The sequence below is a fragment of the Bubalus kerabau genome, chromosome 8, assembly GCF_029407905.1.
Source record: "Bubalus kerabau isolate K-KA32 ecotype Philippines breed swamp buffalo chromosome 8, PCC_UOA_SB_1v2, whole genome shotgun sequence".
Taxonomy (NCBI): Eukaryota; Metazoa; Chordata; class Mammalia; order Artiodactyla; family Bovidae; genus Bubalus; species Bubalus kerabau.
Window position 1 is genome coordinate 55,041,431 of NC_073631.1, and position 144,179 is coordinate 55,185,609.

Sequence of the window (144,179 nt, forward strand, 5' to 3'; positions counted from 1 at the left end):
AGGAGCATGCATGGCATTATCTGCTGTAAAACTTACCAAGTCAAGTTAACTTTATCACGGATTGTGGAATTCCTGTTCTCAAATGCTAAAGTGATATCACGTGCCCATATTTTGGTTTTAATATTTTCATCTGAATTTCTCTTGTGATCTGAACTCTGATTTCTTTACTCTCACTCTTCACATTTCCCCCAGAATTACAGTGAGTTCATTGGTTCATTTTCCTTTCAAGGTTTTCTAATTCTATTGCTTCGTTCCTTGACTTTGTCCCCTAATTTCCCTTATATCAAGTTCTCATCTTCAGAGGGAGGAGCAGAGTCATGGCTGGCTAGATTGTACCTCTTATCTCTACCTACACTCCTTCCTGTTTCCTTCTCTTGCCAGGTTTCCCTCTTCACTCTGCCCTTCAGTCCCTGAACTGGCTTTGGACTCATAACCTTTTCTGCCACATGCCTTGCATGTTAAGCCCACATTCTAATCTGCTTTGCCATGGATTGTCTCCTTCCTCATCCTTCCCTAGTATCCCTGGTCTTCAACCTGCTATCTTGTCTTTTGCCAGCTGGGGTTAGAGCTCTATTTATTGACTTATATTTGTATCTGTTTCTGTAAATCATCTAAAAGAGAGACTTTCTATGCTTGCCCTGGAGCTATGTTACCTTTCAATATTAAGCACACAATATAAAGGTGAATTATTATGCCACCCTAAGTCTCTTTACAGTTAAGAAGCATTAGATATTCTTGTTTCTTCTCAAATGCAGAGAACAATTAAAGATGTTCCCAAATAGTTAACAAAAATCAATTTAGTAAATACTATTCTCTTCTAAGAATACAAATCAGAGGTAGGGACTGACTGATTATATTGGCCCAATCTGTAGGGACAACCAAGTCAAGCAAAGCTACTTTACCATGCAATATATATAATTCTGTAGTGAGTTTTGGAAGACAGATAATTTTTGATCAAATATATTACTGTGTTCATCAGGTTTAGCTTTTCAAATCTAATGATATGACACCTAGTGTTAGTTTTGAGTACTGCTGAATATTTCCATACAAAGTGTATTGTGTCTCCATTTTAAAAATTTCATTTAATTTCTTTATATACCTTGTGAGATTTATTCAGGTTATGATATAGTCTCAGGAAAGATATAACTTACTCTTTGGTATCCAAATTGTAGAATGCGATTTGAAGTCAGAAGGCTGGATTCTAGATATGAAGCTGGGTAGCTCCTGTGTTTGTTTTTTTTTTTTTTTTAACTTTTAATTTTGTGTTGGGGTATAGCCAATTGACGGGCTTCCTAGGTGGTGCTAGTGGTAAAGAATCTGTCTGCCAAAGCAGAAGACGTAAGAGATGCAGTGTCAGTCCCTGGGTCAGGAAGATCTCCTGGAGGAAGGCATGACAACCCACTCGAGTATTCTTACCTGGAGAATCTCATGGGCATAGAAGCCTGGTGGGGTACAGTCCATGGGGTCCTAAAGAGTCGACACGACCGACTTAGCATGCATGTATAGCCAATTAACAATGTTGTGATAGTTTCAGCTGAACAGCAGAGGGGACTCAGCCATACTTAAACATGTGTCCATGCTCTGCCAAACTCCCTTCCTCTCCAGGCTGCTGCATAACATTGTAGCTCCTGTGTTCTTGTGCAAACTGTTTTCCTCTTCAAATCTGTCTGAATAACCTCATTGGTAAAATGAGAGGGATGGATCTTATGTATTTCTCAGTTCAGTTCAGTTCAGTCGCTTAGTCGTGTCCGACTCTTTGCAACCCCAAGAATCGCAGCACGCCAGGCCTCCTTGTCCATCACCAACTCCCGGAGTTCACTCAGACTCATGTCCATCGAGTCAGTGATGCCATCCAGCCGTCTCATCCTCTGTCGTCCCCTTCTCCTCCTGCCCCCAATCCCTCCCAGCATCAGAGTCTTTTCCAATGAGTCAACTCTTCGCACGAGGTGGCCAAAGTACTGGAGTTTCAGCTTTAGCATCATTCCTTCCAAAGAAATCCCAGGGCTGATCTTCAAAATGGACTGGTTGGATCTCCTTGCAGTCCAAGGGACTCTCAAGAGTCTTCTCCAACACTACAGTTCAAAAGCATCAATTCTTCGGCACTCAGCCTTCTTCACAGTCCAACTCTCACATCCATACATGACCACAGGAAAAACCATAGCCTTGACTAGATGAAACTTTGTTGGCAAAGTAATGTCTCTGCTATTGACTATGCTGTCTAGGTTGGTCATAACTTTCCTTCCAAGGAGTAAGCGTCTTTTAATTTCATGGCTGCAATCACTATCTGCAGTGATTTTGGAGCCCCCCAAAATAAAGTCTGACACTGTTTCCACTGTTTCCCCATCTATTTCCCATGAAGTGATGGGACCAGATGCCATGATCTTCGTTTTCTAAATGTTGAGCTTTAAGCCAACTTTTTCACTCTCCACTTTCACTTTCATCAAGAGGCTTTTGAGTTCCTCTTCACTTTCTGCCATAAGGGTGGCGTCATCTGCATATCTGAGGTTATTGATATTTCTCCCGGCAATCTTAATTCCAGCTTGTGCTTCTTCCAGCCCATCTCTAGGCTCTTTCAAACTCTAGTACCCTGTAAGATATCTTAAGCATTGGATATGTATGCCAGCCAACTCCATTTTGAAGCTTGGAATATGTCTACCCAATAAACTAGTAAATAAAACAGTTGTTAATTGGAGGAGTATTGTTATTCTTTTGCTTAAAAAAAAACTGATGTTACAAGTTTTAACAAAAACTAAGATAGAATTTTAATGATTTGTAGTAACACTGTCTAATCTATATCTGCTTTGCTTAATATTGAGATGGCCTAAAAGTTTGAGTCTTTCTGTACTATCTTATGAACTTTTTTGCCAACCCAATACTTGAAACTTGAAATGTAGCTAGTGATACTGAAGAACTAAATTTTAATTTTAAGTGGCTCACTGGTAAAGAATCTGCCTGCCACTGCAGGAGACACAGGTTTGATCACTGGGTCGGGAAGACCTCCTGGAAAAGGAAATAGCAATCTGCTCCAGTATTTTTAGATCTTCCTTGTAGTTCAAAGGGTAAAGAATCTGCCTGCAATGCAGGAGGCTTGGGTTCAGTCTTTGGGTTGGGAAGATCCTCTGGAGAAGTGCATGATAACCCATTCTAGTGTTATTGCCTGGAGAATCCAATGGACAGAGGAGCCTGGCAGGCTACAACCCATGGGTTTGCAAAAGAGTCAGACATGACTTAGTGATGAAACAACAACAAATAACAAGTTTAATTTAAATTTAAATAGTCACGTATGATTAGTGGTTGCCATCTTAGACCATATAGATTTATAGAGTGTAGGAAATTGGGAACTCTTGATAAATTTGAAGTGATGTTCACCAATATACTTAAATTGGTGTTTTGTATGCTGATTGACTATATGTGACTCTTGTTATTTCATATTCACCACTCCCATTTTTTTGCGGGGGTCGGGGGGGCAGATTTCATTATACAAGTGCTTTAGGATTGATTCCATTATTGAATTCTCTCTCATGGTTTCAGCTATGTAAGTCTGATTTAATAGAATTAAGGTAAAGCAAAGATTTTTCTTTTCTTCTGGTTCACAACAAGGATGAAAACATGCAAAAACAGAGAACACTTTGTAACAATTAGTAAGCACGAATTTCAATGCCCAACCCCTATAATTATTTTTCTAAGCTAATTTTTTGTGTTTGAAAGTTCAGGTTAAAAAAAAGCTCAGGAGTCCCATGAGATATTGAAACATATGCTTTTCTTTTTATTATAGCGTCTGCAAAGAAAAATGGACAGTTTTTTAAAAATGTTGATTAAATTTTAGCTTTCTTGAATTCTTCTCTGAAAATACTAAAGGGTTTTAAATAGAAACTTCATCCCATTTTATTCATTCCAAATTATTTATCGTTAGGTATACTTTCTCTTGTGCTCTTGCAGTTAAAATTTAACCTACTCATCTAACTCTTTCACTAGTGTATAATATCTTGATTTCTATGGCATCATAGAACATAGAACATATTTTAATTTAACCTCTATTGCCGGATAAACAACTCCTCCCATAAACAATACACAAACACCCATACATACAGACATACATATTACACACGTGCATGTTCAATCGCTCAGTCGTGTCTGACTCTTTTCCACCAGATAGGCAGGCTCCTCTGTTCATGGGGTTCCCCAGGCAAGAATACTGGAAAAAAAAAAAAAGAATACTGGAGAGGGTTGCCATTTTCTCCTCCAGGGTATCTTCCTAACCCAGGGATCGAACCCACATCTTCAGTATCTCCTGCATTGGCAGGCAGATTCTTTATCACTAAGCCACCTGGGAAGCCCCATATATTATACATACATATTTACAAACACATACACATATATACACTCATAAGCACATTTTTCTAAGACTTAGGATGACTGGGAGCAACTTTCTATATTGTTATTTAAAGGACCTCTCTAACAAGGTACATATACATGGGAAGATTTGCTCCAAAATAAGTAGAAAAATGATAAGTGACTTATAAAAATTGGTTGTAATATCTATAATGAGTCTTATGTTTCTCATTCCTAAGTCTGCCCTATCCCAAATTTCCCTATTATTATAAAATTACTGTGCAAAAACCCCACCTTGCTACTCCCATTTGTATGCCAAATATTCAGAACCCACCTTGTCACTCCCATGTGTATGTACTTTGAGCATTTAAAAATGCAAAACTCTTTTATTTTTCTGCCATCCAATCAGTCTAGCCCTTATCTAGAGTAACAACAGGTCAAAGCTCAACTAAATGTATTTTTTGCATGATCACAAAGCACTGCAAAACCCAGAACTGGCTTCTGAAATGAAGGTTGAACTTATGAAAAATTCAGCATTGTAAATGTGATTTGATTTCAATTTCTTAGAAAATGGTAAGCTTCTGTAAATTTCTGTGACTGTGTACACACTTATAATGTATGTTTTCAGAATGTATGATTAGACAGAATGTCCTATTCTGCAATCATTTTGGAAAAAAGGGAAGTTCCACACATCTACTTTTACTTTACCACAGTAAGCATGATATGAGTTATCTCTGCTCTCTGCCTTATCACATTTTGAAAGTCGTTTTATTAGCGTGAACATTGCTATTCTATTTTCATCAGAGTGGGAAATGAAAACTCCTTAGTAACAAATATTTCCATATGGAATATTGCTGTGATTGCGTATTCTACTTATTTATTCAATTCAGCCATTTAGATACTTACCTTTGTTATTAAATTAAAAATATTTGTGACATATTTTTCTTTTACAGATCCTGCTTAAGTTATTAAATCCCTTGGTCCTAGATCAGTTTAGCTGCTGCTGCTACTGCTGCTAAGTCACTTCAGTCGTGTCCGACGCTGTGCGACCCCATAGATGGTAGCCCACCAGGCTCCCCCGTCCCTGGGATTCTCCAGGCAAGAACACTGGAGTGGGTTGCCATTTCCTTCTCCAATGCATGAAAGTGAAAAGTGAAAGTGAAGTCGCTCAGTCGTGTCCGATCCTTAGCATGGACTGCAGCCTACCAGGCTTCTCTGTCCATGGGATTTTCCAGGCAAGAGTACTGGAGTGGGGTGCCATTGCCTACTCCGATTAGCTAGTTTTTTTAAATCATAAATGCCCAGTAGATGGCAGTCTATGCACTAACATTCACAGAACACCATCCTCTTAAACCCTAATTGCAGCTTGTTAAAAATAAGCATTTTGGAAATTTTGATGAAGTTTCACATAATGAAGTTGAAAGTTAGCTTTAAGCTACCTCCTGATTCATTTTTTGCCCTTGAGGACCAATATAAATGGAACATATACCTGCTTTTTGTTTCACTTTATTTGAAAACAATTTTGACATAAAAAACCAAGAGTTATTATTAAATTAAAAGAACCATAAAAACTGGAATGATAAAGTTAATAAGCACATTTTCGGAGTTTTCTTGATTTTTTTAGAAAGGATCAGACTAGAGGATGTGATTCCAGATCAAGATGCTCTCCTTTTGAATGTGACCACCAGCATACCACCCGATGCCCTATCTGTTGAAGACACAATTCATAGGTAATTGTAGGAAGAGTTACTCATATTAAATACTGAAAATTGGCTTACATAGGATTTCAATATGATTTAATAAAAGGGAAATTTGAAAAGAGAGAGAAATGATAATGAAATGTTTTCTCCTAAAGGGACAGGAATTTCCAGGGGGACCTTTGCCTTAGGGGCTGTTCTTGTCTATCTCAAAAGACTTGGGAGAATGTCATTGAAACATGTATAATATCATGTATGAAACGAGTTGCCAGTCCAGGTTCGATGCACGATACTGGATGTTTGGGGCTGGTGCACTGGGACGACCCAGAGGGATGGTATGGGAAGGGAGGAGGGAGGAGGGTTCAGGATGGGGAACACATGTATACCTGTGGCGGATTCATTTCGATATTTGGCAAAACTAATACAATATTGTGAAGTTTAAAAATAAAATAAAATTAAAAAAAAAAGAAAATGGGAAGGAGAATAAAAAAAAAAAAGCTCTGTTTCCTGCCTTTAAAAAAAAAAAAAAAAAAAAGAAGAAGACTTGGGAAAGATAAAGAACCTATCCCAGTCCACTGGAGAGCAGAAAGGAAGAATCATTGTTTCCAGGAGTCAATGCGTTCAGAACATCTTTTGTGAGTTTTGTCGGAGATAAGCAGATATGAGGCTGCTGGAGGTGATGAGGTGGCTACAGCTGGTGGTGAGGGTCCAAGGAAGGTCAAGAAGGAATCTTTCCTAGCCAAATGATTAGGAAGGTACTAGGTGAGGCAGACTGTATGGAGCCAAAGAGGGTGTGCCCTGATGTGGAAGAGTAGTAGAAAATCAGGGATGGTGAGAAAAGATGTATCAGGTGTAAGTCTTCACACATGATGCTTGCTTGCTGGACTTCACACATGATGTTTGCTTGACTTCTAATGCTCTTCTCCCCTCTACTTTCCACTGGGTGTTATCTTGTCAGTCTTCATGTCTCAGCCTTACAGTCAATATTTCTTCAGTAAATGAATGAATGGATGAGCATGCAGAAAAAATTAACATTCCAGTCCCAAGAGTTTGAAAGTACAGCAGAGGGAGCAACTACAGCCTTGGTAACAGTAACAGGGCAGAGCTGTTCCATGGGAAGGGTAGCAAGCTCTTGTCACCCTGAGAAAAGCCACAGAGATTCTTAAGGAGATGTGGAGGTCAGGTTGAGAGCTTAAGAAGAGATCAAAGGAATTCCATGTGCCGGTTTTTATCCAAAAAAATTGAAAGCAGGGTTTCGAAGAGATATTTTTACACTCATGTTCATAGTAGCATTTTTCACAATAGACAAAAGATGGAAGTGATCCAAATGTCCGTTGACACATGAATGGATAAACAACATCTGGTATGTGCCATAGAATATTATTCAGCCTTAAAAAGGAAGTAAATTCTGATACATACCATAACATGGATGAACCTTGAGGACATTATACTAAGTGAAATAAGCCAGTCACAAAAAGACAAATACTGTTTGATTCCATTGAAATGAAGTATTTAGAGTAGTCAAGCTCATAGAAACAGAAAGTAAATCGGTGATTGTGGGGGGCTGGGGACGGGGGAAATGAGGAATTGTTGCTTAATGGGTACATAATTCCAGTTTTTAGGGTGACAGAGTCTAGAGATTGGAAGCAGGGCAATGTGAATATGCTTAATGTTATTGAACTGTACACTTAAAACTGGTGAAGAAAGTAATTTTTATGTGTATTTTATCATAATTTTAAAAGTGTTAAAAAGAAAAAAAAGAGGATGGTGCAGGGTAGATTGTTTCACCCAGCATCGGCATCTTTGTTTTGCTTGGGGCTGAGATAGTTCAGCCTTGTTGAAATAATTGAGATTTAAGCATTTATAGCACAATACTCATGCCACCTATGCTCTAGTTGGGCCTTGACCTTATGACATTGCCTTCCTGAATTTCAGTTTTTTAACTAGGTTCTTGCTTTCCTTAAAAAGCATAGGCCTAGTGTCTCTAGGGCTGGGGTTTGCTTTATTCTTTCCATCCCTTCTCTTCTTAAACCTAATTCTTGCCCAGAAGTGGAGCCTGACTTTGAGATCCTGACTTCCTGCCAATTGACTTCCTTAAAAATAACTCTTGCCTGCATTGATTTCCCAGATGCTCCAGCTAGTGTGACCAACCACCCAGGGTAGCCCAGACTGTCTCTGTCTTAGCAGTGCAACCCCCATATCCTGGGAAACTCCTTGGTCCTGAGCAATCCTGCATGTAACTATCTTCAGTCTGTCGGTGTGTTCTTTGGCATTGGACCTTCCAGTGCTGTCCAATAGCCCTTAGTGGAGGCAAGCGTGAGCCTGGCCAGAGTGCCAACTGCACAACCTGGAGTGAGAGGCAGTGCAAGAGCCATGCCTAAAGCGACTTGATACAGAAGAACACAAAAGATGAGGAAAAGCTTAAGTGTTTGAAAGGTGCGTGCTTGTGCTAAGTCGCTTCAGCCTTGTCTGACTCTTTGAGATCCCATGGACTGTAGCCCTCCAGGCTCCTCTGTCCATGGGAATTCTCCAAGCAAGAATACTGGAATGGGTTTCCATGCCCTCCTCCAGGGAATCTTCCCAACCCAGGGATCGAACCATAATCTCTTATGTCTCTTCTGTATTGGCAGGTGGGAAAGTACAAATGGAAAGTTCAAAACTGAGAACTCAAGAAGAAGATAATTGGTGCTAAGAGATAATGTTTAAGAACTGTGTTGAGATTTTGATATTAATTAACTCATTGAATCCTTACAGCCTTATAATATATATATGGTATAGGTCCTGATCTCTTTCATAATTCCTAGTTTATAAAAATTATTCTGACTAAAAAAGAAAAAGGCCCTTCTCTTTTCTCATTCAACTCCATGCTTTTTGCCTTATGAGAAGAGACAGAACCAAGACCTAGATTTTGAGATTTTATTTGGGATAGTAAGAGTTTACCACTTCCTTGGGAAAAATGTATTAGTTATACTTGCTTAAATGAATTATTTATAAGCCTGCATTTTGTTATCAGGTAGGTAATTCTTTTTGTTATTTTGCTACAGAACCTCAATCAGGTACTATGAAATTAGAAATGACCAGACTTGGGTGGACCACTCAACCATTCATTAATATTTTTTTTAATACAAGAACTAATTAAGTCTCCCATGTGCCTCATGCCACAAATATTCCTTGCGCAGCTCTGGTGTCAGTCTTTCCTGGAAACCAAATCTTATATTATGGCCCTGGAACTTGGTCTAAGCCGGGTCTTACAAAGGCCCAACCTCATAGAAGTTAGTTGGCTTAGAGGCCAATTCCTGTTGATGGATGCAGGAGTTGCCAGAGATTTCATTCTCTTTTCAGGTTCAGACTTAAAAGAATATACAGTTATTTCAGATTTCCAGTAACTTTCTGTTTCCTACAAAGTTAGACTTTGAGTGATAATATTGTGGTGCTGATAGAAAAACAAGGATAGATTCACTTTCTCTCGCTTGGCTTTCTTGACCAGGACAGAGTTTTTGAAACAGCTAACTGGGGTGGGGATGGGAGAACATACCCGGCCATAGGACCCAGGGTGAAGCCCTAGGTAGTATTTGTGAGTCTGGCCTCATCAATGGTGGCTCTGAGCATTAAGTCAGAGATTAGCAAACTATGAAAGTGAAAGTGAAGTCACTCAGTTGTGTCCGACTCTTTGCAACCCCATGGATGTAGACTATCAGGCTTCTCTGTCCATGGGATTTTCCAGGCAAGAATGCTGGAGTGGATTGCCATTTCCTTCTGCAGGGGATCTTCCCAACCCAGGGATTGAACCTGGGTCTCCCTCATTGCAGGCAGACACTTTACCATCTGAGCCACCAGGGAAGCCATAGCAAACTATGGCCACAGGCTAAATTCAGCCTGCTGCCTATTTTTTCCCAATAAAATAGAATTTTATTGGAACACAGCCAGTGTGTGGAATGGCAAAGTTGACTAGTTGTGACAAAGACCATATGTCCTGCAAAGCCTAAAAATAATTACTATCTGGTCCAGAAAAAGTTTGCCAACCTCTGCAGTAAGTTGCATAGATTTAGAAGAGATTTGGTTGAAAAATATTCAGTTTGTCTCTAACCTTTTTGGGGGGTCAAAGCGAAACCAAACAGGCCACCACTTGGCTTGAATGTGGCACCTCTCAGATTTGGAATCAGCCTCTCAAAGACTGTTGGCAGTGAGACACAGTGCTGGTCTGTGGTTGGTGCTAACAGTTTTTTTGTTTTGCAAACACTCATTATAAAAATAGTCTTGTGTTTTTCAGACATCATTGGAAATTATAAACTAGTGTTTAGTGCAGTTTGAGTTTGTGCTCTTAATGATAAAAGAGCTTGCTAGAGGCCTCTTGGAAAACTTCTAGGACCATAATTTTTTTTTTTTTTTTTATTCAGCCTACAGGGAATGCTCAACTGTTTTTTTAATTATTATTTTTTTGAATTTTCTTGTCCCCTTGGGTCTTATTGTTCTCATATATTTTTTAGAACTAGTGAGTCAGAGCCTTGTTACAATGAGAAAAATGATTGGTCTCTGGCCTTTGCTAGCGTGAGAGATGGTGTTGAGGTGCAAAGATGTCACTGGATAAACTAAATATAGGCTGAGCAAGGCACTCCCAGCTTAGCTGTTTCTCTGCAAACGGAGGCCTGCTACATGTCATGAGCCTCCTCCCCCACTCTTTGCCCTGTGCTTTTTACACTGCTCTGAGCAATCTTTCTTCTCAGGAAGCAACGTTCCTAAATTCTCTGAGGACACACAAAACTGCGGGAACTTCATGAACTCTTTTCTGGAGGAAACAAGCTGGTCCTGGTGACCAGACCCAGAGTCCAGAGCCTCAAGAACCCTGTTAGAACATGTTTCCTTCCCAATTCTTAAACTAACTTGCTTGTACATCTTGGTGGCAGCACTTAGCTGCTAAGTGTGATGACACTATAGGGTAGAACTTTCAATTCTCTTCTTTGTATAAGTGAATCAGACCATGTAGCTTAGAGATTAAACAATGAGAATATGCATTTCTAATGACATGAAGATACTAATGGGATAAAGTCACGTGGGAGAGGGATTGGTGCTATATTTAGACCAAAAAGAGATTTTCCAGATGATTTAAAACTATTTGAGGCTGGTAGGCTTTAAGTCTTCTCATTAGTCTAAGACAGAAGGTAGAATCCTGATTTCCTGACCCGTATTGTGATTGATTCCCCACATCTCACAGCACAGAGCCTAGACCCCATCCTGGAGGTGGGGAGATGCCCTAGCAGGCGAGAACATGAATCCTTGCTTTGCTTCTGACTCACTGCATGGCCATGGAAAATTCTTGTCACAAAACATGCAAGAATGAAAGATTTTCCCTTGAGAAACATGTCCAAGACAGTGTCTCCTAGCCATCTTTTCACCCTGTATGTCTAAAACTACCTCCTTGGGCAGTAAAGAATCCTGGGACAACTGTGAGGGAGAGGGGAGCAGGCAGCCAACAGCTGGAGTGACCAATCTGGCTGTAAGCCTAGCCTCTGTCATGGGTGGCTGTGTTGTTTAATCTAAGTGCAGCTGCTGTAACAGATAAACCCTGAAATTTTGGTAACTCAGATTTTACTCATGTAAAAGCCCACTAGTGCTGGAGAGTGGAATGGGGTAGAGGATGGTGCTTTCCTCTGCACAGTCTTTGGAGGACCCAAGCTGAGAGATACTCTCGTTTCAACATGTGGTTTTCATAGATGCCCTTAGTCTACAGACATCCAGCTAAAAAATGGAGGAACATGTGAGAGTTTTTATAGCTCAGACCAGGAAATAGAGCACATAATTTCTTCCCACATTTCAATGCCAGATCTGAGTCACATGGCCACTGCAAGAAAGATTGGGAAATTTGGTCTTGCTGTGGGTCCAGGAGGAAAGGTAAAAGAGTCTCCTGCACAAACTAGTCCACACTCACATACACCACTTGATGGAAAGGAGTCTCTGATGCTCTATCAGATTCGATAGAATTAACCCTGGAGCTGACTAGGGCAAAGGTGTTGAGTTTCTTCAGTTAGTTGGAGTTGAAGAATATAGAGTTTCTCTCTGAATCTAGTTGACATTGTGGTTGAGTCTCCAAGGTTTATTTTACTACAGATCTAAACCCATCTTGGTTTCCATTTATTTACCTGGCCAGACAACTTGGCAGAACCACCCTGTGAATCTGCAGCTGAATGATTGATGAGAAAGTATGAAATTACCAGTCACCCGGGTAGCCCTGAGGAATTGTTCCACACCTGGGAGTAATACCCCCTGCAGGTGAGGCCTTTCCCTGCACAGAATTTGGAGATGCCTTGAATCTGTCCATCTTAACTCAGGGGAATCCAGATGACTATGGAACTTCAGCAAATTCTCCTTCCCTTCATGGTGGCATATTCCCAGTATCTGCATTTTTTTTTTTTTTTTTCCGGTGGGAAAAGTAGAAACTTGTCTGGCTTGCTCTGCCCAGGAGTAGGGCGGACTGGAAGTGCCAGGGAATTAACACCTGCCACTTCCACCTCCCAGCCCCAGAAGCAGGCTTCAGCAGAATCGGAAATTAAATAGAAATGCCTATTCTCTTGCTCCTTGGGTGGGATAATTCTCTGGTGTCTATGGACCATTTCCCTGAGTTTTCCCATGTACATTAAACTGACCATGATTGATCACTCATAGCTCCCAACTGATGGTTCCTGCTCTTCTCAAATAAACCGTGTGGATTTTTGTCTCAGTGTCTGCCTCTGGGAGAAAGCAAACTAAAACTCGACTATTCCAGAAAATAGCCTGGGCTGCATGAAGTGTTTATTCCGACACTTTAAAAATAACGTTTTTTCTCCAGGCTCATATTTTGGGATCATGATGGTATTTACCCCTAACCTTCCTTCCTAGCTAATTTCAGTAGGTACGTGGAAGCTTCACATTATAACTATCTTTCATTTTATTTGAGACCCAAAGAAAATTTATCTCCATGTAAATTTTGATAGCAGCTTAAAATACCTTTTTGGCATTATCCTCAGTAAGAAATATGTTCTAATTTGCAACTCACCACACACACAAACATACACCCACACTCATAAAACTGAAACAAGTAATATTAAAGTCATTATATTACCCTTGCTATCTGTGATCTGTTTTGTTATTTCTATTCTGTCCTGTCTTATCCCATCCCATGCCATCTCATGCCATCCCATTTCATCCCACTTCTTCCTATGCCATCCCATCCCATCCCATTCTGTTCTGTCTTATTTTTATTTAAAAATGAAAACCATTAACCATTAAATCAATTTTAATATGCTGTGAGAGGTCTGCATCCACAGTTTAAGAAACACTAGCTGAAAGAGACACATTCCAAAGCAGATACTGGTGTAACAGGATTCTTAAAGGATGAATGTTCAAGAAGAGGATTTGCAGAACTGTTATTCTCTGTCCCTCAGGATAGCTGTGCAGTGACCTTTGTCGATACAAGCCAAAATTTATTAACATCCTCTGTTCCTGGAAGAAAGAAAAAAATCAATACATGGCAGGCATTCTCCTGTGAGAATTTTTCCAGGTGTCCACAATTCCAATGAGAACAAGCACTGTGGTGTTAAATGGAACAAATAATGGGAAATTGGGAGACTCTTGAAGCTTTGGAATGGCACTTACAGGGCTTGCCCTTGCTTTTAAGAATGGCTCCAGTGTTTTGACTGGAAAAACCAGGAACAGGGCATACACAAGCTGTCTAATCATAATTGTCTCACACAGATGTGGTTATCAATAGCCAGCTCTGTAATTCACCAGAGGCTTATTTGTATGGGAGTCTTAATGGAAAGACATTGAAGGGAAGGGAAACATTGAACTCTAAGGTGAAGCCCTATGACTGGGAAGAAGCAAGAGTTCAAACCTCTCAACCATCCAGGAGAGAACTCTTCAGAAGAGAGAGCAATACTATTGTATTATCTGAGTTACTTTGTTATTCTTTAGTACTAACAGAGTGATGTGTGTCTATGTATGTGTGTTTAGAGTGGATCGTGGTGGATAGTTAACTTCTGAAATACTGGACTAAGGAATTTACACCCTGGGGTAGTTAGTTAGCATTGAAAAACCATAACTTGCAATCCTATTAAAACTTTATCTCCAATAAGGACAAGAAGATTTACTAGTTTGCATAAGGGATACTAGAATAATTGTTCACTAGTGAAAGAATGATGAATAAGTTATGTAGACTAGCTGGAAATATTATACATGCCTTTGTATGAACATCGGGGAGTAAGAATCTAGAGAGAGCCTCATAGGAACCTTCTTGGACAGACCTTCATTCAGGCTTTGTTCAACAGCTTAGCATAGGATCCTATGACTTGACTTCTGACTGGAAATTTAGCTGAATTCTTTACTAGGACACTGCCTTGAGTGACCATTTTATACCTATATAATATTTCCTGGGATTTTGCACATGTCTTAGTTTATCTAGATGTTTTGGGGCCTTCTTGTATTAAGTATTTGAACAATGGCTTTTTTGATTGAAATGTTTTCAGTGTAATACATCACTTGGTACTGAGATTGTGGGGGTGGATAATTACAATTCTCACCCTTAGCTACCGGAGGTAACTGATATCTGCCAGAATAATTTAAAACTTATGAGCAAAACAGTTTGCTTATCAATATACTCTCTTGATCTAAGGAAATTGTTTGAGGGTTGAAGAAAAACGGGCTTCCCTGGTGGCTCAGTGACAAAGATTCCACCTGCAATGCAGGAGCTGCAGGAGACTAAGCTTCAATCCCTGGGTTGGAAAGATTCCCCTGGAGAAGGGCATGGCAACCCACTCCAGTATCCTTGCCTGGAGATTCCCATGGACAGAGAGCCTGGTAGGCTATTATAGTCATTAGGGTGTCAAAGAGACAGACACAACTGAAGTGACTGAGCATGCATGAAGAGAAATGGTTTTTAAACACAGTCTGTTGAGTATAACTGGGCTTGTTTCTAGCTCAGCCCTCATAGTTTTGTGGAAATAGAGGCTTGACAAAGGATGAGTCAAAAAGCCACTTAACTATGGCCTCTATAAAAAAATGTGGAGTGCAAGGAAGCCCTGCTTTGAGACATAGTCATAAAGTTGATAGCAGCCTGATTTTTCTTCAGAACACAGGATGTGAGTAATATTACATTTTTTCCTTTCTCTAAATAAATTTAATATGCTCCAAGCTTCCATTTAGCCTGACTAATAGAAATATCAAACCTTGTCATGATAGAGTCCTTTTTCGTTCCATGTGAATGCCCCATGGGTCTCTTGTATTTGGTCTCTAAAGATCAGAGCTAATGGCAGTAGTCAATGTTCAGATATGTACCATTCCTCAAGGTTGGGGATTCTTCTAGGGGACTAGGATCATTAGCCAAGGCCAGGAGCCAAGTGCTCAGTGTCCTGCTTCCTTAGAATCTATAGGTAGTTGATCCTTTCTAAAGAGGTCCTACCACATGTTGAAGCACTGTAAGACTTCAGAGGAGGAACTCCCAGTGCTTGTGGAGTCCACACACCTCTGCTATCTCCCTAATCTTGAAGGATTTTCTCCAAATTGCCTTCCAGTGTTTCTTTCTCCATTTCTTTCATTTCTGAGAGAAGTTCATATAATTACTTTGCATGAGGGCCTTCAGAAACTTCTCGGATAGTTCAGTTGGTAAAGAATCTGCCTGCAATGCAGGAGACCCCTGTTTGATTCCTGGGTCAGGAAGTTCCCCTGAAGAAGGGATAGGCTACCCATTCCAGTATTCTTGGGCTTCCCTTGTCCCTCAGCTGGTAAAGAATCCACCTGCAATGCGGGAGACCTGGTTTCGATCCCTGAGTTGGGAAGATCCCCTGGAGAAGGGAAAGGCTACCCACTTCAGTATTCTGGCCTGGAGAATTCCATGGACTGTATAGTCCATGGGGTTGCAAAGAGTCGGACACAACTGAGCGACTTTCACTTTCACTTCACTTTCAGAAACACAATATGAAATTTCCTCCTTGGGGGAGTTGTTGTTGCTTAGTCACTAGTGTGTGTTAGTCACTAAATAGTGTTCAGCTCCTTTGCAATTCCATGGACTGTAGCCTGCCAGGCTCCTCTGTCCATGGAATTTCCCAGGCAAGAATACTGGAGTTGGTTGCCATTTCCTTCTCCAGGGGATCTTCCCAACCCAGGGATCAAACTTGGGTCTCCTGCATTGGCAGATGGATTCTTTACCACTAAGCCATTGGGGAAGCTCCCTTAGGGGAGTTGTTGGGGAAATGATATGCCAATACAATTTTTTTCCCCTACAAACACAGATTCTATAATGCAACCCTCTTGTGGCAACAGCCACATTCAACAATGCTGAGCAATGGGTGAGAGGAATAGCTGCAGAATTTTCATCTGAAGTCACCCAGCAAGCAAGGTGTGACCTCATGAGATAGGAAGTGGCAGAAAAAAAGTGGAAATCAAAGTGGAAGAAAGTAATTTGACCTTTTTTGGAAGGCATATGTGGGTTTTTCCTGTGTAAGAAAGTACATATAATCATTTGCTTATAGCACAAGATCATTACTATAATAATCATTTTTAAATGTTACTTAATTCAAAATAAGTAACATTAATCTACCCTTGTTATTTATTTTGAATTAAGTAACATTTAAAAATGATTATTATAGTAATGATCTTGTGCTGTGAGCAAATTAAAAGACACTTACTCCTTGGAAGGAAAGTTATGACCAACCTAGATAGCATATTGAAAAGCAGAGACATTACTTTGCCAACAAAAGTCCATCTAGTCAAGGCTATGGTTTTTCCAGTGGTCATGTATGGATGTGAAAGTTGGACTGTGAAGAAAGCTGAGCACCAAAGAATTGATGCTTTTGAACTGTGATGTTGGAGAAGACTCTTGAGACTCCCTTGGACTGCAAGGAGATCCAACCAGTCCATTCTAAAGGAGATTAGCTCTGGGTGTTCATTGGAAGGACTGATGCTAAAGCTGAAACTCCAGTACTTTGGCCACCTCATGCGAAGAGTTGACTCATTGGAAAAGACTCTGATGCTGGGAGGGATTAGGAGCAGGAGGAGAAGGGGATGACAGAGGATGAGATGACTGGATGGCATCACTGACTCGATGGACATGAGTTTGGGTGAACTCTGGAAGTTGGTGATGGATAGGGAGGCCTGGCATGCTGCAATTCATGGGGTCGCAAAGAGTCAGACACAACTGAGTGACTGAACTGAACTGAATCTACCTTTGTTTAGCATTATATATTTTCACACATGTAATCTTATTTGCTGTTGACCACATCCTGGGAAGCAGGCAAGGCAGATAGAATTCCCTCAATTTACAGGTAAAAAAACAAGTAAAGTGCTTTTTATGTTAGTGAAGTGAAGTCACTCAGTAGTGTCCGAGTCTTTGCGACCCCATGGACAGTAGCCTGCACCAGGCTCCTCCGTCCATGGGATTTTCTAGGCAAGAATACTGGAGTGGGTAACTGAGCTCCAAAATCTTTCAGCCAATAGACAGTTCAGTAGGATTAGAACCCAAGTAGGTTGTTTTTCCACATGACCACTCTGCACTAAGCTATAAGACTGGAAGTGAAAATATGGTTTGTAAATAACTTATTCTTACACAAATCTGTTACTTTTAAGTCTGTCTTTCAAATTAGCCATAAAAGACTTTCCTCATAATATCCAGTGAATGATCAAATTTGCTCTTCCTTTAGATCACACACTTAATCCCAACTGAGACAAAAGAATTGTACACAGAAAATTATAAGACACTAATGAAAGAAATCAAAGATGACATAAACAGATGGAAAGATATTCCATGTTCTTGGGTAGGAAGAGTCAATATTGTGAAAATGACTATACTACCAAATGCAATCTACAGAGTCAATGCGATCCCTATCAAATTACCAATGGCATTTTTCACAGAACTAGAACAAAAAATTTTACAATGCATATGGAAACACGAAAGACCCCGAATAGCCAAAGCAGTCTTGAGAAAGAAGAATGGAGCTGGAGAAATCAACCTTTCTGACTTCAGATTATACTACAAAGCTACAGTCTTCAAGCCAGTATGGTACTAGCACAAAAACAGAAATATAGACCAATGGAACAAGACAGAAAGCCCAGAAATAAACCCATGCACTTATGGGTAGTTTATTTTTTTACAAAGGAGGCAAGAATATGCGATGGGGCAAAGACAGCCTCTTCAATAAATGGTGCTGGGAAAACTGGACAGCTACATATGAAAGAATGAAATTAGAACACTTCCTAACACCATACACAAAGATAAACTCAAAATGCATTAAAGACCTAAATGTAAGACCAGAAACTTTAAAACTCTTAGAGGAAAACAGGCAGAACACTCGATGACATAAATCAAAGCAAGATCCTCTATGACCCACCTCCTAGAGTAATGGAAATAAAAATAAAAGTAAGCAAGTGGGACCTGATTAAACTTAAAAGCTTTTGCACAGCAAAGGAAATGATAAGCAAGGTGAAAAGACAACACTCCGAATGGGAGAAAATAATAGCAAATGAAACAACTGACAAAGGATTAATTTCCAAAATATACAAGCAGCTCATACAACTCAATGCCAGAAAAGCAAACAACCCAATCAAAAGTGGGAAAAAGATCTAAGCAGACATTTTTCCAAAGACATACAGATGGCTAACAAACACATGAAAAGATGCTCAACATTGCTCATTATTAGAGAAATGCAAATCAAAACTACAATGAGATATCACCTCACACCAGTCAGAATGGCCATCATCAAAAGTCTACAAACAATAAATGCTGGAGAGGGTGTGGAGAAAAGGGAACACTTTTGCACTGTTGGTGGAAATGTAAACTGATACAGCCACTATGGAAGACAGTATGAAGATTCCTTTAAAAACTAGGAATAAAGCCACATATGACCCAGCAATCCCACTCCTAGGCATATACCCTGAGGAAACCAAAATTGAAAAAGACACATGTATCCCATTGTTCATTGCAGCACTATTTACAACAGCTAGAACATGGAAGCAACCTAGATGCCCATTGACAGATGAAGGGATAAAGAAGTTCTGGTATATATACACAATGGAATATCATTCAGCCATAAAAAGGAACACATTTGAGTCAGTTATGATGAGGTGGATGAACCTAGAACCTATTATACAGAGTGAATTGAGTCAGAAAGAGAAAGATGAATATCATATTATAATGCATATATACGGAATCTAGAAAAATGGAACTGAAGAATCTATTTACAGGTCAGCAATGGAGAAACAGACATAGAGAATAGACTTATGGACATGGGGAGAGGGGATGAGAGGGTGAGATGTATGGAAAGAGTAACATAGAAACTTACATTACCATATGTAAAATAGATAGCCAATGGGAATTTGCTGTATGGCTCAGGAAACTCAAACAGGGGCTCTGTATCAACCTAGAAGGTTGGGATGGGGTGGAAGATGGGAGGGAGGTTCAAAAGGGAAGGGATATATGTATACCTATGGCTGATTCACGTTGAGGTTTGACAGAAAACAACAAAATTCTGTAAAGCAATTATCCTTCAATAAAAACATAAATTCAAAAGAAAAAAAAAGTCCCAACTGAGCCAGGCTAATGTTTAGATAATTAAATGCTCCCAGTACTCTGGTAGGCTGCAGTCCATGGGGTCGCTAAGAGTTGGGGATGACTGAGCGACTTCACTTTCACTTCTCACTTTCATGCATTGGAGAAGGAAATGGCAACCCACTCCAGTGTTCTTGCCTGGAGAATCCCAGGGAGGGGGGGAAGTCTGGTGGGCTGCCGTCTATGGGGTCGTACGGAGTCGGACACGACTGAAGCGACTTAGCAGCAGCAGCACTCTGTAGCTGCCAGCTGTTTGGAGGGATGTGGTCTTAGGAAGGATAGGTATGTCATTCATTCATTCAGGAACATTTGAATAGTAACTACCATGTGCAATGCATCGTACTAGGCTCCAGTGCTGCTCCGTCCAACGTAATAGCTGTGAATCACAAGTGGCGACTTAAATTTAAATTAATTAATTACAATTTAAAAATTCAGTTTCTAGTCACACTAGCCACATTTCAAATGCTCAAGAGTCACATGTGGCTAGTGGTTACTATTGAACAGTGCAAATAAAGCTTTTTAGAGGAAAAACTTTCCTTTTGTTGCTCTCCATTTTTTATATTGGAAATAAAGCATTTCTCTACTCGAATAAAGTTCATTGGATAGCACTGCTCCAAAGTGACAGAGATGTAAAGGGATCAGACTGAGGCCTACCATTTAAAAAACTTATTATTATTGTTTGCCTATGGCTGAACAGAGTACATTGTGGTAAGTTCAATCACAGAGTGTCAGTTTAACAGATATTTATTATCAGTCCTTTTGCTGAGCTCTATGGCCATACTGATGGCTAAAAATTGGTCTCTGCCCCATAGTAGCTTACAGTTCAGTGGAGATACGAATAAAATGTCCCAAAGCCTTGAGGGCAGAGCAACTTTCTCTGCCTGGGAAAGTTACAAGAGGAAAACAATTATGTCCATTTTCTTTCGGCTTCTCTATCCATGTATATGCCCCATTTTCTGAGCAACACAGAAAGTACTTTAATAACTGTATTATGTAATAAGCAATTATTATAATTTTGCATTGGCATTCTCAAAGCACTGGCCTCCCTTTGCTTTATTTTACAAATAATCCTGGACTATAGGGTGGGAACCGTGACAACTCCCAAATTGGCCTGGCGACATTATTCATAAGGCACCCAATTAGACCTCAGGACAGTGACGCTTCTCTTTGTACTCTGCTGCTTAAAGCTGAGAGAACTTCCTCCCATCTTCTCTTCCCACTGCGAGTCAGGTGCAGAAGGCATTTATGTGTAACATGGTCCCAGTGTTCTAAGAGTGGCCAGCGGTGATTTTTTATTGAAATTTCTGAGAGCTGCTATTTTGTGTCTCTTCTCCTTTTTTCATGTGTTATTTAAATTTGCACAAATAATGAAATCATTATATCTTTTAGAGTAAGATAAATCCTCATTTAATTTGAGGGTAGTGGCCAAAAATTAACTTTTAACATTTTAATACTGCCAAATGAAGCTCCACTTTAGCATTTTCTCCCAAGATCATAGTGAGTTTCTCTATAAAGAAAAGCTTTGGAACTAATAGTTATGGGTGTTAAAGTGTTTGGGTAACCTTGAGCATTTAACTATTTAATCCATCTGAGCTTCTGTTTTCTATCTCTAAAACAGAGCAGTGGCAACCACTTGACCTAAAGAAGGTCCCATAAGCCATAGGGATGTTGTTAGGAATATTTATAAAATGCTTAGCATACTGCCTTGTGTGTGGCGGTGGTTTAGTCACTCAGTGGTGTCTGTCTCTTTGTGATCCCGTGAACTGCAGCCCACCAGGATCCTCTGTCCATCAAGTTTTCCAGACAAAATACTGGAGTGGGTTGCCATTTCTTTCTCCATCATGTGTGGTATATGCTCAATAAAGGAAAGGCAACGAGCAAAAGGACAAAATCACAGTGAAAATGCAAAGTCAGTCTCAAGCCAAATTATATCCATCAGTGTGAATATTGTGTTGTGCATTTCACAGAGTGCTTACTTGTGTTATGCAGTTGATAGAAATTTATTTTAGAGTTGACAGGTAATGAAATCTCACCTTTTCCAAGAGGTTGTGTAATGTGATAAAGAGTTTAAGAAATGTCCTCTCAAGAAGGACTTTGACTGATACCTGGGACAGTTACTATTTTGTTAATATTTGGCATGATAATAATACAAATGAAGTAGAGGAGTAGATTTCTTTGCTGCCCATTCATAGAGTGGCTCAGACTAGCAGCTGTTGCCTTTTTAAATGACCACCTTCTTCCTGCTGAAAGTACTCTCCCTACTTTTTATGCTAGTTTCCACATGTTTTCAGTTGTTCTATTAAAGTACTGGGTAGATGATAGTTTTTTCCTTTTGACATATAAATTACTTAATTTTCTTTTAAAGTTTATTTTTTAATTGAAGGATAATTGCTTTACAGAATTTTGCTGTTTTCTGCCAAATATCATCAATCAGTCATAGGTATACATATGTCCCCTAATTACTTAGTTTTCTATAGCATCAAGTCCTCATTTTTGTTGATTTTGTTCACTTTCCCCATGTCTAACTCTTCCCACTCCTCTCTGATCACAATAAGAAATCCTCTTTCTTGCACATAACTTTCTAGCTCTGTGGAAGTTTGAGTGACTCATCACATAGTGGAATTGATGAAGTCAACAGCTGCTGGCAAATTATCTTTTTTCTTAATAACTGTATCAACATGTGTTTTCCATTATTTAAGTAAGAAAAAGTGTATATCAAATATCCATGGTAGTCCTCATTAGAATTTTCACTTGGGAAACTCATGTTTTGATATATCAAAGTGTTCAAATGGGTACAATAGAGAAAGTTTCAATGGAGGAAAATCATGGAGGAAAAAAAATGAAGTTGGGGAATAAAAACAAATGGCAAGTGTGTTTTGATAATGCTGTACTTTACTTCAGAATGGATTAGAAGACCATCTTTAAGACACTATTAGTGGTAAAGCAGAAACATGGCACTTCATGCCTTCATAGTCTCCCTTTCTGTAGACCGCCCTTTCTACCCATCCATCCATCAATCCATTCATTTACCAAATACTAATTGAATGTCTATTATGATAAAATCTTTGCTTCATGGAGTTTATATTCTAAGGAAGACGAAGACAAAATATTGTAAACAGACAAAATAGTTTCCTAATATGGCACATGCAGTGAAGAAAGTAGGCAAGAGGCTAAGATAGTGACCAAGACAGGAGGACTTGCTTCAGACATGGAAGACCACTCTGAGCAGTAATATTGAGGCTGAGACTTAAAGGAGGAGCAGGTAGCAAAGTAGAGAGGAAGGTGTAAGAGCATTCCAGTCAGAGTGAACAGCTGTGCAAAGTCTTGTGACCAGATAGGACTTCCCATGCCCTTGGGAATGGAAGATCAGTGTATCTAGAGCACAGATAGTAAGAGGAGGTGGTAGTATGAGCTAAGATGTAAGATATAATTAGGGTCTAGGTCATGTAAGACTTTGTGGGTCTTAGATTTTATACTGAATACAGGAAGCTACTGGAGGTTTTTAAGCTGTTTGTATGTATGTGTGTATGACAGTTGTGTTTCTGTATCACAAAATGACCAAATGAGTTAGATTAAGGGGCAAGAGTAAAAACAGAAAAACTAGCTAGGATAGTTCAGGATTTAAATAATGGTTGCTTACACTGAGGTAGTGATAGTGAAAATGAAGCAGGAGTTCAAAAGCAAGATAATAGTGAAGATGGAACTGACAGAATCCAATGAATTAATGATAAAAGGGAAACCATTCTAAAGAAAAAATTGCTCATGATATATAAATGATATATGATATTTGTCTTTCTCTGTCTGACTTAGCTCACTTAGTATGATATTCTCTAGGTCCACCCATGTGGCCGCAAATGGGATTATTTCATTCTCTTTTTTTTTCAGACACAGCAGTGAATTAATTTATTTAAAGAAATTTTATTTTATATGGGAGTATAGTTGATTAACAATGTTTTGTTAGTTTCAAGTGTACAGCAAAGTGATTCAGTTATACACATGTGTGTGTGTGTTAGTCACTCAGTCGTGTACAACTCTTTGCGACCCCATGGACTGTAGCCAGCTAGGCTCTCCTGTCCATAGAAATCTCCAGGCATGAATACTGGAGTGGGTAGCCATTCCCTTCTCCAGGGGATCTTCCCAACCCAGGGGTCAAACTTAGGTCTTCTGCATGCCAGGCAGATTCTTTACTGTCTGAGCCACCAGGGAAACACAGTTATACATATGCCAGTATCTGTTCTTTTTCAAATCTTTTTCCCATTTAGATTTTTAAAGAATATTGAGCATAATTCCCTGTGATATACAGGGAATTGTTGGCTATCTGTTTTAAATATAACCAAGTGTACATATCAGTATGGCTTTCATTGTGTGTGTGTATATGTCTTCTTTTTTCCTTTATCCATTTTTTTCTGTTGATGGACATTTAGGTAGCTTTCACATCTCGGCAATTGTAAATAATGTTGCTATGAACATTGGGATGTGTGTATATTTCCAAGTTAGTGTTTTTGTTTTTCTTGGATGTTTACGCAATAGTGGAATTGCTAGATCATATGGTAGTTCTCTTTTTAATTTTTTGTGAAACCTTCATATTATTTTCCACAGTGGTTGTACCAATTTCCCACCAACAGTGAAGGCGGGTTCCCTTTTCTTCATATCTTCTCCGACATTTGTTATTTGTGTACATTTTGATAATAGCCATTCTGACAGATAGGAGGTGATATCTCATTATGGCTTTGATCTGCATTTCCCTAATGATTAGTGATGTCGAGCATCTTCATATGTCTGTTGGCCATCTGCATTTCCTCTTCAGAAAAATATTTATTCAAATCTTCTATGTATTTTTCAATTGAGTTATTTTTTTGATGTAGTTGTATATTTTGAATATTAACTTATCAGTCATATCATTTGCAAATATTTTCTTCCCTTCAGTTGGCTTTTTATTTAGTCGATGGTTCCTTTGTTGTGCAAAAGCTTTTCTTTAAAGTCACTGCATTGATTTTGCTTGAATTGGTGAATAACTTTGGCCAAGTAATGACATCCTGCCATGGTCAAAAGCAGGTGTTCACACTGCGTACTAGAAATGGATTTGCTGGATAAACACAAATACCAGGCTGCATTACTAAATAATGAGCTTCAGTGCATGCTTGAGAGCCAAGCAAGAGGGACTCTGTAAACCACATGAAAGGAGTTTCAGGGCAAAGAAGTTAGAAGATTCCTTTACAAAATTTTATTTGGAAGTTGTGATGGTTAATTTTATGTGTCAAATTGACTGGAGCATCCAGATATTTGGTCAAACTTTATTCTGGGTGTTTTCATGAGGATAATTCTTGGATGGAATTAACATTTAAATTGGTAGCCTGAGTAAAGCAGATTGCCCTCTCTAACATGGGTGGGCCTCAGCCAATCAGTTGAAGGACCAAACAGAACCAAAGAGCTGATCTTCTTCTGAGTAGGACAGAATTGCTCCTGCCTGACTTCCTTTGAACTGGAACACTGGATTTGTCCTGCCTTTGAACTCAAACTGAAACATAGGCTTTTCGTGGGTTTCAACCTGCCAGCTTTTGGACTGGAACTATCCCATCAGTTTTCCTGTAGCTTGTTGACTCACCTGCAGACCTTGAGACTTTTTAGCCTTAACTTGTGTGAACCAATTTCTTACTCCTCTTTCTCCCTGTACTTTCCTTATATATTCACATGGGTATATTTCATATATATATATGTATGTGTGTGTGTGTGTGTGTGTGTGTATCCTATTGGCTTCTCTGGAGAACCCTGACTAATACAGAATATCTTAATGTAAACTTAGCCAAGGCCAAAATAAATTACTTCTGAAATGTACATCTTAAAAAATTCCAGTTAAGAAATGGCAATGAGTCAAAGCATAACTGCCTCCCTGAATGTGTCAAATACCAATAGAGAAAGTTACCAATCACATAAAGTTGTTAGTGGCTCAAATTAGGTGACAAGTAACAAAATATTGATTAAACTGCTAAACAAATATTTATTAATTATAACTTTTATCTGAAGTAACTCATGAATGGTGATGACCTTAGAAGAAAGATCTCAACTAAATGACTTTTTAATAGTTGAAAAGTGGAAGACCACCACCCCCTAAAACATACTACAATAATGTACAGACTCTATGTACATGCACTTTATACACACACACACACACACACACCACACTACAGAAATCAACACGTGCAGGCCTGTTTTGGGGAAAAACAATAAATCTGACTATTTAACTGTTAAACATTTTTTATTGTGTAGACTTATTACAGGACATGCAATATAAAAAAAAGTGTAAAATATCAGTAAGCATATAAAAATTTCAGCAGTCTTTTGGACCAGCACTTGATTTGCACAAGAGACTAAGCATCTATATAGAACAGACATGTCTTGGGATACGCAGTTTACAGATTGAATCACAAAACGATTTCCCAAGTGATTTTCCTCATATAAAGATAAAAAAATCTTTTCACTTAAAAATTATTCAGTATAGTACATTTTCAGTTATGTACACAGTTTAAAAGTAAAACTATGTCCATGCCAGTGTCTGTTTTAATGCAGAAAACCTAAATAGGTAACAGGTTGACGATTAAAGTGCCAGGAAAACTGGAAGAGGCAAAAAAAGAAACCAAGCCGAATTCCAACAGGTGTGTGGAAATAAAAGCATAACTGAAGGTTAAAAATAAAGTCCCCCAGGGAAGAATCTTACTATGAGCAGGAGGAATAAAAAGCTTTTGGATGTACCAGGCAGCTTTCTGTATGACTCAGGTTTACAGGTAAAATTCCTCAGTTTGAATTCAGAAGAATTTGAATTTATTCCAGCAAAATTACCTCCATCTTTTATTACTGCCTCCTCCCCCATCTTCTCTCTGAGCAAAGGGATGCTTGGCTTAAGTCCAAAGCTCGTGGCAGGGGGAGGGGCCATGTGTCACAGCATAACAGACAGTTGCAAGTGCTTTAATTTGAAGGGGTCACATTTGCAACAACTCTGACAGTCTCACACAATGGCCTCCATTTTATGAGCCCTTCCCCGGAGGCCCACTGATCAGCTGAAAAGGGAACACAATGTTCAGCCACTAAACCACCCCGGTGATGGATTAGTTTGGAGTCAGGAAAGCGTGATTATTCTTGAAAATAAACGAAGCTGAATAGACATGCTGACCTCATTCAGCTAGTGAGAGGCAGGGAAAGTTGGCTTCCACTTCTGCCAGCCCAGAGGGCTTGGCCCCATTTATTCACCTTAATTCATTTAATGGGGCTGATGTGGACCATACTCAATATGGATAAAGATGTTGTGTGATCAAGTACAGACATGAACTTCATCTGATCCCATATCTTGGAGTCAGAAATAAGTGTGAAGAACTAGGTAATGGATTTTTCTAATTTTGGTCTTCAGGAAGGCTGCTGACCTAATGAAAGTTGATGAGGTGGACCCTATTTTAAAAGGAAAACCTGGAGAACAGGAAGGCACTTAGGTGTCATCATCTATGTAACAAATATCCAGGCATACAAGTATCTATCACAGGTTAAAACTTCAAGAAAGTAAGGCAATAGATCATGTGCAGATTATGTTTTCTAACTTGATGAAGATCACTAGATCCCATTGAATCATTACAGTGAATGGCAGCAATTCACTAAACACTTGGGAGGGAAGAGTTTGCTTAAAACTGCCCACATATCTGTACACTCAGTGACAATAGCCTGGAATACTTCCCTTACCATGAAATGATCGACATTTTAGAACAGGCAGTTGAGGTTGTTAGTTCTTTTTTTCCTCCTCAGTTCTTCGTATTTCTCTCAAGTTATCTTTTAACAATAGGTTCATATCTCAGCCAATAGAACAATGATCCAAATGAAAGAAAAATATTTTAAATGGGTTTTAAAAGTTCAGACAACCCCCAACACAGACAACCCAATAGCTCAGAGGAGAAAAATAATAGTTCTGAAGACTGAGAGAGTGATTTCTTTGTTCTGAACCAGGAAATTCATTCATACGTTGTTGCTATACTAGCAACTTGAAATTGGCACTGAGAAAATTAAAAGGAAAGAAAGAATCATATATACTTCTATCCTTGAAATGTCATTTATATTTCTTTCTGCATGTTGATGCGCATATTGCTGAATATTTTGCCAATAGCCTCAAACAGCGGGTCACAGAAGGTGTGGACGTAGATGGAATAGACACGGCTGATGCACTGAATCTCAATCAGGAAACTCTTAATGCATGGTACAACTGCCCAGATGTGCAGGAAAGAGAGAATGGCAAAGTAAATGCCCCAGATGAGTGCCATTGGGATGCCAAAGAGGGCAGACAGCAAACGGTAAAACCAGTACTTTGTCACAGTGAAGGTGGTGAAGCTGGCCTTCCAGATGCCGTCGAAACTGTGTGTTCCTTCTGGTTCTGCAATCACATCTTCAAAATCAATCTGAAAAGAAGAAGTGACAGAACATGAGCTTGAAAAAGAAGAAACAAGAAAAAACCCATTTCTGAGTATGCATAAATATATATTTGCTTTTATGTACAGGTTTGTGTTAAATGCTTAAAGGCACCCAGCAGCATCAGCCTCACTCGGAATTTGTGGGAAATGCAGATTTGGGCTCCATCCAGACCTCTAAGGGTAGTGTCAAGGTGGATTTCTAACATGTTCTCTGGGTGTTTCTTTGCTATGTGAAAGGTTGAGAGCTGCTGCTCCAGGGAAAACTAAAGGGATATGATAAAAGTCTTGCCTTCAAGTAAAGCCCAGCTATATGGATAAGTATACTAGGCATTCAGTAAAATGTAAATAACATGACCTAAGTTAACTGCTGGAAAATCCCATGGATGGAGGAGCCATAGGCTGTAGTCCATGGGGTCAGTAAGGGTCGGACACGACTGAGCAACTTCACTTGCACTTTTCACTTTCATGCATTGGAGAAGGGAATGGCAACCCACTCCAGTGTTCTTGCCTGGAGAATCCCAGGGACGGGGAGCCTGGTGGGCTGCCGTCTATGGGGTCGCACAGAGTCGGACACGACTGAAGCAACTTAGCAAGTTAACTGCATTCCAAGACAACTACACACACAATGTTAAGAGGTAGTTAGTTCATATGTGCTAAATCACTTCAGTCGTATCTGAGTCTTTGCGACCCTATGGGCTGTAGCCCACGAGGCTCCTCTGTCCATGGGTTTCTCCAGGCAAGAAAATGAGTGGGTTGCCATGACCTTCTCCAGGGGATCTTCTTGACCCAGGGATCGAACCTACATCTTACATCTTCTGCATTGGCAGATGGGGTCTTTACCACTAGCCCCACCCAGGAAGCAGTTCATGACTGATTATCAACTCTCCAACACTCAGCTGGTAGAATATCTTCAGGAAATTAGATCATTGTGGGCTCTGAGGATTCAAGAAATCTTCATTGTGTGACAGGATTTGAGCAGGGATTGGAAAATGGAGTATGACTTGGAAAGGAAGGAAGAAGGGATCTGGAAAACGCTGTGATCAAGGCCCCAGGATAAGGAAGGATGATGCAGTGAGCGTCACAGGCAGATAGACCTGTGTGGCCATGGCCAAAAAGAAAGGTTGAGGCCAGACTCAGTTTTACTTTATATAAAGTGGTGATGGGGGCAGTGGGGGCTGAGGGGGCGGTGTCTGTTGAAGATGTTGGAGCAGAGGAATGCAGCCACAATCCAATTCAGTCATTTACCAACATGAATTTGATAGCAGTGTCTAGGCTGGGGGAAAAGGAAAAGAGACTCAAGGAAGAAAGATTCTTGCAGTATCCCAAGTTTGAGATGGCAGGGCCAAAACTGTAATAGTGACCATGAAAAAAGAAAAGAATGAATTTCAGGGATGTTAAAGGAAGAGTCCCCAGGACTTGGTTACTTCAAGGATAAGGAGAGAGAAAAGCCTAAGATGAACTTTGAGCTTCAGGTTTGCCTGCTAGAGAGAGTTGGGCTTGCATGCCAAGTTGCTTCAGTTGAGTCCGTCTCTTTGCACCCCTATGGATCATAGCCCGCCAGGCTCTTCTGTCCATGGGATTCTCCAGGCAAGAGTACTGGAGCTTGTCTGGACTGCTGCTTAATCTTGAGCTTTAAGGATTAAAGCCATGCCCTCTTTCAGGGGATCTTCCTGACCCAGGGATCAAATCTGCGTCTCATATCTCCTGCATTGATAGGCAGATTCTTTACCACTAGCACCACCTGCAAGGCCCATTACAGGTTGAATTTGTCTTTATTCAAAACTTTTACTGTTTCTTCAATTTAAAAACTAAGTTCTCTCTTAACATTTTCTTAACTGCCTTCCTAATTTTCTCCTTGCTGTTAATGTCACTTCTGCTCTCTCTAGGGGCTTCCCAGGTGGTGCTAGTGATAAAGAACCATTTGCCAGTGTAGAAGACATAAGAGATGTGGGTTCAATCCCTGGGTCAGGAAGATCCACTGAAGGAAATCATGGCAACCCACTCCAGTATTCTTGCCTGGAGAATCTCATAGACAGAGGAGCCTGGCAGGCAATGGTCCATAGGGTTGCAAGGAGTTGGACACCACTGCAGCAACTTAGCAGCAGAAGCAACACCTGTACTAGTCCCTTTTGGTGGCCACTAGAAAATAATCAAATTAGTTTGTAGTCATGTAGCAGTTAACTGTTACTAAATGTTTCTACATGTATTGTCTCCATGTGATCTAGGGTTTCAAACCAATCTGGGAAGGTAGGTTGTCATTTTACAAAAGAAGATACATAGATTCGAAGACATAATGGTGGCTTGCTAAAGTCAAACACAGCAGAGGTGGGGACAGGATGCAAGCCTGGCCCCTTTCCCAATAGCATTCTTTCCCACAGAATTAATTTGCAGGAGCTTTTATGCATCTGGAAGGATTATATAGACTAAAGCATGGGGTAACAAAATTACCACCAGAAGTGTAGGACAGAGCCAGTTTAACTGCGGAGTAGTGGCAGCTATATGAAGGATATATTTATATATCCTTATATATAAATATATAAATCATATATATTATGTGGTTTGAAATATAAACACGTTAATGACTGCCAGCAGCAATCCAATGGCACCCCACTCCAGTACTCTTGCCTGGAAAATCCCATGGACGGAGGAGCCTGGAAGGCTGCAGTCCATGGGGTCGCTGAGGGTTGGACACGACCAAGCGACTTCACTCTCACTTTTCACTTTCATGCATTGGAGAAGGAAATGGCAACCCACTTCAGTGTTCTTGCCTGGAGAATCCCAGGGATGGGGGAGCCTGGTGGGCTGCCATCTATGGGTTGCACAGAGTTGGACACAACTGACACAATTTAGCAGCAGCAGCAGCAATCCAGGCAAACTCAGGATTAAGGAATGAGGACTTATGTGACTCCATGGAGCCTCTCAGTGCCAAGGAGCCACTTTTGGTTAAACACAATCGGCTTCTTTTGGAGAAAATACATGATGCTTACCAATAGTTAATGTTTATTTTCTAAAACATTCTGTTTCTTGATCTGTTGTCCAATGTCCTAAGAATATGTAATATATAAAAAAGGTATGTCCATAATTATCTAAAGGAAGTTAAATAAATTTGTTGTTGTTCTAATGTTTTCTTTCCCTGTTTAGATCTAGACTCAGAAGTAAACATTTGTGTGTTTTAAAAGATTGTTGTAAATGTGTGGCAAGTCAGATCAATCTTTCAATGAAGTTTCTGTGCAGATACTTGTTTACTATAGGGTTTTGCTCTGGTACTGGATTTTCCCAAAGCTGTTAAAAATAAAGGTCTGTGCTTTTCCTTTGAAAGGTCCCCAAAGAATTTTATTTTTAAAAGATGACTTTATTTTGTAAGAGGCTTTGGTGAAGTCAAAATGAATGCACTAGAGCAAGGTATTTTTAATCTGAATCAAAGGTTGGGCAATGTGGTCCATGAATGCCCTGAAGGGATAGTCTATTGCCAAAGGAGGCTGGTAAGGACTTTACAGGAACCAAGGATTCCTGTCTCTTTATAGAACAGAATTTAAGCATGTTTGCCTACAGATTCTTTTCCAAGGGAATGGATAGTTACTAACATTTGTTGACTGGCTATCATGATCAAACGCTGTTCTCATTTAACTCACAGCAACTCTGTAATTTATTATTGCCATTTAATAGAAAAATGTAAAGCTTAATAAATTGTCCAGGTAAATAAGAGGTAGATTTGAATTTCCAATCTAGTTTGAAAGATATTGATTGTTTCTTTTAATACCACATTGCTTAAAAACTATTTTTCAAATTTTCTCTAAGGCAATTCGTATTTCATAATTAAAAGGCACATTGACCAAACAAAAAAAAAAAAAGAGAAAGAGAGAGATTATTGAGTTTAACCCTCTGGTAACTGTACGAATTCCCATAGCCTAGTCTCTGAGAACAGTGTTAGGATGAGGTCATACACTTATATACATGATTGGTCCTTAGTGAAGATCTATAAACATGTGCCATCTATGTAAGATTTCTTACTGATAATTTAATTTTTCTAAACATAAATATAAATGCTTTTTTCAGTGAACATTTTGGAAATTCTTAAGTTTTAAGTTGCTTAAAAAATTTGAGTGGCTACTTTTTTAATGCTTTCCAAAACTGCAGTGAGTATGATTTATCTTCAAATATCCAAGTGAATTTAGAGCAAGTCTCCAGGGGTGGAAAGCAACATGACAAAAATAACATGTTATATAAATATATTCCTTAGTTAGTTGCTGCTTTAGTCTTAAGAATGTAACGTGGCTTAAAATAAAAGTCAATTAGATGCAGTTCAAGAGAGAAAAGGCAGGTTAAAGAAACACAGTGAAGCCAGAAATAATCTTTAGTTTCTCTCTACCTCCATTTCTGCAACAGTAATAGTAATATTGATAGGTGTTTGTGAGGAGGACATGAGAAAATTTATGCAAAGTGCTTGGCATGGGGATAGATCATTGCAATATAGTAAATGCTCAATAAACAGCATTAAAAATTACTTGTTGTGGGTGACTACATTTTTAAATAGGCAATTGAAATAAGAGAAACTATCAGTTGCAAAGTACATGGTGGCTGTAAATTCAAACCTCATCAGTGCTTCAAAAGAGCTAACTTCCATCTGTAATCATCTTTACCACAACCTCTGAGGTATGTATCATTATTCTCATTTTACATAATGAGGCTACTGTTGGAGGTTAAGAAATTACCCAAGGTCATATGGATGATAAGGGGCAAAACTTGAACTTGTCCTTCTTTAAGTCTAACTTCCTTTTGCTTTTGTATCCCTGGGACTATAAGCTCTTCTAATTAGACCTGTTTGCTTAATTTTCACCCAGAATGATATGCTTCCTAAAACATGCACATTTTGATTATTAAAGAAATTACTCTTGTTAATGTTTCTATTTTAAGTTAGGACATCTAGTGACTAGGATGTTTTGCCTTTTTGGTACTGACTGAATTTCCATGGCCCTGCACATCATGTTCTCACAATCCTGGGCACCTAGCCAAGAACTCTCTCTCTAATTGGCAGATAAGGAAACTGAGGCACAATTTAAATGGACCAGATTTCTCAAGGTCCTAAGTGAATCAGTGAAATTAGAACTCTAATTTCCTGATTCCCAGGCCTAGGTCCACCCCTACCCTCCACACTATTTCCCTATGAATGTACATCTTTCTCCTTATGTCCCTTCTCTGCCTACCCCATTCCTAACTCTAGGTCTCCTGTAAGTCTCTCATTGTCTTCTAAGACATAGACTTGAAATACATCACTGTGTGAGGTTAGGAGAAATGTCCTTTTCTCAGCATGAATATAGACATTTCTGTATACCTATTTAGGGTGAATAGGTGAAAACCAGAAGGAATATTTTGAAAAATATCCTCATTATACATTTTGAAACATTCATAATCGATTGAACCCAACAAAATTCTGTTAGTAATCAGTCATTCCATTTAAAGGCAGTTCACAATTCCATCCAAGCATAGTTGCCTTAGCAGATTCATAGATATATAAAGCTGAAGGGATTCTTAAAGAAAAGGAGATCCACTTGAGACAGAGAAATTGATGGACAAAGCTATCAGATGGATGACCAGATCAAGAATGCTGCTGCTGCTGCTAATTCGCTTCAGTCGTGTCCGACTCTGTGCGACCCCATAGACGGCAGCCCACCAGCCTCCCCCATCCCTGGGATTCTCCAGGCAAGAACACTGGAGTGGGTTGCCATTTCCTTCTCCAATGCATGAGAGTGAAAATTGAAAGTGAAGTCGCTCAGTCGTGTGTGACTTCCAGCGACCCCATGGACTGCAGCCCACCAGGCTCCTCCGCCCATGGGATTCTCCAGAATACTTTCCCACTTAATGGCAGGCACAGGCTTGGAATTCAGGCTTAGAAACTTTCCTGGGCTTTTCCACTACTGTCTGCTTATCACCGCACACCCTCCATCATCTGGATGCTACATTCCATAGCCAATGGAAAAGGCAACTAGGCTTGAATGTGAATTTGAACATCATTGAATGAAAAGTGGTGCCTTTTTCTGATTATCTCTAGTGTGCTCATTGTTCATATCATCAATGCATCATCAGTTTGATTTATCCCTCATCAAAGCTGTCACTCTGGAGTCCCATTCCTCAGGGACATGACCCTCTTACCCCTCTAGAGGAAGTCTCAGAGCAGGTGTTACTCAGAGCGAACTGTATTTGCTCACATAAATTTGGAGCAGAGCAAGAATTAGAGGTTTCCTTTTGGACAAACACAAAAGCCAAGACATGCAGGTGCCATTTAGTTTCTTAGAATGGGGATGCTTCAGATGAGGTTGAGCTGCTCCTCCAATGAGCTGATTTTCTGTTCTGTAAACTATGGAACAAGTTGCCCTTCTGGCAAGAATCAGACTTCAAAATCAAAGGCATAAATAAACTTCAGTATTTGTATGTCTTAATAGATGCTTTATAAAGAGTCAAGAGTTTATGTTATTAGATTTTTATAAATGACATTAAATACTTTTGTACAACATTGATGTATGATGCTATAATTTTTGAAACATAAATTAGCAAAAATCTAGCAGCAGATGTCAAGAAAAGCAATCTGTCTCATTGTGTTTTAATAATAGTTGTTGGCTAGTTAAATGTATGTGATGGAAATATTAAAAAAGAATTTTCCATGTACTCAGGATTAAAAAACATGGGCTCATTTTTTTTGTCTCAAAATTTGGACATTTTATTTCTGGATAAAGAATTTCCAAGAAGGAAACTTTAAGTACCTTTGGGATTTAATAAGCAAAGATGCTTGCCTATTCTGTTTCCATGAGAAAATATCATTTTAGATTTTTGTGAAAATTGTGATAAAATTATGAAACTGTGATTATACTGGATATATGGAACACATAAATAATAACAAACAAGATGTTTATAGAAGATGTGTGTTGTCTGCCTGACACCCACAGTCCCACTTTTCTGCCAGTGAAGCTTCATTTGTTCAGGTCATGGAAATAATTCTTTTATCTTAGAGATAAATTATAGATGGTTTAGACTTGCCATGGTAATCTTAGTCTCCTTGTCAAGTGGTCAGTTTAGAGTAGACATGTGACCCTGTTCTAGCCAATGAGATTAAGTGGAAGTCTGCTGGGCTAGACTTCCGGAAAGCTTTATCTTTCTTATGAAAAGAAACAGAGGCATTTGGTATGGCCCTTTGCCCTTTTCTTCCTACTTATAAAATGATGTATTGCCTTAATGTAGAGAAGTCATCTTTTGACCATGAGGTGACATATATAATTAAAAGACCAAGAGAATAGAAGAAGATGCTGCTTTTGTGCTACCAATCTACTGAAACAATTCAGTAGCTATCTGCCTCTAGACTTCTCCTTATGCTTTTATTTTTAAGCCACAGCTATTCAGATTTTCAGTTACCTATATCAGAAAGCATTCTGAAGTGATATAGTAACTAACTCTTTCCTTTTGGTTAGCATAGTAGGTGTACAACTCCTCATTTATAAACCTAAGTTCAATTAGTAACTTCAGAATCCTTTCAGCACTACTATACTCTACCCCCAGAATACACTCCCTAACCTGTATCAGAAAAGTTTGTTTTAGCAAACCATAAGTAGGATGATAAATTGACAATAAAAAAAGCAAATTCATGTGTTCTGTGATAGACAACATCTAAGATGGCGCCCAATGATCCCTCCTCCTCAACTTCTTGGTATTTATGCCTTTGTGTAACGTTCCCCCCACTTTCGAGTGGGCTGGATTTGTTGATTTGCTTCTAAATAATAAAATGTGGCAAAAATGATGGGGTAGTCACTTCCATGATCAGGTTACAAAAGACCATGGTATCATCTTCCTTCCTTTCTTGTTCTCTTGCTTGCTTGCTCTGCGGGAAGCCAGGTGCTGAGTTGTGAGCTGCCTTTTGGAGAGGTGTGTGAGGAAGTTAAATGAGGCAGAACTATAGCCAATAGCCACTGAGGAACTAAGTCCTCAAACCAGAAGCTTGGGAGGAACTAAATCCTACCAGTGGCCATGTGAGTGAGCTTGGAAGTGGGTCTTTCCCCAGTTGGGCCTTGAGACGAACTCGAGCCCTGCCACGTGCATTAAAGCCTGTGAGAGGCCCTGTACAGAACCATTCAGCTAAGTCACATTTGGATTTCAGATACACTGTTAGATTATTTAAATAGTTGCTATACAAAGCCACTGACTTTTGAGGCCATTGGTTATGCAGCTATAGATGACTAATATAATTCTAAAACAAACCACCTTTGATGATCGTATTTTATTTTTCATTATATTATTCTTTTTCTGTTATATAATTCCATTTTCATGCTTATAGAAAAACACAGTCAGTCAGTTCAGTTCAGTCGCTCAGTCGTGTCCGACTCTTTGCGACCCCATGAATTGCAGCACACCAGGCCTCCCTGTCCATCACCAACTCCTGGAGTTCACCCAAACTCATATCCATCCAGTCGGTGATGCCATCCAGCCATCTCATCCTCTGTCGTCCCCTTTTCCTCCTGCCCCCAATCCCTCCCAGCATCAGGGTCTTTTCCAATGAGTCAACTCTTCGCATGAGGTGGCCAAAAGTATTGGAGTTTCAGCTTTAGCATCAGTCCTTCCAAAGAACACCCAGGACTGATCTCCTTTAGAATGGACTGGTTGGATCTCCTTGCAGTTCAAGGGACTCTCAAGAGTCTTCTCCAAGTGATGTGATGCTTCAACCACAGTTCAAAAGCATCGATTCTTCGGCGCTCAGCTTTCTTCACAGTCCAACTCTCACATCCATACATGACCGCTGGAAAAACCATAGCCTTGACTAGAAGCACCTTTGTTGGCAAAGTAATGTCTCTGCTTTTGAATATGCTATCTAGGTTGGTCATAACTTTCCTTCCAAGGAGTGTCTTTTAATTTCATGGCTGCAATCACCATCTGCAGTGATTTTGGAGCCCAAAAAATAGTCAGCCACTGTTTCCACTGTTTCCCCATCTATTTGCCATGAAGTGATGGGACCGGATGCCATGATCTTAATTTTCTGAATATTGAGCTTTAAACCAACTTTTTCACTCTCCTCTTTCAACAAGAGGCTTTTTAGTTCCTCTTCACTTTCTGCCATAAGGGTGGTGTCATCTGCATATCTGAGGTTATTGATATTTCTCCCGGCAATCTTGATTCCAGCTTGTGCTTCTTCCAGCCCAGTGTTTCTCATGATGTACTCTGCATATAAGTTAAATAAGCAGGGTGACAACATACAGCCTTGACGTACTCCTTTTCCTATTTGGAACCAGTCTGTTGTTCCATGTCCAGTTCTAACTGTTGCTTCCTGACCTGCATATAGGTTTCTCAAGAGGCAGGTCAGGTGGTCTGGTATTCCCATCTCTTTCAGAATTGAGTGAATATAAATATCCTGCAATTCGGTCCTGGAGTAAAGTCCAGGAATATGAGAAGGAAATACAGCATTTTAAACTTTCAAAAATTCATATTAAACTGAATATTGGAAAAACTGTACACAGTTGATAGTGCGATCAGCTCATATTGCTAATGTGCTTGGATTTCTACCCAGATATGCACCAAAGACTAAGAGTCAGCTCCACCTGAAGACATGCCACTGAATCTGGACTTTTGATTATGTCTTGAATGCACCAGCATAGGGGTAGTGCGGCAAAGTTAATGGGAGGGAGGGAGAGTACCTGTTAAAATGCAGATTCTTAGGCTCCTTTCAGTCTAGGATCACACTCTCTGGGGTGGGCCTGGTGAATCTTATACAAAAAAGTGAATTAGTGAATGACAACCTCTGTATGGATTTAATGACAGCTTCTTTCTGTTGTCAATACTCTCTTCCCTGTGCCTGGAAGCCCTAGTCTGCTTCCTGCTTCTTTCCTGAAACTCCTCCTGTGCTGGCTGGCATATGGAAGTTGGTGGATAAAGAATGAATGGAAATTCTTTTGAAAAGCTTTCCCTAATTTAAACCTATAAATATTTATTGGACAAGGATGAATGACTGTTATTTATTATGGAAAACAAAAACTGGCAATAGAAATCCTGATTTATTTTTTATGATTTTAAACCCAGTATAAACAAATGAATGTTTTAAAAATCAAATACGTACTTCTAAAATCCTACCTACTATATGAACCAAGCCCACACATAGAGAAAGAGGGTTGAAACTAATTTCAAACTCCACTCAGTGTTCTCACACATATTTCCAACATGTTGAATGGCCTTTGAAGTCAGTGGAATAAATGTGGTCCATGAGTATGTGGGTGTAGAGAGGGTTGAGAACTAGCACAATTAAATGTTACCAGAACACAGGAACTCTGCCCTAATGCCTATGTGTTTTCTCAGGGGCAAGGGCAAATATCCATTTGTTTATTGAACTGAACTGGCATCATTGAGGGGAAAAAGCAGCAGTGAAAGCTGCAGTGTTCTTGCAGCCTCGACTGAAAAGAGGAGGCCTCTATTGTATCCTTAATGCTTGTGATTATTTGGACTTCCAGAGAATCTACACAGAGAACTAGGAAGAATTTAAACCAAGGGTGGGAACACTGAAGTGTTCTTGGATTGCCTTGGGGTAACAGGTGCTAGGCAACTTCACCCTGTGGGAGAGCACTGGGCTGCCTTTGGACCTAAAGGGAGAGGGCTGCATTAGGAATCAGAGTTTCAAACTGGAGAACAGAAAGGTGGGTATTTGCATACTTCTGTGAGTGACAGGAGAGGGCTGGGTGTACAGGGAAGGGTGCAAAGGGGACCTGTAGCCCTTGACTCGGGCTTCTAGCTGGAACCCTTGAGTCTCTCCCTCTGGATTGCTTCTCAGACATTACAGAGACCTCAGAATAGATATTATACACATTTAGTGTCCTACTTCACTCATCTGCTTCTCTTCACAAAGTTGTAAAGTTCTAGGTTATTTTCATAATAAGAATAGAAAATAGTCTATTAATTCCCTGACAATAAAATGTCACTTAACTAATGAATGAATGGAGCAAACCAGGATCTAGGGCAAGTTGGTGTCCACTGCACCCATTTTGGTATCCTCCACAATTCCTAATAGTATTATGCATACATTAATTAGCAAATATTCCATTAATATATATATTTTAAAGGTGCTATAAATAGCCATTGAAAGGATGTAGGCATACATTAACCATCATATTATCTACTATGAATTCTAATCCTGATTTCACAAGTTCATTTTTATTTATCAATTTTTTTGGTATCCTATTTTATTCAAAATTATATTCTTTTTTTTACCATAGCTCTGTAATACCATGATTTGATCAAAATGAAGTGGAGGGCAAGTTACTTGAAAGGCATGGAAAGCCTACAGAGGAAAGCCTCCTTCTACAGAGGAGGAGGCAATTTGGACTCAGAAGTTTTCAGATTTAAGGAAGAATGATTTAGAAAAAACTGATTATGTTGTTGCTTGGTTGAGTTTTGCTGCAATGATCTGAATAACTATAATTGTACCGATCTGGTGCAAAAGCAAGGGGTGTGCACTGGAGTATGCTGAGGAGGGGAAGCAGAGGTAGAAGCAGAAATAGCAGCCCAGCTCTTCAGAGAATTAGTAGAGCACACCAGTGTGGATGAGATAGGGTGAGAAGAGTGAATTTGTCCTTTGGTGTCTTTGCTGCCGCTGCTGCTGCTGCTAAGTCGCTTCAGTCGTGTCCAACTCTGTGCGACCCCAGAGACGGCAGCCCACCAGGCTCCCCCGTCCCTGGGATTCTCCAGGCAAGAACCCTGGAGTGGGTTGCCATTTCCTTCTCCAATGCATGAAAGTGAAAAGTGAAAGGGAAGTCGCTCAGTCGTGTCCGACTCTTAGCGACCCCATGGACTGCAGCCCACCAGACTTCTCCATCCATGGGATTTTCCAGGCAAGAGTACTGGAGTGGGGTGCCACTGCCTTCTCCGTTGGTGTCTTTAGCCTCCACTTTTCTTCGTGTGTGTGTGTGTGTGTGTGTGTGTGTGTGTGTTTCTCCAGTGCAGGAGGCCTACAATGCAATTTGTACTTTAGAATGAATTTTGGTGACTATTGTGTCTTTCCTGGCAGAGGCACAGGGACACACAGAGTAAGGCAGAGCATCATTTCCAGTTGCCCTTTGTTGTGTTACTAATGGTCTTAGGGCATAAGTGTGGCATATATATTCTGAGTCAAGAGACTTTTAGAGGCCTTGGAATAGCAATTAATAGAGTACTATGTCTCAATGAGTTCACATCCTGTATTTGAGGACCTTCAAAGCAGGTGTTCTTTCCCCCATTTTACAGATCAAGAGCCTGAGCTTCAGGGAGGCTATAATCAGTGACTGAATCAAACACAGGACTTAAGTCTCTTGGATCCTCCATCATGTGTGAGTGTGTGAAGTCGCTCAGTTGTGTCCGACTCTTTTTGACCCCGTGGACTGTAGCCTACCAGGCTTCTCCGTCCATGGGATTCTCCAGGCAAGAATACTGGAGTGGGTTACCATTTCCTTTTCAGGGGATCTTCCCAACCCAGGGATCCTCCACCATACCACTTGCTTTAATCTCACACCAGTACTCATTCTGTTCATGAAACCCTGCTCATTCAAATAGAGTCAGAGTAAGAATTTCTGAATCTATGTGCTCTGGTTGTTCTCCCTTGCCTGCAACCATGTTTTTCATCCAAATGAACAGAAAATGCTGTCCTGACTCAGCAAATAACCATTTCTAACAGAACAGGGCATGCGTATCCAAGTTGGAGGCTATGGCTGGCCTATTTCTGCTATCAAACCTCCACGTTCAGCATTACCTTCACTCTCCAGCAACCAAGTTCTTCTCTGCTCAGGACCCCGAGTCATTTGACCATCGATTACGGGGTCCCCATTGCCTTGACACCTCTCTGTGGCTTTTTCTAGTTAACCTTAACATTGGACTTTTCCCTATTCTGTTCCTGTAGGGCCAGGGGTTCTCAAACATTAATCCACTCATTTGTTTGTCAAAATGCAAATTTCTGGCCACTGAGATTCTGAATCAGTTGTGTCTGAGGGTAGAGTCCAGGTGTGTGTACCTTTTCCCTCATTTTGATACAAGTGGTACAGGGAAGACACTTTGAAAAACAAACAAAAAAAAGTTTGCTGTCTTAGTTCTCTATTGAGAGGATTAAATATCCTAACACTCCGATCCAAGTGTGCATGATAGTTAGTTAGTTACTGTGTTTCTCCCTACTGTTGAAAGGCAATATGGTAACATGGTTGGTAGCTTGGGGGCCACTTTGGATCTCAGCTTTGCTGAGATTATTCAATCTCCCTGTGCCTTACTTCTTACCTGTAAACTGTAGATATAATAGTATCTACTTCATAGGATTTTTCTGTGTATTAAATACCTTAGGCAAAATATTTGGAACAGTATCAAGGCCAGTGGTCAATACTACATTGGGAGCTTCTGGCCCAGGCACCCAAACCAGGAGAAGTGGGGAAGTGTCAGGGATTTCAGTAACAGTGTTGGGAGGATGGAGGAGCTCTTTTGGAACGATAGACCCTCTTGGCATTCCTGAAATCGTTTTGTGCAGGAGGGTGCTTATTCTGCATTCTGCCATTGAGCAAATAAGAAGAATTAGTTCATCTCTTGCATGTGCATTAGCCTTCTGGAGTTTATTATAAACTTGAAGCATACATGTCCTGGGGGAGAAGACACTCCAGCTGACTGAGTGCATGGATGTGTCTGAAAGTGGCAGCAATACCAGGAAGACACGACTCTTTGCTTTATATTAATTCCTTTTTGCCTTATTCTTCCTTTTTTTTCACCTTTAGCCTGAAGGGAGCCACCAGGTGTCTCCATCTTTTGCTCTTTGTATGAGGGAGTTTATAAATGATCCTTGGGTTTGTATTAAAGTTAAATTTCCCTGTTTTGATAACAAAAATATACATTCATAGTTTACATCCTGTTGTGCCTTGAAGTGTGTTCCCTGTCAAAAAATATACTGAAGTCTGAATCCCCAGTACCTTGGAATGTGACCTTATTTGGAGACAGGATCTTGTAGGTGTAATTAGGATGAGGTCACACTGGTGTAGAGTGGGCTCCCCGTCTGAGATGGCAGGCATCCTTCTAAGAAGATGGTGTAATGTGAAGACACAAGAAGGCCTTGTTATTGATTGAAGTTATGCAGCTGCACGCCAAGGAATGCCAAAGATGGCCAGAAAACCAGGAGAAGTTAGGGAGGGACAAGGATGGATTCCCCTGCAGATTTCAAAGGGCACATGGTCTTGCTGACATGTTGATTTTGGACATCTAGCCTCCAGAACCATGAGACAGTAAATTTCTATTGCTTTAAGCCCCTAGTTTGTGATACTTTTTAAGGCATTCCTTTGAAATGAATATACATCCTTCTGAAATTGTTAAAAACTGTCCTCGATGATGAGATGATTTGGGGGTTCCATAGCATTTTTGTACCTCCTTGAGTAAGCTCAGTACTCTTTCTTCTTGGGATCCCAGGCAGGAACCTAAAACCACATTTGGTGCACCTGAGACCAGTTGACCATGAGCCTTTTGCAGGAATCTGGAACCATCTCTCCCATCCACATGGCCTCACATTTTCATTATTACAAAAAGTACCTAGCTTCAGATGGCTTGGTACAAAGCAGGCTGCATATGTTTTGATTCCTTTTTTTAAATTTTCAGGCTTCTGGTATTGATTTATTTGGTGGCACTTGTTGATGTCAAGTATTACCAAATAAATGACATGGAACAGCGAACAGTGTAAAAATAAGCCAAGCAAGGGCTGGTGATAGGAGCACTGAGACTAGAGCGCTGAACTTGAACGGGGAAGGAGTCATACCTTGGGGGAGTTTATGTTTGTTATCCTTAAGAAGTAGCTAGAGCCCTTCAAAGTGGTGGAAGCTTACTTCCCAAATAGAAAGTCTTGTACTGTTTAATGCATGGAAATCTTGTTTTATCCAAGCATACAATGATAAGGATTCATCCAGAGGTCTCACTCGCTCACAAAATTCTGTGTTTACCCTCGGCAGTTTGTTATTCTTTAAGCTTTAGGGCATGCCATAGGATAAATATGAATGATTACCACGCTAAAGAAAATAAAAGCTCTTTCCATTCTATCAAAGACATAAGAAACGGAAATGTCTTCACTGTTTTCAAGCTACCCATTGGTTCACATAGACATTTGTTTGAACCAGAGCTTTTTAAACACTCTTAACTTTTTTTTTCAGTTTCTACAACTCACTTCCTGATGGCAGATGTTGTTTTCTACTATTCACTTAAGTCAAACTAGGGTTACTAAGAGCTTTCATCTTACTTCACTGCTGGAGTATTTTTCCCTCCAGTGCTTCCAGTCTGTTTATTAAACAAATAGAAAATGAATGAAATAAATCTCTGCAGGTTTGAACACTGCTTGGCTAGTGAGGAAAAGGATTTACACTAGGGTCCTTGTAAGGCCTAAGCAAGGATAATCACAGCCCATTATGTGGCTCCCAAGACACAACTTCCAATCTCTCTTACAGGGTTTCTTCATCTGGGCACTGTCGGCATTTTGGGTCAGCTAGTTCTTTGTTGTTAGGGTGAGGGTTCGGGGGCTGTCCCGGGCACTGTGGTGTGACTCTCAACATTCCTGTCTTCTAACCACCAGATGCCAGTAGCACCTCCTAAATTGTTACAACTAAAAATGTCTCCAGACACTGCCAAATGTTCCTGTGAGGGGAGCAAACAATTATCCCTGGTTGTAATCTGCTGCTCTAGAAAATCAGAATACGATTTGATGAGGCTGTAACCTAAACTTTAGAAACATTTATGGCCTAGAATGCTTGCATATTTATTTCAGGCACTTTTGGTTTACAGTTCTGTGGCCTTGTGAGTTTATTCTGTAGTTATGAAGTACCTACTTTTTGAGGATGGAATAAATGAAATGAAGAAACAGAACCAGGATAGGATCTATGATTTGGGTACAAGTGTCTTTGAAAAGGGGACAGTGCAAATGAAATAGGGATGGCTTCTGGTTGCTCAAGCTTGCTCAACAATCATTATCAAGAAGGAGTGATGTCTTTCTGGGGTACACTTCCTTACTTTTAAGGTAATAGAAGAATCACTTTTTTTGCCCCTCCCCAAATCACTAACCTCTTGAATTTAGACCAGACCATTTTCTTAATCCAACATACTCTACACTTATTTAATGGTTTGATTGTGTGTGTGAGGTTATTTATGCTGCTAGGCTATAAGCTCCCTGGAATGTGGTAGATACTAAATTAATGTTTGTTGAATAAATGGATACATTAATGAACGCTTCCATTTGCCAAGTTATATTTCTCTCTTTCTCCTATTTATAAGAGCACAAACTTGATAAAATCTCCTTTGGGAAATAAAGTTTGGAATGTGTTATCTGGCCAGGGGCTAGTGATTGCGTTTGTTGACTGCACTCTGTTGTCCTAACGCAGTCATAGTAATTTTGGAAAAAGAATGATCAAAGACAGGGAAGACGTCTATTCAGGTTTTGTTCATCATGAAATTTAGGTTGAAACCTACAGAGTTAGATTTAGATTTAAACCTATAGCTTTAGCTTAGGGAGCTGATGAGTTCCCAGAGAATGTTCAGGGCATCTGGAATTCGAACAAATTCATGTTTTCCTTCATATTCATACAGCCAGGGTGCTAAGTGATGGGATTAAAATCACATAAGGTCTTAAATGCTGAACTTTATATGGGTCAGAGAGAAACAGACTCTATAGCTGGGTAATGGGAAAATCTGATGCAAAGTCATAGTGCTTCTGCCCTGTAGTTCTTAGTCATCTGATCCTATTGCTCACAGATGGGCTGTTAAAAAGAACTGCAGAAATGTGGCCGTATGAACTAGGTGAATTTGACAACTGTCAGCACTCAGAAAGTCTGAGCGTTTTCTATTTAGCTAGACCTTATTAACACCATTGCTTTAACTAAAGTTGCAAGTGATGATGCACTCTTCTGTTATGTGAACCAAGAGGAATTGGCTGGTTAAAAAAAATAAAAAGTACGGAAAGTTTGTAACCAACTTTGGAACTGATCTATCTTGGAACACAAACAGCCAATTTGGAGGCATGGGCAATAAAAAGAAAGACCACAGAGTTCTGAACCCAAATGAGAAGGGGAAATGAACTCCAGTTCTTGATCTTCTTCAGGACCAAATGTTTGTGTGTGGTATATTTGTATTCAGCACACCATCTGTTGATAGCTCAGTATTTCAAAAATGACTAATTAAGTCCCACAGCCTTGATATTAAAAGTGAAAATGACAACTGGTAAAATCTAGGAAGAAGGTAATAAGAATAGTATTGATGAGGGTCCTCCACCCTTCTCTCTGCATGGACTTTTATGTGCTTTTACAGTGTTCCACACTTTTATAAATACTGGTTAACTGGAATCACAGAATTTTAGAAATAAAAAGTGACTTAGAAATCTTCCAGTTCAACTTCTTGATTGCTATAGATGATGAAACTGCTGTCCAAAGGATCCAAGTGACTTTTCCAAGGCCCAAGGTAATACTTGAGGTCAGTGTCCAAGAGAGGGCTGCAGTTCAGGTTTCCTCTGAGACTCAGTTTCCCCATCTGTTCTGAGGAATGATTGGCATCCGTAAAGTACTTCTCAATGACTTGGGGTCTCTTCTGTGTGCCAGGTCTGGAGAAATGTAGGACACTGCCATCCCTAGGTCCAGTGAAGCTTCCTGTGGCCTCTACACCATTAAGAGAGAAACCAGTGCATGTTGCCAGCTCCATTCCTAGTATATGCCTGAGCCATGAACCCAAGTTAAAAAAGGGATGACAAGGCTGATGTTCTGATACTCTTAACCAGCTGACCTTCTTCTTGGGAAGAATAGAAAGAATGAGCAAAGGAAAGGGAAAAACATAAGGACTGAATTACGTAAGTAACATGAGATTTATCCTACGTACAAAGTCTATCTTATATAGCTGCTAGAGCAGAGAGAGTTCCAGAAAGCATTTTTTTAATAGGAATTTGAGTGACAAACATCATATTCCAATAAAAATTCTAAGGACTCTGCCGGATGAGGACCTAGAGAAGTAATAATTTTCCCACTGTAGCGCTTACAGTTTTGTCATGATGCATGGTTTTATTATATAGAAATTCTGAGTTGAAACCAGACTCAATTCCAGCTGTACATTAGCATCACCTGGGGAGCTTTCCAAAAAATAAAATTAATAATACATAGGCCTAGGCCCCATCCTAGACCAATTCAATCAGAATTTCTAGGGATGGGGCATGCCAACAGTATTTTAAAATATTCCCCAGATGATTTGCAACTAGTATAAAGAACCACTGGTCTAAAGTCACAAAACAGCCACCCTCTGCAGAAGCCACACTGTCTCATGAGTTTAAATCACAATAGGGGTTTATACAAGCTGCAAAATTGTGTGAATATGCAATGTGTAGGAGGGAGTGGATGGGCAGGCTTGCCATAAAGATAATGTTTCATACTGACCTTTTGGAACATACAATGCATGCATTTTTCAGTGTTCTACTTTCAGATGTTTACCACTTGCATTCTCAACCACTGTTAACACAATGCCACATCAACTCCTCTTTGCCCCCAAACAAACCAGGTGTCCTGCAGGAATAGAGGAAAGTGTTCATACATATGCCTATGCTTAGTTATGAGACTCTGTGTCAGTATTCTTACACACCAAAATGTAATTGTAGAGATAGAAGGTTTTGAGAAGCTACATAGACAAATTAGGAATTTAACACACAACTGTTACAAAACAACCTCTTGTGACACATTCCTGGGATTAACCACTCATTACTTGGAATTTCTTCTCCCACGTAATCTTTTTTTTTTTAACTAACTCTTTCCTCCTTTTTCCTTGTCCTGAATGGTGATTGCATCTGAGCAATAATTCCCTTGTAAGTCTCATAAGATCCTAGCAATAACTAAAAGCAGCTGACATTTTATGTCCCTTTCAACTCTTCTAACAAATTGCCAGACAAGACAGTCCCTCCCCAGCCCTACCTGGGTGTTTCTCTTCATCCCTGTCTCTTTCCTTTTGCTCTTCTGTAGGATCTTTCCAGCATCTCCACCTCCTTCTTAAGCTCAAAACAGAACCCATATTTAGTAAGTCTAATTCGTAGCAAATAAAGTAGAGAATCTTGTCTATGACTTTTTTTTTTGGATTGCATTCTCCTTTTGAGTCTATTTATTATATTTCCTTTAAAATGTCATTAAATTATTGAGATGTTTTTCAGGAATAATTGATAAGACTTAGTTTGGGTCCCCTATTGCCCAAGGGGTATGGGACTTGATGGATTCATTCAAGGGTATGTTTACAATAGTGATTTTCACCCAGGAGACCTTGGTCCCTTAGCGGCTAGGGAATTATTACAAAGGGTTTCTATATCCATTGTGTTCACCAAGCATCTTGATTTTCCACATCACAAGCTTCTACAGAAATACCAGGAGAAACCCTCTCCTGGTATTTTCTTATTCTTCATATTTTTGCCTATTTGTTTCCCAGTTAATAGCTATATGTTGTATTCCCAATCTTTTAACATTATCTCACTTTGTACTGGTTTTGAATCTTATTTGTACAGAATATTTGTAACTTGCCAAAAATCTCTTTGATATTATTTTTATCATAGATGTTAACAAGGTTGTTATAATTAGTATCATTTGTAAGTTGAGAGTCCTCTCAACTTGCTCATGCCACTCATTGATAAAATGGTAAATGTGCTAAAACCGTGTTACTGGTTGTGTATTAGATACAAGTCACATCTAAAATCCACATTACACATCAGCATCCTTTTTTAATGGCAGCTTTCTAGTTCTACCTATGCTTAACTGAATAATGATTTATATTATTTAATTTATATTATATTATTAATGATTATATTAAATTATTATTAATTTATATTAAATTATCCCGATTTCCTATACTTTCTTGATAAGGAAACTATTTGGAATCAAATTGACATGTCTTAGGGCTTCCCTGATGGCTTGGATGGCAAAGAATCTGCCTACAATGTGGGCAACCAGGTTTGTTTCCTGGGTTGGGATGATCCCCTGGAGAAGGGAATGGCTACCCACTCCAGTGTTCTTGCCTGGAGAATTCCATGGACAGAGGAGCCTGGTGGGCTACAATCTATGGGGTCGCAAAGAGTTGGACACAACTGAGCGACTACCACTGACGTGTCTTACTCTTATCCTTATTATAGTAAATCCACCTCGTATCACAGGAGATGAGAGAAAGAAGTGTGTCTGGAAAAGGAGCTAACATTCACTTGGCCCAGATAGCAATAATGAAACAAATGATGTCTGACTCCCAGAAATATTGAAGTGTTTTGCTTATTTTGTTTTGTTTTGTTCTGTTTTGCTCCTGAGAAGAGATCTGAAATCTCTGAGAGACCACCTATGAGGTACAAAGAAACTTCTATGCTGTTGAAATGGTAGATTAATAGTCACCACCTCCCAGCTAGTAAAATCTCAGAGCTCTGTCTAATTAATATATAGAAGTAATAAAATGAAAGAGCAGGAAGATGAGGCTTTGGATTTTCAAAGCTGTTGTCTTCTTTAGGCTTTGTTTTTTTTCTTCAGGTTTTGGATTTTTCTTCAGGGCTCTCTCCTGACCTAGTCATTCCTCTGATGTTGACCCCTGCAATTGTCCAGAAGTATATGGAGAGTCTGACAGGAAGCCCTCCTACCCCTCTCTTGGCAGGGGAGTTCTCACGTGGCCTAAGACCCAACTCTCAGCCTTCATACTTCTGGCCGTAGGAGACAGTGCCAAGCTGCAGCAGTGGTATCTCTTGGCATTCTGGGAATCTGCTTGCCCTGCCTGCCATCTACTTAGGAGATTTGCCTTATCCTGCAGGCCCTGGGAGATTGTCCAGGTGTCTTAGCTGCTTATAGGAAGGCTCAGGAGAGGCATATTTGTGTCCTCTTCAAACTGAGGATTAAAAAGAATTTTTAATAATAAATATATATACATGTTAGAATGAGTTTTCTCTTTACCTGAGATAGAGTGAATGTTTTTAGATTTATTTCTTAATTATTTGGAAATGTTTTTCCTTGTAAGGCTTTAAATGTGGCCACCACAGAGAAAAGGAACAAAGGAAGACAGTGACATAACCCTACTGTCTTTTTACTCACTTAAAACAGTCAGTTAAAAAAGAAATTTCAGATTCTTTTCAGCAGATTCAGTTCGGCATCCGTTTTCTGATAGCAGACTCAGTGGGGACCCTGGGTAAGCACCGGGCAGCCACAGTCCTGAGACCACAGGGAGCCACTATTCTGTTCTGAAGGACTCACACATGATGTAGGAAGAGAAGCGGGGAGAGAGCCATGAGGATAGGGAAGCAGAATGCTTAGAGGGCTATGATACATGCTAAAATAGACACAAAACCACAGTGTGCTGGGAGCCAAGGGAAGAGACGATCAGTTCTGATGAGGGCCGTCAGCGAGGGCTGACAGAGGACCAGACATCTGAGGTGAGGCTTAGCAGGTGGCTGTGGTTCTGTTAGGCAGGTTCTGGTGTACCAGGATGCATGGCAGGCTCCATGCATGCTGCAGAGTAAGTGCTTCCTAAACATTTGCTGAATGGGCTTTCTGGGGAGCACTTTATCTGAGAATGACTCTCATTCCTACCTTTATAGCTAGAATAAGAGAAAGGTTTACCCAAAATGTTTTGGTGAACTGGCGGTTGTTAACTGTTTTAGACAATTTCTCCCTACATATTAGCAATAAGCCTGACACTAAGAACAAGTGAGAAATAGGGATCTGTTGACCATCCAAAATAACTGGCAATGAAATCCAGTGAATGCAGTTCCATTTCCTGAACACATCTTGGTATACCCATTTCCAGCTATATATTATTGCTAATAATATAGAAAAGGCAAACAGTAAGCTATGATTGACAGAACATTTTAATTGTTTTTCTGAGAGATTAATGGTGCCTTGTAAAATGCACTATTAAGTCTGTTCCTTACTTCTGGTATTTGTTTTTGAGAACAATTACGTAATTATAGGGAGGAAGTCTCAGAGAAACTTCTTTTAGGATTAAATAGGCATTTCTCCCACCAGCATAAAACTAGGGGTTTTCTCAACTGTTTCCTATTTTTACAATGTATTCCTGTAATGGCATGAATACCTGAGCAGACAAACTGAGAACCTTAAATGAAGCTGTTAAATGCAAAGTGCATGTCAGGACCTGCTTCATTTACTCACACCAACCCCTCCCTGCACATCCAGGCAGGATCAGCTACAGCCCAGGAGCTATGGCCAACCTGGGCAGTCAGGGTGCTTTAAAGGTTCAGGTAATTCAACTCAAGCTAGCGTTGCAGCTTGTCTCATCCCAAACGTGTATTCCATTTCTAATCACTGGGACACATCCCTATTTTGTACCCCTCATCTGTCTTTGGGATTTGACCTTTGCTGCCTTGTTGGGAGCTTGCTCACCCACCGTGAGGTTTTATCTTGGTCTTTACATTAGTCCTTTCTCCTCTTCCCCCAACTCACCTACCAGGATCTAAAGTTCGGCCTTAGAACTGTAGACCTGTCACTTCACAAATAGACCATGTCTGGAATCCCCCCTGCCAAATGCTGCTCAGCCGCTATGAGAACACGGTCATGTCTTTCCTCGCTATGGAGACACCATTGTCTGCTTAGATCGCGATCTATTACAGAGAAGCACTGGAGCATGTGATTGAGGACCCTGGTCCTGAGGTCTGGGTTCAAATTCTGAGTGTACCATTTCCTACCTGTGAAATCCTGAGCAAATGGTTAGACCTGAATTTGCTTATCTACCAGGTGAATATAACTGAAAATAATACTACCTCCTCAAAGGGCCATTGGAAGAGTAAGTAAAATAATCTTTGCCAGCAAGCTAGCTTATACAAAGTACTGGAGAAAGCTCTCCATGCCTATTTCACTACCACCTGTACATCTGGCACCCCTCAGTGCAACTGGGCAAACCCTTTCTATTAACAGAGCCCTTTCTATTAACAGAGGTCTTATCTCATCAGGTCACTTCCTGGCCTAAAAACACCTGTGTGGGTTGCTGTAGACTGCAAAGAGACAAATGCTCTGGCTGGGCACAGAAGGCCTTGCTGATCTGGCTCCAGCTTGGATCCCTTGCTCTGGCTACCCTGACCTGCCACTGGTGCCCAAAACATGCTAGGTGCCCTCAGGCCTCCATACCTTTGCTCCTGCTGCTCCCTCTGGTGGCATCCATTTCCTGCCATGTGTGCCTGGTGTTCAGTTTTAGAGACTGTTGCGAACTCTCTGCTTTGTGCCCAGCTATAGGCCATCCCCAGGTGACGGTGACCACACTATTTGTTTGCACGTGTACTTTGCTGAAAACCTCTAAACCCCTTGGGGGCAGGGGCTGAGAATTAATAGTCAGTGCCTAGACCTGATCATATCATTAGATAAGCCAGCACTCTGCAAAGCAATGGATGTGGCGGGTCCTGGAGTTGGCATATGTAAAACCTAGTCCAGCAGAGAGTGAGTGGCAGGGCAGGGAGAAGGGGCCTTGTTGTCCTTTCTTTATCTTTATTTCTTTCCCTCCCAATTTCCTAGTTTCTCACTACTTGGGTTCAGAAGTCAGCATCTTTTTTAGTTCTTCACTATAAATGAGAAATTGTGTTTGATGCCTACATCAGTGAGATGACCTAGTGCAGTATCTGGATGTAGTTTATCTTTTTACATAGAATATATCAATGTCTATTTGTATTGTAATGCCCTTGCTGGGCTCAAGAAAGGTTTATATACTGAATGCACTTTTAAAAATTTCACTTTTAAATTGCTATAATATATTAAGCACATATATACACTATCAGCACTTAAGTCTTATAAAAATTAAAAATGACTTGCTCTTCATTACCTAAATAGCTAACAATGACTAAGGGGAAGCTCGGTTGTTTAGGAACATGTACTTCCCCTGCTATGAAATAACGACTGACAAGAGACGTCTTCTCAAGGCTCAATAAAGAAAACAAAATGTATTTTATATCTAAAACATCAACATAGGAGAGGCAGGAAATATGTATTATGTGCAGGTGTAAATCTGTTCTACCAATTAAATTCCCTTGGTAGTTGCACAGTACATGGATCATGCAGATTTCCTTTAGGACAAAATTAAAAGCACTTCCCTCACGCTAAACAATGGCTCATATGAAAGCACGCCATTTTATGTTTCCTGGACTGAATAAAAAAAATCAAAACTATTTTAAACATTTTAATCTTTGATTGATGCTGCTGCTGCTACTCTTTGATTGAGTACCTGACAAAATATGTATTGGAAGGATGTTGGTTTCATTAACCCTGTGTTGCAGGGAAAGAAACTTAAGGTCTGAGGGTAGAGTACATCGGTACTTAAGAGCATGTCCTCCAAGTTAGAGTGCAGCTTGATGGCCCAGTGAAGGATAAGAGAAAGTGACACTGGAGACTGGAGAGGAACAAAAAGCATGACATTCCTAGAACGTGGAAATTTTGCCCATTTGCTAAAAAAAATAATGTAAGCAAGGACTTCTGGTGAATTCCAGGTACAGGAATCAGTTATAGGTCATTGCCAATTCATTCAAGAGGATATACTTTTTCTTCCAAAGTGGGACACTTCTGAGCATGAAAAGGGCACTGTTAATAGTTACTCAGGGGCGTGGGACAACCTAGAACATATGGCTACCCCAACCCTAGGTCATCTTGAGGCTCTAAGCTTGCAGCTGGTTGTAAGCCCAAGTGGCCTCAAGGGATGAAGGACCATTGAGCAGGGCTGATTTGGGAACTGTCTGTGGTGTTTCAAAACTCCCTGGTTTAAACTGGCCTAACCTTCATGTGGGGCTTCCAGGTGGCACTAGAGGTAAAGAACCCACCTGCCAGTGCAGGAGACATGAGACCAGGGGCTGAGAAACAATCCCCTGGAGGAAGGCATGGCAACCCACTCCAGTATTCTTGCCTGGAGAATCCAATGGACAGAGGAGCCTCGCAGGGGTCGCAAAGAGTCAGGCACAACTGAGCTACTTAGCACGCATGCACGCAACCTTCAAGTATTCTGGCAGGGAGAACATCTAGACTACACAGTGTGACTGTTCTCTTAGGATAGTAACATCCAGGTGTATATCTTTAAGCTGACCTTGGGTACAATCATTTCTAAACTTGACTTCACAATCTAGGGATCCAAGAGCCCCTAGTTTAGGTGCCTCATTCCTATATACGCTTAATTTAGTAGCTCTGTAGTGGGTCCAGGTATCTGTATTTTTAAAAACTCCTATGATGACTCTGATGCCCGGTGAATATGAAAGCCCTCTTGGGTTTGCAAAGAGGCAATGAGGTTTTTAAAAGGTTGGAAATTTTAAATTTTCAATAGAAAGATTAAAGGTTCAGCACTAATATGGGAAGAGAGAATATTAGAGAACTGAAATATTTTCTATAATAAGTTAGTTACTATTTTTATAGGACCAAAACAAGGGCAAATTGTTTTAAAAAATATATGCTCCTTATTTCCACTAGTCTTATTTACTGGCTCAGGAATAATTTGAAGCATTATTGATGAGGCATTTTAAAAAGACAGTCCTGAAGGTTTTAAGATCTTAACAGACAGTTCAGTTCAGTTCATTTGCTCAATCGTGTCCGACTCTTTGCGACTCCATGAATCGCAGCACACCAGGCCTCCCTGTCCATCACCAACTCCTGGAGTTCACCCAAACTCATGTCCATCGAGTCAGTGATGCCATCCAGCCATCTCATCCTATGTCGTCCCCTTCTCCTCCTGCCCCCAATCCCTCCCAGCATCAAATTCTTTTCCAATGAGTCAACTCTTCGCATGAGGTGGCCAAAGTATTGGAGTTTCAGCTTTAGCATCAGTCCTTCCAATGAACACCCAGGGCTGATCTCCTTTAGAATGGACTGGTTGGATCTCCTTGCCGTCCAAGGGACTCTCAAGAGTCTTCTCCAATACCACAGTTCAAAAGCATCAATTCTTTGGCACTCAGCTTTCTTCACAGTCCAACTCTCACATCCATACATGACCACAGGAAAAACCATAGCCTTGACTAGACGCACCTTTGTTGGCAAAGTAATGTCTCTGCTTTTGAATATGCTATCTGGGTTGGTCATAACTTTCCTTCCAAGGAGTAAGCGTCTTTTAATTTCATGGCTGCAGTCACCATCTGCAGTGATTTTGGAGCCCCCCAAAATAAAGTCTGACACTGTTTCCACTGTTTCCCCATCTATTTCCCATGAAGTGATGGGACCAGATGCCATGATCTTAGTTTTCTGAATGTTGAACTTTAAGCCAACTTTTTCACTCTCCTCTTTCACTTTCATCAAGAGGCTTTTTAGTTCCTCTTCACTTTCTGCCATAAGGGTGGTGTCATCTGCATATCTAACAGACAGTAGAATTTGATAAAGGAATTTCAGCAAAAGTTTTCAAAGAAAACTGTGTGAAGAGAGGCAAAGGAAATAGTCAAAAGCTCTGTGGGCCGTGCTCCTGTCTACTTTTGTTCCAACAGTCATGTGCAGTGCAAAATGGTAGGTATATAATAGTCATTTATTGAAAGAGAAATGGGTTTGAGGGAGGAATGCTGTTATATGAGAATGACTGTCATTCTTTTCTTTATGGTTAGAGAAACTGAAGCATAGATACATAAAATAGCTTTGCTGAAGTATTTTTAGAGCTGGGGTTTACTAGCTTTCAAACAAGTTTGCTCTTTGTTTCTAAGTTCCACTCTTGGGGACTGGGGAGGCTGAGAAACCCGTTGTCCTGATATAACTTTCCCTCTTCCTTGGTGTTCAGTCCCACACTAATGGGATTAGACACTTTCCAGTTAATAGAGACCACAAAAGCATTTGGTCCTTAGGTTAAAACCAAAACTGACCTGATTATTGCGTGCATGCCTTTTCTTGATTTTTAAAGAAACAGAATTTTTGTGTCTAATATATTTAAGAATCATTACTTTCAAGTTTTAAAAAATAAAGTTATCATAGTCTCAAAAATGTATTTTCCTGACACAGTACTCTTTCTACTGTCAAGGTGTCACTGAGCACCTATGGTTAAGCATGTTTCTAGAGGCTGATGGTTAAGCTTTTGGTAAAGGCTTTTTTAAAAAAATAAAAACTTCTTTTAATAGAAGTATAGTATGCAAATCTTTTTCTCTAGGGCCCCATATATATATGGGGTCCAAAAAGTGGAAGAAGAGAGTGTATTTCTTGGTCAAAATCATCTTCGTATGAAAAGAGCAGCCCTACCCTTTTCCCACTGCAAATTTGGCCAGGAGAATCATGAAAGAGCCCACGACCCCATAGTTCAGGGCACACAGCCCTCTTCATCTTGGGACCAGCTCACTCTAAACATTTCATCATAGAGAATGATAACTTATGCTTAAAAGTAGGGCAAACTAAAAAGCAGTTTCATGTGGAATATGAAAGTGCTATTTTATGAACCTGAGTGGGCAGGATGCATAAGCAGGTGGTTTTATAAATTACTGAACTTTCCAGATGCTGCTTACTCTTGCAGCTGTTCTTACTTCAAGCCACTTTAAAATGTAGCCAACACTGCTATTAATTGGAAGAAACCCCCACATCATGAATTTTTTAATAACTCAAGAATATTTGGTGTATTTTGTCTTAAATTTTAATAAATAATATGAAAGTTTATTCAGTTTGAACCAAAGTTGAGCTAATGCTTCAATAATTTTTGACTGAAATTATGAGGTAGAGAAAGAAAAAAAATAACACTTTCTTTTTAATAAGCATTTAAAATGTATATCATTGTTGACTAACCTTGAAAATATTTCAGATGGTTAAGAATGAATAATGTCTCCCATTTTAATATCATTATTTGCTCAGTGATGTGAGAATAATTTCCCACCAAACACGACCACAGTGTTCTTTTACAAACTGGGGATTCTGAACGTCATGCATGATCTTACATGTGGCAGAATATTAATAACCATCTTGTGCGCCTATCTCCTGAACAAACAAATAAACAAAACCAATACCAGTTATAACAGAAGAGACTATTAACATGGTGCTGAGTGCTTTGGGTCAATATGATCTTTTAAATCTTGTGCTCTGATTATAAGTATAGTAAGCAAACATAAAATTTAAAATTGGTTATGTTGATATTAATCACTAATGGCTCTAGAATGCTTTATAGTTGAAAGGGATCATGGTGGCTTTAGGCTGTTATTTTGAAACCAAAACTGATCTGATTACCATTTGTATGTTTTTTCCTTGATTGCTAAAGAAAACTTTGTATCTGTGTATATTTAATAATATTACATTAAAATTTTAGAAAAGAAAGTTATAAATGCGTTATTTTTATTTTCAAAAAGATCTCCTCTAAGATGTCTTGATTTGTCTCAGAGCTAGGTTCAGAATTCTCATTTAAGGACAATAATCACATAATCTTATCTATTCATCCCTTATGATATGTGAAAACATCTGTTTTTGTACAGTAACCATGTGAACATGTGTATAAAAATTTAACCTTTCTTAACCCTTAAATTTCTCTTAATGTTAAAAAAAAAAAAAGGAATTGGAGGTTAACTTGATGACCATTACATTCTCTTCTATTTCTAAAATTCTGTCCTTTTGTGCTTATGGTTTTATTCCAATGCCACCACATCCTGTTCTTCTCATTTCATGTCTGGACCCTGATGCAGTTACATCATAACTGCTCCTCATCCAGACTGGCTACCTTTTTATTACATCTTGTACCTTCACCAGTCATCTGCCAACAAGCCCCACCTTCATCATGTCATCCTAAGCTTGAAGTTTTCTTGGCTTCCCACTGCTGACATAATATAGTTCAAACTTATCAGGAATGCTGGACTTAGGGCTCTATCATCTGGCCACACTCAGTGTTTTCCTCTTTATGACCTGTGACTATGCCACATGAACTCTAATGTCAGTCAAAATGGGCTACTAAACCTCCTAGACTTATGTCCTGTGTGGGACATTCCCATCTCCATGCTTTTTCATTAAGAATGTTCTCCTGTAATTTTCTCACCTATTTGAACTCCATCTGTCCATTATGACCCAACTCAGATTGTATCTCCTTCATGCCATTCTCCATTAAACTTTCTATAATATATCCTTCTTCTCTCACCTTATTGCCCTACCCAAGTAGGGTCTCCCTAACAATATCAGTTCCATTCACTTTTTAAGAAACTTTTTAAAAAAACTTTAAAATAAAATAAAATAAACTTTACTGAGGAATAATGGACAAATATAATATTTAAAGGGTACATGATGACTTGATATACATCCATATTGCAGAATTATTACTAAGATCAAGATAATTGATATGATTCAGTTTTGAATAAACTTTTCATTATGCAATGCTCAATACTACTTTCTTTTAATTTATTATAGTATCTGAGTGCATGCTAAGTTGTGTCCGATTCTTAGTGACCCCGTGGACTATAGCCTGCCAGGCTCCTCTGTCCAGGGGATTCTCCCGGCAAGCAGATTGGAGTGGGTTGCCATGCCCTCCTCCAGGGGATCTTCCTGACCCAGGAATTGAACCCAAGTCTCTATGTCTCCTGCATTGGCAGGCAGGTTCTTTACCACTGAACCATCTGGGAAGCTCTTATTATAGTATATATTTGGTTTGTTTCAAAAATGATGATGAGAAGCATTACAATAGAGGGCACATAAAACAACATGCCAGTTGAAAAAGTGAAAATTCAAAACCATATGTGAGAGAATAAGTAACATGGATTAATGAAACTTAAAATCTAGTTATATGTTTCCTGGCAGTCAAAGTAAAAAAAAAAAAGGACTAATTAGTTAATATTTGGCAGTGACTTACTGTTGTGATAGTGTATGTGTGTGTGTGTGTGTGTGTATTTTTAATCTATATGCATCTCATCGTCATCAATTCTAATCTTTGTGATTGCTAGGGCTTATTTTAGGAATCACCCTTGTAGAACATAGCTCAGTGTCTATTCTAGCATATGTTAGGAATTTAATAAATTGATCAATGGCTATTGTGATACCAGAGTAATAAATCTGAAGCCATTTTCTTTATTAGAAAATCAAAATAGTACACAGTAAACATAAGAATGAAGAAGGCAGAACTCTCAGATGGAGAATGGAGGGTCTGGAGGTATGACCATGTTAATTAGAGGAAATTTTTAAAATAATCTATCACTGACTTTTTTTTGGATAAATACCTATACAGACATCTTATAACAAACCTTTAGTGAAAGAAGAAACCAGTTTTATTGGAACTAAATTGTAGTCTAACTTATGTTATTATCACCAGTGGAATAGGTAATAATACTCCACCTTCTTGAATATAAATTCATGGCACCTCTAGCTTTTGAGTTTTCTTCTCCACCCTAAATAGCTGTTTTATGAGATAAAGGATACTGTGGAGACACACGGGTCTGCTCCTTACACTTACATCTATGTTTCATTTATTCTCCACCTACAAGTTTCTAACTTCGGTATGGGGACATTTTTAAAGAGAAGTAATTGAAATTACTGTCCAATAGTAATTTCCATGAAGGTGTAAATATTCTATATCTGTGCTATCCAATATGGTAGCTACTAACCTTAAGTGTTGAGAACCCAAGATGTAGCTAGTGTGACTGAAGAACTGTATTTTAAATTGCATTTAATGTCAATTACTTGTAACTTAAATCGAAATAGCCACAAGTGGCTAGTGACTACAGTATTGGACAGAACTGACAGCTTTTACAGAGCTGCTTGCTTTTAGAATAGACTTTTTCTTACCTGACTGGGTAGCTCTAACAGTACATTCATTTGACCACCATTTCTTTATGAAATTTTAAGTTACCAGGCATTAAGAGTGAAGCTTTGAGTGCTTTTATTATTTTAAGAAATATATATTGTCAAAAGTAAAATTTGCAGAGATTTATTATTTAATGTCATGGTAACACAGAGAGGATGGTCACTGTTTCTATCCTTACATTTATGATTGGACTCAAAGAAAAAAAATATAAGATAGGCATCTCCACTGGGCACAGGCCCCCTTTCCCAGCCCTACTGGCAGATGGTACTCTTTGGGTCTTTCTTTGCAGGGCATTCTCGAAAGGCCTCTTTAAGCAAGACCTCTAAGTAAGTGGTCCTATGAAATTCTTCTCAAAGTCGATTTTTCTGTCTGATTGTCTTGTCTTGCTCATAGTTCTATAAGAAAGTGGGTAGGATTTGCTTTCTCTAGGCCATCAGAAGCTTGCTCTATCTCCTCCTTTTAATTTCTTTAATATGAAGATCCCCACACTTGCTCTTTGAAATGCTGTTTTGTAAACTGCTATTTCCACTAAGCCTGTTATGCCTTTTTTCCATCTGTGTTGAAGTCTCTTTTCCCAGTGGGGCCTTTCTTTCTCAACTTAGTCATGCTATGTGTAGAGACCCACATCCACACTACTGGCCTCTCTGACTCATCCTGGGAGGTTCTCTTGCTCCAGGAATCCCTCTCCACTGCAGGGGAACAACAGGGAGGCTGAGATGAAGCTAGGCCTTTCTGAAATCTGCCTCTTTTCCTGACACTTTTCCTTCTTGTTCAAAGCTACATGAGAAGGGAAACAGGCAAAAATGCCTTTTGCTCCTTTAAGGTAATGTTTTTAATAAATAGTTTTTAGCAATTCTAATTTCCAGTTTATAAGCTACTTTTGTTGTTGCTGCTGCTTTTAAGTATTCCATAATCTGGCTAGTAGAAAAGTCTGCTAAAGCTCCAATTTTCCTTTTTCCTCCACCAGCAAGCCAAGAGACTCAATTCTGACTGTTCCATTTTCCTTCCAGTTACAGATTAAATTGTTTCCCTTTTTGAAATATATTATTCATAAATGTGAACAGTCTCTGAACTATGGCTCCTCCCATCCTGGATAGGATGCTGAGTAGGTGGAAACTGCTCATCCACCCCATTGGCTGCCCCAGGGGTCTTCACACTTTAATCTGGTCAAGGGCCAGGAATTCCCTTGACCTTCCCTTTTCTTAAAAGAAAACCCTCTGCCAAGGATGGCTCAGGACTATGATTTCCCAATCAAGATGGGTTCAAGCCACAAATTCCTCTGATAAGATTTACTAAAAGGGTCAAAGTTGAATAACACAATGGTAATTAAAAACTGACCACCCAGTCAGATCTAAGTTTAGCCAATACCCATTCAATTAATCTGTTTTTAATCTCACCAAGCACATCCTGGAAATATGAAAAGGAACTCCAACCTGAATGTCCCATAAGCTCAAGAAGCAACTCTCCACAACTAACTAGAGGTCTATAGGAGAAATCAAAAGGCACATATTATTTTTGGTTGTGTAAATATGCTTAGCTGTGTACAACAAACACCATGTTTTTTCCAATACCCTTCTTATAAATATTAAATATTCGATTCTATTCTACATATATATATGCACACACATATTTCATCTTTAGTCAGGAGCATTTCCATCCATATTTTTAAGAAAATTATTTCAGGTTATCTTAATTTTAACTGGGGGAACCTGCCCCCTTAGTACTCCGGTTGCTACCTTTGGCATAATACCTTACAAAACCATCTCACTGCTTATTAATTCTATATGCAGTGGAGCACCACGCTTCACTTAGACCTTCAACCTGAAGTCGGAGAGAGGATGACCTGCAGAGCAAACACCTCCCGCTCTCAAAGGGTGCGGGGCTGTCTGTTACTGAGACCTGGAAGTTCATATGCCAGGAGAAGGGTGCAGTTATATGAACTCCCACAAAACTCAGGTTAGCCAAATTCCAGCTGAACTAACTGGCAGGAGCGGGTAGGGGAGATGTGACATTTCTGACGACCGCGGTTCCCGCACATCAAGCCCCAGAAAATGGTGAGTGTGTGGCAAAGACAGGGAAAGAAACACAGGCTACTAGCCAGACAGAGCTGTCCTGGCCCTGTCAGCGTCTCCTCGGGGCACATCCCTTCCTTGCTGGCCGCCTCACCTTACCTTGACCACGTCGTCGTTGAGATGCTTGGGGTCGCGGTTGACCAGATCTATCTCCTTGGTGTGCGCGTCGTACACTTGCTTCTCGTTCATCTCCTCTGCCATGGCCTTGTTGTTGGGCTTGTAGATGTTGCCCTGTTCCCGAATGGGAACAGTGTAGAGATGTCCCTGCAGAGGGCGGACGGCCCGGAGGGAGACGGTGGCACCGGCGGTGGGAAGGAAATTTCAAAAAAGAAAAACCCGCAATCAGAAAAGTTAGCCTTGGCAGCGAGGCAAACCTCAAGGCTCAAAATCGAACTAACCGATTTCGAAGCGGTGGCTCGGCGCACAGTAAACTCCTTGGCGCCGCAAGCTTTTTAAGAGGATCGGGGAGAGGACACCACACCCCTCGGTACCAGGCTGGGAGCTCCTGCCTCCCTCGCCCGCCACCGCCAGGGGTCAGGGCAAACCCCGCAGCGCGGTCCGCCCGGCCCCAGCCCAACTCACTCCCAACAGGCTGAATCCCGCAGAGACCCCCACAGGAGAGGGGATCCGACTTCCGTCTTTTATCCAGCCCCTCTCTCCGCCAGGCCACCCTCTCCCCAGCTCTTCACCTGCTCCAGTCCCTGGTCCCTATTTCCCTTCTCTCCATAATTCCTTCTAACTTAATCCTTAAGATCCACGATGAACCACCCCCCACCCTGGACCCACGCAGTGTTCCCATTTTCGTTCCTTTCTGGCCAAGTATCCTTTGCACCTGCCCGCGTCCTCCACCCTCCCTCTGCCGTTTCTGTCCCTGCACAGATCCCCGTACACCCCCCTCCCCCGGTGCAGACTAGCCAGCATCCCCTATCTTTGGATCGAGCCAAGTGTCAGACCCCCTATACTGTCTGGAACGATATTCCACCTGCACAACTCCTCAGACCCACCCTTAGGTCACTCCCAGACCCCTGGCCGGTTGCTGAACGGCGGCGGCTGCGTTTGGGAAAACTAGGTTTCCACACCCAGGCGGAGCCCGAGCGCCGGGAGGTGGTAGGAAGGTGGGGGGTGGGGGGAGTGGTAGTTAGGAGGAGGGTGCTTTATCCAAGCACCCCTGCCAGGCGCCGAGATGCAGGAAGAGTTCTAGAGGTGGCCCAAGAGCTTTGGAAAGTGCAAACATGACGCGCGCCGCCTCCCCGGCCAGCTGGTTGAGGCGCCTGGTGGGGAGTCGTGGGGACTGTCCCCAAGACTGCAAGTGAATGAGTTCCCACCCTGCACTCGAGCTCTCCACTCTCCAGCAGACAGGGGCCGGACCTTGGGGGTCTCTCAATAAGGCAGTACCCCTAAGCCATTCAGAAACGCGCCCTCAGTCCGATCAAACCAACTTCAGGACCCAAACGACCCCCTCTTTCCGCGACCTAGGCCCCTAGGCTCCCTTGGCCCCCTTCCTAATAGGAAAACATGAAACAAACATTCCTGCCTCCTCTTCACCTCCCCGCCCAAGCCCATTCCTCAGCAATGCGAGAGCCAGAGGAGTGCTCCAACGTCGAGAGAGGGCTGGGGCAAGCAAAGCAGTCAGAATATTTAGAGTGGAGATAGCAGAAGCAGCACTCCTTGTGCGCCGCGTTCCGGAGCGCACCCACCCAGGCGTACCTCTGAGTCTACGTATTTGCCCCCCGACATTCTGGCTCGTGGCTGGTTGAAGGCTCTGAGTAGATTTCCCTGGGCTGTGATTTAAGGGAACTGAGGAAGGAAGATCTTGTATTGTATGGGAGAAAAAAAAAAAAAAAAAAAGGCGCTGAGGGTGAGGCGGCCGGGTGGGGGGGCGGTGGCTGGGAGGGAGCCTCTTGGCTCTCCGCCAAGGGTTTGTTCTGCTCGCGGTTGGCCGGGATGTGCGCTGAGCCGGGTCTAGGCACATCCCCAAGGTTATGGCAGCAGAGGGCGGGGAGAGCCCGCAGGGAGTGAAGAGCAACGAGAAAGCGTTTCACTCGCGCTGGGCTCCTTGGGCAGATATTTTAAACCTGGGGCAACATTTTCTCAGCTATAAGCCACTGAGAGGCGTACTGGGGAGAGCTAATGTTTTCGCAGTGCATCATCCCAGCAGGGGTGGGGACGGGAGGAGGGAGACGAAGACCGTGTACGGAGATGCCCAGTATGGGCAACCGAGCTTCAGAAAGAATTCTGCCTTGTTTTAAGCCGTTTCTTCCTGTCGCCCAAGTTCCATCGCTGCCTAAGATACAACTATCTCCCAGTTTTACAGTGGAAGGGATGAAAAGTGACCCAGAATCTTTAGGTGTAATTCATACCTAAACACAAGGAAGGAATCTGTGTGGGTGCTTGTGTGGTGTGCTTTTGGTGACACTGGTTTACATCTAGTCTGTGTGAATGGAAACTTGGAAAAACAGGCCTGCAGAATTTAACGTTTACCAACTGCTTCTGAAACGTCTCCCAAATGCTTTGAAATAAGAAATAAAAATGTTTAACTTTTCTATAATTGTATTACTTTTATTTTCTGGAACAAAGGAAATCTGTGGCAACAGGTTATGCCATGTTTACAAAATACACAAAATATTTACAGTTGTACAAATATTTAATTGGAGTTTAAAGTTTTCCAGACATTTTTTAAAGTACTTGACTGTGAGTTAAAGGAGGCTTGTTTTTATTAAGTAATTGATTAGAATTTTTAAAAAAGTTTTTAGAAGTTAAAATATCTTATCAAGAAACTTCCTAAATTGGGAGCTTCTCTCTTTACCTTATTATAAATCAGCACAAGATGAATTGAGCAATAATCAGTCACTTTACTTTAGGACAAGTTCACTTATTATTGTTAGGAAATCGACTCTCCAAAAATGGAAAGGACATTTTACATTATGTTCCACATGCTATCAAAAGTCAGATTATGACTTGAAAAAGTTAGGACTATACCAGAAATGGCACAGGATACATGGCAGTCTAGAAAAGGGAATATGGGTACAAAAGGAGGAGCAGGAGAAATAGAGGATGGAACTCCTAGAGTTGATTATGGAGGTGGAAAGAAAACATAAACACATAAAGGGAATGACAAAGCACAGGCTTTTGTTATTGTTGATGGCAGAAAGGCAATAAAATTTTTTAAGAAAAGATAAATTTCAACTATAAGGGAGGAGAAGTGTCACAAATGTTGGCATGACTAATTATGCTGACTAGTCATCATTAGAATACTAAAGATTTTTCCCAAAGTTGGGTTTTTGATTTTACTTCTAAATGCTTTAAACAGATTACATGTTAACAAACAAGATATTCTAGCAGAGGTGGGGTGTGTCAGGATCAGTGTGTTGTGTAGTGCCTGTGTGTGTGTTTAGTCGCTCAGTTGTGTCCGACTCTTTGCAACCCCATAGGCTATAGCCTACCAGGCTCCTCTGTCCATGGGATCCTCCAGGCAAGAATATTGGAGTGGGTTGCTATGCCCTCCTCCAGGGGATCTTCCCAACCCAGGGATGGAAACTAGGTCTCTCACATCCATCTGAGCCACCAGGGAAGCTCAAGAATACTGGAGTAGGTGGCCTATCCCTTCTCCAAGGGAACTTCCTGACCCAGGAATCTAACAGAGGTCACCTGCATTGCAGGCGGATTCTTTACCAGCTGAGCTACCCAGGAAACCCAGTGTAGTGCCTAGTCTACCTCTAATAATTCTTGAACGATTACCATTCCTCTAACTCTTCCTGTTACCAAGTCTAAGTTCATTCTGCTCCCTGCACGGTAGGCCAATAAATCCAAGAAACTAGGGGTTAAGACAAGGAAGGGACTTTATTTAGGGAGCCGACTAACAGAGAAGATGGCAGGCTAGTGCCTCAAAATAACCATCTTGCTGGGGTCTGGATGCCAGGTTCTTTTATAGAGTCAAAGAGAAAGAAGTAAAGAGGAACTAAAATCAAAAGGCAGAAAAGAGAGGGAGAGGCAGTGGGGAAGTCAAGTTCACGGGTCTTCAGTCTTGCAAAACAACTCCAGGGAATGGCCAGCCTTTGGAAGGGGTGTGTTAATCTCTTCTATTCACAGGTGGGCAGGGTCAGATTATCTATGAATTTAACAAGGCACTTTAGTTTCAGGCAGAGGGGCAGGGTCCTTTGAAGCAAGCCTTTGTGTATGATTATAATAACAAAAGCAATGAAAAGCAAGTCAAACAGTTTCCAAAATGGAGTCAGAATTGGCTGCTTCTCTGCAGCAGGGTTAGAACTGGCTTCTTCTCTGAAACACTCCTTCGTAAATGTTGGCTGCAAAGCAGTTGAGTTTTGTTCTGTGGAAAAATGTGGACGCTGTTTCCCATCTATTGTTATCCAGTCTTCAGCTGGGATGAGTAATCTTGATTGTGAAAAAAAGTCAACAGGAACAGGGAGAGAGCATGTCCTGCATTCCAGCAAGGAATGGCCTTTGTGGGGAGGCCTGAGTAATGCTTACCTAGCACTTAAAGAAGGGAAAGCAGCCTCCCTGGGGATTCCACCCCAAAGTCAGCAGAGCACATAGAATCATAATGATCAGTGAAATGTTGTCAAGGCCAAAATGAATTCCTAATGAGAGGAAAAACCACAAATTCTTCAATAACCTGCCCCAACAAGAAGCTGGCACCAAAGAGAAACAGATCATATTCTGGTTATAATAGCTGATTTAGATACTTGGCTGCATCCAACTTTATGAGATATAAAGAAAAGATGAAGTATGACATTGTTAGCAGAGTATAAGATTGAAATGAATAATCATGTTAAAAATATATATATTTTTTTCTTTGCTACCCACACAGATAACTTTAGGCTTAGAGGCAGGTTAATAACTTCTCTAAATCATTGACTAGGAAAAAAAAAAGGGTAAATAGAGACTCATTTGCCCCCCCTTTTTTTTTTAATAAGAAGCTGTCTTAAAGGTCAGCTCATGCATTCAATGTTACTGTATAGAGAGCTAAAGGATGTAGATCATCAAACCAGCCATCTTCAAAATGGAAAAACTGAAGTTTAAAGACAAGAAAATGATCTTATGGAGTTTTGTGGGGCAATGAAACATTTTAAAGTTGGTAAATAACTATGGTACTGTTAACAGTTTATGGGGTGTGGGATTCTTAAGTAGTGCAGTGAGGGCCTGCTAATGGCAAGACTGTGATGTTCATTGCCTTTTATGTTCTCTCACCTCCTTCTCTTGGCCTCCTAAACCCCTTAGCTCAGCTTCCTCTTCCCATCCTTACCTCCCTGGGTCCTCTTCATACTCTCAGCTGGCTTCATCTGATTCCTACTCCTAAGGTTTGACCACTTATAGTGATATGAAGGTTTGAAAATGCAGTCATCTTTCAAAGATTTCTTAACACACAGAAAGCTGAGACTGCCCAAATGTGCCTTTGTTGATGAGTTCAAAAAGAATATCTTGGATTATAGTAAGGATTATCACTAGGTGTGATATAAAAACAATTTAATAACCAGTATGCAGAGCCACCAAGGAGTCATTCCAGGGCTGGTCCCAGCTCTGGTGCTGTGCCTTAGCATCCTGCTGGCTAGCTGCTGGCTCACTAGGAGTTGGGGCCCTTGGGAGAAGGACAAGACGGGAGGGAGTACATTTTAGAGCAGTGACTATTTATATACAAGTACATAAATGCCAGTGTTTTTACAGCCTGTATTTCCGCTGAGTATTCACCCCGTTTTCACCACCACCACCTCTCATACCGTTCCCTATTCACCCTTATACACCAGAGCCCACTGAGGCCTTCTTCCCTTACCTGCTATAACTTCTTCTACACCTTTCATTTTATACATGGAAAAAAATCGCTTTCTAGAGAAGTCTTTGCCTCATTACCCAATCCCTTCCTGTTCCTGTGCTGGTTTGAAGGCCTCACTGGAATCTTCCTGTTTGAGTCTTTTCATTTTGACTCTCTTAAATGATTTTTTTCTATTTATTTTCTTAAAAAAAAAAAAAAAAAAAGACAACTATTTCTACATCTTAAAAATCTGATCAAGATGGCTAAGAAAATATTCTTTTTATACTGTTTCTTTAAATTAGCTTTCCTTTCTTTATTTGTAAAATGAAAAATATAATTGGCATCTACCCAAGAGGATGTGTCGTGAACATTCAATGAGGTGATGCACTTAAAAGCACTGGGGATACTGCCTAAATCATAGCAGATGCCAGGGTTCAGGAGGCAAATTTCAGTACATAGTTTCAGGATTGGAATAAATATATTTTCTTTTGCAAAATTTGTTTTGTAAAATAGTTCAACCATCTTAGATATACCAAATAGTATAATGAATACCTACCATCAGCTTGATGAAATAATTTTGTTTTGTCTGGTGTGATTCAGATTTTTAAAAGTAGAAAACATAGATTATTGAAGTCCTTTGTGAGATAAAACTTTTTCTTTTTTAAATAACTGAACTTAATTTCTTTTACAAATCCCCATTCCTTCAGGTGGTAGAAACTTCATCTCAATCAGTTCCTAGTTCCTTCCAGTTTGTTAAGATTGTATTGCATATAAATTCCAGGGGCTTATTGCCAAGGACTGTCAGGGAGGGTCTGTGGAGGAGAGTCTCTTGCTTAGTTTTACATCTTGGATCTGCTGATGGTACATCGTCTTGTCTGTCCTCAGTCACTGGTTTGTTGGGGATGCTGCTATAATGTCCTTCATGCTCGTTCAATATGACCCTTAGGGCTAAAGACACTTTTTGATACTTCTTTCCTTTTCTTGGGGCTCTGTGCAAGTCTGAGAAATCTGAGTGGGCAGGCCTGATGCAGCATCATGGAGCCTCATATGGTGAATGTGGTGTGGAGAACAGAATAAATGCCCTGCCACTGTGCAGGGGAACCACTTGGAAGGAACTACTCAGAGGGTCCGACTCAAGCAGGTGGCACAAGTACCTCTGCTTTTAAACCCTCCCTCATCTGGGTCAATGCTAGAGATGCACATGTGTCAAAAATTACTTTGCTTGTTTTCCTAACTTATTCTCCCTTGACCAGGAAGTCTTGCTCATATATCACTCAACAGTTCTTTTTCATGCCCTAAATTCCCCCAAGACCAAGGCTTTTGGAATCAAGAGAAACCTTCTCTCTTCATCTCCGCTTTTCTGTTGTATTAATCTTTCCCTAGGTATGGTGGGAAGTGGAGTAGGGGAAGGCTCCGTGGGCATCCAGAAAAGAACAAATATATCAAAAGTGTCATCATTCACTAGCTTTCCTCCTTCCCTTGGGATTTAGATGTGGGTAGTCAGGAGGTATAAATCCCTAGTTATAAGATAAGAGTAATAGAGATCTGATGTACAATGTGATAAATATAATTTACATTGCTATATGTTATATATGAAAATTGTTGAAAGAGTAAATCCTAAGAGCTCTCATCAGAAAGAAAAAATTTTCACCCCCCCATTTCTTTAATTTTGTATCTATATTAAATGATCAATGTTTACTCAACTTTGGGATGGGCTTCCCTTGTGGCTCAGCTGGTAAAGACTACACCTGAAATTCGGGAGACCTAGGCTCATTCCCTGGGTTGGGAAGATCCCCTGGAGAAGAGAAAGGCTACCCACTCCAGTATTCTGGCGTGGATAATTCCATAGACTGTATAGTCCATGGGGTCGCAAAGAGTCCAGCACAACTGAGTGACTTTTACTTTCAAACTTCGGGATAATCATTTCACTATCTATATAAGTCAAATCATTATGCTGCTGCTGCTGCTGCTAAGTCGCTTCAGTCGTGTCCGACTCTGTGCGACCCCATAGACGGCAGCCAGGCTCCCCTATCCCTGGGATTCTCCAGGCAAGAACACTGGAGTGGGTTGCCGTTTCCTTTTCCAATGCATGAAAGTGAAAAGGGAAAGTGAAGTCGCTCAGTCGTGTCCGACTCCTAGCGACCCCATGGACTGCAGCCTACCAGGCTCCTCGGTCCATGGGATTTGCCAGGCAAGAGTACTGGAGTGGGGTGCTGTATATCAATTATATCTTAATAAAACTGGAAGAAAAAATAATCCTGGTGAGATATTGTTAGTAGCATCTAAGATCTATTTAGATCTGTCTAATCAAAGCTATGGTTTTTCCAGTAATCATGTATGGATGTAAGAGTTGGACTATAAAGAAAGCTGAGCACTGAAGAGTTGATGCTTTTGAACTGTGGTGTTAGAGAAGACTCTTGAGAGTCCCTTGGACCGCAAGGAGATCCAACCAGACCATCCTAAAGGAAATCAGTCCTGAATATTCATTGGAAGGACTGATGCTGAAGTTGAAACTCCAATAGTTTGGCCACCTGATGGGAAGAACTAACTGACTCATTTGAAAAAACCCTGATGCTGGGAAAGATTGAAGGCAGGAGGAGAAGGGGATGACAGAGGATGAGATAGTTGGATGGCATCACCGACTCGATAGACATGAGAATGAGCAAGCTCCGAGAGTTGGGTGATGAACAGGGAAGCCTGGCGTGCTGCAGTCCATGGGGTCGCAAAGATTTGGACACGACTGAGTGACTGAATTGAACTGAGAATCTATCTGGTCTTTTTGAATTATAGCAAACCCTTAAATTCCAAATATATAATTTATATAAAAGCTCAGTGGAAGAAAAACCATTTATTTTCACAAATCTATGGATTGGTTTGGCTGGGTCCCAGCTGGTCTCGGTTGGGGTGGCTGCGGCATCTCTGCTTCCCACTGCAAGTCTGTTCTGGCTCGGCTCTGTATGCCTCTCAGCCTCCTGGGACCAGCAAGTTAGTCAGGGCAGCTTCTTCTCAGGCTCTGAGAAGTAACAGAGGCACAAGAGTCAGATAAAATATGCCAGACTTCGAGAAGTCTACACTTGGAGATGACATGCTGACACTTCTGTTCTGTTGGCCATGGCAAGTCACCCAAAGTCAAGGGACTGGCAAATAAATCCCAAGATGAGGCCAAGGCAAGGGTGTGAATGCAGCAAGCTGTGAGGAGGCCAAATCTACATCAACTGTGTGTGGTCATTAGAGACTGGATTTTGGCTTTCAGTTTTTCAAGTCTTAATCGAATTTCTGAGATATACCCTCTCAATTCAATTCAGTTCAGTCACTCAGTCGTGTTTGACTCCTTGTGACCCCATGAGCTGCAGCACACCCGGCTTCCCTGTCCATCACCAACTCCTGGAGCTTGCTCAAACTCATGTCCATTGAGTCTGTGATGCCATCCAACCATCTCATCCTCTGTCGTTCCCTTCTTGTCCTGCCTTCAATCTTTCCCAGCATCAGGGTCGTTTTCAATGAGTCAGTTCTTCACATCAGGTGGCCAAAGTATTGGAGTTTCAGCTTCAACATCAGTCCTTCCAATGAATATTCAAGACTGATTTCCTTTAGGATGGTCTGGTTGGATCTCCTTGCAGTCCAGGGGACTCTTAAGAGTCTCCTCTAACACCATAGTTCAAAAGCATCAATTCTATATACCCTTTGCTTCTTTTATTTCATTCTCAGAAAGCTTTATGTATTATTTTAAAATTCTATTAAACCATTTGTAACAACAATAACAAAATCTCTTCATCTTAAATGAAGATTTTCTATGTGAAGATTCTTAAATATTGTTGACTGAAAAATATAGTCACAACCTGGAAGTAGAGTTATATTATTTGGTGGGAATGTTTAGAACTCCAAGCCCAGGAGACAGCATTTCAGTAGCTCTGAGAAAACTGCTCCAAGGAGGCAGGAGGCGCAGTCAGGTTATATACAAGTTTGCAGCAGAGGGAACAGGCAGTCTGAACATCAAAAAGATCAGGTATCAAGTTAAGGAATTTAGCTTATGTATATGGGTAGATGAAAGGCTCTGGGCTCATTGAATTCATTCCTTTCATATACACCTCAGCTATCTGGGGCCAATCCTTGTTCACCTTGCTTCTTGCATTCCCTCAGCATCTCAGCAGTCACCATGGGGGGTTACAGTATCCCTGGATTGAAGTTTTGGGAGCCCTCACTCACATTTGGAAGCCAGAAATTACTGATGGCTCTGACATTTCTTGTTTATTAATATGGCCGGAGATATTTTCATTTCACAATATGATGCTTGACAGAGGGCCTCAGATTGAGGGGCCCAGCAGGTCACAAGGCACATTCTCTTGCCTTAAAGCAGAATATGATTTTCAAGGCAGCTAAGAGTCTACCTTACCTTCAAAAAATTAGACCATCTTATTGTCATCGTCATCATTATTCCTCCGGCCTTAGAACTCAATATGATGATACATGATTTTTCTTTGAAAAAGCAGCAAAATTTTGTTTCTAAGAGTAGGTATTCAAAATTTAAAGATTTGTTTTTCTTTTATCAGTCAATTTTTCCTTGAATTTTTTCCCATAAATTACATTAAAAGCAAAATCATAATACAATCTGATTTGTCAGCATATAGGTAAATTTAAATATTGAGAAAATACTGTCTGGAGAGTATGTAATTTCCTTGGTTCTATCTTGCTGCAACAAAGATTTGAAACAGTAGACCAGTGTTACAGCTCGGTTATGGCTCAGAGTTTTATTCAGCAAACAAGTTCAGTTCAGTTCAGTTGCTCAGTCATGTCCCACTCTTTGCGACCCCATGGACTGCAGCACGCCAGGCCTCCCTGTCCATCACCAACTCCTGGAATTTACTCAAACTCATGTCCATTGAGTTGGTGATGCCATCCAACTATCTCATCCTCTGTCATCCCCTTCTCCTCCTGCCTTCAATCTTTCCCAGCATCAGGGTTTTTTCAAATGAGTCAGTTAGTTCTTCCCATCAGGTGGCCAAACTATTGGAGTTTCAACTTCAGCATCAGTCCTTCCAATGAATATTCAGGACTGATCTCCTTTAGGATGGACTGGTTGGATCTCCTTGCAGTCCAAGGGACTCTCAAGAGTCTTCTCTAACACCACAGTTCAAAAGCATCAACTCTTCAGTGCTCAGCTTTCTTTATAGTCCAACTCTTACATCCATACATGACTACTGGAAAAACCATAGCCTTGGATAGTACAACCACGAGGTGTGAGGGCCAGCCGACCCCAAAGGAGAGGCCTCAATCTGTCTTGGCTTCTTCTTTTTATACGTTTTGTTTCCTCTCTGCTGAGCCTGCCCTATGCAAATTGGGCCAGCCAGGAAGGGCACGTGTTTGTTTCACCTAAGGTTCTCACTCTAGTCCTCAGATTTTCTTTTGTTCCATTTTTCCAGGCTTTTACCTTTCTTTGTCGTTTAGCCACCACCATTTTGGACTCCTTTTCCCAATTCTAACTACCTAGCAATGCTAAATGTAAGCAAACACAAATCACATTGAGTTCTCTTTTTTTTAATGCTTCAAGTCCATTTAAAATGCCAGGTTCAGCTCATCATTTCATCGTGATGCCATATAAGAAATCAAACTAACTGCTGTGAAATTGAGGGATCTACCTACCTTGACTAATAATTGGATTATAATAGCCCTACTAAAATCATCCTTCTAGCTTTCATTAAAGAGAGGAAAAGTCTTAGTACAGACACTCACATAATTAAGGAGTAATATAGTTAGAAAGTGTGAGAAGAAATGTAAAAAATACTTGGCTCATTTTTTTTCATCTAGGTAGATTTATATCAATATAAAATTAATGATAATTGCAATCCTAGCTAATCCAAGATTGGGATTGTTTAATAGCAGGCTTAAGCATAGCAATTTTTCAGAAAAATTTGGGTCAAGGTGTGAGCCAGATAACTATATTATATATAGTTGAGAGAAGTGGAATATTTAGATATGTGGACAATGACTACATTTCCTCCTATTCAAGTGAAACAAAATTCTGATCACTCTTTAGGAAGATGGAAACTCATAAATCTTATTCAATGTGTGACCAATTTTCAGAAAACCTAATAAGCCAACAAAATGTGTTATAGTATGATTTAATATAATGTCATATGTACCTGAGATATTTGGCATTTCATAGTATACTAGTATACTTATACTACATATATATTTATGCTAATATCAGTTCAGTTCAGTCGCTCAGTTGTGTCCGACTCTTTGCAACCCCATGAATTGCAGCACACCAGGCCTCCCTTTCCATCACCAACTCCCGGAGTTCACTCAGACTCACGTCCATCGAGTCAGTGATGCCATCCAGCCATCTCATCCTCTGTTGTCCCCTTCTCCTCCTGCCCCCAATCCCTCCCAGCATCAGAGTCTTTTCCAATGAGTCAACTCTTCGCATGAGGTGGAGTTTCAGCTTCAGCATCATTCCTTCCAAAGAACACTTATACTATATGCTGCTACTGCTAAGTCACTTCAGTCATGTCCGACTCTGTGTGACCCCATAGACGGCAGCCCATCAGGCTTCCCCGTCCCTAGGATTCTCCAGGCAAGAACACTGGAGTGGGTTGCCATTTCCTTCTCCAGTTCATGAAAGTGAAAAGTGAAAGTGAAGTCACTCAGTCCTGTCCGACTCCTAGCAACCCCATGGACTGCAGCCCACCAGGCCCCTCCATCCATGGGATTTTCCAGGCAAGAGTACTGGAGTGGGGTGCCATCGCCTTCTCCGTGTTATACTATATATGGTATACTTAAACAGCATATGAGAATATTTTATTTTAACAAATAATTTTTTATTTAGATTATAATGAAATGATAAAGAATAAAAATGATAGTAGTGCCTAAATATTACCATGAATTTATAAGGAGATATACACAGTAGAACTTCTGTTTTTTTCTTAAGTTAATGTAAATATTTGGGAGGAGTCCTTTACAAAAGCCCTTTGTTTTGTAACCAATCCATCTGGCTTAGTCAGAGCTCCATTATTTAACAAAGGAAACTGTCTTTCCTTTTGGCCCTTTCCCTAGTAAATAAACTATTTACCAGGAGTTGCTTTTACCTGGGGGAAATTTATGTCTACAGCCACTCCCTGTGAGGCAATGATGCTTAATCATAAAATATTTCACTCTTAAAAAGTACATATCAGTTCATATTGACCATTTTTTAAGTGGTCTGGTCTTCATAGAGAACTTCCTTTTACTTACATATTGAGGTTTTTTCTTTTTCTTTTTTTTTAAACCAATTCCAGAGAAAACCTGGGACTGTAACATCAGCTTTTGTACATACTGGAGGATAGGTTTAATTCTGCACTGCTGACTTTTCTGTCAATTAATTTACCTTACTTCAGAAGGAATGTGAATGTGTTTTAAAGCTGGTATTGTTACCAAGTGCGAGCTCACTCTGCTTGCCACAGGACAGGCCAATGAATCCGAGAGATGAGGTGTTGAGGCAAGGAAGAGACTAACTGGGGAGCTGGCAGACCAAGAAGATGGCAGGCTAGCTCCTCAAAATAACCATCTTGTAGGAGTCTGGATGCCAGCTTCTTTTGTAGAGTTAGAGGAAAATCAACGAGGAACTAAAGTCAAAAGGTAGACTAGAGGGGGAGAGGCAGTGGGGAAGTAAAGTGCAAGGGTCTTCAGTCTTGCAAAACATCTCCAAAGGAATGGTCAGCCTTTGGAAAGGGTGTGTTAACCTCTTCTATTTGCAGGTGGGTAGGGACAAATTATAAGTGCCAGAAGGCACTGACGACCCACTCCAGTACTCTTGCCTGGAAAATCCCATGGATGGAGGAGCCTGGTAGGCTGCAGTCCAGGGAGTCGCTAAGAGTCAGACACGACTGAGCGACTTCACTTTCACTTTTCACTTTCATGCATTGGAGAAGGAAATGGCAACCCACTCCAGTGTTCTTGCCTGGAGAATCCCAGGGACAGGTAGTCTGGTGGGCTGCCGTCTATGGGGTCGCACAGAGTTGGACACGACTGATGCGACTTAGCAGCAGCCGGGACAAATTATTTATCTGAGCTGAACAAAGGCAGTTTAGCTTACAGTCAAGCAGAAGGGCAGGGTCTTCTGAGGCAAGCTATTAAGTATGATTATAATCACGTCCCTTGTGACTCAGCAGGTAAAGAATCCCCTGCAATGTGGGAGATCTGGGTTTGGTCCCTGGGTTGGGAAGATCCCCTGAAGAAGGGAAAGGCTACCCACTCCAGTATTCTGGCCTGGAGAATATTTTTTCCAGGGCTTCCCTGATAGCTCAGTTGGTAAAGAATCCCCCTGCAATGCAGAAGACACCAGTTCGATTCCTGGGTTGGGAAGATCCGCTAGAGAAGGGATAGGTTACCCACTGCAATATTCTTGGGCTTTCCTTGTGGCTCAGCTGGTAAAGAATCTGCCTGCAATGCGGGAGACCTGGGTTCAATCCCTGGGTTGGGAAGATCCTCTGGAGAAGGGAAGGGCTACCCACTCCAGTATTCTGGCCTGGAGAATTCCAAAGGGGTCACAAAGAGTCGGACATGACTGAGCGACTTTCGTAATAACAAAAGCAATGAAAAACAAATCAAACATTTTCCAACATGGAGTCAGAATTGGCTTCCTCCCTGAAATAATATGGGGGGTTATAGGTATGGGACAGACTGTAGAATCTTTTCAGAGGGCCAAGTAATCTCTCTTTCAATTTATTCTTTCCTCTGACTGAGAGCCACTTTATTTTCACCTCTGTCCATGTCTCACTCAAGTTAGTGACTAGGATCTTGCTACTCAAAAGGACCTGCAGCATCCAGGTACAAATCTGAATCTCAGGTCCAATTTCCAGATTTACTGAGACAGAATCTGCTTTTTAACAAGATATCCAGGTTATTCATGTGCACATTAAACTTTGAAAAGCAGTGATCTAGGGGAAACTTGAAAATGCTTATTTTCTCCGTGTGTTTTAAAAGGCAGAATTTGGGCAGCGAGACGCATGTTGGTGAGTAAGTGGGTGTGTATGAGATTGGGCCAGTGAAGCTGGCGGCCTTGGCATGTGATATCAGGCTGGCTCTGTTGCTTGGTGGCTCTGTCTGTCAGCGAGTGCCATATTGTTGGACTTGGCCAGTCACGTGCTACTCTGTTCCGATTTCTGTTCCAGCTGCTTATGTGTGTGAAGGTGCTCAAGCAGGTGGGATATGAGCCTCTAACTCCAGCAATGGGACAAATATTTTGGGGCAGCAAGTGTGTCAGCTTCCTGGTCTGTTTTGTTATGCTCAGCACATTGTGAACATCTATGGGAAGCATAGGTTGTTCACAGGCTTAACTCCAAGACGGTTCAGAAATCCTTGGAACTGTGGTCCATGATAAAGTTTTACAGAATTACCAGAAGTGTAACAGGGTTGAGGAGTCTGGAAACATAGAGAAAGAAGTTTCATCTTCCTTTGACAGAGTTATCAAGGAGACCGCTTCAAGGAGTGCATTGTGCTATTGCTCTCATCACACATCCCTTTCACATGATCACTCTGAGTTCTATGGTACAATTCATTGGGAGAGAATCCAAGTACTATGGATTTTGTGACTCCATAGTAATTGTCTACCAGGAAGAGGGCATCCTAGGATTTTTTGCAGATCTTATTCCTCACCTCCTAGGTGACATCGTTTCTTTGTGGCTCTGTAACTCACTGGTCTACCTCATCAGTGTCCATGTGTTGGCCCGTGGAGTTTCCACTATGAATGAAATGAAGAGTTGGTTCCTAGTTGTCACATGATTTTTTGCCAGTATATTTACATATTCCTTTATGCTTGTCTCTAGTCTTATGACTGTCAACAGCTGTGGACTTGCTCATGGATGCCCTCCTTATCCCCTAAATATATACTTCTTATTTATATGGCTGGTACATGCTACAAAAAAGGGGATAAAGTAGCCAAGAAATAACGTGTCTTTTCCAGAAGTTCCCCTTTGGGAAGACTTATTGTTGTGATCCAAGAATGTTAATTTGAAGATGTAGGGCAAGGACAGTGACATTTCTATAGTCCCAGATGCACAGAAATACGGGACAGAGTGTTGATTTCTATAAAGTGTGGCATATTCTTTTAATAATCAATCTTGAGAAAATGAATAAAAATGGCAGACATTATGTCAACAAATAAACAAAAAAGCCAAAATAAAAAGTCCTCTCCTGAGTAAGAACCACAAATGAAGAAAAACCTTCAAAAATATGTACATAGAAGAGCCTATACATCATAATGGAAAGAGCAATAGAAAGGCATCCTGGATGACTTAACAGGGAATCCCAACTCTGAAAAGGAAGTGACATACTGTTAGAGAAATATTTGTAAGCAAATTGAAGGAAACATCATTTAAGGGGAACCCGACAGGCTACATTTGCCAAGTTGCTTGCAGGGAACTGGCAGTTCTTTCCATTTCTATAAACTGAAGGCTTCTTGGAATGTGAAATCAAGAATTATAAACTGGGCAGCAGCCAAGATGAGGTTTTTTGTTGTTGTTGGTTTTTTTTTCCCCCTGCTTGTTTGTTTATGGTTTTTGCTACAAAAAGAGTTGAACTGTTTTAAGTTCTCCCATTTTGTGCTAAGTCGCTTAGTCGTGTCTGACTCTTTGCGACCCTATGGACTGTAGCCCACCAGGCTCCCCTGTCCACGGGATTTTCCAGGCAGAATATTGGAGTGGGTTGCCATGCCCTCCTCCTGGGGGTCTTCCCAATCCAGGGATCAAACCCGTGTCTCTTATCAAACCTTGCATTGGCAGATGGGTTCTTTACCGCTAGCATCACCTGGGAAGCCAAAGTTCTCCCATTAGCCAGACCCAAAACATATTGACTGTGACAAGAGGTGAGGCAGACCAATCTTTAACTGTACAAGAAGACAGAGCAGTTTCTTAGGGAAGGCTTCAAGGTAGCCCAAACCCATCCTGCACTAGAAGTGTGTCATGCTGGGCCAGCTTCACAGAAGATTTTAAGTCTGGGAGGACTTTCCCTTTCCAATTCTGAATATTTCTTCAACTCTAAGAATCATGAAATTATGGAAATCTTTATGTGAATCCCTAGTTCATCATGCATAATAGAGACTGCCTGCATCTGACCTGTCTCATCATTCCCAAAGTTCTTTAAGGAAAAAATATTTTAAGATCTTCTTTTTGCCATTTCCCCTTGTTGAATATATTTAGGATCACAAATCTTTTTGTGTGTGTCTACTCCAATGAAATTATCACTTAGGATGACTTCATTTAGACTTTCTCTCAGAAAAAAGATAGTTTAATAAAGGAATTTTTGTACAATATTTTTCATCTTTTAGGTGGTTCTTTACCTTTTGACTTAATAATGCCAACAACTCTGTCTCTTTTTCAGGGGTCTGTTTTCAAATTTATGATTATCATAGGATCTTCCTCTTGCCTAAATAAAATATATATATAAATAATTCAGTTAATTGCTCACTTGTTTTTTCTACATGATGAAAAAAGTTTTTTGGTGTTTTATTTCCAATGTTTTGATCATGGCCCTCCCTCACCCCTTCTGCCCTCTTCATGGCCCCTTCGTGCAGAGGATCCCATGAAATTGATTGACTGTGCTAGATTCTCTGAGGTGATTTTAGTTTAGTTTATATTACCAAACCCTACATAATGTGTGCTATTCCTGTGACTGCTTCAACAAGGTCATACCTAAACTGGAGAGGAAGGCTTGCTTGCATCTTATGCTTCTTTTTCTTATATATTCCACTGACTTTTATATATTCCATGACGTTTCATTTTCCATATTGCTGCCTATTTTGATATTGACTTTGTGAGGAAATATGTGTGTAATCTTAATCAGTGATTAAGTGACTGAACTCCAGTGTCAGATTCTCTTGGTTTAAATTTTGACTTCCATGTGATCTAGGGAAATTTGTTCAACTTAAGGGCATCAGTTTTCTCATCTGAAAAATGATAATAGAACTTATAGAGTTATTGTGCAAATTAAATAAATGCCCATGAATGCATGCTCAGTCACTTCCATGAAATTCTCCAAGCAAGAATACTGGAGGAGGTTGCCATGCTCTCCCCCAGGGGATCTTCCTGACCCAGGGATTGAACCCACATCTCTTCCATCTCCTGCATTGGCAGGGGGATTCATTACCATTGAGCCATCTGAGAAAGTGTAAGTAGCTCAGTTGTGTCCAACTCTGTGATCCCATGGACTGTAGTCTGCAAGCCAACTGGGAAGCCCCAAATAACTTCCAGCAGGTAATAAATGCTCAACAAATGGAACTATTATTTGTACCAGAAATCAGAATTCTCCCACTGTTGTAATGTATGAAGGATTCCAACCAGTTTCCGTCTCAGTAAAAGAAACATGTTGTCCTTGCCACCTGCCTCCCTGGGAAGTGGTGTTTATCCCTGCAGCTTTCCAAATGTCTCCTTGTTTCACTGTCCCAGTTAGCTGAGCCAGCCCTTGGCTGGAACTTATATGCGATTCAGCTAGAGGCAGGTTCTGCCTCCTGCCCTTTTCTCCCCTTTTGTTACTGGCAGGTGCTTGATGACAAGTTACTCAGAGGCAGGGAGAGAAAAGAATGCTCCAAAGATGACCTGTAGCTCCTATCTCTTCCTGCTCCGTTTATGTCTGGGAGAAATATTTGCCCTTGGTTACGTGCTCTTTCCCGCTATGAGTCATGTCTCTTCCTTTCTCTCTTCATTCTCCACCCTTACCTTTTCCTATAATGGCAAAACGACTTCTCCAGCTGTGCAGCCAAGCCAAATGACAAACACGTCCAAGTGCAGGCGGATAGGTGTCTGTCCTATTTTTGGATAAATGTTGAAGTGGTGTCCTCTGATTTCTCTGACTGCTGCCTGGTCTTTGCCACAGATACACGGCAACAGTCAAAAGCACAGAGAGGTGAGGTGGGAGAGAGACAGATGGTCACAAGTTGTAGTACAGTTTTCATTTTAACTTTTGCCATTGTCTTTAGGGCACAGGGTTCTAGGAGAGCCCTCATGCCCCCTACCAGGGCCCTTTTCATTTAAGAAGACATAAGTAACTTTCCTTTATGGTCTTAACTGACTTCAACTCCTTCCACTCAGTTCAGTTTCCTTTGACCCAATTCCACTGACTAGGGGTTTGAACAGAGGTTCCCAGAAACAAATCTGTGAAGGGTGAAGATTGTGTCATTGGAACCTCCTGTTTCCCCTTTTCTGTCTTGATTTTCTCTTTGGTGGCGTGTCTTTTAATCAGTGTTGGATGCTCTCAAGTGTCACCCCACTCAAGGCCCTCCTGCTCAGGTCCCTAACATAGTTTTCAGCATTCTTTTTTTCAGATCATCCATTCACATTGAAGTAATGGATGTCTACTAATAGATTGAAATGTTACCTCACCCACAGCTACCTTTCATTTAAAAAAGCATCACAGTGTAAAGTTTCAGAGCTGGCAGTTCAGATATAGTTTGAAGAAAGAAGCTGAAGAGTAGGTACAAAAATGATTTAAAAATACAACAGGGTGCATTCTTTTGCTCATTTGGCTATTTGGGGGTTAACAGGGAAGAGAAATTGGGAAGATTAGATATGGAAGCCCAAACTATTTTTACTCCTAAGAAGTATAACCTGAATATTTAGTATATCCTTATCCTTTACTCCATCCTGCTTCAAATCCTTCTCTTGTCTTCTCTGTATACATATATACAGAAGGAAGGAATATACCAAATTCTGATCTATGATAAGTTGCACTAGTAGTCTTAATTTTTCATCACAGCACTACCTATTTTTTATCTTAAAGTAATATGTAACCATGTAAAAATTCTTTAAACTCATTATCGTAAGTAAACATTCAAAAATGATAAGATTGCAAGCTACAGAAACCAAGCTATTATTTATGTGATTTCTCCACTATGCTATTTATTTTGTCCTGGATTCAAATGAGACAGTGTATGAGACTGTGTTTTCTAAAATGTAAAATTCTATAAAAATAATATTTTAGTATTATAAATTTCAAAATGGGAAATAGGGTAGTAAAAGAAATAGCAACTTTCTAAAATGCCTGAGAGAATGGTTCCTAACCAGCTTCTATGTATTAATACTAGCATTTCCTACCCTGAAAGATGTGAAAATAAGTTTCAGAAAAGAGAATTGAGAGTAGACAGGCATTACCCTGAAGGATGAAATATACTTGATGCACTTTACATATATTTTAATTTTCTAACTTAATAACTTATGAGTGAGAAAAATGGTGAGAAGGAACATCTTATTAGGATCAGTACTTTTCAAACTCTTCACTCAAATGAAGAAAATTGTAATGTCAAAATGTGATTTTCACTCCAGCTCAGCAGTCATCCCAAATTTTCTTCAATTATATTTTCATGTAGCCATTCATTCAGAAAATATTGATTGAGCTTGTTAAGTGCTTGGCACCATTTTAGAATCCCAGAAAACAATAATGAAGTCACATTTTCGTTCTCAAAGAACCTAACCTGCAGTCTAATGGGGTTAGTTAGCAGGCATAGTTTTACCATGTGGCAAGTGATAATAGGGGTTCTTGCAAGATTTTATATGAAAACATAGAAGAGGCATTAATGTGAAGGAGTTTTGGAAACAGGAGGGGTTAGCACAGGCTGAGGGAGAGTGAGGCTGCCATGGAGACAGGGGAGGGCTGGGCACTTCAGTGAGTGTTCAGAAGAGAGTTGCTGAAGACCATGTGTGGATAGTGAAGGCCTTGTGAACACTGCTGAAGAGTTTGGATTTTATTATAAGGGCAATGACATTAATTGGTAATTTACACAGGGGAGGGGCATGGAGTCTTGATGAGATCACTTCTTTTTTGAAGGGGAACATGGATTGGAAAAGATCATATTGAAACTGGGAGTGAGACCAGTTAGGAGGCTATAGCAACTAGACAGGCAAAAAAAGATAGCAATGATCATGGTGGTATGACAGTAATGTTAGAAAAAAAAAATCTACAAATAAAATAAATTGTAATTAATTTAAAACATAGGGTAACATATTATTAGGGGGGAAACTTCACAATGATGGAGACAGAATTGTCATAAATCTAGGAATCCCTGTCATGAAAATCGAAGTCTCAGTCAACTTAACTGTGCATTAATTCCTGTATTTATAGCATGCCAGTCCTTTGTTAGAAAATTCATGAATTTAAAAATCGATTTAAAAAAATTCCTGGACTGAACAGCATGATTGCATATACATAGCCAATCTTCATTCTGTGGAAGTCACAGAAAACAAGAAGATGGGAAGCTCCTAAGAGATCCTTGAGTCCAATCCTCTCATTAAAAGTAGGAAACTGAGACCTTGAGATGAAACCATTTGCAGGAGCTGACATACCTCAGTAATGGCAGTGCTGAGATAGGCATCCAGATGCCTGACCTGGAGGGCAGGGCTCTTTTCACTTAAGTCCAACAATTTCCCAAGAAAATGATTTAAGTAAATTCATGGGATGTAGACAACTACTGAAAAGAGGGACTTCTAAATTCTCCACATCTTTAAAGAGCATTTTGCAAAGCCAAACACATACTTTATTATTGGAGGTAGGTCATTTTTCCAGATTAACTCACAACAAGAAAATCTATGCCAATATCAGCAGCTACTCTTCACATACTAACTTTCCAAAAATAATTTTGGACTCTGGTCTGGTACTAGTATCCAAATACATGTGATTTATATTGTTTTACTTTCTTATTTAAAAAATTGAAAACAGAAATATGAGTTTATTTAGGATTAGCAAGAGACTATTTCATGAAGAATATGAAGTATAGTTGGTTTAAGAACATGCTATTCTATCATATTCATCAAGTGATAGAAAAACTTATAGGGAACCTCTTAAGTGCTGGGAAAATTAAAAAAATTACCAATCATGTAATTTTTTACAAATATATTCCAGAATAAGCAATAACTCATGTATGTTTACCTATTACAAGTTTTTAATAAGGAAAAATTAGTTTGAAAAGGTTCTTTATTGATGAACTTGATATGTAATAAAAGCAATAAACACACTTTATAAGTTTTAAAAAGTTTATTATAGATACTGGGAAAGTCCCACCATCACCCACCTCTTCCCCACTCACAAATAAAAGAACCAACATATTTGTACATGAAACCTAGGTCCACTTGGTACAAAATTTCAGTCTCTGAAATAAAATAGTTAATGACAAATCTCAATAAAAAGTGATTTTGAAGATGATCAATGCTATTCAGAAATAAGAAAATCATATAGTCTACTTGTTACAAGTTGATAGGTTTTTTTTAATATGACTATGTATGTATATTTTGGCTTTAAAACTTGCCAATTTGAAAAAACTTGCTATTTGAAAAGATAGAAGCCATGATTTATTTAAATAGATATTTTATTAATCAAATACTTTTGCTCAAATGACATATCCAAATATGTTTTAAAAAATCTTAAATATAAGGTATAACTATAAAGTCATGAGACTGATTGACCTTTTTGACTAACATAGTAATATCCATATTGTCAAATGAGAAATAATGCTGTAATGATCATGAGAGTGTTTTCTAATGATGCTACAATGACCTAAGACAGTTTTGAAAAAATCTCTTTGTAGCTACCTTCAAAAGGATATAAGCTTCATAATTTAATCATTTATTTGCTTGGTTCCCCAGTAGAATTCCAGTTCAATCATCCTTTATATATTCACCAGTCTTAGAAACTTGGGAAAATAAAATTAATTGTCACTGAATGAGGAGTTGTCATCTATGAAACTATTTAAAGGAATGTTAATCTGAGTTCTGATAGTAATTCTGAAATTTGAGCATTGACACACTTTTAGGATGTGTAAATTATAGTTAACCACCCACATTATAGACATCTTTTATGTAGGCCTATTATTTTAGAATAGAGATTTTTAAAACAACAGTGACTCATAACACTGAAATAGGACTCTACAGTTCAAAAATAATAAGAATAATTTTATACTGTGCAGTAAGACTTATATTAGATAATATCTTGAAAGTTTGTAGCTATTACTTTTTAATTTATATATACATAGCTCAGTAGCACGGACCCAATAAGTTAACAACTTTGCTGAAGTTAATACATGAATTACTGTAGCTGAAATTGTACTTAAGTATCAGAAATAGCCATTATTGTAAAATGTTATTTAATAGCACCAATATTACTTGAAGGTAAAGAGAAACATTAATAAGAATGCAGAATACAGGATTAAGTTTTAACTACAAGACAGAAATAATCTCTTAGATGAGATATCAGTTAGGTTTGTATTAAGATCACAGCCAGATAAACATTAGCCATGAAACATTTCAGGATTTCACTTGGAAAAGTAAGAAAGAAAAGCCTTGTATATCTCTCTTTTACATTCAATTACCAAAGAAGATGCCTATGCTTATGTAATCTAGACAGTGCGATCTCACCAATGAAGTTCCTTATGGAAGATACATTTACTCCTTCTATATATTAGTACAACAAGATAACAAATATAAAGAGTGCTTTTAAAACAATCTGATTAGGGCAACATTTACAATAACTACAAAATATACAGTAGATTGAAACCTCTTGTTAAATATACCTGTAAGTTAACAATACCCTATTTAAAGGAACATGTTTTCATGAATCTATTTTCACATTTATTTGAGAGCCCCTATCATTACTTTTGTAGGATCTTTGTATTATCTTATCTCTAAGTATCCCCATGACTTCATCTGCAAAGGTTTTAAAAAGTATTATTTCCAGAGTAAAAAAATAGGAAATTCCATATTTTTATGAGCAGTTGTACACAAAACTATTGTAGTGTTTGAGAGAAATATCCCTTGATCATTACAGATTCATCATTATAAAATGCATACCTTTGTACTAAAGAAAAAACTGCCTGCCTTTAAAATTAATTGTTGCCTACTGAATAATTCTGATTATAAAGTTAGATATGAAATCCTTGGCTTTTAATTAGAAAAGCATTATTTGAAAAGATCTGCCAATAAACATTCTACATGTGGTTGCCCATCTTAATAGCTTTCTTAATTTGAACAGTTGGGGAATTAACAGAACAGTAGTGCTTTTATGTTATAAAAACAAGTATTACAGTATCCAGATCTCTGGACCTGGGGCCCAAGTATTCAATCGTGGCTCAGTTGCAGGCTGACAGAAGAGAAGCTGCGTCCTACACTCGTACACAATGGGGCAATGACAACATCTGTCACACTCTTCCATATTGTCTGCACTGAAGGCAGGACCATTAGGCAGGTCTTTACAAAAGGCACTATAATCCTGGAATGGAGGAAGAGAGATACATAAGGATTACTGGCGTTTCCAAATAAGGCTGCTGACTCTTGCACATACATGAAAAGATATAACAGTGGCCCAATTCACCTAAGCCAGGTTGAGCATTTGAAACAAATGAACAGTTACCTACATCGTGATAAGATACACAGAAAATATGTTTAAAAAATAAACAGGCATGTATGTGATCAACACCAATATTATTTCTATTGGTAGCAGGCAATTTAAAATAGTAAAGCAAAATTAACCAAAACAGTAAATTTATTTACTTGATCTCTGGCCCTAAATATTAACCTGCCTAAATCTTCTTATTTCTCTGAATTTCCACTTCCTGGTAGCTTTTCCTGTTGTCTTCCCTCCCCATTGGACCACGCTAGGTTGGATACTCCTTTTTTGTGTTTCTGAAGTACTGAAAAAAAATTTCTTAATTCTCAAATTTATCAAAAGATATCATAAATAGATGAGTATATCTCTCTTTCGTATTAGAATGTAAGCTTTTAAGCGAGGATATCCTTTACCCTTGGTAAACATTTTAACTGAAGTGAATTTAACATTCTTTTATGCTTTATATTATTAATTTTTCATAGTAATTACGCACACTGAAAAGAGTTGTGTAGTGTAGCTAAAAGAGCCCTGCAATTATGTCAGAATTCTTAGACAAGAAGAACTCAAATATCCTGAATTTATATTTTCTGTATGCCTTTTCTTAAAGTAACTTCATATTTTCATATTCCTCAGGTTGGTTAAGTTTTTCAGTAATCCTCTGCATAACGTTCTTTGTCATAGTAGTGCTTTTTGGGCACAAAAGTATTTGTGAACTCTCAGGCATTGCTGGAGGGCTTCAATAGAATTTTTATTATTACTTGGGTGGGCACAAAGAAGTAAGGTTGATTTTCTTGGTTTCTTATTAAACGGTGACTTAAATAAAGGTCTGTTGTATTTAGCCAAAAATGAAGAGGAGATCAGGCATTTGTCTGATTTTGAGATATTTTTAAACTATTGAATTATTCATATGGACTTTCTACAAAAATTATATTTATCTTGTGTTTTTTTCCCAAGTGCTAAAGATTTGAAGCATTTTTTTTTTAAAAAGAAAATTAATTACTAGGTGTTTTAGAGCTAAATGGTTGAATAGAAACCTGAATGATGGTAACTTTTGACTTCTTATCCCATTATGTTTCTCACTTGATGTGTGGCTTTGGGCAATTCCCTCCAAATTAATGTAAGAACAGGAAATCTTAGAAACCAGCTATCAGGCTTACCACTTACTATGCATCTCTGATATGTCCATATGATGCAGCCATTATGATGAATAATAAATAGAACTATTTTGAAGTCAGAATATATAATAAAAACAATTATGACAAAATAATCTCAAATTGACTTGTTTAGATTGGAAAGCTTCCTAACCAAATTCACTTCCCTCAGAATATAATGCATTTTCCATTCTTTCTTAGGCTGAGAAATTTTCTAACCTCTAGTGCCTTAGATCTCCATGTCCTAAGAGGGAATTAAGCACAGGACAAAAGTATAGTTGCCCACATTTGAGGACTCAGTTCATAGGATTTTAACTTCATTTTCTTCAAGTTGTTCTCTCACTTTGGATCAGAGGATCCAATGATTCTTTGACAGCAAACTTAAATTGTGTTCTAACATCCCAGCTGGTTCCCTTTCTGAAACTCCAGGCAATATGGAGTGACCCACAACTTCGTTCAGGCTCCGTGTCAGCCTTAACAGTGTCAGCCTCAGTGTCAGGCTCAGTCGTTTCTTAAACACATTTTATAATTAGCAAAATTATATATTCATCCATTGGACAATAAATCCATGAGAACTGGGACTTTTGTTTAGCTTTGTATTTATAGTGTCACACAGATTGCCTTGTCACAGCAGTTAGCTATATTAAAACCTTCTGGGAAATGAGACTGTTACTACTGCATTTCTATCAGTTAGATTATATATTTGAATTACATTCAAGTGAAAATAAAAGGCAGAGGGGTTCAAGTTACATTTCTTTGATATGATACACTTATGACTTGTGGTTGTCAAATGGCATACAGATTCAAACCAGTCTCTGATATGAACTCAAACCAATTCACCTGTTCCTAATGTCCCATACTTCTGGCCTAGGATCCAACATCATCAGACTGAGTTGTGAGTGCTTTGTTGTTGTTTGTTTAATCTAAAGTCAGATCCATTGTGACCATGGAGTGTGGTTCAAAGAGCTTATAACTGCATATTTTCATAGCCTTGACCACCAAAAAATAAGGTTTTAAAATAAGTTTGCTCTTCTATGAGACTTTTCCTTGATCTGGTCTTATCGTGTCATGGGAATGTAATCCATTAATAATAAACCTATTTTATCAAGGTATAAACTAACTTCTAAACATTTTTGTTTGAAGTCACTCCTCTACTTGCAATCACAGCTGCCTGATGACAGATGTATGACAGTTAAATATTAATGTGCCAACATGAAAGTAATTTGAAAAATAAGTTGAAGTTAAATAATACAATTTCTGTGGTTGGAAAAAAAGTGGTTTGATGATTCTCTGCTGGAAGCACCACACCAAAAATATCTCCCATTCTCAGGAGAGCCAGGTGGAGAGAAGCATCATTTGGTTAATTGTAGTTTTACTTACATCTCTCTACCATTTGGTAAATAAAAACCCTTTTGTTATCAATTATTCCACAAGTGCTTTAGGAAAGCCTAGCTTTTTTGACTGGCAGTCTGTATTTCCAAATAGTTCCATAGCCAGCATTTCATAATATACGATGTGGTCACTCAGTTTTTCACATTTTGGAAAGTGAGAAAATGGACATAGAGGTTACATAACTGGTTTTATTCAAAAGATGTGCTGATTTGTGCTAATATCTAAATATGACCTGATTGTAAATCTGGCCTTTGAGGATCTGTTCATGTAAAAAAGGCAAAGATTTTCATTCTTCTTGGTAGTTTTTTGACACTTTCAATATAGTTTGTTTACAGCTTTTAGTAATCAAATTACACTGATGTTTGTTATTTTTAATCTCATAAATTGTTAATTTTAATCTCATAATTTTTAATCTCATTAAGTTTAATCTCATAAATTTAGTGAACTTCAATTTATCCCTAAAAAGTCTTTTAAACTCTTTTCTTTCTACAAAGCCTTCCCTGTGTTTCCCTCCCCACAGATTTAGCTGTTTCCCTGAGCAGCCACCTCTGTACCTAGCCAGTTTCCCTGATATGCTGTGAGTAAGCTGAAGGCAGATCTTGCCTTAGTCATCTTGCCGTATTCATCCTGGGCCCAGTACCCAGCGCAAACTCAGTACTCAATAAATTTTCTTAGTTGAACTAACCAGCTACCTGACTAAAGAAATTAATTCAGATGGTAAAGGCAAATGGAGAACAATTTCATAACTTCTAACAATGAACACAACATGTATTAGGGTGTGGTATTACCATATAAAATGATTAAGAAAAAGATATGGCAGCATCAAGGGTTATGTATTTCTCCAAGACTGCCCTAAAAGACAAGATTCACAATTGTTGCCATACCAGGGATAATCTGAATGCTCTTCCTCTCAGAATAAAGTGGACATCTTTTAAAACAACAATAACACAATTTATAGGTCAAATATGACATTTCCTTTAAAAATTTTTAATGCTTAAAAATGTTCTCTGAAGCTTTATGATACATTTTTTGTGTGAAGAAAGTTACTCAAAACATCCTAAAATGTCCAATAGGTTTCTATATTTATTTTCCCTTTAATGCCCTAGATGCCACTTCTATTGGGGCTTCAGAGGTGAAAAAGTAACTTGGAAGCCTTCTCATTGTCATTATCTGTAGTTTGAATTTTCACTCATTTGTGCTGGGAGCCTGTACACCTTAATTGCACACACCTTGCATCTTCTCTGGTCTTATCCTTGCCATTTGCCAGTGGCAGGCTTGGAGCAACCCCTCCATAGCACTGCTTAACCAGGTCTGACATCCCTCTGCAATGATATTGTCGTTAGCATTCTGTTCAGAGATCACTTTTGTTTTACCCCAAACACAGGTGGTGACTGAATGAAAGGTGATAAAAGAAGTAAGAGCCTTGCCCAGAACCAGAGGCACAAGTCAAAACAGGGCCCTAGGAGAGCGCAGCCTGTGGCAGGAAGCATGGCCTCCAGATCTCCACCTCCACAATCAGCTGGGCCTTAGCACTGGAGGGAAAATCACACCCGAGGACAGAGGGACATACCTTCTTCTGTTTTTAAGTCCTAACCCTACCTACAAATCTAGCGAAGCACACTGCCTTTCAAGGTCTCCTAGTTCCTGCTACTAGGTTGGGAAATGATGCACATTCTTCTGCCCAGCTGGAAGAAGGGCAGAGCAGGGGGCAGGTGGCAAAGAACATTCCAACGTCTCAGAAAGCTGGCCCATCCCAGTGTGCCCCTTCTCACCAGATATGCAGACAGCTGAGGGTGGCAAAGAGAATTCCCGCAGCGAAAGCCAAGGGAATAGCCAGGAACACCGTCAGGAACTTGTAGATCACATATTTGCTCATTTCAAAGAGAGCGTGGCTGCAGATCCACACTTTGTCAAAGGAGTGCGTAGACACTGGCTCTGCAATCACATCCTCGAATCCCACCTGCGGAGACAAGACTCGGGGATCCTGAACTGTCATCCAACCTGCCTCACCAGGAACCAGGAGTACTCAAGAAAGAATTGACTGGGATGCCCCACCTTCTCTTAGGGTCACGGTGCGAGCACAAGAATTTGGTTAAAAATTCCTGGCTACGCAGGCGGCCCCGCGGCGAGATTCTGGTCCTGCGAGGCTGACCCAGTGGCAAGTGTGGGAGTTGGGGTCGGAGCAGGGTAGAGGAGGCACCCTCATCCCAGGCCTTGGCGGGGGTTCTGGGACGCCCTCAAACCCAGGGGAGGGCCCGCCCTGGGCTTCACCTTGAGATGCGAGTTGAGCCTGTGGGGATCTCGGTCGCTGCCTGGGTCCACGAACTTGGGGTCTGCGTAATCGACGCTGCTGTGGCGGCTGTAGGAGTCGTCGTCCATGAAGAGCTGGACATCCGCCTTCTCGGTCTCCAGCCCCATCGCGGCGCTTGGTGAGCGGTGGATGCAGCCGGGCTGGTGCGGCGCGGCTCCGGGCCCGCGCGGCTTCCCCTTCCCGTCGTGCCAGGCCCCGCCCCGCCTCGCCTCGCCCAGCGCGGCCCGGGCGGCGGCTGCTTCCCGCTGCTGGCTCCTGTTACCCGGCCCGCGCGACCCTAGTCCCGCCCCGCGGCCGGGCGAAGGGGCGGGGGCCGAACGCAGCCGGCTAGGTGGCTCCGGTCCCGCACACCCCGCCGCCTCTTCCTGGCTGGGTCCCAGTCCGGCCGCAGGCCAGGAGAGGTATTTGGGGGATGTCCCAATCAGGCAGATCCCGGCCTGCTCAGGTGGGCGAAGCGTCTGTCGGGGATGAGGACCCGAATTCCACCCACAGAGGGGCTGGAAGGATTTGGGGGTCACGTTGCACGACACTCAGAACTGGATGCCTAAGAGCCAGCATGTTGACAAGAAAATAGACACACTGGAGGGAGGCAGCTTGGTGGTTAAGAGCGTAGGGGTATCGAGTAGGAAGGTCTTTCTTAACTTGCACTCTGCCGTTTACCTGTGTGCTCTGGAGCAAGGTACCAAGCTTCTTGGACCTCAGCTGCCTCCTTGTAAAATGGGAGCGGGGTCAGGGCTGCCTGCTTCACAGCGTTGTTGCGTGAGAATGAAATGAGGCAACCCAAGTAAAACTCTTATGGGGTCCCTACACAGAGTCCACTTTCATTCAACATTGTTACTGCTGCACCATGAGATAAGAAGCCATAACACACCTGATTGCCAGGCGCTCCTGCAAGTGCCAGGGGACCTTGCAAGTGCTTCAGCTATTCAGTTATCCCAGGCCCCTAGAGTAGGTGAGTCTGCTGGAGGCCACATCTGAACATGGAATTGGGTACCTAAGCCTCCTGCCCCTACAGGTGTATACCTTCAGACCATGATGGGAGATCTGATTTCTCTCTCTCTCTCCCCCAATTATAACTTACTTTTCCTTTGGATCAGATCCTGTTGAAAGATTTCAGATTTCTCTAAGATGCACTCACATCTTCACTACCTTGTAGGAACCATGTAAACAAACCACTATCATAAAGCCACATTGCTATCATAAAGCCACATTGCAGTAGATGAACCAGCCTGTGAACTACTCACACAAATGCTTTTGGAAAGGAGGCACTTGCATGTTCATAAGGGATTTAAGATATGAGATGAGGAAAAGTACTTAATGAAAATTTGCCAAAAGCAAAATAATGGGTCCCAGACCTGAGGGGGTGCCTACAGCTTGCTCAGGGCGTAAGACTCAGTAGGCATCTGATAGGTATTGCTGAATACAGTGCATTTGGAACTCTCAGCACATATCAAATCCCCTTGTGTGAACTGAATTTGAAGAATTACTTCTGAAAGAAAAAGACTATTTTTTTAAACAAAATTTACAAAAAAACAGCAGAATCTATCTGCACTGGAAAAATACTCTGGAGCCAAAACTCAATAGTCTAATAGTTAAATAAAAAATTTACCTACAGGGCTTCCCTGGTGGCTCAGACAGTAAAGAATCTTCCCGTGATGCAGGAGACCCAGGTTTGATCCCTGGTCAGGAATATCTCCTTGTGAAGGGAATGGCTACCCACTGTAGTATTCTTGCCTGGAAAATCCCATGGACAAAGGAGCCTGGCGGGTTAAAGTCCATGGGGTTGCAAAAAGTCAGACCGGACTGAGCGACTAACACATATGGATGACAGTGCTGTTACACCGTAGAGTGTTGCATGCTTGAATCTCCTGCAGTCTGTGCCCCTTCTCTCCCAGAGGTAGTTCTGCTTGCCCATCCCCTTATTTTTTACTTTCTTTCCCAATTTTATCGATGTTCAATTAATTCCAGAATGATAGCTTAGACATTCTACTTATTGGGTTTTCTATATTTCTCGACCTCCTCCATTCACCAAAGCAGACTTGACTCTGAGAGTTGGGATTTTTCTCGAATTGTTGCTGAACAACTGTTAATCGAAGTGAATAGAAAACGTTATAGAAAATGTTAATCCTTAAGGAAATCCATTATATCAATTACCAGGAAAAAGAAGAGCTTACAGTGCCATAACGTTTTGTACAGATTTATTTCCCTCAAACTTAAAATTCCAGATTTCAAGATGTTTCATCCAAAGAAAAAAGTCACTCCCATCATGCTAGAGTGGGCTTAGGCAGAGGCTGGACATCTTGCATTAAGACTTCTTTCCTTATCCTTCCTTGTCCTCTGGTCACATTTACATGTCCAGTGGAGTTAATAAGACATTTTGCAATAGTTATCACAATTGATTCTTTTTTTTTTTTTTTTTCAGGTGGCAGGGATAGGAGGCCAAAAGGAAGGTGAAATTAACGTGGTTTTACTGGAATAGCTTAGGTTATAGATTCACTTGTAAAATGATAGGTATCTATGAAGAACTGTCTCTAAAACTTAAGCTAAACGAAAACCCATCTAGATTCATCTAGATATGTTGTATTTAATGTGGAATTTAAAAGAGAGAAATTCATTTGTCTATTTGTTTACAAATATTTGCTGAGCACCTCCCCCATGATTTGGATCTGTTCAAAGTTATTATTTTTTAATTGAAGTATATTTGATTTACAGTTTCATGTTGGTTTTAGATGTACAGCACAGTGATTCAAATGCTTTTTCATATTTTTTCCCCCTCATAGGTTATTGCAGAATATTGAGTGCAGCTCCCTGTGCTATGCAGTAGACCCTGTGGGTTATCTGTTTCATGTATGGCAGTGTGTATATGCTAAGCCCATTCTCCTAGTTTATCTTTCCCTCACCCCTTCCTCTTTGGTAACCAAAAATTTGTTTTCTATGGAAGGTCTGTTTCTGTTTTGTATTTATTTCAGTTCATTTGTCCTTTTATTTCAGATTCCACACGTAAGTGATATCATATATTTGTCTTTATCTGACACAGGATGATAATTTTTAGGTCCATCCATGTTGCTGCAAATGACATTATTTCATTCTTTTTCAAGGCTGAATAATACTCCATTATATATATATATATATATATATATATATATATATATATATATATCTCACATGTCACATCTTTTTAATATATCATCAGATCAGATCAGATCAGATCAGTTGCTCAGTCGTGTCCGACTCTTTGCGACCCCATGAATCGCAGGACACCAGGCCTCCCTGTCCATCACCAGCTCCCGGAGTTCACTGACACTCACGCCCATTGAGTCAGTGATGCCATCCAGCCATCTTATCCTCTGTCATCCCCTTCTCCTCTTGCCCTCAATCCCTCCCAGCATCAGAGTCTTTTCCAATGAGTCAACTCTTCGCATGAGGTGGCCAAAGTACTGGAGTTTCAGCTTTAGCATCATTCCTTCCAAAGAAATCCCAGGGCTGATCTCCTTCAGAATGGACTGATTGGATCTCCTTGCAGTCCAAGGGACTCTCAAGAGTCTTCTCCAACACCACAGTTCAAAAGCATCAATTCTTTGCGCTCAGCCTTCTTCACAGTCCAACTCTCACATCCATACATGACCATAGGAAAAACCATAGCCTTGACTAGACGGACCTTTGTTGGCAAAGTAATGTCTCTGTTTTTGAATATGCTATCTAGGTTGGTCATAACTTTCCTTCCAGGGAGTAAGCATTAATTTCATGGCTGCAGTCACCATCTGTAGTGATTTTGGAGCCCCAAAAAGTAAAGTCTGACACTGTTTCCACTGTTTCCCCATCTATTTCCCATGAGGTGGTGGGACCGGATGCCATGATCTTCGTTTTCTGAATGTTGAGCTTTAAGCCAACTTTTTCACTCTCCTCTTTCACTTTCATCAAGAGGCTTTTGAGTTCTTCTTCACTTTCTGCCATAAGGGTGGTGTCATCTGCATATCTGAGGTTATTGATATTTCTCCCACCAATCTTGATTCCAGCTTGTGTTTCTTCCAGTCCAGCATTTCTCATGATGTGCTCTGCATATAAGTTAAATAAACAGCGTGACAATATACAGCCTTGACGTACTCCTTTTCCTATTTGGAACCAGTCTGTTGTTCCATGTCCAGTTCTAACTGTTGCTTCCTGACCTGCATACAAATTTCTCAAGAGGCAGGTTAGGTGGTCTGGTATTCCCATCTGTTTCAGAATTTTCCACAGTTGATTGTGATCCACACAGTCAAAGGCTTTGGCATAGTCAATAAAGCAGAAATAGATGTTTTTCTGGAACTCTCTTGCTTTTTCCATGATCCAGTGGATGTTGGCAAGTTGATCTCTGGTTCCTCTGCCTTTTCTAAAACCAGCTTGAACATCTGGAAGTTCACAGTTCACATATTGCTGAAGCCTGGCTTGGAGAATTTTGAGCATGACTTTACTAGCGTGTGAGATGAGTGCAATTGTGCAGTAGTTTGAGCATTCTTTGGCATTGCCTTTCTTTGGGATTGGAATGAAAACTGACCTTTTCCAGTCCTGTGGCCACTGCTGAGTTTTCCAAATGTGCTGCCATATTGAGTGCAGCACTTTCACAGCATCATCTTTCAGGATTTGGAATAGTTCAACTGAGATTTATCACCTCCACTAGCTTTGTTCGTAGTGATGCTTTCTAAGGCCCACTTGACTTCACATTCCAGGATGTCTATTAAATAAATATAATATAAATATATTAAAAATATATTATATATATATATTATATATCTCACATCTTTTTAATCCATACGTCTGTCAGTGGACATTTAGGTTGCCTCCATGTCTTGGCTATTGTAAATAGTTCTGCAATTAAGGTTCTTATTTTGATGAAATTCTTGTCCATTTCACCATTTTAATACATAACATTTTTTGAGAGGAGCTATAAAAGTGATTTTGTTTATCCTTTTAGTAAATGCTTACATGTTAGCTACTGGTGTTCTCAAGAAGTTTAAACCAGAGTGATTACCACAGCAAATAGTATCCTGTTTTCCTCTAACTGGGAGATCTACCAGGAAAGAGATACCACAGCAAATAGTATCCTGTTTCCTCTAACTGGGACTTCTACCCGGAAAGAGAGGAGGTGGGTAGGGGCTAAATGGCTGAGCACACTCTTGGATCTCCCAAACTCAGAATTACTTTCCAATAAATTCTCTTTAATTTTTAAAAATCGCCCTATAACCCAAGGAACTAAAAATTTTTATACCGAATCCCATATCAGTACATTTATTTTGTGTTCTCTCAAAGGCGACATGACAAGAGGGCTGATTTTCCAGTGGCTGTGGATACATTTGAAGACTAACAACTTGACAACAGATTAGTATTTATGGGTAGCATAGTTATAATCATTTTTTCACCTTCCTCAGAATAGTGTCTAAGAAAGAAGGTTATTTTTCTAGTTCCTTGAAAATTGTATGTGAATACTTTTATAAATAAAAACATATATATTTTTCTCTAGTTTTTTCATTTTTTCCAGATCACTTTATGTGTCTTTTTCCCCCTCTGTATAGCTTACATGTGGCTATAGACAAGGTTTGTTCAAATGACCTTTGTGCAAATTGGTATTTAATGAAAATAATGACTTCTTGATTTCACTATTATCACTTAATAATATTTAAAGCATTTGGATTAGGCAAGGCTTCTTAATCTTGACACTATTTATATTTTGGACCAGATTATTGTTTGTTGTGGAGGGCTGTCCTGTGCACTGCAGATTATTTATCAGCGTCCTTGACCTCTACCCACTAGATGCCAGTGGTGCTTCCCAGTCATGCCAAATGTCCTCTGGGGACAAAATCACCTTTCCCCTCCTTTACTGGGCTGAGAACCATTGTATAAGATATTGCTGAAACAGTTCTTCATGTGAATGGGAAAAATTAAGCTCCAGCTGTTCATTTACAAATCCATGCTTAAATCTCAGAATTGTAATACCAATTTTTCAGAAACTCCCAAGGATTTTTAAAATTAAGCTTAAGGACATGTATTTGCCCTGTACAATTTTCAGAACTCATTGTCAATAATTAAATTACAGATTTTCAGTATAATGTTGGTCTTCTTTGAAGGATGTACATATATCTCATTAAAAGAACAAAAAGAAGCAACTGCTAGGCCCTATACACCTTGCAGCCTCCTACAGTTTCCTTACAAAAGCCAGGACTGTTTGAATGATTATAGCTGGAAAAATGAGAATTGGAGACTTCTTGATTCCATGTTAAGACTAAATTTTAATAATTTTTTACATTCTTCAGCAAGTGAATAACGTTTGCAAGTTTTAGGTGACCTTAACTAAAAGTCCATGGATTTGTTAGTGAAAGAGCTAGGTGGTTGTTTACCAAGTTCTTTAAGCATCCCTTCCCAGGTTTGCTTGCTGGCAACAAGGCAAAGTTTGAGAAATTTGGAAAGACCTGTAATATTTTTCCCTAGCCATTCTCTTTGTGCATAGTGGGATTTGTACAAACTTCCTTGCATAACTTCCTGCCCCTACTCCATCTTTATTCATGTATCTTTTTATCTTCTCCCCTCTCCATCCTTACCCTCCAATCATCCCCTCCCCAATACATAGGACAGCCTCCCGACAAAAAAGTTTAAAGAAATAGATTTTTTAAATGTCTATTATTAAAATTATTCAGTAATCAACTTTAGTGGACTGAAGCTAGAGAGTTGTATAGCATTTAATGAAAGCTTGTTCATTTTTTTTCTTACCTATCACTTGTTTCTTCGTTCACATTTTGGGTAAAATTAGTCTTGTACCAGTGAATTGGGAAATTTTTAGTTTAATATTAAGACACAGTATCTTGTTTGTAATTGATGCCAGCTTAATCTTCTGGCTGTTTCAAATAGTACCTCCTCTGGCCCAGAACATCTTTTCATACACAAGAATTTCCAGAATTAACTTTCGTTTGGGAATACTTAGTTATCAGAAATAAATAAATGAAAAAGAAGGTATACCCTTGAAAAGTCTGTATTCATGATTAGAGCTGATAGGATAGGTCATTCCATTCTCATTAAAAACAATGCATGAGAATTAATTTTAGATTTATTTTATCCTGTTTTCCATAAGTAAAGGATGTTCCTGTTTAAACTTTTGAGTACCCCATTGATTTCTGAAATACCGTATTGTATAAATATGACATTTCCCGAGGACTTTGATATTTTATCTTTCCAGAACATGAAATAGGCACTAAGTGCTGGTGAACACTAACTTTCAAATTAAACTCTTATTAAGTACAATTTCCCCTACATTCAAATGGAACATATTTCTGCAAAGCTGCAGAGTTAAATGCTTTTCAAATACCAACTGAAATGTGCACAATAAAATTACTAGCTACAAAAGATGTAGAGGTTGTTTTCTTAATTTAGGGTTTCATTTTGGACAAAAAATATTATAGCTCAATTTGAAGCCTTTGTTTTCCCTAGTAAATCTTTTTTTGCGAATGTTATTCTACTTTCTTTTAGAATAAATGCCAATTTTTAAAAATAGCACAGTTAATTTACAATGGTCAAGAGAAAAAAGTATGGGAAGTTTTTTGTTTGCTTGTTTTGTCTGTTAGTTTTTGTATTTTATAAATTTTAATCTTATTGTATATTTCCATTAGAAAAATAAAGACAAAAATACAGAATTCCTTCCACCTGGTTCTTGTAAATTACTGTTTTGGTGTCTGTTAGGTGACCTTTAATGCTTGAGAGAGTCATCTGGGACTCAAGAGTAAAGGGAATCTAACTGCATGGAGCAGATGGAAGACTGGGAGGTTGCCAAGGGCCTGGGCAGAAGAATTTTTAGATTATATTTTCCTATCAATAAATATCTGGGAAGAATTTTGTTTCCAGAAGATTTACTAAAAGTATATCTATTTTTGTTTTTTGATTACATGAAACTGTAAGGCAGATTTCTGTACTACATAAGGACATGAAATAAGTCAATTTAGGTGTCTGTATCCATTCTTTTTGGGACACTGAAGGCTGAAGGTCAGTTAGGCCCTCACTGCCTGCCAACTGCTAATTAACTTGTAAGTTCCTTATTTATAATAATGAGAGGATTGAATCCAAAAGTAGATATTTAAGTTACTCTATTAAATACATTACCAATGGGACTATTGACATTCTTGTGTGTCTGAATAAGATAATTTTTCTCTCCTTAAATAATTATTAAATGTATTATTTCAAAAGCAACTTTAGTAAATGCTTGCATTTTCTTTAAAAACAGATAGCAACCCTTTGAAACTTCTGAACTTTCTCATCACGCTAACCTCAAAAGAAAAAACAAACTTCATTGAAATCTGCACAGTTTCCTATAACATCTGTGTTTATGTCGCCGTCTGACTTTGGGATATGATAACAATTATTTACCAGATAGGTAGAATGGCTATTTTCCCTTTAATAATAGTAAATGAATATCAAATCCTGCTTGTCACTTATTATCAGTTTATATATATTCATATAATTACACACTTTACTACTAATAAGTATGCTTTTTCCTTTTTAAAATATATTATGGTCTTTGGAAGCTCTTGGATAAACAAGTCACTGAAAATAAACTTATGTAGTAAAACACTGTGGTCCTGAAAAACTGCACACTACTTTATTTGGAAATAGTAGAATTTGCAGAATGTTGCTGTAAAGGGCATGCTACTCAAATTACTTGGTTCTAAAGACTCTTACTATGAAAGCAAAGTATTTTCTGAAGGAGTAGAGCACAAATAGCTAAATGTTTGAGCCAAAAACTAGAGTTATTATTTTAACATCTTGGAAAAGCATATCCAATTTCACCATGTATGTATTGCAAGTCTTTTTCATTAAAAAGGTAGCATAATAGAGTAAACAAGAGGTAACAATTGTTAGGCTTAAATTAGGATGCTGATAGTCTATCAGTGCTAGACTGTCCTTTAGAAAAACAGATTAAAATGCAGTTAAATTTTTAGGATGCTGATAATCTTATCAGTGTTAGACTGTCCTTTAGAAAAAAGATTAAAAATCAGTTAAATTTTTTTTAAGTGTAAGGAAATGTTTGGGGATATTAAAAGCTACTTTAGAGCCCACACTCCTGCAATGTATCTTATTTTCTCTAAAAATTTCTTTAGTGTTTTCTTGTTTTTGTTTTTTGTTTTTTTTTCCTGCCATAGGTAGTGCCGCTATGACAACTATTTTCCCTTTTCTCTCCCTTTCCCTTTCTTTCTTCTCTCTTTTCTTGCTTTCTTCCTTTCCAAAATATTCTTTTCCCCAGTCACAGTCTTACTCATTAACAATATCTCAGGGTTGAGAAGTATTTCAGAGGTTCTAGACTAATGATCACTCATAAACAAATCTTCATATATTATATGCAGGCTCTGCTGGAATATCTAGCAATGGTGAATTACTTTATAAAGCAACCTAAATTTGGTTGTTAGAAAATTCTTCATTATACATGCTGGGGTCATCTATCTACCTAAAATTCTCCTTCCCTCCCCTCCTTTTTCTTTCTCTATCTCTATATCATCTTTTGTCCTCTATAGCTAAAACGAAGGGTGAAATATCTGCTCTATGAATATTTGAAAATAGTTTCTAAACAAAAACCCCTGTCCCTACTGAATCTCTTTTCTAGTTGAACAGATTTCTATTTCCTTCAGTTATTCTTCATGTGTTACTGTTTTCAAATGCTTCTTGTAATTTTCTTATTCTCTGAACCTTTTCCATATTTCAAAAGCCACACTTAAAGTATAACACTTGATCTGGAGTCTGAAGAGTACAGAATAAAGCAAGAATACTATATTATCTTTGTCATAGTGATCTCTAGACTGTTTGATTTTTTGACTACTCTATCCTAGTGCTGATTCAGATTAATCCTATTAGATATTAAAATCTCTAAGTCTTTTGTATTCATTTGTATTTTGGTTAGGTCACACTGCTAGTATGAAGTAATTAATGATTTGAATTTAAGAGGATAAGTACATTATTCCTATTAAATTGTGTCATGCTTTGAGTTGTTTTCTTCCTTTTGTTACTCTGTACTTTGGCTTATACCTTTGTCCAAAGTCACTGATAAAATATTGAGTTGAAAAATATTGAGGGTTGAAAACGAAGTTATGAGGCATTCCAATTTAATGGCTATAAACAGAGACAATTTCCAAATTTTTAGCTCTAGCTGTGCCTTCTTCCAAGCTTAAAATTTATATATCCTTTTGACAACTTTGACATTTCACACCTTATATGTTCAAAAATTAGCCCTGATGTCTACTGCCAACCCTCTAGACATTCTCATTACACAATTGGTCAGTACCCCAAATTAAGAATCAGCTTTATTTTCTCCATTTCTCTCATTGCTTCCTTCCCCATCAAGTCTGTTAGTTCTATCTTCAAAACCAATGCTTTCATCTTCTTCCATTTTCACTTCCCTTCCCTGATCTAAGTTTATGTCTTACCTGAACCATCTCAATAGGTTCCATGTTTAATTTTGAATCCACTCTTCTCCCAGAAATTGCTTTTACCACACACAGCCAAAGGATCTTTTAATGTAGAACTACCATATGATCCAGCAATTGGATTCAGGTTATTTATCTGAAGGAAACAAAAACACTAACTTGAAAAGATACCAGCACCCCCATGTTCACTGCAGCATTATTTACAATAGCCATGACATGGAAAACAACCTCATAACCCATCAACAGATGAATGGATTAAAAAATTGTGGCAGATATATACAGTGGAATATTACTCACCCATAAAAGAAAAAAAATCCTGCCGTTGGCAAAACATGGGTGAAGTTTGAGGATATAACATTAAGTGAAATAAATTACACAAAGACAAATACTGTATGATCTCACTTAAATGTGAAATCTAAGAAAAAGAAAGAGAACTCATAGATACAGAGAATATATTGATGGTTGTGAAAGAAGATGGGTAGTGGATGAAATGAATAAATGGAGTTAAAAGCTACAAACATCCAGCAATAAATAAGTGCTGGAGATGTACAGTATGGCAACTACAGTCAATTTTATAAAGTGATTGTACTAAGAAGGCTGAGTGCTGAAGAATTGATGCTTTTGAACTGTGTTGGAGAAGACTCTTGAGAGTTCCTTGGACTGCAAAGAGATCAAACCAATCAATCCCAAAGGAAATCAGTCCTGAATATTCATTGCAAGGACTGATGCTGAAGCTGAAGCTCTAATACTTTGGCCACCTTATGCAAAAATGCAAACTCATTAGAAAAGCCCCTGATGCTGGGAAGGATTGAAGGCAGAAAGAGAAGGGGACAATGGGATAAGACGATTGGATGGCATCATCGACTCAATGGACGTGAGTTTGAGCAAGCTCTGGGAGATGGTGAAGGGCAGGGAGGCCTGGCATGCTGCATTCCACGGGGTTGCAAAGAGTTGGATGTGACTGAGTGATTGAACAATGACAAGTACTCCCACCAGCAGTAAATGAGAGTTCTAATTGCTCCACATCCTTACCATGTGCTTCTACAACTTTGAATTTAAATAGCAAAAACAATATAAGAATTAGATAATTCAACAAGAGTAGAAGAAAATATTAAGGTTGCAACATCAAGAGTAAAAGGTGACAGATCTTTGTGATTATTTTAAAATCAGGAGGTAGATGAAAAACAAGCCAAGTACTGGTTTGAGGCTGATGTTCTTTCCAAGGGACGAATCACTGGAAACCATTTACTCATAGGAACACACAAGGATGAAAATAATTAACCTAGTCCCTTTAGGGGATGCATTGTTATTCACTGTACTTGCTTTCTATGAAGGGATAATATCAAGTGTTAGGGGAGATATATTGCTTTTACCAAACTGTCTTTGAAAATATCTTATTATGAGTGACCAAGTTATTTTTCTCTGAATATGTTGACATATTCAGTATCACATTTCTTCATTACATGTTAATGACTTCTGTATTTCTCATCTTTGTTTTCTCTTCAGTCTAGTTGTTTATCTGGTTTTTATCTTCCTCAGACATATATATTCCCTTTTAGCTTAACTTCATACAACTTTAAAAAATATGTAAACCTGTAGCACATTACAAATCTACAATTCTGATGTCTAATGATGACAGTTGAGAAATACTGATCTAATTCTAATTGATGATTCTGACTAACATTCATGGTGTAAAGACAGTGTTCGTATGTCAGGGGAGAAGGAAATGGCAACCCACTCCAGTATTCTTGCCTAGAGAATCCTGTGGACAGAGGAGCCTGGTGGGCTGCTGTTCATAGTGTCGCACAGAGTCAGCCACGACTGAAGCAACTTAGCATGCATGCATGCATTGGAGAAGGAAATGGCAACCCACTCCAGGGTTCTTGCCTGGAGAATCCCAGGGATGGGGGAGCCTGGTGGGCTGCCCTCTATGGGGTTGCACAGAGTTGGACACAACTGAAGTGACTTAGCAGCAGCAGCAATATGTCAGGTCTAAACCAAACATTTTCAAGAGTACAAGGAGGGCACTGTTGATAATTATATAAAGACAACCAACACAGAGATTGTAATAGGAAAATTGTGACCTATTACCATCCAAACTTGATAACTGTCTTCAGATCATCTTACCTTCAAAGTTCCTGGACTATAGACAGTGGACACTTTATTTTGGTTGCTTTAAAGGGATGAGAGTTGTTCAGGAGTTCAAGGAAAGGAGAGTCCACCCCTTCCTTCTATTAGTATCATATAATAGAGAAAATATGAGTTTAGAGTTTTAATTCCTATTTCTAAAATCACCATCTTTGTTACTTGATCGCTTTTATCCTTGGATTCTTTATTGAAAACGGATCATATAAGAATGAAACAAAATGCTAGAGAAATTGTTTAACTTTACTATCACCAGAACAGATACTCAATACACATTACTCACCTAAGAGGATCAATGCTTGCAAATGAGAGAGTAATCAAACAGAGAAGAGGTGACTTCATAATGAATAAGGTCCAATTTTCTCACCAAGCTTATAATTCTTAATATTGTATGTATCTTTTATATTTTCTTTTTTTTAAATTTTATTTTATTTTTAAACTTTACATAACTGTATTAGTTTTGCCAAATATCAAAATGAATCCGCCACAGGTATACATGTGTTCCCCATCCTGAACCCTCCTCCCTCCTCCCTCCCCATTCCATCCCTCTGGGTCGTCCCAGTGCACCAGCCCCAAGCATCCAGTATCGTGCATCGAACCTGGACTGGCAACTCGCTTCATACATGATATTTTACATGTTTCAATGCCATTCTCCCAAATCTTCCCACCCTCTCCCTCTCTCACAGAGTCCATAAGACTATTCTATACATAAGTGTCTCTTTTGCTGTCTCGTACACAGGGTTATTGTGACCATCTTTCTAAATTCCATATATACACTTTTATATTTGCTTCTAAGAACTGTCCCGTGAGAAAGGCGTCACAATTTTTATTATACCATATTAGAGACAAAGAAACAGAGGCTCAGAGAATTTCATAGTTTTGACAAAGTTGCCATGGTTATTAAATGTTAGGTTCAGGATGTAAACTCAAGTCTCTTGCATTTTGGTCTAGGATTTTTTTTTTTTTTAATGTGTCTGGCTCTTCCTGTCCTTTTTAGGTTCATGGATGGGTAATTAATTAGCTCTGTTAATTACTTGTTAATCTCCCGGACTTGAGATAAGACACTGATTTGAAAGGAAACTTTTAGTAAAATATTTAAGATGTGTTTGCTAGTATGATATGCTTTGCTTTATTTCAGACATAAGTGAGATGTTGATTATAGTTTTGGAAGCAGCTAAAGGATAAAAATTATGAACTTTTTATTATTTGCATATGTATTACACATTTTATATTTATTCTAAAATGAATGTTCAGTTCTGCAGTTGCTTTTCTCTGAAAACTAGAAATACCTCAGATAGTTTTCCATCAACCTTCTCTTCAGTGAGAGTATTATGCTCTGGGAATGCTAATATTGAATCCAAAATATAATTAATAATTTCAATCTGTGATATAAAACACATAAATTATTTCAAAGGTAAATGAAAAATAAACCATGGCCCAACTATTGTTAGGATTATTCTCCACCTCCTACTTTAACTGATAGTATGAGAAAGCTGGAGTTAATACTGAAACATTTACAGCTTAATAGTCAAGGCATTGCTAGTTATTCAACAACAAAGGGAAGAAGGGGAAACAGGTGGACAATGTTTCAGCTCCAAGGGAGTGGCTCATGCTTCTCCAAGGGGGGTGGGTTGACCCTGAGCACAGGGAGGAGAGGGGCCACCCACATGGCTGCAGGTTCAACCCAAATATTTTTAAAGTGCCTCAGAAAACACTGCACTAAAATAGTAGAAAGAAGTACATGTACTTTGTATGACTTGGGAGAATGGTCCAAATAGAAGATAGAAGCCACTGGAAAAAATTTAGATGTATTTTTAGGTTTCCTTTTTTACATAACAGCTTTATTGAGCTATAATTCACATACCATACAATTTACAAATTTAAAGTGTATAATTTAATGGTTTTTGGTATATACACAGCATTGTACAACTATCACCACAATCAATTTTAGAACATTTTCATAACCCCAAAGGATACTGTTTACACTTTAGCTCTTATCCCCAATTCCTCCATCTTCCCAGCTCTATGCAAGTATGGTCTATCGTCTGTTTCTGTATATTTGCCTATTCTGGGCATTTCATATAAAATAATTTATATAATGTCTTCTGTCACTGGCTTGTTTAATTTATCATAATATTTCCAAGGTTATCCATGTCACGTCATACATCAGTACTTCACTCCTTTTTATTGCTGAATAATGTTCCTTTGTAGCAATATTATCTATTCATCAATTGATGGATATCTGGGTTGTTTTTCACTTTTTGGTTATAATGAATAACGCTACTATTAATATTTGGGTACAAGTTTTTATAGAAACATATTTTCATTTTTCTTGCATCTATACATAGGGGTGGAATTGCTGGGTCTTGGAGAATCCCAGGGACGGCGGAGCCTGGTGGGCTGCTGTCTATGGGGTCGCACAGAGTCGGACACGACTGAAGCGACTTAGCATAGCATTGTAACTCCATGTTTGTTCTTTTGAGGAACTGCTAAACTTTTTCAAAGTGGTGGCACCATTTTACATTTTCACCAGCAGTGTGTGAGTGTTCCAGTTTCTCTACATTCTTATCAACATTTGTTGTATGTTTACCCTTTTTGAGTATAGTCAGCCTAGGGGATGGTAGGTAGTACTACTTTTTAGTACTGTTAGTACTTTTCCCTACTTTTTAGTCTTCTTGGGCTGCTATAACAAAATACGTATAGACTGGATCACTTATAAACAACAAGCATTTATTTCTCATGTTTCTGGAGCCTGAGAAGTTCAGGATCATGGTGCTGGCAGATGGTATTAATTGAGGGGTTTCTGGTTCATAGACAGCTATCTTTTGCTTTGCTTTCACATGGTGGAAGGGGCTAAGGAGCTCTCTGGGGTCTTTCATACAAGCACTTCTGTTCATGAGCACTTCACCCTTAGTGAAGTGAAGTTGCTCAGTCGTGTCCGACTCTTTGCGACCCCATGGACTGTAGCCTACCAGGCTCCTCTGACCATGGGATTTTCCAGGCAATAGTACTAGAGTGGATTGCCATTTCCTTCTCCAGTGGATCTTCCCGACCCAGGGATCGAACCCGGGTCTCCCGCATTGTAGACAGACGCTTTACCGTCTGAGCCACCAGGGAAGTCTTAAGCCTCACTTGATACCATCGCATTGAACACTAGGATTTCAATATATGAATTTTCAGGGGACATAAACATCTAGACCATAGCACTCATTGATTTGCATTTTTCTGATAGCTAACTATAGATTTCATTTTTGTCCAGAAGGCTAGTCAGTATATATGCCCTTCAGGGGAAGTAATGGACTTCTGAAATTCAAATTTGAATAATTTTATCATTATATAGTCTCTCCACTGTGAGAGTTCTTTGTTCATTTCATGTAATTCCCTTTCCATAATTATGTCTTTCCCTGAACTTCTCACGTGTCAATTAAGTTATAGTGTATTTATTGTTGCTGCATCAAATTATATTTATGTACTGTGTTGTTATAGTATATTGTCTTATTAATCATATCTTTTTTAGTTACTTTCTCCAGGAAGACTCCTACTCTCAGGGTAGTATCTATACTTTTTGTTTGAGACCTTTTCATGACTTAATGCAAAGTTGAACATGTGGTTTACACCCACTAAGTATTTGTTCATTGACTGCTCATTTTTCCTAGGCTAATTTAAATGAAGTCTTAAAGCTAAAAGGATATAAATGAACCAATGTCCACAAAATATAAATTTCATCAAGTATTGGGTAATTAGGACTTTGCCAAATTCATTTTTAAATTCATAGCTTAAGAGCTTGATGATTAAGTACAGTAGCATCCCTAAGATAAAAGGAGTAGGCTGATACCCTGTGGAAGTGAGGGTGTTGCACGGGAGCCCCGTGCTGCTGTTTCATAGAGTTCTGTGGGAAGTTTTCTCACCCCTCTCAGTTGTACAGATAGAACCATATCCATAGATTCTACTGGGGCATTTGGAGGCATAATGAGGGGTATGTGAGCAAAAGTGGTTTTAAGGGAATCAGTTTTCCATTTGTCTTCCATATGCATGCTAAAAAAATCAATTTGCTTGATAACTCATTTTATTTTCTTTTCCCTCTTCCCTTTTCAAAGTTGCTCCTTTTCCATTTTATATCAAAGAAATGCAGATGGCTCATCCACCTTAAACTTACCATACTGCTCTGCTCAGTGCTGTAAAAGCTTCTGGGGTAGAGAGTGGGGAAGGGACAAATTCAAAGTATTGGTTTTAACAAAGTCTTCTTCAATCAAGGAGCCATAAGCACTACCCCTAATTCATCTTATAAACATTTCCAATACATTTTTCTTTTTGTGTTTAGTAATTCCTCACCAAAATTTGTGACATATTTATATTGTCTTGTTCAGTTATTTACTACTAATACTTTTAATAGTAATTATTATTATTTTATACTACTGATGGTTATAACAATACCTCACTCCAGAAGGAAATTTATAATTCTTAGATGTTTATAATTACAGGCAATAAAAATCAATTGCAATTTATAGATATGTATATATAATAAAGAAGTATGCTAAAGTGGTCAAAAGTATTTTTGAGCAGATAAAATATTACTTTAAAATCATATTCTGTAGATGCTGAAAGGGAAGCCTCATGAAATAATCATTTTGAGAGGAAAAAGGACCAAGACAGATTTCTTATAATTAAAAGCTTGTCGTGTATTTGCTCAATTATTAATAAATAGATGATGGTATCAAATTGATAATACCTATATCCCACTGACTACTTTAAAACAGTAATGTTAGTATTTATAATATTCTAGAAATTGCATTCTTTGCAGCTATTCAAACTGTGGTAAAAAAAATTTTTGTGTCATCTGAGAAACTTACAAAGGGATGCATGTGTGCATCTTCAGTCGCTTCAGTGGTGTCTGACTCTTTGCGACCCCATGGCCTGTAGTCTGCCAAGCTCCTCTGTCCATGGGATTCTCCATGCAAGAATACTGGAGTGGGTTTCTGTGTCCTCCTGCAGGGGATCTTCACAACCCAGGAATTGAACCCATAACTCCTGCGTCTCCTGCATTGCATTACAGACAGGGTCTTTACCCACTGAGCCACCTGGGAAACCCAAAGGGATGTATATATTTTTCCAAAATTTTTCATGCTGCTGCTGCTAAGTTGCTTCAGTCGTGTCCGACTCTGTACGACCCCAGAGACAGCAGCCCACCAGGCTCCCCCGTCCCTGGGATTCTCCAGGCAAGAACACTGGAGTGGATTGTGGGTATTGAGGAAAAAAAAAAAGAATAAAGTGAAGAATATTGCTATGGTTCAAGGTAGGGTAATTTCCTACTGCACAGACTTCGTTTTCATAACTTACTTTCCCCATTATATTAATTTTGGCCTTGATTTTATCTGAAAAATCTGGTGTTGGGGGAGGGGGAGAGAATAAACAGAGTAGCAACTGTCCAGCCTGAGCACATTCTGCTTCTGGAAGTCATCCCAGAAGATGCTCCTCAATGATACCCGTGTGATGTGAACCAAGCCTGCTTTTAAAACCTTCTGAGAAGGCCCTTGATCTTTTCCTCTCAAAATGATTTTCATAATTTCTTAGGGTCTTTTTGTCAAAATACTGGAAAAATTTTTAAATATTATCAAGTTAAAAGGAAACTCTCCTTATGTCTAAACTATAGTGGGCAAAATTTCAGAAAAGTGGTTACATTTAAATGTAAAAGTGTTGCAGGCTGGTGAGTATACTGCAATGTTTGACTTGGCAGCTGAGGAGCAAAGCTTTAACTGAGGGTAGAATTTTCATCTTTTCAAACCAAATATGGTCAGTTTTAAACTCCTGACAACGTCCATCCATATATAGGTCTCTGTTAGTAGTTTGACTTGGATTTGTCACTCATACAATTCAGTCCTTCATGTGGCAAAATGGAGTTTTCCTGCCTTTGACCCTTTTTGTGATTACTCCCTCTGGGGTCCAGGCTCATGAAAAGTTAAGCTAATAGGAGGGGATCTTTGTTAAGATGGAGAAGGGAGACAGGGAAATCTGTGTGTAGTTAGAATTCTGGAAGGAAATGGGTAGGGTCATTAAGGAGAGCATGACAGATTACTTCCAAGGGTGCAAGACCAACAACAGTGCAGACCATTGCCAAACACAGGCCTGAAGGGCAGGAAGAAGAACTGATGGCCAGAATCCAGAAGACACCTGACAGTATGACCTTTGGAAGACAAATACAGTTTTTGGTGCATTTTGAGTGAATAACTGTGTGGTAATTTAAGCATTCTTTGGCATTGCCTTTCTTTGGGATTGGAATGAAAACTGACCTTTTCCAGTCCTGTGGCCACTGCTGAGTTTTCCAAATGTGCTGGCATATTGAGTGCAGCACTTCCACAGCATCATCTTTCAGGATTTGGAATAGCTCAACTGGAATTCCATCACTTCCACTAGCTTTGTTCGTAGTGATGCTTCCTAAGGCCCTCTTGACTTCACAGTCCAGAATGTCTGGCTCTAGGTGAGTGATCACACCGTGAAGATAGATCTTTTTTGTACAGTTCTTCTGTGTATTCCTGCCACCTCTTCTTAACATCTTCTGCTTCTGTTAGGTCCATACCATTTCTGTCCTTTATCAAGCCCATCTTTGCATGAAATGTTCCCTTGGTATCTCTAATTTTCTTGAAGAGATCTCTAGTCTTTCCCATTCTGTTGTTTTCCTCTATTTCTTTGCATTGATCGCTGAGGAAGGTTTTCTTATCTCTTCTTGCTATTCTTTGGAACTCTGCATTCAGATGCTTATATCTTTCCTTTTCTCCTTTGCTTTTTGCTTCTCTTCTTCTCACAGCTATTTGTAAGGCCTCCTCAGACAGACATTTTTCTGTTTTGCATTTCTTTTCCATGGGGATGATCTTGATCCCTGTCTCCTGTACAATGTCATGAACCTCTGTCCATAGTTCATCAGGCACTCTATCTATCAGATCTAGTCCCTTAAATCTATTTCTCACTTCCACTGTATAATCATAAGGGATTTGATTTAGGTCATACCTGAATGGTCTAGTGGTTTTCCCTACTTTCTTCAATTTCAGTCTGAATTTGGCAATAAGGAGTTCATGATCTGAGCCACAGTCAGCTCCTGGTCTTGTTTTTGTTGACTGTATAGAGCTTCTCCATCTTTGGCTGCAAAGAATATAATCAGTCTGATGCTGGGAGGGATTGGGGGCAGGAGGAGAAGGGGACAACAGAGGATGAGATGGCTGGGTGGCATCGCTGACTTGATAGACGTGAGTCTGAGTGAACTCCGGGAGTTGGTGATGGACAGGGAGGCCTGGCGTGCTGTGATTCATGGGGTCTCAAAGAGTCGGACACGACTGAGCGACTGGATTGAACTGAACTGAATGAATAAAAGCCAGGTTAATTCTCCCATCTTTTGATCTACTGTGGATGCCGCCAACTGGCTAAACCCAGTTTGCAGGCAGAAGGTGGGACACACTAGGCGCAGCCCAGGAAGCTGACCTCCGGGGCACAGAGCAGGCTGGGGAAGGAGGGAGAGTATATTTGAGGAGCAGTTGTTGGATATCCAATGGGTGAGAAGAACAGTACAGTAGAGCTGTAAGAAGCTGTTAGTGTAAGAGAAACCTGTGTTTCATAGCTAAACTGTTGCTAGATTTCTAGAGGTACTGAGAGGTGTTATGAAATTAATGTTTATTTTCTCCCCAAAATTCATATGTTGAAGCACTGACCTCCAGTGTGATGATATTAAGAGATAAGGCCTTTGGGAGGTAATTGAGTTTAGATGAGGTCACGAGGGTGGAAGCCCACATGATGGGATTAGTGATCTTTGAAGAAGAGGAACAGACACCAGAGTTTACTCTCTCATTTCTGTGAGGGTACAGTGAGAAGGCAGCCATCTGCAAGCCAGGAAGAGGCCCTCACCAAAAGCCTGACCATACTACAACCTTATTCTTTGACTTCCCAGCTTCCAGAATTGTGAGAAAATAAATATTTGTTGTTTAAGTCACCCAGTCTATGGCCAAATAGAAGACAAGAGGTTTAGCGGTTTTAAAGCTAGTGTCCTCTACATAGCACACATACATTTCTTGTCTGAAAGCCAGGACCTCGAGGAAGTACAAGGACAACAAAAACTTTTAAGGTAGACATGGCATGAACTAATAAGGGGATTGAAAAAAAAGGAAATGAACTGTTTTGTTTCATTCTATGGGGACTCTACTTTATCACTCAATAGTATTAATAATATTTTCTTTTTTTGCAATGGTTTCTTCCCCTCCATCTTTCCAAACAGTAGAAGGATAGCTAAGAAATTATATATGTATATACATGTGTGCATGTGGGTATATATATGTGTGTTTCTAGATGTTGGTTATTAATTAATCTTACTGAATTTTAACTTAAAAGTAGATTTTATTTAAAAATGTTTAGAAACATTTTCTGTATCTATTGTACTTCAAATTTTTATGCCATAGGGTCAAAGCTATACAGTTTAAAATTATACTTAACTTGTTTGGTTTAGAACTTGTGTAATTCATTTAAACTTTCAACACTATTTGTTCTATCATATATACATTTACAAATAGATAAATTTTAAAATAAATAAGGAAATATGATTTTGACATATCATTGAAGAAGGGTGAATGATAATATGATGAATTTATTGTTCTTGAGTAAATATTTGTTCCTTTCTAACTTTTTCTTTACAAAAGATTCTTTAAGAGAAATTAAAGAAATGGAGTATTAAGAAGACTTTCCTACCATGAACATTGGCGAATTCTCTCTCCATAGAAGGAAAGAGAAACAAAAGTTTTATTTGTATGAGGATGTATATTCCAGCACTCTTGTGCAGTTGGAAGATGTGAATAATGGTGCCATTGAGGCAGGATATGGTTGAGAAGCAGGAGCATCAACTGTTAGGACAGTTGGTGGAAGAGTTATTCTGTTAAAAGTGGAGTATCTATTACAAATCTTGTTTATGAAAATAAATTGTGCATATTGAGTGAAATACCATTCTGATCTTATTTAAAACTAATAAAAATAACAGACTTATAACCTGGAAGTAGTGGGGACCTTAACTGTATATCTTGGAATGATCAGATCAGATCAGATCAGTCGCTCAGTCGTGTCCGACTCTTTGCAACCCCATGAATCGCAGCACGCCAGGCCTCCCTGTCCATCTCCAACTCCCAGAGTTCACTGAGACTCACGTCCATCGAGTCAGTGATGCCATCCAGCCATCTCATCCTCTCTCGTCCCCTTCCCTTCTTGCCCCCAATCCCTCCCAGCATCAGCGTCTTTTCCAATGAGTTAACTCTTCGCATGAGGTGGCCAAAGTACTGGAGTTTCAGCTTTAGCATTATTCCTTCCAAAGAAATCCCAGGGCTGATCTCCTTCAGAATGGGCTGGTTGGATCTCCTTGCAGTCCAAGGGACTCTCAAGAGTCTTCTCCAACACCACAGTTCAAAAGCATCAATTCTTCGGCACTCAGCCTTCTTCACAGTCCAACTCTCACATCCATACATGACCACAGGAAAAACCATAGCTTTGACTAGACGAACCTTTGTTGGCAAAGTAATGTCTCTGCTTTTGAATGTGCTATCTTCAAAGCAAAGAAATTGTTTACTTGGAATGTAGATTGCAAGGAGAATCTGAGTATGATCAACTGACTAGAAACAGCTAGACATAATGAAATATCACCATTGGAGTGGAAAGAGTAGAAACCTAAATAAATCAATGTTAATTGCACATTGAATTATGATACTAAGCAAGCATGTCTGCATTAAATGGAATAAAAAGGACAGAATTAAAGAAAAATGAAACAAAGGTTAGAAAGTCTAGAGACTACAACAAATGAAACTTGAGAAAATGGGTAGGGACAAAATTAAAATGTAGAAAAGGGTAAGGGTGGTTTAAAGCTGAATTCAGTACAAGATGATCAACAAAAGTAAAATCATCTGCCTTTTAGATTGTGGGAATATAGGCAAGCTAATAAATGCTAGAAAGAAGGCTGAATAGCCAAGGTTCTCTTCTACTTCTGTCTTATCTGTCAGGGGAAAAAAAATAGGTGAGAAGCTGTTGAAGTCTCAGTATAGAATGAGAAACTGTGGTGGTAAAGGCAGGGATTTATGAAATTATTCTTTTTTGATTGATGATAATGTGAAGTGGTAAAATGCACAGATCTCAAGTGTGGGGTTTGATGGATTCTGATAAATGTGTACACCTAGGTAAACATCACCCCAATCAAAATTAAGAATATTGCTATTATTCCAGAATGTTCCCATATGCCCCTTTCCAGTCAATCTCCATCCATTCTGTCCTGCTGAGGAAATGACAGTTCTGATTTCTATCACCATAGATTAGTTGGCCAACTCCTAAAACTTGTATAAATGGAATCCTATTAGCATGTACTCCTTTGTAATGTTTCTTTTGCTTAAAGTAATATTTGGAGAGTTACCCTTATTGTTATAAGGAGAGTTGTGTTTGAGCCCCAGCTCAAGTAATCCGATTATGTGAGCACCACACAGAATTCAAGATACATGAGGGCAAGAATTATTATCTCTTTTGTCTCTTTTGTAGGACAAAAGAGTACCTACGATAGAATCCAACACATAGTAAGTGCTCAATTTCTCAACTGCAAGATAAAAATAAAATTTATTAATCTCCAATCTCCTATATCCATACATAAAGGGATTTGTGAGGCATAAGTGAGGAAAAGTATCTTAAATTGCTTTTCAAACTCTATGGTACTAAAGGCTAACTTTTATTACAAGTAGGCCAGGGGTTCCTTGAAGACAGCAACCATACCTTACTGAACTTCAGATTTTTCACATCTAGCACAGTGTTAGATATACAATGTGTGGTCAATTTGTGTTCAATTATGTTCCTTGTCAATTTATGTTCCTTGAGTAAATTTCAGTTGTTTTCCTGAGAACCTCATTAATCTGTGCAGGTTTGGGGGCAAACAGATAGTACTGGTATTCACTGAGTATCTACTGAGAGTGAGAATGAGAGTGAAGTCACTCAGTCGTGTCCGACTCTTTGTGACCCATGGACTGTAGTGTACCATGCTCCTCCATTCATGGGAGTCTCCAGGCAAGAGTACTGGAGTGGGTTGCCATTTCCTTTTCCAGAGGATCTTCCTGACCCAGGGTTCGAACCCGGGTCTCCCACATTGTAGGCAGATGCTTTACCGTATGAGCCACCAGGTAGACACTTTTTTAGTGAAGGTACCTCATGTGAGCAAATTCCTAGTGCCATAACCACTTGGCAATAAGAAACTCTGAGAGTTCATACTAGGTTACTGTTGGACCCACTGGACTGAGTGTGGCTGAGAGAGATGGGCTGGCTATGGAGCTGGAGGTGCCCTAGAATGAGTCCTCTAGAAATGGATGTAAAAATGGCATTATATATTAAATGTGCAAGAGATTTATTGGGGGGAACACTTGTAAAAGAAAAAGGAAAGGAAGCCTAGAGGTGGTGGAGAGGATTGTCAGATCGCAGTGCAGTGTGAAAAAAGAGGAAAGGAAGAAGAGTTACTTAGGAAGAGTCTCAGACTGCAGCAGTTATAAGAAAGCTTGGGTTGGCCCCAGTATGCCCATGCTCAGTCATTGCTTGGGGCAACCAGTGGGAACTGGAGTCTCAGCAGGAGCCGGGTGGTAGATTCAGAAAGCATCACTTAGGGCCATCTGTCAATTACGCTTGCCTTAGCAAGAGATCTGAGTGGTGCATTTTTCAGGGCCGCAGCAGGCTTTTGGTGTGGTTGAGATTAGAAGCAGTATTGACAGTGAGCTGAGGCAAACCCATTTTAGTCTAGCCAGCTGACCCTGAGAAGTGGGTAGAGAAATAGTGAATCAGTAAGGAAGACTGGTAATCTGGAAGCACGGGTTAAGGAAGAACCAGTCTTTTGGGGGCTGACATAAGTGAAGTATGGAGTGACTAGAAGAGACTCACCTGTGTTTCATTCTGAGTGAGGCTAATTGAACAATGAGATGCAGAATATACTTAATGATAAGAAATTTGAACCTTCATATTATTTTCAGTGTGTCAAAATGATTATGCATTTTAAAAAAATGGTTATTGGAATGTGCTATATTAGAATCTGGAGAAAGGGCATCAAAGAGATTAAAAAGTGGAAAGATCACAAATCTATCCCAATAGTATGAGAAGAGAATTAAGTGGAAGTTTGGTGAAAAAAGTTTTAAAAAGTTAAGAGAAGTGTTTTTGTTATTTCTGTTTAAGTTCCTGCTAGCAGTCACTTATACATAGTTACTTCTCACAGAAAATTAATATAAATCTTTTATATTTTGTTGACATAGAAGCTCATCATTCCCTACTTTCAAACTATTTGAAGATGCAAGTTTGGTCACATCCCTTTGATTGTGACATTTACATACTCCAGGTTGTGATAAATGATTTTATAAGGCAAATTATCTAATCATATCCAGAACAGGGTATCCTCTGGTTGTACTCTTTTCCTCCAAGTACTTAGAGTAATTGTGTGATGACCTTTCTTGTCATAACCTGATTTATCAATTAAATTATTTCATTTTCAAGTGTCAATATACTAAGCTTACTCACATTTAGGAGAAAATATGTTATTATAAATTTCCATTTTCTTGACTTAATTAACTCTGTAGGTGAATAAATGACTGTAGTTTTTTGGGAGTTCAGTTCAGTTCAGTTGCTCAGTCATGTTGGACTCTTTGTGACCCCATGGACTGCAGCATGCCAGGCTCTCTGTCCATCACCAACTTCTGGAGTCTACTCAAATTCAGGTCCATTGTGTCAGTGAGGCCCCCCAACCATCTCATCTTCTGTCGTCTCCTTTTCCTCCCACCTCCAATCTTTCCCAGCATCAGTGTCTTTTCCAATAAGTCAGTTATTCCCATCAGGTGGCCAAAGTATTGGAGTTTCAGCTTCAGCATCATTCCTTCCAATGAACACCCAGGACTGATTTCCTTTAGGATGGACTGGTTGCATCTCCTTGCAGTCCAAGGGACTCTCAAGATTCTTCTTCAACACAGCTCAAAAGCATCAGTTCCTTGGTGCTCAGCTTTCTTTATAGTCCAACTCTCACATCCATACATGACCACTGAAAAAACCACACCTCTGACTAGGTGGACCTTTGTTGGTAAAGTAATGTCTCTGCTTTTTAATATGCTGTCTAGGTTTGTCATAGCTTTTCTTTCAAGGAGCAAGCATCTTTTAATTTCACGGCTGCAGTTACCATCTGCAGTGATTTTGGACCCCAAGAAAATGAAGTCTGTCACTGTTTCCATTGTTTCCCCATCTATTTGCCATGAAGTAATGGGACCAGATGCCATGATCTTTGTTTTTTGAATGTTGAGTTTTAAGCCAGCTTTTTCACTCTCCTCTTTCACTTTCATCAACAGGCTCTTTCATTCGTCTTAGCTTTCTGCCATAAGGGTCATGTCATCTGTGTATCTGAGGTTATTGATATTTCTCCCAGTAATCTTGATTCCAGCTTGTGCTTCATCCAACCTGGCATTTCCCATGATGTAGTCTGCATATAAGTTAAATAAACAGGGTGACAATATGCAGCCTTGACGTATTCCTTTCCCGATTTGGATCCAGTGTGTTGTTCCATGTCCAATTCTAACTGTTGCTTCTAAGGTGGTCTGGTATTCCCATCTCTTTAAGAATTTTCCACAGTTTGTTGTGATCCTTACAAAGGCTTTGGCATAGTCAATAAAGCAGAAGTAGATTTTTTTTTGGAATTCTCTTGCTTTTGGAGGTACCATTTTTCAAATTGTGGCTAACATTAATAGGGGAATGGGAAGTTTTATTTAAAAGAGTTTATGAGTTGTCAATTTTCTGTAAACAGCGTAAATTTTTTGTTATATGATGTTAGTCAGTCTTCTTCATATTTTACATAGCATGGTAAATTCTGGTATTTATCTGCTTTGATTATTGGCATCAAGGAGCCTGGTAGGCTATAGTCCATGGGTTCGCAAGGAGTCAGACACGACTGAGCGACTTCACTTTCTTTCTTTCTATAGTTCCTTTTGGAGAAGGAAATGGCAACCCACTCCAGTGGGATTGCCTGGAGAATCCCATGGACAGAGGAGCCTGGTGGGCTACAGTCTGTGGGGTTGCAAAGAGTTGGACATGACTAAGCAACTAACACACAATCAGAATTTATTATGTGGTTCACCAGAAGTTATTTTCTGTTACATATTTTTTATATTTAAAAAATATTTTAACTTGTGCATTATGTAACCCATTATAGTCATTTGTATGATACCATATGAATACCTAAATTGCTTATTCTAAGGATCTTAAATTGGTAAGACCCTTACAATGTTAAAGGTATTTAAAAGAATAATTGTATTATGAAATATAAAATATGTAGGCATCATTTTGATGGCCTCTGAAATTTTGATGAGTATGTAATGCCCTATAAAAGGGTCTTTTTCATTGTCTTGATTGGGATGCAGGTGTTTATGAAATATAAAACATCTATAACCCCTCTCTTGCCCTCAGTCAACACACACACACGCATGCACACACACACACACACACACACACACACTCCCCAGTGTGTCTGTGATCTGTTGGCATGCATGGAGATTTTTGTTTTTCCCTAAACTCTGAGTTTGTTGAGGGAGTCATAGGAAATGGGATGAGCAGGAAGATGGAAAGGATGACATGGCATATGTTCCCAGCCTGGCTCTTTGGACTAGAATTGAGACCTTGGAATTAGAAGGGAAGAGCTTGAAGTTGGAAGAACTGTTTTCTTAAAAGATGTAAAATTCTGGGTATATTAGAGTTACTTTGGGACCCATGCTCTCAGGATCTTTGTGGATTCTAGTCCTGCTCTGACATCCCAATGTTTAATGGCTTTGAAAGCTTCAGGATTCAGCATGTGGCACAGATTTTGGATTGCTGGGTGTTATTCGTGGGAGCATTTAGTGAGGCTCAATGAAATGTTGGAAGAGAGGATGCTGGGTGTCACTAGGTGTCTAGAGCTTAATGAACATCTATGGTCAGGTGGAAGTATTGGTGGGACCCATTGGGGAGTGGTAGAAATAATCAGAGAACACTTTCAATAGGTTAGCATTCTTAATGGAGCTATCACAATTTGAGGATGTATAAATAAACCCTGGTGAAATAAAGTGGTGATTTGTTTGCACAATAGTAAGTTTATATGGGTGTGTGAAGTGAAATTCGCTCAGTCATGTCTGACTCTTTGTGACCCCATGGACTGTACAGTTCATGGAATTCTCCAGGCCAGAATACTGGAGTGGGTAGCCTTTCCCTTCTCCAGGGGATCTTCCCAATTCAGGGATTGAACCCAGGTATCCCACATTGCAGGCAGATTCTTTACCAGTTGAGCCACAAGGAAAGCCCATATAGGTGTGTATAGACCTTAAATTATGAATTTATTTGGAATAATACATTTATTATACAATGACTTTCAAGTCAATTAATTTCAAATGGTTATATTTTTGTCTAGGATGAATGGGATTTTCAAGCTTAATGTTTTGGTCAAAGGTGACTGTCCACAACCAGTTATAACATGACAGTAAATGTTTCTCTTGAAACATTCAAATAATAATTACAACACGTTGCTTCAGGTAGCAATTTCTAAAAGAAGTTTCCATAGAAACTCCACCTAGTCTGAGTCTATACCCATTGAGTCTCACCTAGGAATAAATCCTGTACCAGGGCTATGTTAAAAACAAAGTGTCAAAGACCAGCTCTAACCTCCCCAGTAAACAATTCAGAAACTGAACAAATTAATGAAGCAACTGTTTCTAGTGTTTGGAGAATAAGCACTATAGAATTGTGATCCTTTTAAGAAAGAAAGCAACTGTGAACCATATAGTCTTGATTCTCTGCCTGGAGTCAAAACCAAGGGAAGGAACACAAGGATGGAGACTCAAGCAGATCCTGGAAGCCTTGCTGACTTGAGAAGATGGAGCTCAGAGCCTGGCAAGGCAGAGGAAGCTGGAAGTTACAAGGCAGAGTTTGGAAAGTGGGCACTTTATAAGACAAAAACTTTGTAAATTTGCATGGGCTCACCTCTAGTCTTAATTGAGTATTAGACTACCCACATAAAAAATAAAGCTCCAGGAAGATGGAGAAATAATTACTATGGGTCTGTAAGTGGAAACATTCAGAGCTCATGAAGGGCAGGAAGACATCTGAGCTCTGGCCATCAAGAATGGAGAGTTCTCAGTGATCGTCTGGGAAATTTGATGGAGACCCCAGGAGTCTGGCCTTAGAAGTAAAACTGAACCAATATTGGAATCAATGCTATTGTAGACTCACCCTAGAAAAATGTATAAAATAAATGTATAGACCTCAGAGATAATGGAACTGATCTGCAAGTTATTTAACTGTGTACAGGAAGAAAGCAATCTGAATACTTAACAACATAGCATTCACAAATATCCAGCACCCAAGAAGAAATTAATAAACAAGCCAAGAAGGAAAGGGGGACCTTTAGCCTGGAAACAAATTAATTAATTGAAAATGCATGAAATGAAAATGTTATTAGAATTATCAAAGATGTTAAAAACATAGTCATAGAAAGGAGAGAAATGTAAACTATTAAAAAAGAGGTAAATGGAATTTATAGGAATAAAAAATGTAATATATGAAAATAAATGATGACTTCAAATTTGATGAATATTATAAATCCACTGACTGGTTCTAAAAGCACAATGAACCCAAACAGGATGAATGTACACATGCTACATGGATACATCAAGGCCCACCATAATCCAGTTTCTGGAAATCCTTGAAAAAGAATATTTTAAAGTCAACTAGAGAAAAAAAGACATTATAAGAGAATTAAACATAGAAGTTACAGTAGATTTCTCATTTGTGATTATATAAGCTAGAGGACAGTGGAATGACATTTTTAAAGTGCTGAAAGAAAAAAAAAGTCTTCAATCTAAAAGTCTGTAAACAGTGGTGCTCCTCTACAAATAAAGGCAAATAAGGATATTTTACTGAAAACAAAAACAAACAAAAAAATGTTTTCAGCAGAACTGAACCACAAGAAAAGTTAAAGGAAATTTGTAATGTGAAGAAGAAATGATACCTATGAAAATGTGGAATGGAGAACACTGATAACGCTAAATATATACTTAAATATAAAGATGCTTCCCCTTAATTTTTTTTGTCTTTTAAACATTTTTAATTGATTAAAGTAAAAATAATACAATGTATTTTGGAGTGTATAGCATACATAGAAATTCAGTTCAGTTCAGTCACTCAGTCATGTCCGACCCTTTGAGACCCCATGGACTGCAGCATGCCAGGCTTCCCTGTCCATCACCAACTCCTGGAGTTTGCTCAAACTCATGTCCATTGAGTCGGTGATGCCAACCAACCATCTCATCCTCTATCGTCTCCTTCTCCTCCTGCCTTCAATCTTTCCCAGCATCAGTGTCTTTTCCAATGAGTCAGTTCTTTGCATCAGGTGGCCAAACTCCAAAATTGGAGTTTCAGCTCCAGCATCAGTCTTTCCAATGACTGATTCAGGACTGATTTCCTTTAGGATTGACTGGTTTGGTCTCCTTGCAGTCCAAGGGACTCTCAAGAGTCTTCTCCAACACCACAGTTCAAAAGCATCAATTCTTTGGCTGTAAGCTTTCTTTACGATCCAACTCTCACAATACATGACTGCTAGAAAAGCCATAGCTTTGACCATACAGATCTTTGTTGGCAAAGTAATGTCTCTGCTTTTTAATATGCTCTCCAGGTTTGTCATAGCTTTTCTTCCAAGGAGCAAACGTCTTTTAATTTCATGGCTGCAGTCACCATCTGCAGTGATTTTGGAGCCCGAGAAAATGAAATCTGTAACTGTTTCCATTGTTTCCCCATCTATTTGCCATGAAGTGATGGGACCGGATGCCATGATCTTTGTTTTTTGAATGTTGAGTTTTAAGCCAGCTTTTTCACTCTCCTCTTTCACTTTCATCAACAGGCTCTTTAGTTCTTCTTTGCGTTCTGCCATAAGGGTGATGTAATCCGCATCTCTGCGGTTGTTGATATTTCTCTGGACAATCTTAATTCCAGCTTGTGATTCATCCAGCCTGGCATTTCACATGATGTACTCTGCATATAAGTTAAATAAACAGGGTGACAATATACAGCCTTGATGTATTCCTTTCCCAATTTTAACCAGTCCATGGTTCTATGTCCTGTTCTAACTGTTGCTTCTTGACCTGCATACAGATTTATCAGGAGGCAGGTAAGATGGTGTGGTATTCCCATCTTGAAGAATTTTCCACAGTTTGCTGTGATCCACACAGTCAAAGGCTTTAGTGTAGTTAATGAAGCAGAAGCAGATGTTTTTCTGGAATTCTCTTGCTTTTTCTGTGATTGAATGGATGTTGGCAATTTGATGTCTGGTTCCTCTGTCTTTTCTAAATCCAGCTTGAACATCTGGAAGTTATCAGTTCACATACTTTTGAAGCCTTGGTTGGAAAATTTTGAACATTACTTTGCTAGCGTGTGAGATGAGTGCAATTGTGCAGTACTTTGAACATTGTTTTGATTGCCTTTCTTTGGAATTTTGGGATTGGAATGAAAACACCTTTTCCAGTCCTGTGGCCACTGCTGAGTTTTCCAAATTTGCTGGCATATTGACTGCAGCACTTTAATAGCATCATCTTTTAAGATTTGAAATCATTTTACATAGAAGTAAAATGTATAATAACAATAGAATAAAATAGAAGAGAGAGAAGCAAAAGAAGACATGAAAATGACCAAGAAATACATGGAAATATACTCAAAGTCAATAGTCACTAGAGAACTGTAAATTAAAGCCATTGTGAAATGCTACTACACACATGCTAGATTGTCTGCATTTACAAAGACTGCCCATACCAAGTGGTCCTCCAGATGTAGAACCATTGGAATTATCATACAATGATTTGGGCAATATAAATTAAACAAAGTTAATCACTTAAATCAATAACAGTCTATAAATAAAATAAAATAGACACAAAATATCTGCTCTATAAATAGAACAAAAATAAAATAGTCACACTGGAAAATAGTTTGATGATTTCTTATAAAGTTAAGTGTACAGTTTACACTTTAGAAATTCCACTCCTAGATTTTTACCCAAGAGAAATGAAATTCACATTGACTTGCACATGAATGTTCATAGCAACTTTATTCGTATTGGCCAGAAAATGAAAATAATCCAGATGTCCATCCAAAAGTGATGGATAAACAAATAATGGTATATTATAACATAGCATGTTATTCATCAGTAAAAGGAAATAGAGTAATGGTTCATGCAACAACATAGACGAATCTCAAAAATACTACACTGAGTAAAAGTAAGCAGATTCCAAAGAGTATGCAGTAGTACATGATTCCATTTATATGAAGCTATAGAAAAAAAAAGACAACAATAATTTATCACTTCATGGCAAATAGATGGAAACAGTGACAGAATTTATTTTCTTGGGTTCCAAAATCACTGCAGATGGAGACTGCAGCAGTGAAATTAAAAGACATATGCTCCTTGGAAGAAAGGCTATGACAAACCTAGGCAGCATATTAAATAGCAGAGACATTACTTTGCCAACAAAGGTCCATCTAGTCAAAGCTATGGTTTTTTCAGTAGTCATGTATGGATGTGAGAGTTGGACCATAAACAAAGCTGAGCACCAAAGAATTGATGCTTTTGAACTGTGGTGTTGGAGAAGACCCTTGAGAGTCCCTTGGACTGCAAGGAGATCCAACCAGTCCATCCTAAAGGAAATCAGTCCTGAATCAGTCATTGGAAGGACTGATGCTGAAGCTGAAGCTCCAATACTTTGGCCACCTGATGAGAAGACTGACTCTTTAGAAAAGGCCATTAAGCCTGGAAAGATTGAAGGCAGGAGGAGAAAGAGATGACAGACGATGAGATGGTTGGATGGCCTCACTGACTCAATGGACATGAGTTTAAGCAAGCTGTGGGAGATGGTGAAGGACCAAGATGCCTGGTGTGCTGCAGTCCATGGGGTTGCAAAGAGTTGGACACAACTGAGTGACTGAACAACAGCAACAAATTTAGAGTGACAGAATAAAGATCAGTGGATCACCCTTGGAAATAAGGTGTGAGAGTGGGGGATTCATTGACTTTGAAGTTCCACAGGAACTTTCAGAGATGATGGACATAAACTATATTTTGAGTGCAGTGGTTGTGTACTGTACACATTTGTTAAAATTGATTGAGGGACTTCCCTGGTAGTCCAGTGGTTTAGAATTTGCCTTTCCAATGCAGGGGATGTGGGTTCAATCCTTGGTCAGGGAACTAAGATCCCACATGCTGCAGGACTACTGAGCCCACACACTCTGGAGCATGTGGGCTTCAACTAAGACACAACAGAGCCAAAAATAAATAAATATTTTTTAAAAACTAATTGAAATATATACATAAAATGGACATATTTTATACATGTAAATTGTACTCAATGAAGTTGATTAAAAATGTGTCATCAATAGAACAGAAAGGAATTTAGTTCTATTTGGCTGAAGAGTGGAACCATCTTGAATGGTTCCTGTGGTAGACTTGGCTAGGCCTGTTTTAAGCTTGTTTACTGCAAAAAAAAAAAAAGGTTACAAACATCTGTAGCTATAGCAAGGAAGAAATTACGTCCATTCACTAAACTGTATCTTTGATCTTCTATATCTTTTTAGCACTTGTTTCTGGTTGGAAGTGAAAACACCCTTGAATCAATCTGTCACTATCATTCTCGTTTTAGAAACAGGTCCCATTTTTTGTAGTCTGTTCTAGCTTAAGTGTCTATTGCAACATGTGTTTTAAAACAGTAAAATAATATGTGAACATAAGGATAGACATAGTGGAATAATTATGCAATGAAATCTTAGAACAGTAAACACCTAGGAATTACTTTTCCCAATATCTGAAACCAAGGCAGATGAAATCACTGTCCCAAATCATAAAACTAGCGAGAGGCCGAAGCCTTGATTTTTAAGCTGAAATGGCTGTTTTTAATTGATACCAAAATGGCAACCCACTCCAGTGTTCTTGCCTGGAGAATCCCAGGGACCGATAAGCCTGGTGGGCTGACGTCTATGGGATCGCACAGAGTCGGACACGACTAAAGTGACTTAGCAGTTTACAGTATAATCCTTTCTTTCTGCTTCTTGTTACTCTGTCCCTGTCCATTTTGCTCTTGTATCTCCCTAGATGGAACTTCTTGCCTTTCTTGTTCTTGTTTTTCCTGTTCCTATCTCTGTGCCTTTGCTGACATTACTCCCTCATCTGGAATGCTCTTTGGATTCTCAACAAATACAGATGATGAATAAAAGTGGCCATGATGTTAGAGAACCACAGTGTGTATTTTTTTAAGACAAATATATTTAATATACTTAATACATTCATCTCTATCATTTTAACCTCAATTTTTATGCCAGTCATTTGTGTTGTGAACTGAACTTTATTCCTCCAAAATGTGTATCACCTAACCTTCCAGGTGATTGTATTTGGAGGCAGGACCTTGAACAAAGTGGTTAAGGTTAAATGAAGTATTAGGAGTGAAGCCCCAATCCAGTAGGACTAGTGTTCTCATGAGAAGACACACCAGCAGTGTACATACATGGAGAAAAGGTCCTGTGAAGGCATGATAAGAAGGTAGCTATCTACAAGCTAAGGAGAGAATCTTCAGAAGAAACCAACGCTTCTAGGACCTTGATCTTCCACTTTCAGTCTCTAAAAAAGTAAATTTCTTTTTAAGCCACCTAGTCTGTATTATTTTGTGGTGGGAGTCCTACCAAACTAATATAATTACCCTTAAACACCTTCTTAGACTCCATCTACTCTAAGAAAATATTTCTAACCTATAGTTAGTGAATTTTTTCTATTCTTAGTATCTGCTTTGCAGTTTATTATGTTTTGTTAGCTTTCTTTTTTTAAATAAACAATTACATCATAAGCATATCTAAAATAATGCTTTTAGAAAATTTATTATTTGGTGTCTATGGGCACTGTAAACTAGAATTATTTATTGATTTGACCTGAGGTCTATGAAGCCTGATTATAGGTATTGCTCTACAATTGTAAGAAAAATGCACCTAAATTGAATAGCTATGTTTGAATTGTACTATTGGTTTGCCTTTTAAAAACTCAATCTCAATCAATACTTAAAAAAATTCTCCAGTAAAACATGAGCTCATAAATAGCAAGTTCTTATTTTTCATAGTATGAGGGAGGGCCTAATTAGTATATTTTTCTTCATTAGTCATTTGTAAACAAATACTTTTAGAATTCTTTAGACTTACATAGGCATGTCTCATCTCCTGTGAAGGCACATATCATGTATTTTATTTCTTTTATATTACTTATAGAAGGGAGGAAGGAACGAAATGATAATTCTATGCAACAACAATATTTTTGTTTTTTTTGTAAGTATGAAAAAATTCCAAATCCAGAGGTAGGGGTCAGTGCAAAATCCCAGCTAATGTGCAGTATTAGGTAGAGGTGCTTCCCTGGTAGCTCAGGTGGTAAAGAATCTGCCTTCAGTACAGAAGACCCTGGTTCAATTGCTGGGTCAGAAAGATCTGCTGGAGAAGGGATAGGCCATCTACTCCAGTATTCTTGGGCTTCCCTAGTGGCTTAGATGGTAAAGAATCTGCCTGCAATGCGGGAGACCTGGGTTTGATCCCTGTGTTGGGAAGATCCCCTGGAGAAGGGAACAGCTATCCACTCCAGTATTCTGACCTAGAACATTCCACGGACAGAGGAACCTAACAGGCTATATATAGTCCATGGGTCACAGGGTCCAACACAACTGAGTGCCTTTCACTTTCAGGTAGAGGGTGAAATATTCAAGTTCAAGATTGAGAGTGAATGGGAGTAAAATGATTCTGGGTGAGGGAGGCAGAGAGCAAAAATTATCAAAGAAAACAAGACCAGAATGAAGATGGAATGGCTGGTGGGAGAAATGAATGGAGAGAGTTGAGGTTGAGAGAAGTACTAGCTGCCGACAGCGGAAAGCATGGGAAAAGAGACACATGCAACAAGTAATAATTGAGTGACTTCTTGTCACTCTCTCTGATTTGGAAATATTCACTAAAATGTACATTGCTTCTAAAATTTTTGAACACATAGTTTTGCTAAATATTGAAGAAGAAAACATGAGAAAAACCTACTTACATAAGTAAAAAAAAAAATGCATAAATCAGGAAATCTCCACAGTGTTTCTGAGTATAATGAAAATCAAGAGCTATTTAAAATACTTAAAATATCCATAGCAACATGACGGTGTGGTCATATATACCTTGATTTATTGTTTAGCAAAGTATTTAGAAAGATTATCATTTTGGAGCAAAACTTTAGGGTCAAATTTAAGTAAATAGGGAAAGTGTTAAACAATTTGTAATCACTCAAAATGGAAATGTCTTTATATCATTTGAAGAACAGCATATTTATTGTGCCCACTCTAGTGAGAATGATGTTTAATAAATAAGGCTGAACTTACAGAGGTGTTCCTGTAAACTGTATCATACCTCAGAAATATACCATTGTGTAAATATACCACAATTTTCCAATCACTTATTGATGGAAATTTGGGTTATTTTCAGTATTTGATTGTTATGCATAAAATTTCTATCAGTTCTCATGTACAAATCCTTTTATGGAGACATATGTTTTCATTTTTCTAATATAAATACATAGAAAGGAATTGTAAAGTGGAAAGTGGATGTTCAGTTTTGTATGAAAATGCCAAACCGTTTATTTGTACCATTTATCACTTCTAAAAACAATGCACAAAAGTTGCAGTTGCTCCACATACTCCATCACTTGGTATCATGTCTCAAATTTTAGGCATTCTAGTGAGTGAGTAGTGGTATCTCATTGTGGTTTCAATTTGTATTTTCCTAATAAGTAGTTATTTTGAACATTTTTAATGTCCTTATTTAAAGTTCATAAAGTATTTTGGTAAAATGTCTGTTCAAGACTTGTCTTTGTCTTCTAATTATTAAAATTTTAAAGTTTTAAAAATAAAATCTTGGTACAAATCCCTTGTCATATGTGTATTGTATTGTCAATATTTTCTTCTAGTCTATGGCTTGAAGAAAGCCTTTTCTTAATAGCTGTCAGAGAACAGAAATCTTAAGTTTTATCCAATTTGTCAAATTTTATAGTTCATGTCTTTTGTATCCTTCCTAAGAAATCTTTGTTTATTCCAAATACATTCTGAATATATTCTCATATATTTTTTTCCTAGATTTTTAAGCTTTAGCTTTTATGTTTAAGTCTATGATTCACTTTAAGTTAATTGTTGTTTGTGGTGTTAAATAAACACTGAGGTTCATATTTTTCCTTGCCCAAATGCAATTGTTTTAGCAACATTTGTTGAAAAGAATTTCCTTTCCCATTGAATTGATGGGAAAGGACGTCTATCTTGATGAATTTATTAAAAAATAATTCCTCGTCTATGTGTGGTTTGTCTCTGCACACTATTCTGTTCCATTGCTCTACACTGTATCCTCACACTTCACTGTCTCAAGTAATGTAGCTTTAAGTCTTGAGATGAGGTTATGTACATTTTTTGTTCTTTTTGTTTTGTTTGTTCAGCTTTGTTCTTTTTTCATAGCTTTCTGAGAATTTAAAATCGTGACTGGTGTTTAATTTTTGTCAAATGCTTTTTCTTTATCTATTGAAATAATCATGTAATATTTTTCTTTTTTCTGTTATTGTAGTTACTTAATTGATTTTTGAATTTTGAGTCAATTTTGTATTTCCAGACAAAACTACTTGGTCTTAATTTATGTCTTTATTTTGCTATATCTGGTTGCATATTTGTTGAAAAATTTTGTTTCTCTCGAGACTGAGATATCACAATTTGCTTATTGTGACATCTTCTATCTTATTTTGCTGTGCTGTGCTCAGTCGTGTCCGACTCTTTGCGATCCTATGGATTGTAGCTCCTCTACATATCAGGCTCCTCTGTCCATGTGATTTTCCAGGCCTGAATGCTGGAGTGGGTTGCAATTTCCTTATCCAGGGGATCTTCCCAATCCAGTGATAGAACCCAAATCTCTCGTGTCTCCTGCATTGGCAGGTTTTGCCCAAATACAATTGCTGATCTGTCCCTGATTCTTTCCTTTTCTGTTACAATTTAATAGCTTCTGTGGATTCTATGTTTCCTGTGCCTTACATCCCAAGTGTTTCATGTTGGGATGTTGTTTCCTTATTGATTTTATCTTTCCTTATTGCCTGTTGCAGAAAATTCACAGTCTCTTTCAATGTACTTGCTCAAAATTTACCTTAAAAGCTAAGCTTTCACTTTCCATATCTTACCCTGTTCCCTATGCTCTTGATCTAGGATTCCTTTAGTTGTGTTATATGTAATGACCTTCGTACTTGATATAAGATATTTTCAAATGGATTATTACTCAAGTTTTAATACTTTAACTTAAATGTTGCCCTTCCCTTCCACAGACCCTATCATCTCCTCAGTATTTTCTGTTATTGGCAGCTCCATACATTTTATTACCCCAATCCAAAAAAACATGATTCTCCTCTCTTGTTCTCTATTTCGGATTCATAGCCAAATCTTGACAATCCTGTATCTTAATAATCCCTCAAATCTACTTCCTCTTCTCATCCTCTTTGTCATTGCCTCCAGATGCTCACCATTTCTCTCCTGGATTTCTGAAATCAACCTCCTTTGACTTCCTTTGCCATTGCCAGTCTTTTCTTCACATTGCCACTCATTTGATCTTCTTGAAAAGCAAATTTACTTTTCTGTTTAAAATTATTTAATGTCCTCTTTTTTTCCTTTAGAATAAAACATGTACAATTCCCCAATTCTTCAAGATTGGTTCCCTGTTAAAGAAATGTCCAAAATGGGCATGAACTGAAAATGAATTCCAAATAATTTAGCAAAGTGAAAAACTATAATAACTTCTATGCAACAACCCTAATCAACATTTTCCCAACTGTAGCATAACTGAATTTCACACCTAGTTTAACACAGCTAAGATAGTAGTTTCCATTTTATTTCCAAAATTGTATGGGCCAGTAATTATGTACTCAAAAAACAACTTGTCAAGATATTCGCATTTATTTGGCTCTGAATCTATTTCTGCTTGTTTGATGGAAAAGTTCCGTGACACTAAAAGACAACTCATCTTAATTATATTAACCTACAAAATCAGGCTTTGTTTGATGACATGCTAATGTTTGCAATTAAACAATTGTTTTAGCTCAAATATCTTTTCACTCCTAATTCATTCACAGGTTCTCCTGAAGTCAGAAATGATCCATTCTTCTTTTGTGCTCTGAAAACCCCTTTAAGATCACACTGACTTTCTTTTCAGTTAATTTGTATGTATGTATGTGTGTATATATATATGTGTGTGTGTGTATATATATATGTGTGTGTGTGTATGTATATATATATATATATATATATATATATATATATATATATATCTGTTTCCACAAAAGGTTGAAGTTTTTGAGCCAAAGGCTTAATAATGTCTGATGCAGAATCTAGTTCAAAGATGTAACTTAATAAATATGAGTCAAGTTTATGCAAAGACTAAAAGTATGAGTATAGACACAGCTATTATAGAACATAAACATTACAGGAAGACAACTTGGGAACCTCTATTATGTTATTCTGTGCCTTCTTTCCCTCCAAATCCAGAATCTCATGAATCCAATACATGTCATTATTAGAAATGCAAATACAAAGGTATAAAAACCTGTTTCTTAGCTGTGTATTAATTATGCTTTGGTACTTGTTTGTATTTATGTAATTTTTACTGAACTGCTAGGGAATAATGCTTATGTCTTCCCCAAAAAGCCAATACAACTTTTATTTTTTTTCTCTTTTCTTACACTTCAGATACTTGGTTTTATTTATTTATGTTCTTATTTTTATTGTTTGCTATTGTTGGTTGAACTTTTGTTAGAGAAAATATTTTTTCCTTATTTTAAATTTTGTCTAACAAAAGCTGTATGGAATTAATTAAATCAAGTTTTTTTTATATGAATGAAGAAATAATTTAATGAGAAGTTTGAAAAACATTTTGCATATGGCTGACATATTTAAAATCTTATTTTGCTTTTTACTTTAATCTTGGGTATAAGAAAGGCATCATAAAACCCAAGGCTTAACAGATGTATGATCTTCACATGTGGTTTATTAAGCACAGATCACTAATGACCAATATGAAATCATTTCCATTCCTTGTGAAAACTTTGATGAGCAGAAAGTTAGATCATGAGCCAATTGTAGCTTTACCCAAAATGAGAAATTTGTATTTGATACAAGAAATAAATACATAAATTTGTTTAATGCAATTACCCTGCTAAATTTGTCTTGAAACTGTTTTCTATCTACATCAGAATCCTCTTTGATAAATTTAATTGTTTAAGCAAATATCATTCTGGTATATTAGTTCAGAGTATTAAAGAAGCAAATTAGGTAAGTTCTTACTCAGTATTGGGATGAAACTACAAGATTTAAACTCTCCAGTAAATTTAGAGAACATAGATGCTGATTTCATGGTTTGGGAAATTGTGTTTTATATATATATATATATATTTTTTTTTTTTGAGATACACTTATTAACTGGAGTGATTTGGGGCAAGTTCCTACATTGTCTCTGTATTTTTACTTATGAGATGTAAAAAACATGTCTGCCTCACCCACACTAGTTAATCCGGTAAATATTTATTTAGCTTTTACTATGGGACATATGGGCTTCCCAGATGGTGCAGTGGTAAAGAATCTGTCTGCCAGTGCCAGCACAGCGAGAGACATGGGTTTGATCCCTGGGTTGGGGAGATCCCCTGGAGTAGGATATGGCAGCCCATTCTAGTATTCTTGCCTGAAAAATTTCATAGACAGAGGAGCCTGGCAGGCTGTAGTCCATGGGGTCACAGAGAGTTGGATGTGACCGACTGAAAATACACACATGGGACATACACTGTCCGAGGCATTTATATTACATAACAAAAGAGAAACAAATGAGTTAGGAGACACACAGTAAACACAATAGATAAATCATAGAGCAGATTAGAAGATGAAAATCAGTAGAAAAAATAGAGACGGTCGTAGGTAGAGAAATGTCCTAGTGAGGGGGGGGTTCATTGACGCTTAAAATAGAATTGTTACAGTAGGCTTCATGGAGAAGGCCTCTGAGAAAAGACTCAAAAGGTATAAGGGAGGCAACCACTATCAGGGAACAGTCCAGGCTGAGAGATTCACTAGGGCAAAGAACCTGGATCATGTTTGATGAGTTGGCAGAATAAGACCCGTGAGACTAAAATGGAGTAAGGGGAAGAGTAATAGAAATCAGAGATATAAGCAGGACTGGGGTACAGGTTGATTATACAACATCTCGTAGGCCATTGTAAAGACTGCTTTAATTTTAGGGAGAGATGAGAAGACTTGGAAGGGTTTGATGAGAAGTAATGTGATTAGAATTGGATTTTAAAAGGACTGTTCTGACTACTGTCTTGAGAGTATATTATAGGGCAAGAGTAGAAGAAAGGATAATATTAGGAGGCTATTGGGGTAATCTGAGAGAGGTAATATTGGCCAATAGGCCACACTGTCAACCTAAGGTGCTAGTGAAGTTTCCGGTTCAATCACTCCCACAAAGTTGTGTAACCTGAGTGTCCAGAGCTGAAAAGCCTGTGGTTGTTTTGAAGACTCAAGTATTAACCTTTGGTAAAAATTTCCCCTCCCCCAAAATTAAAAACACCTAAGATGCTAGAACAGGAAAGGGAGTGAAGTGCTCAAATTGTAGATATGTTTTCAATCTGCAGCCAACAGCGTCTCTTCATAGACTGGATATAGGATGCGAGAGGAAGTGAAGATGTCAGAGTGGTTCAGATAATTTGACCTGAACAACAGGAATAATAGAGCTGACATGAGCTCACATAGGGAATTTGCAGGTAGAGTAAGTTTTAAGGAGGAACATCAACAAATTCAGTTTGATTACATTAAGATTGAGATGTTTATTTAGCATCTACCTTAGAATAATCTAAATTATGCTAAGTCTCAAAATGTCAATGGCTTAACGCATCAGAGGATTTACTTCTCAGTCATGGTACACATGAAATATAGGTAGTGAGGACTCTGCCTCAGACATATACTCAGGGACTTAAAGCTGATGGAATTGCTGCTATATTATAACTGTATTGGAGACAAATGGTTTCCAGGGTCATGAAACTAGAGAGAACTAGAGCTACAGAGTCATATGTTGTGTCTTAATAAATGAACCCAGTGATACAATCTGTCAGGCCCAGAGTGCTACCTAGGATCCTGACAATCTGTTGCAATTTTGTTGCCTTAGGGATTATCATTTCTCCTTGGGAACAAAATTGAATGGCACAGGATTTGTTTTGGTGGTTGTGATAGTGGTGGTGGTGGGGTGTGTGTGTATTTTATTCATTAATTCAAATTGGCAATAATTGACTGATTAACTTCATGCATTATTGGAACTTTTCTAACTTTTTGGATCTATAAAAACCATTTCTCTTAAATTATTAGATGCTGTATGGTAGAATTGCTGTGTTCTGAAAAATCAAGCTATTTTTGTTGTTACAGTTCTAAAAATGTCCAAAAATAGTACTAATCATAGAAGCACAGAATTATCCAGAGTGTTCCATAGTGTAGCAATCTGTACCCAGTTCAGTTCAGTCACTCAGTTGTGTCCAGCTCTTTACGACCCCATGAACCACAGCACTCCAGGCCTCCCTGTCCATCACCAACTCCTGGAGTCCACCCAAACCCATGTCCATTGAGTCGGTGATACCATCCAACCATCTCATCCTCTGTCATCCCCTTCTCTTCCTGCCCTCAATCTTTCCCAGCATCAGGGTCTTTTCCAATGAGTCAGCTCTTCTCAGAAGGGGCCCAAAGTATTGGAGTTTCAGCTTCAACATCAGTCCTTCCAATGAACACCCAGGACTGATCGCCTTTAGAATGGACTGGTTGGATTTCCTTGCAGTCCAAGGGAGTCTCAAGAGTCTTCTCCAACACCACAGTTCAAAAGCATCAATTCTTTGGTGCTCAGCTTTCTTTATAGTCCAACTCTCATATCCATACATGAACGCTAGAAAAACCATAGCCTTGACTAGAGGAGACGGACCTTTGTTGACAAACTTATGTCTCTGCTTTTTAATATACTGTCTTGGTTGGTCATAACTTTCCTTCCAAGGAGTAAGTGTCTTTTAATTTCATGGCTGCAGTCACCATCTGCAGTGATTTTGGAGCCCATAAAGATAAAGTCAGCCACTGTTTCCACTGTTTCCCCATCTATTTGCCATGAAGTGACGGGACCGGATGCCATGATCTTCGTTTTCTGAATGTTGAGCTTTAAGCCAACTTTTTCACTCTCCTCTTTCACTTTCATCAAGAGGCTCTTTAGTTCTTCTTCACTTTCTGCCACCCAGAGGAGTGAAGAAAATATTTTAGAGGCCATATAGTAGCCCACTGCCATCATCTGTACTGCCCAACAAAGGAAAAGACTGTGAAATGGAATTGCCAGTAGAATCCCTCTCTGGTTTTGTTGGCAAGTCTATGAAAAACACAAATAATTAATTCTTCCACTTTAGACCTTTTAACAGGGCAATAGTTTTCAAGCTGCCAAGCTTTATTGGCCAGAACACAAACAAACATCACTAGGTCAACACTTATTATTATTATTATTTTTCGAACAGCCAAGAAAAAAAGAACTGCCATTTATTAAGATTCAACAAAGCGTTGTACTTTTCAAAGCAACTTTCGGTGCATTGCATTTTCTTCAACGATCACATTCTGTGAGGAAAAACATTAAAAGCCACAAACTTGTCTTTTAATCTCAGCATTACAGACGTCTTTAATTCAAAATAAAAGGTCAAAAAAACAAAACAAAACAAAAAAAAACAAAACCCCAACAAATCCCACCCCAACAAGAGCTTCTAGTCTACATTCTCTAAATTGAAGATTCTGAATTTTTAATGCATTTGCCTAACTTCCCCATCTTGTACATCAGGCTTAAACTGGTATGTTGAACATATAGATATTCACAGCATCTTATATTTTCTTACATACATTAAAAAACTTATATTTTTTATTGTATGTTTATTCCCATGTTTAAAAATAACATATAGAAGAATTTAGAGTTAAAAGCAGCAGTCCCTTGCCCATCTTTTCCTACAGTTATTGTTTCCCAGAGGCAAATTTTTTCTTCTCTCTTGTGTTCTCATCTTAAACTTCTTTTCTAGTTCAGTTCAGTTCAGTTCAGTCGCTCAGTCGTGTCCGACTCTTTGCAGCCCCATGAATCGCAGCACCCCAGGCCTCCCTGTCCATCACCAACTCCCAGAGTTCACTCAGACTCATGTCCATCGAGTCAGTGATGCCATCCAGCCATCTCATCCTCTGTCGTCCCCTTCTCCTCCTGCCCCCAATCCTTCCCAATGAGTCTTTTCCAATGAGTCAACTCTTTTCATGAGGTGGCCAAAGTACTGGAGTTTCAGCTTTAGCATCATTCCTTCCAAAGAAATTCCAGGGCTGATTTCCTTCAGAATGGACTGGTTAACTTCATATATCTATATACTATGTAACTATCTCTTAGTTTTCCACACAGACATTACTGACTTTCTGATACCCTTGCTACCACTACCACCTTCCAGTTTTTTTTTTATTATAGCACTATCTTATGACATTTGTTAGTTATTTTTGTTTTCTACCAAATATAGACCGTCTCTGTAGACTCTTCACTAAATAAAAGAACATTAGTGCCCCTACTCTTGATTTAAACTCTCCTCCTTATTTCTGCTTCCCAAATTATGTTATTTATACTGTTAATTTATACATATCAGGTTTAAAAGCATTTGCGTTCTGTTCTCGGAGAAGGCAATGGCACCCCACTCCAGTACTCTTGCCTGGAAAATGTCATGGACGGGGGAGACTGGTGGGCTACTGTCTATGGGGTCACACAGAGTCGGACACGACTGAAGCAACTTAGCAGTTAGCAATGTATTTGTATATCTAATTAACATGTTGCAGCAGCAGCAGCATTCTGTTCTGGGCCCATAATTAACACCTTTCTAAGGTACATTCGGGCTGATTTGAGAATCATCATATTCTGGGCTGTGCTTTTTTTTTGGCCAACTCTACAATTTATCCCATTTCATTTTGCTTGTTGTCTGCTGAAAATTCATTGAAACGTCTTATTTGCTGATGGTTCATCTCTCGTTGTCTCTGTTTTTGTGTTCCTTTGGTTTAATGCCGTCTTTATTTCCTTACTTTTAATAAGATCTAAGGAGAGAGGATAAGCAATGTGCTCAGTCTACCATCTTGTACAAGAAGCTACCTTTTTAACTGAATTTTTTCCTAATACATATGCAACCATAGAAAATGTTGCACCAACAATAATCTAGCTAAATGTTCATATTTTCAGTAATGTACTATTGGACAAAACATTTTACCCATATTGTCTTTTGACTTCTGCAGTTTAACATTTCATTATTGCTTTAAATTTGGAAGAATAACATTCTAATCCAAAACACTCTGAAAAAGCAAATTGGAAAAGCAAATCCACACTTAGGAAAATTTAAAGAAGCCTATAAAAACTGACCATCAGTTTTAATTGTCTATTTACTTTGACATTTTAAAAATATATTGAAAACAAAGATCCTTCCTTTTAAAGTATTGGCATGATATTTTGAGTCTTTATTTATTCTTCTCTAACTACAGTTTATAATATACCTGGCAGGCAACTGCCCATTTGGATATCTTCATCTGCACTGCAGGATGAGATACTAAAGTGCTTTCCTCTTGTCTGTGTCTTTTGTAAATCCTGGTTTAGAGTTTCCATAACTCCTTGGAACAAGTAACTGTATAACATAAATATATATTCCTGTTTATTCGGAGTGACAGTTTTGTTATTGCTGTATTATGAAAACAATTGTGATTCCAAATAAAATATACTCATAAATTAAAAGCAAGAGATCAACATAACTACAATCTAAACACAATTTAAAGTCCCAAGAATTTTGTTTCATGAAATTCAGCTAGTCTGAAACATGTAGCCTGCAATAAAGGCAACATCTGCATGATTCATTTTTTAAGTATGTCAAATTTATATCTCCCTATTTTCTTACTATTTCTAGTAGTAGTCTTCTTTGTTATTTTCATTACAGTTTTGTGAAGTTCAGGGCATGTCTTGATGTGCCAGCTTTATCCTGGACTGAAGGTGATCTTTTGAAAAGCCCACTTCAAAAACAGAGAGGCAGTGCAGCTTAGTGGTGAAGGGTCCAGGCTTGGAAAGCAGACAGTTGGTACCAGTCCCCGCTCATCCTCTTACTGACTAGGTGACCTCAGGCACTTGACTTACTCTCCTGAAGCTTGTGAAATGGGAATAATGATAGTATTTACCTTAGAGAACTGCCAAGAGGCTAAAATAATACAATACATAAAAACATAGCAAAATGCCCACACTTATTAAATACACATTGTTAGCTATTTTTATTCTTAGTAATGATAATTACTCGAAAGTATTAATTCTGTCTGAGCACACAGAAATAAGGGGTACCTTAAGTTTTTGAGGACCCAAAATACGTTATAAGGGTAGCCTTTCAATATTAGGAACTTTTCCTGTTTCACTTAATGGGCATGATTTGTATTTTGGGAACTATTTGCACTAGGTAGAAATATTAAATCCAACTTTAACTTTCCCCCCTTTTAGGAGGTCAGGTTTGTATATAGCTTGCTGCTGCTAAGTCGCTTCAGTCGTGTCCGACTCTGTGTGACCCCATAGACGGCAGCCCACCAGGCTCCCCCATCCCTGGGATTCTCCAGGCAAGAACACTGGAGTGGGTTGCCATTTCCTTCCCCAATGCATGAAAATGAAAAATGAAAGTGAAGTCGCTCAGTCGTGTCTGACTCCCAGCGACCCCAAGAACTGCAGCCTTCGAGGCCCCTCCGTCCATGGGATTTTCCAGGCAAGAGTACTGGAGTGGGTTGCCATTGCCTTCTCCGTGTATATAGCCTATTTATATCTAAATCCTGTTTATATTAAGTTGATGTCATTGGTTTAACATGTATATTAGTTTATTAAAGTCTGTTTAATCTTCACTTGACATAGCAAACAAATTTCTACATTTCTAAGAGGCAACTTTCTTTGTCTCTAACCAGGTAAAGAAGAGAAGATGAAGCAGAGGCAAGAAAATACTAAACACTCAATTAAATTTTGGCTCTGCCATTAAATTTCATTGTAATTTAAGTCAAGACACTTTATTCATCAATTCATGCATATTTATTCTATACAATGTACTGGGTAGAGACACAAATAAAATCCCTTACCTTAAGGAAACACATAGCTTGGTTTGGAAGGTAGAGCTGGCACAATACAACATATGTGCCAGTTACATACACAATGACAACACATATGTTACCAAATGATACGTATACGTATGTGATGTGTACCAATGTATGTGGTATAATATGTATAAAGTGAAATATGTTTTGTTATATTTTATTAATTTTTTTCATTTTTTAGCTTTTTGTGTATATATCTCACTTGCTATTTGCTGAGTTTCTGAAATCTTTACACATTTGACAAAATTTGGAAAATTTCATTATTGTTTCTTGAAATAGTTTTTATGCCCAATTATGTTTCTCCCTTCCCTTCTGGGATTACAAATACACACACACACACACACAAACACACACAGGAAATCTTTGCTATTCTCCCACAGATCCTTAGGGTTCTGTTAAGATATTTTTCCTTTTCTTCAGATTAGAGAATTTCTATTATTTTATATTAAAGTTCACTGACCTCTGTAATTTAGAAGTATTAAACATTAAAGTTAATGTGTCATTTCTAATCTGCTTGAAGTTTTATTTTAGATATGTAGTTTTCACTTCTAGAATTTTCATTTCTTACATTTTTATAGTTTATTTCTCAGATAAAATTTGTTATGTTTCTTCGTTCATCATAAGCATATTTTTTTTTAATTGAGCATAGTTAAAATACTTACTTTAAAATACTTGTGTGCTGACTCCAATATCTGGGTCATCTCAAGGTCTATTCCCATTGACTGACATTTTTCTTGAGTCTGGGTCATGGTTTTTCTGTTTCTTTATAAACCTAGGAGTTTTGGATTGCATTCTAGACTTTACAGAAGCTGTGTTCTAGAGACTCTGAGATTCTCTTATATTTTTTCAGAAAATGTTCAATTTTTGGTATTAGCAGGCAATAAACTTGTCTAGATTCAAACTTCTAACCCTGTCTCTCCTGTTATGGATAACAGTTAAAATATCTATTTAGTTCTTTCTTGTTCAGTTGCTCAGTTGTGTCCAACTCTTTGCAACCCCATGGACTGCAGCACAGCAGGTTTCCCTGTCCTTCACTATCTCCTGGAGTTTGCTCAAGTTCATGTCCATTGAATTAGTGATGCCATCCAGCCATCTCATCCTCTGTCGTCCACTTCTCCTCCAGCCTTCAATCTGTCCTTATTTAGCCCTAATCGAGCTGCTTGCAGTCTGCACTATGTTTGTATAGTACAGGGTTCAGCCAGACATTTGGGTAGAGTTTCAGTTCAGTTCAGTCGATCAGTCGTGTCTGACTGACCTGACTGACTGACGTGACCCCATGAACTGCAGCACATCAGGCCTCCCTGTCCATCACCAACTCTTGGAGTTTACACAAATTCAAGTACATTGAGTCAGTGATGCCATCCAACCATCTCATCCTCTGTCGTCCCCTTCTCCTCCCGCCTTCAATCTTTCCCAGGATCAGGGTCTTTTCCAATGAGTCAACTCTTCGCATCAGGTGGCCAAAGTATTGGAGTTTCAGCTTCAACATCAGTCCTTCCAAAAAGCACCCAGGACTGATCTCCTTTAGGATGGACTGGTTGGATCTCCTTGCAGTCCAAGGGACTCTCAAGAGTCTTCTCCAACACCACAGTTCAAAAGCATCAATTCTTTGGTGCTCAGCTTTCTTTATAGTCCAACTCTCATATCCATACATGAACACTGGAAAAACCATAGCCTTGACTAGAGGAGACGGACTTTTGTTGACAAAGTTGCATCTCTGCTTTTGAATATGCTATCTAGGTTGGTCACAACTTTCCTTCCAAGGAGTAAGCGTCTTTTAATTTCATGGCTGCAATCACTATCTGCAGTGATTTTGGAGCCCCCCAAAATAAAGTCAGCCACTGTTTCCCCATCTATTTGCCATGAAGTGATGGGACCGGATGCCATGATCTTCGTTTTCTGAATGTTGAGCTTTAAGCCAACTTTTTCACTCTCCTCTTTCACTTTCATCAAGAGGCTCTTTAGTTCTTCTACACTTTCTGCCATAAGGGTGGTGTAATCTGCATATCTGAGTTTATTGATATTTCTCCCGCCAATCTTGATTCCAGCTTGTGCTTCTTCCAGCCCAGCATTTCTCGTGACGTACTCTGCATATAAGTTAAATAAGCAGGGTGACAATATACAGCCTTGATGTACTCCTTTTCCTATTTGGAACCAGTCTCTTGTTCCATGTCCAGTTCTAACTGTTTTGCTTCCTGACCTGCATACAGGTTTCTTAAAAGGCAGGTCAGGTGGTCTGGTATTCCCATCTCTTTCAGAATTTTCCATAGTTTATTGTGATCCACACAGTCAAAGGCTTTGGCATAGTCAATAAAGCAGAAATAGATGTTTTTCTGGAACTCTCTTGCTTTTTCGATGATCCAGCGAATGGATCCTTAGAAAAGGCAGAGGAACCAGAGATCAAATTGTCCACATTCACTGGGTAGAGTTTATAAACAGGATTTGGAGCTCTCACCCTCTTGCTCTCTCCTTTTCAGAACTTACCACTCACTTTCCAGCTTTCGTGGTTGCCTGCTCTGTGTTCTCTCATCTTTACACCAGAAAGACCATTGAAATCTATGACAGTTCTAGGCATCCAACATTGAGCCACACTGGGTCCTCCTCTCAGTTAAAAGGCTATAAAAAATGGAAAATCCAACCAGTCCTGATATCTTCTTTGTATAGATCCTCTGCCTTTGCTTGTTCTCCAGTATTTTCAAGCAGTTATTTTCTCTGTGTGTGTGTTTTTCCAGAGTGTATAGTTGTTGCCTCAGAAGGATTGCTCCCTAGCCATTACCAGAAATGGAATCTTTGATTTGTATTTTCATACGTAGAGCTAGAGTAATTAGTTCGCTTTTATAATTAACATTGTACTCAATGAGTAAGCAGCAAATTCTTTGTGTTCAATTTATCTATTTTATAAGTACTGAGTAAATCCTTTACAAATGGTCTGCTGCTATAGATCTAGAAGTGTAGCAATAATTAGGGTTAGTTGATTTAAAATATTTGCCTATATCTATGCTGGGTGTTGTAGTATGCTGTAATTTAAGAGTGATGCAAAGTACTTAAACTCACCTTTAAAAAATTTATTTTTTTGGAGTAATGTTGAGTGGAGAAGGCAATGGCACCCCACTCCAGTACTCTTGCCTGGAGAATCCCATGGACAGAGGAGCCTGGTGGGCTCCAGTCCATGGGGTCGCTAAGAGTCGGACACGACTGAGCGACTTCACTTTCACTTTTCACTTTCATGCATTGGAGAGGGAAATGGCAACCCACTCCAGCATTCTTGACTGGAGAATCCCAGGGCGGTGGAGCCTGGTGGGCTGCCGTCTATGGGGTCGCACAGAGTCGGACACGACTGAAGCAACTTAGCAGCAGCAGCAGCAGCAGCAGCAGCAGAGTGATGAAAGATGTTTGTTTTTAATATATGACTTCAGTGTGCTGTTTATTGGGTGCTTCCATGGTGGTTCAAATGGTAAAGAATTTGTCTGCAATGCAGGAGATACGGTTCTGTTCCTGGGTTGGGAAGATCCCCTGGAGAAAGGAATGGCAACCCACCCCAGTATTCTTGCCTGGAGAATTTCATGAACAGAGAAAGCTGGCAAACTACGGTCCGTGGGGTCACAAAGAGTCAGACACGACTGAGTGACTCAAACACACATACACACACATGCTGTTTGTTTATATCATTCTGTAGGTTTGCTGTAGATTGCTGTTTTGTCTAAAACAGTAACCATAGCACATGTGACTACTTAAACTTTTAAAAAGTAAAGTGAGAGTCCAGTTTCTCACTTGCACTACCCACATTCCAAATACTCAGTAAGCACATGTGGCTAGAGGCTACTGTATTAGACACAGAAAAATAAAACATTTTCATCATTTGAAAAGGCTCTGTTACTTAACACTGTTCAACAAACTGCTGCTCTATGAACAGACAAGTATATTTACTCAGAATTACATTTGTTCAGTTTGTCATCTGAAATCCACAGTTGTAGAATCCATTACTAATTGGAGTCCTATCTTGATGGACACAGAGTTTACCGTCTTCTGTCACATTGGCTGTTCTTTCCCTTCACCGGTTGACAAACTGTGTAGATCACTGCTTGTTCCTGTGCAGTGTCTCTTAGACGTAAAACCAGTGATAGCTTGCATGGCTTAACTATATTCTAGGCCCTGTGCTCAGCACTTTATCTGTATTATCTCATTGAATCATTATAACAACTTCATGTTAGAGGTGCTCTAAGTCTTTCCGTTTTACTGGTGAGGAAGTCAAGACAGGGAGACTAAGTAACTTGCTCACAGTCTCATAACAGGTGGCAAGTGAAACCAGGATTTAATTGTGCAAGAATAAAGAAAGTGGAAGAATATATATATTTTATATTCCCTGTGAGAAACTTTCTGAATATTAAAGTTTGGAGATGACATTGTTTTACTTTCATGAATAGAAATAAAGCACAAAAGGATTACACAGAAATTAGTCATATCTTTTCAGACTCATATAAAAAAAATTCAGTTATGTGTCGCTCCTTAGTCACATAAATTCCTGATCTAGGAGTGTTTGTGGAAAATATTTATACTCCCCTCACTTTTTCAGCTCTCCCAGATGCCAAATTCCTTTTCAAATTACTAGCTTCTAGATCACAGAGTATCTTTTAAATTCTGACCCATATTGCTCTTCAGGCCCTTTAAAAATTCTTTTTAAGAGTTTAATTTTTTGTTTGCTTTTATTTACCATTTAAAGATGATTAACATTTTGCTATCTCATATCAAATACACATTTCTACATTTTAAAATTCTTTCTTCTACATAAAAGAATTTTTTAAACTAAGTTAATTTATTTTCATTTAGGAGGTTTCATCATTTTATTAGCATGTATTGATTCTATTTCTTTTAAAATTGATTGCTGCTCCAGCCATTAACCTTTTTTGTACTCACTAACATATGAAAAATGTCCTACTGGTTTTGAACTCTTAAATTTAATGTTAGGGTAAAAGTTTCCTTTTTTATGGAAAGAATCCATGCAAGAGAGGAAGCATGGTGATCACAGTGCCCAAGCTGGAGCACAGAACCACTTTCTTGCTGTTTTCTATCTCCCCAATACTATGCCCCTCTTGCTACCATTACATGTGTCTTGGTGGTATCACCAACTTAGATTTCATCAGCCTTCTTTGTAAACAGAATGGACTGGACTGAGCACTTAAAGCTCTTTTAGATCAATATTTGTAATAAAAGAATAATATATGTAAAATATATTTGGCCCAGAAAGGAAAGCTTGACATAATTATTATGACATACTTTTTCTTAGATATGAGTAGAAAAAAAAAAGCTCTAAAAGATTCAGAAAGATATTAATAAAGAGTATTTAATAAAATTGTATAAAATACTAAAAAGTCTGATTATAGTTAGAAATACAAGTTTAAAAAGTTTTTATAGTGGCCTGGCCTTCGGTTTAAAGTAAATGGAGTGAACTTGTCCCTATCATCAAAATGTTCTTTGTTTATTCCATAGCCATCATATAAAAGTCTGCAGGGAGATCCTGTAGGTTCAAATCATTTAATTCTACTTATTTTTATTTAGAGACAAAATCTGGAGAACCCTCATAATTCCATCATGAACCACAAGAACAATAGTTAAAGAAACGTACAAATTTCCTTTGATATTCAGCTGCAAGGAGCTCTTTGAGAGAACTTCCCAGCTATACTTATTTTGGAGATGCAGCTCGATAATTACACACATGTGGCAGAAACAGGAAGGCCTAATTTCCTCAGCATTTTTCCACTCTGCTCTTCAAAGGAAATGTGAACATATTTTTGTTAAAGGATGGGATTCCCTGGGTTTCCTAAAAGTAGAAATTAGTTACTCCTCATTAAAGTGTTATATTTTCCTCCCTGGATGGAGCACCTGTGCTTCTGCTAACTTATTTTTTTTTTAAATCAAAAGAATTTTTTAATGATTACCTAATGAATGTGCATATTAATCTGTAACATTGTAGTAGATTTTTGTGAGATTCACTGTAAATCAATTTATTACTTATTGAAAAAGTCAAAGGAAAAAGTACCTTAAACAGAAAACTAGAGGAATCAATAATTACTCTATTTAGAAATGAATTTCTACATCAAAGTAGCATCACCCAATTTAGACTGATGTGTGAATTTCTTCTTCTTCTTTTTACTTCTTTGTATTTTACCTTAGTCAATAATATTTGTTACTTGTGTGGTAAGAAGAATAAGAAAATGAAGCATTTACTTATCTCATTTTATTATAAAAATATAGTATCACTATGCTTATACCTGTAATTAATATAATATAGTAAATCTACTATATTTCAATAGGGTATTGTAGCGCTATTTATGATTACCCAAACCTGCATTTATTTACAGGTTGTTCTTTTATTTACAAAATTCAGCTTTCTCTGACACACACAAGTTCCTCATGGCATATGTGAACAAGCAAACTGAGAATGGTTGTTACCAACAGATGGAGGAGTGGATAGTAGATAGGGAGCCCCAGTGCTCACTACATCCCTCATTTTGAGTGTATCAGCCCTCAGAGATATGGTGAGTTATCACTAAATTGCTTAGAGATTCATATATCTTTGGGCTATAAACTTCTAAATTTTAATAACCTCTTCAATGAATCTTTAAAATCACTTCTTATTGGAATTCTTCTGGTAAAATAGCATTTATCTCTAGATAATTTTTATAAAATATGAAATAATCAAGATTAGCATCTTTAATTATGAAAAAGAAAACAGTCTGAAATTAAACTGATAACTATCTAATTATAATTGTATATTTAGAGATTATATATATTATATATAAAATATGTTGTATACTGTATATTACTTTTTAATGATAAAGACAATATATTCTACTACTATGTAGTACAATCAGCAACATAGATTATTACTTTAATTTTAATTTTTTTGTGAGGCTATATATAACTAAAATGATGAAAAAAAAAACTCTGGAAAGTAAGCAGTTAAGATATGTCTCAGTATCTGTTTAGTTCAGTTCAGTTGTTCAGTCATATCTGACTCTTTGCGACCCCATGTACTGCAGCACACCAGGCTTCCCTGTCCATCACCAACTCCCAGAGCTTGCTCAGACTCAAGTCCATTGAGCCAGTGATGCCATCCAATCATCTCATCTTATCCCTTCTCCTTCGGCCTTCAATCTTTCCCAGTAGCACAGTCTTTTGTAATGAGTCAACTCTTCGCACCAGGTAGGCAAAGTATTGGAACTTCAGCTTTAGCATCAGTCCTTCTAATGAATATTCAGAATTGATTTACTTTAGGATTGACTGGTTTGATCTCCTTGCAGTCCAAGGGACTCTCAAGAGTCTTCTCTAACACCACAGTTCAGATTAATATCTGTTCATCAGATATTAATATTAACAGATTAATATCAGTTTACCATTTACCATTAATGTTTACCATGTTTAAAACTGATCTCAAAGTTAACTACAATATACCTGAATTCATCTGTTCCTTCACTTAGTGAATTCTATAGTCACTGAAGTTGAAGCACTTGGGAAAAGACCACTGGATACCTGTTAGTTGTATTCGAATT

The 144,179-nt window shown here is 39.0% G+C and overlaps 2 protein-coding genes and 1 pseudogene across 7 annotated transcripts; 1 reads left to right on the forward strand and 2 right to left on the reverse strand.

The window, feature by feature from the left end:
* Positions 1-4,155: 4,155 nt before the first annotated feature.
* On the reverse strand, positions 4,156-62,638 carry CAV1 (caveolin 1). 5 transcript variants are annotated; one of them, XM_055590310.1, is made up of 4 exons: positions 62,498-62,638; positions 60,890-61,054; positions 27,940-28,031; positions 4,156-4,195 (listed from the first exon to the last, which is right to left on the reverse strand). In XM_055590310.1, exons 1-4 carry the CDS (start codon positions 62,525-62,527, stop codon positions 4,171-4,173), a joined length of 312 nt encoding a protein of 103 aa, XP_055446285.1. In that variant the 5' UTR covers positions 62,528-62,638; the 3' UTR covers positions 4,156-4,170. The 5 variants fall into 5 exon arrangements, with proteins under 5 accessions (XP_055446285.1, XP_055446286.1, XP_055446282.1 ...); XM_055590311.1 differs by lacking the exon at positions 4,156-4,195 and adding an exon at positions 13,293-13,505; XM_055590307.1 differs by lacking the exon at positions 4,156-4,195 and having other exon boundaries at positions 25,817-28,031.
* Positions 62,639-75,712: 13,074 nt separating this feature from the next.
* LOC129658554 (mitochondrial carrier homolog 2-like) lies at positions 75,713-76,548 on the forward strand (annotated as a pseudogene).
* A 5,986-nt stretch (positions 76,549-82,534) lies between these two features.
* CAV2 (caveolin 2) lies at positions 82,535-90,016 on the reverse strand. 2 transcript variants are annotated; one of them, XM_055590313.1, is made up of 3 exons: positions 89,711-89,989; positions 89,212-89,399; positions 82,535-84,779 (listed from the first exon to the last, which is right to left on the reverse strand). In XM_055590313.1, exons 1-3 carry the CDS (start codon positions 89,855-89,857, stop codon positions 84,629-84,631), a joined length of 486 nt encoding a protein of 161 aa, XP_055446288.1. In that variant the 5' UTR covers positions 89,858-89,989; the 3' UTR covers positions 82,535-84,628. The 2 variants fall into 2 exon arrangements, with proteins under 2 accessions (XP_055446288.1, XP_055446289.1); XM_055590314.1 differs by lacking the exon at positions 89,212-89,399 and having other exon boundaries at positions 89,711-90,016.
* Positions 90,017-144,179: the final 54,163 nt, after the last annotated feature.

What these genes read in the sequence shown, in the direction of transcription:
- CAV1 (XM_055590307.1), bottom strand. Translation starts at nt 62,527, where the DNA reads ATGTCGGGGGGCAAATACGTAGACTCAGAG. An exon ending in GCAAATACGTAGACTCAGAG is followed by an intron (nt 61,055 to 62,497) that starts GTACGCCTGGGT and finishes CGCCCTCTGCAG; the next exon opens with GGACATCTCTACACTGTTCC. An exon ending in TCAACGACGACGTGGTCAAG is followed by an intron (nt 28,032 to 60,889) that starts GTAAGGTGAGGC and finishes TCTTCTTTTCAG; the next exon opens with ATTGATTTTGAAGATGTGAT.
- CAV2 (XM_055590313.1), bottom strand. Translation starts at nt 89,857, where the DNA reads ATGGGGCTGGAGACCGAGAAGGCGGATGTCCAGCTCTTCATGGACGAC. An exon ending in GGCTCAACTCGCATCTCAAG is followed by an intron (nt 89,400 to 89,710) that starts GTGAAGCCCAGG and finishes TTGTCTCCGCAG; the next exon opens with GTGGGATTCGAGGATGTGAT. An exon ending in CTCAGCTGTCTGCATATCTG is followed by an intron (nt 84,780 to 89,211) that starts GTGAGAAGGGGC and finishes CCTCCATTCCAG; the next exon opens with GATTATAGTGCCTTTTGTAA.